Source organism: Rhipicephalus microplus, chromosome 3 (assembly GCF_043290135.1).
Source record: "Rhipicephalus microplus isolate Deutch F79 chromosome 3, USDA_Rmic, whole genome shotgun sequence".
Classification (NCBI taxonomy): domain Eukaryota; kingdom Metazoa; phylum Arthropoda; class Arachnida; order Ixodida; family Ixodidae; genus Rhipicephalus; species Rhipicephalus microplus.
Genome location: NC_134702.1, coordinates 231527438 through 231671616, shown reverse-complemented (window position 1 = coordinate 231671616; position 144179 = coordinate 231527438). Strand labels below are relative to the sequence as shown.

The 144179-nt window shown below is 45.6% G+C and overlaps 1 protein-coding gene across 1 annotated transcript; it reads right to left on the bottom strand.

Moving 5' to 3' along the window:
- Positions 1-64217: 64217 nt before the first annotated feature.
- LOC119167559 (3-oxoacyl-[acyl-carrier-protein] reductase FabG) lies at positions 64218-142747 on the bottom strand. Its single transcript, XM_037419064.2, has 9 exons — positions 142594-142747; positions 118459-118598; positions 111920-112012; positions 94477-94615; positions 92539-92579; positions 89899-89968; positions 86791-86827; positions 82914-82977; positions 64218-64498 (listed from the first exon to the last, which is right to left on the bottom strand). The coding sequence occupies exons 1-9, from the start codon at positions 142628-142630 to the stop codon at positions 64301-64303; spliced, it is 819 nt and encodes a 272-aa protein (XP_037274961.2). The 5' UTR covers positions 142631-142747; the 3' UTR covers positions 64218-64300.
- Between the last annotated feature and the right edge of the window lie 1432 nt (positions 142748-144179).

Here is a 144179-nt window from a genome sequence, read left to right as displayed (position 1 = left end):
ACGAGCGCAAAGGAGACTGATGTTTTAAACGACGCAACCGCTGCTACAGACGAGAGTGAAACATCTACTCAAACTGTCCAGGAACCTGCCGAGGGTGGTGCCATGGAGTGGCACGACGCCGAGGAACCAGGTACGGGAGGGAAACGACCACGAGACACAACCTCAACAGAATCAAGTGACATGAGCAATCAAGAACCGCCACCGAAAGCAGCTCTCCTTCGGAGGCAACGACTGGCGGTCAAACATAATATAACAGAAGGGGAAAAGAGGACGGGAAAACCGGCCTCTTGACAACACATTATGTGTCGCCTTCTACCAAGAAGGTGCACCGGACGACTAAATAGGCGGAGTTCGGCTAAGACGGTATGGTGAGCAGCTACTTGTTTAAAAAAAAATGAGTCTGAAGCTTAAAAGAGCAATGCGTTTTGCCAGCTTAAATGTACGCGGATTATCTTCAAGAAGGCGGCAGTACCAGTTGAGTAGGCTGTTTTCGGAGCATGACTTGGATGTGATTGCTGTGCAGGAAACTAAGATAGCGGCAGAGAAAGATACCAATCATATGACGTTGCCTTTTCGCTCAATGTATAACATCTGTGTATCCCATGCTGATGGCTTATCAGGAGGGTGTGCGCTCTTCATACGACGATCGATAGGCGTTGTGGAAAGGAGTGTAGCAAGCAGCGATAAAGAACGCTTTGTAGTGTGTGATTTTTCTTTCTTGAATTTCGAATGGCGTGTCATATGCGTTTATGCTCCGAACCGAGACAGTGAAAGGAAAGTTTTCTTTGAAGAAATAAGTAACTTACTGGAATGTGACGAATATGTAGTCCTTTTTGGTGATTTTAACTGTGTTTGTAGAAAGGAGGACCGTGCCAAGCCGGCCCAGTCATTTCATAAAAGCGCAGTGTTCTTAAATGAGATGATTGCAGAAAATGGCCTGGAAGATGTTGGTTTATGTATGTCTAATTGCAGTGTTCAGTTTACGCACTTTCAGGGTCTAAGCCACGCACGTTTAGACAGAGCGTACATATCACTGGACCTTATTATGTGCTGTGATGAATATGTTGTTACATCAGTGTCTTTCAGCGACCACTGTATGATTAGTTTCACACTTGGCGCTAAAGACAGGACTCCTAAATTTAACTGGCACTTGTGGAAACTAAACAGCCAAATCTTGAAAGATGAATCTTATGGTAAAGATATAACCGAAGCACTCACGAAACTCTACGGTAATCAAAAAGATGACTGGGAAACAAAGTGGGAATTTTTCAAACAAGAGGTTAAAATGAATGCAATATAACGATCTACAAAAAATAAATTCGAGAAGAAACAGGCGGAAAGGAACCTGCGAAGGCAATTACAAGTGCTCTTGCAGGAAGAAACTGTGAAACCCGGCTCCTTTACCAATGAAATAACAGATACAAAAAACAAACTGGAGATTTTAGATAAAGAGAAGTATAAAGGCGCTATAATAAGAGCTAGAAGTGAAAAACTTTGGATAGGTGAGACACCCACAAAACGAGCTTTGGGTGATGAAAAAAAAATACGCACAAAGAAATTAAATCAGAGAAACAGTACGCAATGACATACTGACGAATGAAAAAGATCAGATAATGGAGGTGTTTGTGGACCATTATCGCAATCTGCTCGGAAAACGAGTACCGATGGCCACGGGTTTTTGTGATGTCTTTCTTGATACGATGCCCAAGCTTGACGACGATACACGAGAAACATTAGGGGCTCCTATCAGCGTACGGGAAATAAAAAAAGCTATTGACGACCTAAGTACAGCCAAGACGCCCGGCCCTGATGGAATCGGGGCGGAGTTTTATAAAGTTTATAAAGAAGACGTGGCAGTTGCGCTATACGAAGTTATCGTAGAAGCATACAAAAAGAAAAAACTGCCACGCTTTTACACGCAGGCGCATACTGCCTTGATTCCGAAGACAGATGATAGCAGCAAACTTCAATCTGTAACATCATATCGACCTATCAGTCTTTTGAACACTGATTATAAAATATTCATGAAGGTTTTAGCCAGGAGAATTCAGAACATCATTGAAAAGATTGTAGGGACACACCAGACATGCGGCATAAAAGGTCGCAGCATCACCACGAACATACATATAGTAAGAAGTGTACTAGAGATTTGTGACGCCTTTGAAGAACGAATAGCAATCATGCAGATAGATCTACAGAAAGCTTTTGACCGTGTCTCCCATGAAGTATTGTTCAGTGTGTTGAAGCATGTGGGAGTTGGTGACGTAATTTTTGATGGTTTGAAGATGGCATATTCACAGTGTGTAACGCAGTTGATAGTCAATAAGCAGCTCAGTGAAGAAATTGAAATACTAAGTTCTATCAGACAGGGATGCCCGGCCTCAGCATTGTTATTCGCCATCTACCTAGAACCCTTTTGCTTATCAATCATTCAAAACTCAAGTGTGCAAGGCTTTCGGTTACAGAACACGGAGATAAAATTACTCGCATATGCTGACGATGAGGCAGTACTCTGCCAAGATATACAAAGTATATGTGAAGTCGTTTACATGGCAAATAAATTTCGTGACATGACGGGCAGTGTAATTAACTGGAATAAAACAACTGCCTTTTGGTACGGCAATTGGGATGTGAGGCCTGAGGTATACCTTAACGTAAAATGGGAAAGCAAACCCCTAAAATACCTCGGTGTGCCCTTGGACAGCTATCGCGACTACGCGGATTACTGGAAAGGTGAAGCAGAAACCCTCAGGCAAAAAACAAATGCCTGGGGTGGTCGGGATCTGTCTATATTCGCGCGTGCAACTGTGTGCAACATGTTTTTGATATCAAAAATCTGGTATGTCATGCAAGTTATCTGTATGTCACGCGTCAATGTACAGAAGTTTCACAGGATTTTTGCTGTGTTTGTGTGGAAATCACCGTGGGAACGTACAAGCCGGTCTAATTTATTCCAGTCCATTAGTAATGGCGGATTCGGTTTATGTCATTTATTTATTAGACAAGTTGTCTCTCGTTTTATTTTCCTTCGCGATCATAGAAACAAATTTCTTCAAACAGTGATAAAAGTAAGGCTGTCATCACGCATCCCAGATTTTGTTGTGTCTACAAACAGTGATATGTGCCGATATGTGTCTGGTTTTTTGAGAGAAGTTATACAGTCTTTTGAGTTTTTGAAAGTGCGCTTTTCGCTGGAATATCTTACCACTGTTAAGCGAAAAAATGTGTACAGGGATCTCCGTGATGTCTTGTTCCCAACACCTTTGTACAGATCTATGTTCAATGGAGGACCCGGACAGGATGTTTTGAAAAGGGTCAAAAAGATGAAAGTAAAAGCAGGGGCAAAAACTTTCTTTTTTAAATTGCATTCCGGGACTCTCCCCGTAAAGCAGTGGCTAGCGGACAAGGGAATCAATGTACCATGGACAACCAATTGTTTACTTTGTAAAACACTTGAGACAATAGACCATGTGTTTATTCATTGCTGGGACGCTGTCTTTCATTGGGACATCCTTCAAAGAACATTGAAAAAAGATCTCCCCATTACAAGCCATGGCATTCGTTTTCTCTGTGTGGATGAGGACGACGGCATACCATACGACATGGTTATGTTAATTAGCCTTCACAGCATCTGGCAGACCACTATGGCTTACAGACATCTTGACCAGAACATACGTCCTGTCCGGGAGAACTTCATTGCAAATATGCGGTATATCACTGAGGTGTATAAACAAGAAGAAGAACCTCCCAGCTGGCTAACAATGTTAGAGGAATTGTGCAACCTGAAAAAATTTTAATGTGAGCACTTCGGATCAAATATTGGTCCAAGTGTATTTTATCATTCATGTTTCTGTGTGAACACCTGTAAAGAAAAACAGGTAATAAAGAAAAAAAATTGGTGTGGCGCAGTGGTTAGCGTCTTCAAATGGGAGTCCGCAGGTTGCACGTTCGATCCTCCGTGGTGCCTTGTTTTTTTTTTTACGAAACGGGTGTTTTTTATATCGTTTTTATAGAAGTCTTTTTTTATTTTTTGTGGCAGCTCGTCACGGTGATTCTGACGTCATTTCGCGCTCAAGCGTTGCCGGCACTGCAGCACCCACCATACCCACCATGCGCCATGGTGGGCGTTTCCCACCATTCACCCACTACATTAATCCACTATAATGGTGGGTGGTGGGTTACACCATGCCCACCATTCGTTTTTTTCTGATAGGGCTTCGGCGACGTTTAGCATATCTATCTATCTATCTATCTATCTATCTATCTATCTATCTATCTATCTATCTATCTATCTATCTATCCGCTTAGGTTTGGGTACTCTCGTGGTGAACCCCTTAACTTGGCGTGCACCAAATTTAGCATGGGAGGGTAAGATGGTTTGACGATTATGATTTGCTGGTCAAAACATGAATAATGCCACAATCCAGTCGCGTACGTCGTCAAACGATTCCCGCCAGACTGTGACACATGCCCACGGGCGGGTATGTGCCGCTGGTATGCGGGTATGTGCCACAGGTGATTGACACTTAGAATTTACCTAGGAACGACGAAAACACATATGGCGATTTTAACGCGCGAGCGTTAAGAAATACTCAACATAGGTAGCGTCAACCCAACGAATGCAAAGAATAAATGTCAGGGTCCCAGCTGGAACGAAACCCAAGCATTCTTCAAGGCAATGAAGCACTCTGCCGCTGGGCTACGCCAGGTCTCAGAACTCTTTTCAAATAGACACTGATCTTCGAGAAACGTCAGTATTAATTGCAGTGCTGCCTACTCAATTTTGTAAACATTACGTATGTACTTTTTGATACAGCCATCACATCGCGTTAACCTCAATTGTGGTTAGTTGCCATGCGCTAAACTTGATTTATGTAGCAGTGTCTAGGGCCAGCATCTTTGCGAGCATCAGCGCTTCATATCAGCATCTGGTGTTGCTAATACGCGTGTTTCAGTTGGCATCGTCGCGCAAGTTCAAACAACTGGTTATACATATATCTATAACTCTTCAACATATTGCCACCTAGATTTGTGAGCTGGCAAGCCCTAGCGAGCCGAAAAGGGCAAAAAGAACGAAGAACAAGTGTGTGTTAGCGCTTCGTTTAAAGATACACGCTCGTGTCTTTCTGCCCCACTGTTCATGTCCTGTCTTTACGGCTTTTGGTGCGTGACTAACTGGAGGTGAAAGTGCTGGGTATTGTATGCACCATACCCCTCCACACAGCAAGAACTCAAGCGTCGTACCGGTGGTCACTTCTGTGCACAACGTCAGCAGAAAAATCCGAGGGCAGTCCCCTGAGTTTGGACTGCTCGCAAACATGGCAGGTCCGACCAGACCAACCGACACCAACCCGAACGGTACGAACGGCACAACGCCGCTTAATTGCACCTTACTCACACCGCGAACGCCAAATCCCTTTCATGGCACTGCACTCGAGGATGTCGAAGATTGGCTTGTTCATTACGAGTTCATTGCCGTGCACAACCAGTGTGACGACGCAGACAAACTGCGGCACATCTATTTCAGTCTTTTGGAGGGCGCACGTGTATGGTATGAGAACCGCACAGGTATTCTGACATCATGGGAAGACTTCTAATGCCGACTTCTTGGGACATATGCCAGCCCTGACCGTCGGGAGAGATCTGGGCGCGAATTGCAGTCCCGCATACATTTGCCGAACGAAGGGGTTGCGATGTATGTCGAGGACATCACGCGTCTTTTCCACTGAGCTGACCCCGACATGCCAGAAGAAAAGAAGGTACGGTACCTCATGCGCGGGGTGAACGAGCAGCTTTTCGGTGGGCTTGTGCGCAGTCCACCCAAGACTGTGTCATAATGTCTCACAGAAACTGTCACCATCGAAAGCACTCTTAGGCATCGGGCCCCGTCATACGAATGGCACGTCAACGCTTCAACTACGGACTACTTGGGAGCTTTCGGTGGCCAAATGGATTTCTTCCGAGAGCTCATACGCTCAGTCATCCACGTCATACGCTCAGTCATCCACGAAGAACTCTAGAAGCTGTCAGTGCCCTCGCAGCCCACTATCTCCTAGTTGTCCAGCGTTGTCCGAGATAATGCCTTAAGAGAACCGCCTTTCATGCAGGATTATCAACCACCCAGTGACTTTCCCCGCATGTCATATGCTCAAGCTTTGCGGCAACCTGTTACACCTGCGATTCCGCATCCCACTGTGGCCCCATCCATGCTGCAAACGGTCCAAGCTGCGTCATATTACAGCGCACTTCGCCTGATCTCACGGAAATCAGACGTCTGGCGTGCGCCAGATCGACGTCCTCTTTGCTTCCACTGTGGCAAAGCTAGGCATATGTACCGACACTGTTCTCACCGACAACTTGGACTACGCGAATTTTCTACGAATTCAACGGCACCCAGGCTCGGTCAGCGGCCCCCGGAAATTGAAGAGTATGTGGCTCAGCAGCACGGAAATTTGTCATCCTTGCACCAGTCACGCTCCCCATCACCGCGACGATTTTATCCTGATCGCCGTATCTGTTCGAGCGTGGCGCAGGGTCGGTCACCCAGTCCACGCCGGAAAAACTTACCCCAGCGACCTTCGGGGGCAAGGCCGCTCATACTGGACAAGCTCAAGGCTTCCTACAACCCATCGACACACCGCGTACGCCATTTGATCAAGTTGGGATGGACCTCCTTGGACCGTTTCTTTTATCTCACTCTTCAAACAAGTGGATCATCGTCGCAACTGATTACTTGACGCGTTACGCTGAAACGAAGCCACTGCGACGCGGTACATCATTTGCAATCGTCCAGTTTTTCATGCACTACATAGTGTTTCCTCACGGCGCCCCGTCATTCATCATCAGTGACCGAAGGACAGCGTTTACGGCAAAACTGTTGGACAACATCTCCAAGCTCAGTTACACGAACCACCGTAAGAAAACCGCATAACACCCCCAGAGTAGCGGCTTGACAGAAAGGCTAAACAAAACATGGACATGATTTCTAAGAACGCGGATGTGCAGCATAAACCGTGGGACGAGATGTTGCCGTACGTAACCTTTGCGTACAACACCGCAACCCAGGAAACGACAACGTTCGCACCCTTCCGCCTCGTTTACGGTCGAGACGTGCAAAGCATGCTAGACGCCATGATTCCTTGTTACATCGACCAGCACGAGCTGCTAACTCCTGATGCCCAGGATTACATTCAGCGTGCAGAGGAAGCACGCCAACTAGCTCGCGTGCTCATAAGACCACAGCAATGTGAAGACTCCTGAAGGGACAATATCCACCACCGACCAGTCACCTATCAACCTGGCGACCAAGTGTGGGTTCGGACTCCTGTTAGATGACGAGGTCTCAGCGAGAAACTCCAGAGCAAGTACTTCGGACCCTACAAAGTATTATGGTGGTTGAACGAGGTCAACTATGAAGTTATTCCATACGGAGGTTCGTCAACGACCCCACGCCACTCACCACGAACACAGATTGTGCATGTCGTCCACCTGAAACCTCATTTTACGTGGTAATACTCGCCTTGTTGTGCCCGGGCAGCAAACATTCTTTTACGTTGTCCGTGGGATCTCGAACGAACTTTGAACTGTGTTAATGTTTTTTTTTCTTATTACCAACCACAGACATTTTTTTTGCACCTGCATATGTCCTGTGCACTATAAGTGTCGTTTCTCCCTTTCTTTTTATTCCCTTATTGGCCCTGTTCCCCTTGTGTATGAGCATCGAGACGATGCTCTAATGGGAGGGGGAATATTGCCACTTAGATTTGTGAGCCGGCAAGCCCTAGCGAGCCGAAAAGGGCAAAGAGAACGAAAGATAAGTGTGTGTTAGCGCTTCGTTTAAAGATACACGTTCATGTCTTTCTGCCCCGCCGTTCCTGTCCTGTCTTTACGGCTCTTGGTGCGTGACAATATGTCGGTGCGTGGAACATTTGTACATATATTTAGCGTCATTTCATGACGTGTCGCTCAATAGAAATGTAAGATGGTCACCTTCCCTCCGCATGATTCGCATAACGTCAATTGCCAGGTACGTTGGATCTGCGGAATTTTTTTTATTCGCTGCTTCTAGCTGTTTTCCAAGCTCTCTCACTTCAACAGCCAACTCCCTCACCGTGCTGTTGTGTTTTCTCTTCGTTTTCGTGTCTTCTCTGGGGCCCCCGTCTAGCCACCTGGCGTCTCTCTGCTCCAGTTGATTTTTGGCCCCGGACAACGACCGATGGACGAGCTCGCTTGATGCTGCCACCTTGATTGGGTTGGTTGTTCCGCACCACATCCCGATAGCACATGCTCAGCATGCTGAGTGGGGTCACTGTGTCCTCTGGTCAAGATTGCTCTTGCCTGTCATTGATGCCTTAGAGTATTGACGACATGCTGTTAGTTGCAATGGTGCTCCTTTTTTGAGGAACCCGCGAGTAGTACTTATGATTGCAGTTCCTCTTTGCAAAGAGGTGTTCCCCTTCGGGGTATTCCCCTTTGCAGACAATGCATCGGGCTCTGCAGGATGACTTGGTGCCCCTTTCTGGCATCTCATGCGTGTCTTCATCACAAAGCTTGCATCTCTTTTTCCTTTCTTGAAGATGAACGTTCACCCGATGTCCAGTGCGTCGGCAGTTCAAACATACCTCTATACGTTCTTTGAAGGGGTGCTTTATGATTTGTTTTTTGAAGAGGATAGTTAAAAACGATAGTCTTTCTTGGGGACCTTCGACGCAAAAACTTTGGTCTGTCTATCTGTACATTAGTCTGGTTGTCCGCCGTTACCGCAAACCGCTTACTCTAGACAGCACCAACCGATACCCCGAACGGCCGACCCCATCCGCAGCGCCCACCAATGTTGCTCAAGGATCAGCGTTGTTACGTGTGCGATTGCCAGTTAAAAAGCAATCATTGCACATATCTGAGGTACCATAACAACACGTCGATGTTCTGTATGTGTGCCATTACACTAGAAAACGCACACACAAGTAATTCTAAGGACTGTAGCGTTAAACACGCTGCGCTGACAGTGCGACGCGGGGCTCAAAAATGCAAGTTTTACGAACGCTTTGCTAAATTGATACGGTGGTGGCACCTGCCTGTCGCTTTGCGTTCTACACCTAATCGCCTCCGAGAATGCACGCATCTTTCTCCGCAGGCACGCAGGCCTTCCTTTGTTTTCGGAGATGACTGCTAGATGACGCTCGTGGCTAACGTGCCTCGATGTGCTCGTTCGCCTCCGCTACACGCTCGAGGCACCCTAACGCAGCACCTCCAGAATACCATTCACCGATTTTCTTGCGCAGAACATCAAATAAATGTTTTGTTTCCTCTCTCCACACACAAGACTATCGTCTTTCGACGACATTTGCAAATTACATGCAGATACGGGGCCAATTTTTTTCCCCAGTTTTCTGGTGGTGACATGTTTTATGCTTCGATTTGTTGCCTGCAGATCCTTGACGATAGCCTCGCCGGTTTCGTTGGAGCATGCATAAAAACTTACTCCTTTCGTTGAATTTTCTAGCGATGCAGTGCGCTACCACTTGAATGTCTTCCTGTCCAATTTATAGAATCTTGTTGGTATTGTAACCTTCAGCTCTATACTGAGGTGGGATGCTGATGAGCGCCGTGTTAGTATTGGTGTGGACGGAGACTTCATCTTCAGAGGTAGCGTCTTCTATTGTTCTATTGGCACTTGAGTGGCAGCGCAGACAGCCTCGAGTAGCTTTGCTGCACGGTAGACGACCAGTTTCGCTGCTGTTTATGGCCTCAGAATCAATTTATAGTCCTTCGGCGGGAGTTTCGGCAAAGGCTCACGTTCGGGTAGGGATGGCGGGCGGGTTCGCCTTTCGGGCGCCTTTTTTTCCATCGTCTTATGTTGTGTTGGTCTTGCCAGTTTCGGTATTCTTCGCAGCAGTGGCGGCGGGGCGCAACGTGCGTCGTTCCGCCTCCAATGTGGTCAATCTCCAGTCGTTGTATTGTTCTTTTGATATTTCGTCTCTTTCAACAACCACCTCCATTTTGGGAGGCTGCGCGGCTCTCAGGCAGTGCGAGATGTGCGGAGCAATGGGGCATATCAGACCATGCCGGCGCTGTAAGGGCAAAGCGCGGTGGATCAGCGTTGCCCGGTGTTCGTGGCTCGATAAGTAGGAACAGGCGTTGGTATGCCCTTATTTATAACGACAAAAGATGCAGGGCCGGCTTCCGTAGCGCTCGGTAAACTTTCGCGTCTTGATTTTGTGATTCTGAGGTAGAATAACTATTGCTTGACAGAGTGTGCCGAGCGCGTCCCCATCCTTCGACAGCCGCCAAGTTTTTAACGCGATAACAATAGAGAAGTCGTGTCGCAGAAATTCCGTGGTCAGCGTCGGCGCCCTTGTTTGTGAGCTAAAAATTGTCCGTGAGCGAAAAATCGAGAAAGAAGCAAATAAAGTGAAGAATAAGGCATTCAGGCCCACTGAGGAACGAACCCGGGCCGTTCGCGTGTCAAGCAAGTGTCTTACCACAAAGCTACGATGTTACTTGCGGTCGCTTCGGGAAAAAAAAAAACACTACATAAGTGCCATGTAGTGGAAGGAGTCTCCTTAACGCATTCTGTTCGACAGGCGTCACGACGAAAACGAGTCCATTCGGTGATTTGTAGGCACCATTGGGAGGCCATCAAACTACGTTGAAAAAGACTGGGATTATAGTGCCTCCATCGCCGCTAAAAACACCCAGGAACTTTCAAACAGCTGTAAAAATGGACAGCTATGTCTATCTAGCGGAAAACATATCATGCCTTTCCAAGGGCGTTGATCAAGCAAACAGCCAACGACAGAAATTGTGCTGCCATCTGTCAGGCATTGTGAGACTCCTCATGCCCTCCTAGATGGCAAGCACGTGGCGTAGATCTTAGAGGCTATGTATGCCACTCCTGCTTTAGATAAAAAAAATCCTGTATGTACCATTCGCGAGTGCGCACTGGTAAAATATATATATTGTGTGTGTGTGTGTGTGTGTGTGTGTGTCTGTGTGTGTGTGTGTGTGTGTGTGTGTGTGTGTGTGTGTGTGTGTGTGTGTGTGTGTGTGTGTGTGTGTGTGACAAAACGTATAAATAAGCATGCACTTAGCGGCTGAAGGGCGCACTAGGAGCCAGATCTCGCTATCGCGTTCAATTCTTAAAGGCGTAGCTTAAGGGTCGCGCAATTTTTTGATCAGTGGGGCTGGAGCAATTCTCTTATTCACTATCATTCTGGTGTCGCCATCTTGCGGCACTACGCGATGTTGTGCGCGCGAAACCCGAACACTCATTCGCAGTGGCCAAATCGTCGAAGTTTACCACGCGGAAAAAACCAGTCCAGCAGTGATTCAGACAAAAGGCCGCGGATTTTCCGCTTTTGCAGATCGTTTACTGCAGCACGCTACAAATAAATAATTACAGGTCTTCATTATCGATAAGTTTCCGTTTCGGGTTAAGAGAGCTCCAGAAACAAGAAGCCACCGGGAGCAACTATCGCCTCCTAGCGTGTACAGCTCTCGACCACATCGGCACACAGAACTGTGACACACTCCCGCACAGCCAGCATGTAGAACTACTTTCCAATAGGAAATGGGGCTCCGGTGAAAACAAACACAAAACTTTCAAGGCGTACGCCACGGCCATGCACTCGCGACCACCTGCTGAGAAGTATATGCTGCGGGAACAAACGCAGCCAAAGAAATGGCGGATATGACGTCATAATAACTTGTTTTATTGACTACAGCGTGGTGACGCGAGAGAAGTAGGGGGTCCTCAAAGGGTCTTCTTTGAGGGTGTCAAGAGCACGGTGGAATCGAGCGCTCCCGCAAACATCAAAATGATTCAAATACGTTTCAAGCTATATTCGCTGGTGATATTTTACAGATGATACAGGAATGTTCACGAAAACTGACCCCGTAGGTTATATTGGTCATGAAATTTTTGTCTGTACCCTTTTTAACCACTGCGTCCACGTAGCGTCGATGTTTCTTCGTCACATTCTCAACCTTCATGAGGTACTTCGGGACAATAACCGCCAGTTCATGTTGAATACAATGCAAGAGGAAAAAGGCGAAAATTATGGTTAACCATTCGCATGCAGCGAAAAACGCCGCGTCAGCGTATTGCGTCACAAAGGCCTCCACCCACCACACGCACCTGGAACTTCGAGAAGCAGCCAGCTCATATTGAAGAATAATAATGCTACTAACACACGGAGGACACAAGTCAACAAAAAAGACGGGCACTTTCCATTCACGCAGCCCATGAATGTAAAGATTACCGAGTTGTTTGTATAGTAACAAACTTCTGAAAGGCGGAATGGTGCAGCACTACGTAATTTATTCTGATTAGCATTCTGTACCCTTCCTGCGGAGAAACTGTTACATGCTTTAAGTTTTATTACGTAGTTCACTGAAATTTTGTTGTCAATTTATTTCGCTACTTATAACGGTCACTCTCACCTATGTGGATATGTAAAGTTTCACACTGCCTAGAAACTCTGCAGATATGGTTGATCTGTTGCTGCAGCCCATCTAAATTGCGATTCATTTGACATTTTAATATAATTAGTACATTTATCTCATCATTTTTGATCGCCTGTACAACGTGCGCTTCTTTAAAAACAAAGGTCCATAAAATACGCGTAAGAGCCATTCGCGCGTACCAAATGTAGGACCGTCACAGTTATGCTGTTTATACCTATTACAGGCAACATCGTCAATGTTTCAAGCGTTGCCTCTACGGTTGTGGTCACTACGTTCGATAAAACGGCAACCTTTCGCAACTGTCACGCTCATTCTTCCTCTTAGTTTTCGTTCTCAAACATTGCAGCGACCACTTGCACTAGTAGCGTTGTGTTGATGATGCCATTTCTGTGGCTTAAGACTCGCGGACAATAGCACCTAACATTTTTTGTTTAAATCCCGAAATGAGTTGATCTCGGCGATCCGCTGTGCTTTCTACCCATATATAGTTATAGATTGGCGACATCTATGTTTAGGAGCGAAGATAAAACATAAAGATCGAGGTAAACCGTTCTGTGTCCGCACAACACTTTAGCCGCCGTTGCTCATCAGCCGCGCCCACTGACGGAGACAGCTAGCCCAGGCAGGCGCCGCACGCAGGCGCCGCGCGAGCCCGGTACGAACGACGAATAGTCCGCGCTTCTAGCAAGGTTGCCCCAGCGAGCTTTGCACAACATTTCTGGTGATGAAGTTTGGACTGCCTCGCATGGTCTGTGACCGCATTTGTGATCGACTCATGTTTGTCTACGCCAAAGAAAGACCTTGTATTAGCCTAGGACGCCTCGTAAAGGTTCCTAAGATCAGCCACTCGAGTTGTTTTTGTTTTTAATATTTATGCAGCCAGTGTGAACTTCCGAATTTTACAGCGAAAGCTTTTTATAAGATAACAACCTGGGTAGCGTGCACCGTAGTTTTCCGTCACCGCCGCTGGTGTTGGTAACCGCTATAGCTCGAAATAATACAACATACTAAGCAAATAAGAACAGCAAGGACAAATTGACATTCGAACTCTGGTACCCTGTGTGCCAGCCCAGTATTCCACCACAGATCCACGCCGTTACTTGGAAATCAGTTGGAAACTATTCTTCGTCAGGCTTGATGTAGGAAAAAAAAATCACGTTAATATGCGTAATTGAAGCGTTTTAGAACAACAAAGCAACAACTTGGCGGCACACAATGGGTATTGCGTAACGAGTGGGTTGTCGAATGCTAGAATCTCCAATACAAAGGCTTCAGGCATAATTCTCTATTGTCGACAGCCCAAGCATAAAAAAAGTTGCTCAAAATTTCTTGCGAATGTGTAGCGGTTACCGCGATTCTTCGAAAATGACCAATGATAGCATAGTGAATGTTGGCCTACTTCACCAAAGCTCTGATTCTTTATGGCGCAGTAGGTACCCAGCAATTGTGCTTGTATCAGTTACCCAAAGAGTGTTCATTATAAAAAAAGCGCTGAAAGACCACTCTCTCAGCTTTCACTGTGACTGTGCTGCGCGTTCCGTGCAGGCCTGGTATTCTTTTTTTTCCTTCGGAACAGTCAATAATATGGCTCATTTAGAGTTGCCTCACTGCTGTAGATGACACGTTAGCGAAACAGCGTTGAAAATTGGCAAGGAATATCGCAAAATTATACCTCTAGTGTTTTTCTTAGTGGTGTCAAACAACACAACCACTTATTGTTTGCAAGTTGTGGACTAGTGTTAAAACAATGAAATTTCTGGCGCATCTCAGTCACAATGAAGGAAGCTCAGGATGCATTTTGGGGCCATCTGGATTATGTTTTGAAAATGAAATATATAGTATTCTTATTCCTTTATAAATACCTGCAAGGTTGACCTATAGGTTTTCAATTCACATATATGGCGGCTGTAGCTATAGTATACTTACGTGAAGGCAGCGGAGGGAGTCATAGCTTGCGAAATTTTGACCACACCTGCGCACCCTTGTTGTAGGCCCAGCTCACACAGACGGCACAAGCAGATGAACTGGTGTATAGACCCTCAATTCCAAAAAACAGCCGCTCAGTGCATTTAGCATCTGCGTTGGCTTCAGGGGGTTCTTGTTTTCATTCACCACACCTGTTCTCCTCAATGAGACACGAATAATTCGGTACGATAAAGCACGAACCAAAACGGGACAAACTACTGCGTCTGTGTGTCTAATATCACTCGGCTTTTGTTTTCTGAACAAACCACGCCCCAGTGATGAGCTACCCACCTGGCAGTTTTGAAGTGCAGGCTTAAAGCAATAATTTTTACTGCCTCTTTTTGCAGGTAAGAGGTTCAACACCATATCCAAGGCAGCACTGGACCACCTCACACGATGTGCGGTATTTGGTAAGTATAGGTACGGCTGCATTATTGGTACTTGCTGCCCATCTACTGAGCTTACTGTCATGTTCATAGAAACAGAGTGGGGAGGCAGGCCTGCGCAATTAACCACTTTGAAAGAAAAAGTATATGGACAACAAACAATTTACCAAACTTCAACGCTGTATTTTCCGTGGTGGCGTAGTGGTTGTAGCGTTCGGCTGCTGACCAAAAGAACGCTGTTTCGATTCCGGTCGCGGCACTCGAGTTTCGGTCGAGGCGATACACAACAGTCCCGTGTACTGTCTGGTATCAGTGCACGTCAAACAACGCCAAATGGTGGAAATTTCTGGAACCCTTCACTATGACGTACCTCAAAAGCAAATCGTCAATTGGTGACGTTAAGCTACAGATAATGTTGTTATTTGGAAGTTAAGTAATTATAACCGCGAAGCTATATGATGGCGTGAACTCACGCTGCTCATCGCGTTTGTTGTAAATATCTCACCGAAAACGCCACTTCACTTACTTGGTAACCATCGGTCCCTACTGCACAACGCGTGGCACGTGCGCTGGTATTATTCAGAGTGTTAACGTCTTCGTTTTCCATTTTACTGATGACAGAAGGCCCCGCCGCGGTGCTCTAGTGGCTAAGGTACTCGGTTGCTGACCCGCAGGTCGCGGGCTCGAATCCCAGTGGCCTTGGCTGCATTTCCGATGGAGGCGGAAACGTTGTAGGCCCGTGTGCTCAGATTTGGTTGCACGGTAAAGAACCCTAGGTGGTCGAAATTTCCGGAGCCCTCCACTACGGCGTCTCTCATATTCATACGGTGGTTTTGGGACGTTAAACCCCACATATCAATCAAGTCAACCGACGACAGAAGGTAACAATCGTGATGTCTGATTTCCTTGTCTGCCTTTCTGCTATCTATCTTAAGTTTACGATACCAAAAGTTCTGCATGTACTTCGAAAAAGCCAAAGATAACAGATATCGTCCTCTCCCGCGCTGAAATTCACGAAAACGCATCTGCAGGTTCTTTAGAACAGTTTATTAATTTTCTGAGAGACGGTGTCTGGCAGAGCCGTACAAGGCTGTTTTCGTACAAATTAATGATCTTACCTCAGATAACGTTTTCGTTGCAATATTTAAACGAACTCATATCTTTATCATTCCAAGGAATCAAAAGAAAATCGTGGATACAAATCAAATTCATAGTCGTCCGGGCTATCCTTGTTGTTTTCATGAACTGATTAGGAGTTGCTCCAATGGGTCATAACGAGCAACTTTTATTCATGCTATAATGTAGATGTACAAAGCGCAGCAAGTAATTAAATTATTCGTTTTGTTCTCAAATAATTGACTTGCTGATTTTTATACAATAATTTCTTTAAAGTATAAGATGCATGCATTGCTCTTGAGCGTAAAATTATTATAGAGAAAACTTGCCAGGACAAATAATTCGCAAGTGCAGTGGCGTCGAAGGAGCCAATAAACAAAAAAAAAACAAATTTTGGCACATTACTCCGGCAGTGGTAGAATGGACATCGTTTTGCTTGAGGCTCTGTACCCTTGAGGTACAAGACTAAATGACTACAAGTTTGCGAAGCGACTGAACCATGCGTCCCAACTATATCGACGTAAAGCAGTGTGCTGCGCAGCGGCAGCTCGCGTAGCCCATGTGCACGATTCAAAATGTGCGGCCCCTCCGCGCTGCTTGGGGAGAGGAGACGCTGAAACACACGTTGGCTGAGCTGCTGTCACAGCTCGGCCTCCCTGTCCCGTGTCTCTTAGGACCGTACCCAGGAATTGTTTTCGGGGATGTTTATTCGTGCAACGGCTTACTTTGGCAGCGGGTGCTTGAAATGAAGGCGTCGAATTCGCTTCAGTATCACCCGGACAGTTAAAGCATGAAAACAATTTCGGTGGTTGTCAGAACCCACTCAACCCCCCCCCCCCCCCCCCTAAACGACCCGGCTTGGCTGTACTTATGTGCCTCAGTGTAAAATAAACTGCTGTTCTTTTTTGGTGAGATCTGAATTCATCGTCGACATTGCTTTGATTACTGAAGGGTCACAGTAAATCCAATAACCACAGTACACCAACGTTGAGCAACCGGTGTGCTCATTTTTGTCGTCCACCTCTTAATAAGCTCACCGGTTTCAATATGTCACTGTACCAACTACCTCGGCCGCAGCGTTTACTTATGTATCTCAATCTGCTTGGGCAATTTTATGACACAATGGCAGTGTGGTGCAAACTGTCAACCGAGCCAGACACTGATGAGAACAGCAAGCTTAGTGGTATAAGCCATCACCCGACTATCTGTTCCGACCCCACTGTCGCGGAAGCTAATTTTTCCTATAGTTAGTGATTGGCGCACATGCATGAGACATCTCAGTGTTTCATCGGAAAAGTAAGCAAGTGATTACGTAAAGTGTTGTGAAAGGCCTAAAGAAATCTCAAAGGTTGCAGAAAAAGTTGAGCTAAAAAAGCTAGCGGTAGCTACACCCCTTCCTATGTCCTGCCCTATACTTGGATAGTCCGCCTCGGTGGAGCAGTGGCTGCGTTGTTCAGCTGCTGATCCAAAGGTAGTGGGTTTCATCCTGGCTGCGGCAATCCCATTTCGACGGAGGCGAAATGGTAGAAGCCCATGTACTGTGCGATGTCAGTGCACGTTAGGAAACACAACATGGTCAAGATTTCCGGAGCCCTCCACAATGGCGTCTCTCGTAATGATTAGATGGTTCCGGAACGTAAAACCCCAAATATTGCTGATAACATTATGCTCGTATACATTTTTATATTGACAGTCGACGCCCTGACGTACGTAAATAGTTTTTCTGTTTCATCCAATTATTTACGTATTTGTATACGCTTGGTGCCGAGTGTCTTAATGTATGACTATAACGGCTGTTTTGCCTGTGTTGCCAGCGCATGTTCTTTTTTTCGAATTTTCATCGCGGAAATTCTACTTTTTTTCTATGTCATGTGCCCAAGAATTGTTGGCATCCTTACTAGCAGGCAGTCTATTCACTTGCCAAATTGGTGCTTCTTTTATATACCTGGTGTCAGCACTCAAAGCTTATCTCGGCATTTTTGTTCAATGTGCGATAGTCATCGATTCAGGACCCATATACTATTCCACGTCTCACCGACGAAATTTTATGCCACGTACCACAAACACAATCGCAGAGAGATCGATCTTATGCCTCTACGCAGCCAGCATTGAAATTCGGTGAACACCGATAATAGAAAACGCATAGTCGTGGTACTAGTTGGCAAGACTCGCCACTCTCGCTAATCAACAGAAATACCTCATCGTCGTTGTCATCCCTTGAATTTTTACCCTCGTAATATCTATCTATCTATTTATCTATCTATCTATCTATCTATCTATCTATCTATCTATCTATCTATCTATCTATCTATCTATCTATATTTTGGTGCTCTCGTGGTAGCTTGGTGAAGTAATGTGGCATATTTATGGTTGGATATTCGACTCTAGCGACCAACAAAACTCTTTTGAATAGGTGCGAGCCATGGAACAAAACTTGTGGTTTCGTCACACTTCATTACAGACAGATCACGTCATGATAAATGCTTGCTTCTTTCTTTTCAGAGAATGCACCATTTGGCGTTCGTGTCAACTCAGTCAAGTAAGGAGAGTTTATTTTATGACATTCATTACTTGCGCAGTAGTACGACCGTAATAGAGTTGGTTGGGGCCTTGAACTCGAATTTGTGCAGTATCGTTGCCATTTCCTTAACTGGTAATGCATGACGAGCACTTCAAGAATGAACCCCAATAACACTGAATACAAATGTCTCTGAATAAGGTCCGGGAATTAAGCGGGCTTGATTCGTCGTTTCGTACCGTCCTATTAAAATTGAGCATATAATCAAGTGAAGCGAGTAAAAGTATGCGGGACGTTAATTGTTCTGTTTTAAGTGTATTTTAATTATTGTGATGTAACAAGACCGCACATGATGAGCAACACACAAAACTCTCGAGGTAACTCTTTATGGCTTCTTAATTCTCTTCTCTTCCCCCTCCTAGTATTGTTACGGATTGTTTCATCACATTAAACTCCTGAAGCTTGCTTCACTCCCCCTCGTCCTGGTATGATATTTGCAAACGTTGCCTATAGACACTGACACAATGATACCATTGGGCATGTTGGCTTGCTCTGCCTCTTGGCTTGCTGTGCCTGTCGGGTTCCTGTCTTGGGAACAGAGAATGACCCGGGGTACTTCGCGCCCAAGCTTGGCGATCCCTTTCTAACCAGCATGAAATCTCCAACCTCTATTCTTAGATCGGGAGTATTCTGTTTTTTTTTATTGAAGCTCCTTTTCCGCCGCTCACTATATTTTACTTCACTTTTTTTCAGTTTTATTTCTTGTCAGGAGGACCATCGCCCTAACTCCTACGGTCTTTTCAACTGGCAAATATACTGGTTTTGCCGTAGCAGCGAACAGTGGAGCGCTTTTTAGAGCGGTTGTGTAGGACCAGTTAAAGGGTCCCTCAACCGGCCTGAACGGGTGATTATTTCTGGTGGTAAAAAATAAAGAGCATGGATTATGGTGACAGGGGACGGCATACTTTTTTTTACGATGCGAGTGGAGTTTATATTTTTAAATCGTGTTCAAATGTACCCGAAACCGGCATGTCTCACCACTAGCTTCAGAGCCATGCAACACAATATAAAGTCCCAAGAACTTTGCTGAGATTCTTCATAGCGCACAAAAATAAAAGGTCACATTTCGAATATGTATGTTATTGCTCATTTTCGTGTGTTTATATGTGGATTGCAAGATAAATAAGTACAGTATGGTATGTGCGATTTAGCGTCCCAAAACCGCCATTTCATTATGAGAGACGCCGTAGAGGAGGGCTCTGGAACTTTCGACCACCTGGGGTTCTTTAACGTGCAGCCAAATCTGAGCACACGGGCCTACAGCATTTTCGCCTCCATCGAAAATGCAGCCGCTGCCGCTGGGATTCGATCGCACGACCTGCGGGTCAGCAGCCGAGTACCTTAGCCACTAGACAACCGCGGCGGGGCTAAGTACGGTATGAAAAGTGACGCTGCTTTCGTGGCCGCTGCAGATAAGCGGGTGCAGTTGCGCATGCGCGCGGCCATGCGGCGTTTCCAGAAAAGCTTGATACCTGTCGTGTATGGGTGAGTTCAAGAAGCACGCGATCATTTGAGTGCAATTGCTGTGGCGCTCGAAATGCCGTTGACCTACTGCTCTGTGGAGAATTGCTTCATGCATGCTGCTGGTTGGGGCGATGGTGGCGGTCCGTCAGATTCATAGCTACCGCTGTCGTCTGTTGAAACGTGTCACTCGGTTGCTACTTCATAGTGGCCTAAATTTTACGATCACATACGAGCCATGATTCGTTCCTCTAAATCACTCAAGTTGTCCGGCGATGGCATATCGGAGCCGCCCAACTACGGCCGCACGTAAAATAATATGTGTGAATTGTCGATCACTTGTAAAGGCGTGCGTTTCGTTTTCGAAGACTTGGCTTAGCTCGACTTGGATAAAGTCAAAAGAACGACCTGTTCATGACCGAAAGTACGTGCTAAAAATTCCCAAGCATTTCCCCGAGGGTGAACATGGTTAAGTGCGAATGCACGGGGTGATGCTATGAGGGGTATTTATTAATTCGCACTATTATAATTATTAATCACACTATGGTGCCTTTATGGTGTAATGGTTCCTGGGAATCGCAATTTGATCACACGGGGGAGTTTACGTTAACTCACTGGCGAATGCCAACGGATTTTAACTTTACTCCCCCTCATAGCATCACCCCGTGCATTCGCACTTAACCACGTTCACCCTCGGGGAAATACTTGGGAGTTTTATTACTGATGATGACGATTAAAGTGTAATTAATGAATTTAAGTGTTGTTTGTCATGAAGCATTTGTACACAGATACATTATATACGAAGTATTATTTATTTACAGTTCACGACGCGTCCGGACGAGCAAAGTCCAGGGCTCGCACCCTTTCCCGCGCGGCACGTTCACTGGCTGGAACGGCTTCGGGAACATCCACTCGCCGTTAACGATTGCGAGTGGCGTTTCGACGCCGGCCTTCATCGCCCTTCTCTGCCTGACGCCTGCGTTGTCGTTCTGCTTCTTGGGCCGCGTTCGCGGCTCGATGCTGACGCCTCATCTCGGCCTCGCGAGCGCGCAGTTCACCATCCGCTGCACGCTTCGCCCGCTTGTCCTCGGCCTCACGAGCGCGAAGTTCGGCATCCTCTGCACGCTTCGCCCGCTTGTCCTCGGCCTCGCGAGCGCGCAGTTCGGCATCCGCTGCACACTTCGCCCGCTTACGTTCGGTCTCACGAGCCCTTCGCAGCGCCGCCTTGTCTTCCAACGTCGGCGAAACCACCGCGGTACCGTCACCTCCAACGACGGGTGCAGTGCTGGCATTCGGTTGTACTGCATTCGTTGTTGATGGTAGCGTTGCCTCCGGGACATCCATCGCACGACCCGCTCTTGATGGGAGACTGAGAGAGAAGGCGGGCGCGCGAGAGAGAGGGGTGCGCGCGCCGCTGCAGCGAGCGAGGAGAGCGGACGAGCGAGCGAAGAGGAGGGGGTATAAGGCGCGTTACTGACACCGATATCAGCGTCGCGTCCGTGGCTTATTCGGTAGAGCGTCACGCTGCGGCCCGCCAAGTCCTCTTTTTTTTAAAGATAGAGAGAAGACTGCGGACGCCGCCGATGGCGGTGGATGGTTTGGGGTCGCTTATAAAGTGTATTCACACTTAAAAAGCCCCTGAAAAACGCTGTAGCTCTTGTAAAATAATTTAGCACGCTAGAAAGCAGTGGTGGCGAGACAGCAGGCTTGACAAACACAACATTACGTGTTTGCACTTAGGTATTGACTTTTCATCACTTTCGGCGTTACACTGGCGTACAATCGCGATCGCGATCACATCCAGTGCTTGTAGCATGTCTCCTTAAGAATGCACAATCACTGTAAATCGATAAATTGTGAGTATAAATATTCTACGGTGTTTTCCACGTTACCATTATGTGATTACAAGGTCTGACCGGTAAGCTTTCAGTTGCACTCAAGAAAACGGTTACCATGAATATCGGTTGTGGGTCCCTTTCAGGTGTGGTACTGCAGCTTCAAGACAGCACATCCATTCATCTGAGAATTCAGGATACATACTTAGATACTGCTTGATGTCACGAATAGCTCAATGCGCTTTCCTGTCATCTGATGGAGGTTGCTGCTAAAAGCCTGAGCGTGACTCCCCACGGCTTTGCCCACTCATTGAGTTAATGACTCCGTAAGCTTGGTTCATTGTCTGTAACAACACACTCACATTGGTGGTTTAGAAAAATATCACAATGTTGGCGTCATTCCTTCCAGCTTTTGCTGCCACAGCCTTTGTGCACTCATGGCCGCACAACAGGAAGGCTCGAGTTTTTGTCACACTCCTAATTTTTTTGTGAGGTGCAGCGCAGTTCTTGTGAATCACCTGAAACAATGTGATAGTACTATCTGTTGAATCGGCTGTCTAACCTACTTCTAGTTGATCTGCAATTCATGACAAAATTACACACACCTTTTTGTGTCTTCTTTCATGCTGGGCCATGTGAACCGTTTAGCAAGCTCTTTGTACGTCCACCAGAAAGCATCATGACGCTCGAATGGCAACTTGCGGGATAATGATCGAGACTTTTCGAAATTATCGTACAAGGCACTACTATTCTTCTCATTTGAGCGAGATCTAAAGCTTCACTCTGCCTTTTACAAATTTGGCTGAGTTTATGTTCACTGTTTTTCAACAAGTAGGAGGCCCGATCTGGACACTGCATTGGCGTCTTTCATTAGAGGTCCTGATTCACGGTTTACTTCAATGTCGAGATGTTGTAGCCCGCTTACCCGCCGTGTGACTTCTAACCATGGCTCTGCCATGTTTGATAGCCGGGTCTTTCAGAAGGCCTCGTGGCCAGTATATAACCCTACTTCCAAGTACCGGCGGAATTATGGAACAGTATATATAATGGCCAGTAATTCTTCCTTTGTGGTACAGTTCACTTTCGTTGGGTAGAGGTGTACCTGTGGTAACCAATTACGGGGAGCTGGCAAGTACTTGGCTGGCTTTGATCTCGCTGGTAAAGTAATGCTTCTCTTTCGTCATATGATGCAACCGTGTCCACCTCTAGTGGTAGATAAAAGTCTGGCAGTTTAACGACTAGATCGGAAGATGTAACTTGTGCGAGCTTTTTGTAGGTGGTTTCATAGTGATCTCTCCAAGAGAATAGTACATCTTTTTCAAACATCAGTCTTGTTAAGCATCCTGTCTTAAGCGCATAATTCTGGAGAAATGCCCTAAATTGACCGGTAAGCTTCTAAAAAGCACGAAATGAATAGATATCGAAGAGCTTCGCGAGTTTTGCGATGCGTGCCACCGATGCCTCCGTGAATTTTTCGTAGTGCCACCTGGGACTTTGCCCAAGAAAGTCACCTAGCTCTTCAAAAACTTGCTGTTCTTAAAGTTGACCATGTGGTCCATTTCTGTCAAAGCTGTCAGGACCTTTGCTAGACGTTGTTGATTGGAGGCTGCGCATTTAGAATAAACAATATTATGCTGCTCGTAGACATTGCAAAAGGTCTCAATGACACAGGTCACAACCGTATACATCATTTTCTGGGGCAAATTAGGAGAGTTACTTCATTTGAAAGAAAACCTGAGATGGTATTTTGGTTTATCGCGTGGCCCCCTTAAACTCACCAGCACTGCAGTAATGTTCGCGTATCCAACTTATATGCATCACCTAGATGACCGTGTAAATTGCGTTCGAAATATTGCCACAGAGATTACTCCTACTAATTATTTTACGAAGAGGACCAATGGGACGCTATGTAGGCGTCTACAGTGCCCCGCAACCAACGAGACGCTATGTGGTCGTCGGCAGTGCCTCGCAACCAACGAGACACTGTGTGGGCGTATACTGTGCCTCGTGCGTGCTCACGCATCTTGGCGCAGAGCAGCGAATGCCTCTGGTGTACGAGCACGAGCCGGGAAGACGGACGGAGTAGTTGTTGAGAACGGGACACGTAGGCGGAACGCTTTTATCAGACTCTTCTTTGTGACATAGCTACTTTTCTGGGCACAAGTTCGCCCTCGATAGATCATTGTATGCGTTTCCCCTCTTGTATTACGTGGCATTTTGGTGGAGGTGCGGGGCATGATTGGAAGACCCCTTGGCGCAAGAGAAAGAAGCCCTGACCCCGAGCGATTGGAGCCTGGCGAACTTACTCCTGTACACCAGCGTTCAAGTCGCCGCCTCCGAGGTGAGTCACCTCAATTCAGACCACTCCTCACTACCCCAGCAACATGGGCAGCGGCAACCGCCAATCTCAGAGAAATGGCCAATACAGCTTCAACATCTGAACTCATCGTGTCTTCCCCGTGCTTGCCTGAATCCTTCCACGGTGACGCGCACGAAGATGTGGAAGACTGGCTGGAGCATTCAGAGTGGGTCGCAAGGACCAATTTATGGGATGAGGCGAGGAAATAGGGCCGCGTGTACTTTGCTTTGGAGGAAGGAGCGAGAATATGGCTTGAGAACCACGAAGGGGCAATAGCGACGTGGGAAGACTTTCGGCAGCAGTGGTTTGCTGCGTATGCCAGCACGGGTCGCCGGGAAAGGGCAGAAAATGCCCTTCAATCAAGAAACCAACGCACGAACGAGAGTGTCGGCATGCATATTGAGAACATGTCCCGCCTCTTCAAACGACGATAGTTATAGCGCGAGAACAAAACGACGACACAGAGACAAGAAGGACACGAAAGACACTCTCTGTGTCGTCGTTTTGTTCTCGCGCTATAACTATCGTCATGCCATCCTTGAAACTCTTACTCTACAAAGTATTGGTACGTAGCAGATTAGAATATGCAGCATCTGTTTGGGACCCTGGTCATGACTCGCTTATCTATGAATTAGAACGAGTGCAGAATTGGCAGCGCGCTTCATCCTTTCAAATTACCATCGCACCTCGAGCGTCACATCAATGAAAACTACACTAGCATTACCCCTACTGTCTCTTCGCAGGAAAGTGTCTCGGCTGTGTATATTCCATAAAATTTACTTCACCAATCCGTTACTCAGAAGCAGATTATTGGCCCAACCAACTTACGTTTCCACTCGCATTGATCATCGCCATAAAGTAGGACTTCCTTTAGCGCACACCAAGTGTTTTCATAATTCATTTGTGCCAAAAACATCTGTATGCTGGAATCATCTTCCTTGTGATATTGTTGGTATAAAAGATGCTGCTTTATTTAAAATTGCCGTCACTAATTTTATTTGTATGTAGCCTCAGTTCAACCCTGTAGCAAGCGACGATTGCAATTTTTCTGTTGTTGTATTTTGCTTTGTATGCTGTACATGTATGTATGTACCCACTCCCCTCTGTAATGCCCTCGGGCCTTGAGGGTAACTGAATAAATAAATGAATAAATAAATAAATAAATGAATAAATACCAACTAGCCCAAGCTGCCACTCTTCAAACGAGTCGATCCGAACATGACCGAAGAAAAGAAAGTGCGCCATTTGATGCGTGGAGTCCAACAGGACTTATTTTCAGGCCTGGTTCGCAATCCTCCACGTACCGTTGCGGAATTCCGCACAGAAGCCGTGACCATGGAAAAAAAATGGCAGCATATCCACGTAGTGAATGATGGAGAGTGGGGCGAAGCATTCGTCCGTCCATGCGTCCGTCTGTGTGACCGTCCATGCGTCTGTTCGTGCGCCCGTCCCTGCTTTTGTTCATGCATCCGCCCCTGCGTCCGTTTATGTGTCCATCCATGCATCTGTCTGTGTGTCCGTTCGTCCATCTATTCAACACTCCAAGTCCCACCATCTCGCCTTTTTTATCATATATTCCCCATATAGAAGCACCGCCATTCAGTGGACATTCCAAGGACTAAACGAGAGGTGGCACACGCACACTTTCCTACGGCTTGCGCTTCGGGTCTACTTCCCACCTTCAACCACCTTGCGTTCATGGTATATACTAGTTCACGGTATTCATGGCACTGCGGTCCAATGCTAGCTAAACCTTTCTAAAACCAAGGAGGTTACGCCCAGCGAGTATAACGTAGCAACCTTTTCCTGTAAGATAGTGCTCAATGTACATGTCAGTGGCTGCTAATGTGAATTGAGAGACAGGAGGATTCAGCTTTTAATTTCTTACAGCTTGCGCTTCGTATCTGCTTCCCCCCTTTAACCACCTCGAATTCATTCATGGTATATACTAGTTCATTGTATTCATGGGCCTGCGGCTCAACGCTCTCTAAACCTTTCTAAAACCAAGAAGGTTACACCCAGCGAGTATAATGTAGCACCCCTTTCTTGTCCGATAGTGCTCAATGTACATGCCAATGGCTGCTAATGGGGATCGCAGCGTGCGCGTTGACTAAAAGCCGAATGCTCCTGTCTCTCATTCCCCATTAGCAGCCATTGGCATGTACATTGAGCACTATTTTTTATTGTTAAACAACGCACACAAGAAATCTCTCACCGGCACCACCTTGGAGGTGAAATGTTACACCTATTTCGGGTATGTGCCACGGGTGGTTACCTACTACGAGAGATGCCCAAGCCACGCCATAAGGAGCTTCGCCCCTAAAACACTGCAGCAGCGTGCCCGTCACTACAATCGGGATGCTGGTAGTGAGCCCGCGGGCGTCCTTTTGGCAAAGCGAGACAGCAGCAACGAGACGCTGAGGGAGCTGGTGCGTTCCATCGTCACAGAGGAGCTTCGTAACATTCTCCAACCGCAAGTCAAGCGACAGTTTCATCCCTCACATCCGTCATCCATGATGAAGTTCGGCACGCCATTCTTCAGCCGGAACCAGAAGTGCAACCTCTTCGACTTCTACAACCCCTGCAGGAACGCCATGTATCAACGTACACAGACGCTTTACGCCAACCAGCCGTCCACAATGCCTCGTTCGCGACTGCCGGTGCCCGCCAGTCACCTTCGACCAGCTCACCTTTTCTTGGAGAGAGCGATGTGTGGCGCACGCCTGACAGGACACCGCTCTATTTTCACTGCGGAGAAGCTGGACATCTTTACCGACACTGTCCATACAGAAGGGTCGGTCTGCATGGGTTTTCTGTGTATGCTTCATGTCCGCGTAATGGTGAAAGGCCTATTGAAATAGAGGAGTACCTTTCAAGGCACGGATCTCCAGCCGCTAGCTTCCAGCACCAGCCAAGGTCACCAGCACCAAATCGTTATCGATCGCCAAGTCCGCGACGTTCAAGTTCACCATTCGCGAAACCATCGGTCAACGAGGCCACGCCAGGAAAACTGAAGCCAGCGACCTGGGCAGGCAAGGCCGCTGATGTCCAACAGAGCAAAGATCTTCCGGTAAGGCCCCAGCGAAGCAGCGACGAGCAGAAAATGACGACGAATATAAGTAAAAAAAATTTCTTCATACTTGCGTGTTACTATGGACGGGCGGTAATTTAACGTATTGGTTGATACTGGTGCCGATTATTCAGTCGTAAGCTATGCAATCGCAAAACATTTGAAGAAAGTTTTGATGTCTTGGAGTGGACCAAAAATACGCACGGCTGGGGGCCATCTGATAACTCCTCTGGGAAGATGCAACGTCAGGATCGGGATTCAGGGTGCCACTTATGTCGCTGATTTCCTAGTTCTGCCAGAATGCTCGAGAGGCGTAATAATCGGAATAGATTGCCTGCTAGATAACGGCGCCATAATAAACCTGCAGAATTCTTGTATTTCTTTTTCGACAAAGCTGGCCATAGACGAAGAGACGGGAAGTTCTGCGTTGCGTGTTATCGACGGCGACGTAACCGTGCCACCGCGATGCAGCGTCCTGGTTGGCGTAAGGAATGACGTATTCGTCGACTCTGAAGGAATAGCGGATAACAATGTCGAGCTACTGCTAAGGAAAGCTATTTGCATAGCTCGAGGCATTATTCGCTTACGTGGTGGGCTTGCCAACGTACTGCTCTCCAATTTCGGAAATGAAATTCAGCATGTCGCAAAAGACACAGCCATTGCTTTTCTACACAGCTTTACTGAAGTTGCCGACTTATGTGCCGTTGCGTCAGAGCCGCCTACTTCGGAAACTACGCATGACCTTGGAACATCAGTTTCAATCAACCGAAGTCTATCGCCAGCCGAGAGGAAAATCCTAGAAGACCTGATAGATGAATTCGCAGAATGTTTTTCCACCTCATCAAAAGTACGTCGCACGTAGATCGTGAAGCACAGGATTATAACAGAGGAAACAACCAGGCCAGCGTATCAACACGCTTACAGAGTTTCGCCGAAAGAACGAGAGGTTAAAAGAGCCAGGTGCAGGAGAGACTGCAGGATGATGTCATTCAGCCATCTAGCAGCCCGTGGGTATCGCCAGTAGTTCTCGTGAGAAAAAAAATGGCAGCATATCCACGGAGTGAATGATGGGGAGTGGGGCGAAGCATTCGTCCGTCCATTCGTTCTTGCTTCCGTCCGTTCCTGCGTACGTCTGTCTAACCGTCCATGCGTCCATCCACCCGTTCATGGGTGCGTCTGTTTGCGCGTCCGTCCCTGCGTTCGTCCATGCATCCGCGCCTGCGTCCGTTCATGCGTCCATCCATGTATGTGTCTGTGTGTCCGTTCGTCCATCTATTCAGCACTCCAAGTACCACCATCTCGCATCTTTTCATCATATATTCTCCATATAGAAGCACCGCCATCCAGCGGACATTTCAAGGACTAAACGGGAGGTGGCACATGCACACTTTCTTACGGCTTGCGCTTCGAGTTTACTTCCCACTTTTAACCACCTCGAGTTCATGGTGTATACTAGTTCACTGTATTCATGGCTATGCGGCCCAACGCTCGCTAAACCTTTCTAAAACCAAGGAGGTTACACCCAGCGAGTATTAACTAGCAACCCTTTATTGTCAGATCGTGTTCAATGTACATGCCAATAGCTGCTAATGGGGACAGCAACGTGCGCGTTACCTAAAGGCCGAATGCTCCTGTCTTTCATTCCCCCTTAGCAGCCATTAACATGTGCATTGAGCACTATCTTGTATTGTTCAACAACGCACAGAAGAAATCTCTCACCGGAACCACCTTGGAGGTCAAAATTGTAAGGACCGCTATTTCGGGTATGTGCCACTGGTGGTTACGTACTACGAGGGACGCACAAGCCACGTTATAAGGAGCTTCGCCCCTAAAAAAGACAACACGTTGAGCGTTTGTGTAGACTACCGGAAACTAAACAGCGTAACCAAGCGGGATGTATACCCCTTACCACGTATTGATTACACTTTGGATCGGCTACGGCACGCCAGACATTTCTCTTCACTCGACTTCAAAAGCGGATATTGGCAAATCGAAGTGGATGAAAGAGACCGTGAAAAGACCACTTTCGTAAAACCGGATGGCTTGTACGAGTTTAAAGCGCTACCTTTCGGCCTCCTTTGTGCGCCATTGACATTCCAGCGCTTGATGGACAGTGTCCTCACGGGGCTGAAGTGCCAGTCATACCTAGTCTACTTAGACGACGTTGTGGTATTTTCTGCGACGTTTGAATAACACGTAGAGAGACTGCGGTCAATGCTTCAGGCTATCCAGTCGACCGGCTTGACAATCAAACCAGAAAAGTGCCAGTTCGGCTCCGACAAGCTTCGTTTTCTGGGACACGTAATCAACGCGGAAGGTGTTGGCCCTGATTCTCACAAGACTGCGGCAGTCGCAGGATTCCGAAAGGCCAGAGACAAGAAAGAGGTGCGTCGATTTTTGGGCTTATGCGCTTACCACAGATGCTTTGTAGAAAATATCACGAAAATCGCCGAACCTCTAAACAAACTCACAAAAGACGAAGTATCATTCGCTTGGGGTGAAGAAGAAAAACAGCTTTCAAAGGTTCAGGTTGCTTCACTCGATCCTGTTCTGCGCTGCTGCTCACGGGTTGGAACGGCTTGAACGACGGGCGGCGGGATTGCACTTGAGTTTAACGTTTGCTTATTTGTGGTTTGAGTGCTTTTTTGGCAGTTGTTTGTGGCTTGTGCCATATGATTTTCTGAGTTCAATCGACTCAGGCTATTTAGATGTCGGTTTCTTCGCCTGGCCAAGGGCCTTCTCCTTGGCTAGCATCTATACCGGCGAAGGATTGGCCGATTGATTCTTTTCTTTGCAGTGGGGTTATCAACGTCCCCGTGGCTCTGGTACCGACCAATGGAGGTACGATACCTATGAAGAACCCGAAGATGATTCAAATGGAGCTTCGGAAAGCCACAACCCACTTTCAAAAGATCACTGAGGTCACTGAGGTCCGGCATTTCGGTCGTGGTGGTATTTTGTGCTGCTCTGCCGATCAGGAGTGCGTCCGAGAGCTTCTCAATTGTTACGAATTTGCAACGCAGCCGGTGAGCCCGTTTATTCCAGCGCATCTTGCATGTTCGAAAGGCATAGTCCGCGGTGTAAATACGAGCCTGACCCCTGCAGAAATTCTCGAGTTATTTTTGGTAGCAGGCGCAGTGTCAGTATACAGGTGCACGCGTCTGGTTGACAATAAAAAGTGACCTACCGAATCGTTGATAGTAACCTTTGCGGGAACGATAAGACCATCTGAAATTAAAGCTTGGCCTCTTATCTATAAGGTAGAGCCTTTATCCCCTAAGCCACTGCAGCGCTTGAATTGTTGGAGATATGGCCACAGCGTGAAAGCGTGCAGATCAACTGCCAGATGTCGACTATGCGGAGAAAATCACGACAGCCGTAAGTGCAACTCGACGGAAGAGAAGTGCTGTTTATGTCATGAAGCGCATCCTGCAGACTCTTTAGATTGTGAGGCGAAAGAACGAGAAGCTAAGCTGCTGGAAATTGTGGAACGCAGGCGCTGCTCCCGGAGGGAAGCTGTGACTGAATTACAAGAACGCTCGAAAGGTTACGCAAGCGTAACAGCACGACATGCCACTGCTACGGATGCATCGTTAGCAAAATATATAGCAGAGGCTATAGAGAAGGCAACGGAAAAGACGATGAAGCGTCTTGCCAGCAGTATTATCGGAGTCGTGGCTGAATTCTTAACATCTCAGTTGACCCAAATCATTGCTTCAGTGTCTATGAAAAATCAGACTTCACAGTATTTGGAGGTTTCAAAGTGTGCCGGGACAGAAAGTCCGATAGCTCCTACACGATGCGCATCTCCCAAAGCAGGACCCTCCAATAAGACACTGCGGTCAGATCCAGAACCCGTATCAGATGACACTGATGAATTCACAGATATAAATGCGGAATCTCATAATTTCTTGAAACGTGCCAGATCTCCCCTATCGAAAACGTCTTCACAGAAATCAAAATCTAAAAAGTTCCTGTCAAAGAAAGACTTTTTGGAGAACCTCTCCAAACAAGACTTTTTAAAGAAAGATCTTTTGGATCAAGCAGTCTCTGTGGTGGGTTTATAGAGTCAAAATAGGCTCCCTAAAAGTATTACAGTGGAATTGTCGATCAATAGTGTCAGCTACCACAGATTTATCGTGTATTTCTTCGCAAATTTCCCCAGATATTATTACTTTACAAGAAACTTGGCTTACAAATGGACAAAACTTTTACCTAAAATTATCGCTTATTTCGTTTAGACAGACCTAGCAGAGGTGGTGGACTTGCCATTTTTATATCAACTAAATTCAGTCATAGAGCGAAGATTAACTACCTGTGCATGGATTCTAACTATGAAATTATGGTATTAGACATCACTGTGCCAGGCTGTTCCCCTTTTTCTTTTGTTAACGCATACTTTCCGGTAGGAGTACAGGACACAAGATGCTTAGATGCAATGTTAGCTTCCTGCAGGAAGGATGTAATAACAACTGGTGACTTTAATTCACACCACGTGTCTTGGAGTTTCAAGACTAATGTAAATGGAAGGCGCTTGTGGGAATGGACTGTTGATAACAACTTATCTTGTGTAAATTTCCCCACTGTTACGTTTATTAGGAGACAATCAAAGTCGGCGATAGATCTGACCTTTTCGAGCTCCTGACTAAACGTTTCGTCGTGGAAAACATTAGATTGTGCAACAAACAGTGACCACCTTCCTATTAGTTTCGATATTAACTTTCCCGGGATATTTTTAACTGGTAAAATTGGCTCGTTTGTAAATTATGAGCGTTTACAAAAAGACTTAAAGTTTACTTTGATTCTTCGCAAGGACATGCAGGAAGACATTCGGGCCATGAGTCTGTGTGCGGTATTGAGAAGGGCAATAAAAAAGTCAACTTTTTCAGTAACTTCAGGCACAGGCGGGTCGTTTAGCCCATGGTGGAACGCTGAATGTATGAGGGGGTATAGAAAACGAAAAGCGGCGTGGAAGCAACTTATCCACAACCAATGCCCAAAAAACTGGTGTGACTATAAATACGTGGCAGCAGATTTTAAACGTACAGTACGAAAAGCAAAAGATAACTATGACACTAACAAATTTAGCTATCTTTCAAAACCATACAACAGAGAAGCGCTTTTTAGATTTTTGCGTTCCAGAAAAATGATACCACCATCAGACAATATTGCTTCTTCAATTCTATTGCCTAGCGAACTCACTGAAATATTAGAAAATGTTGCTAAAGAATTAGAAGAAAGATTCAGATCAACAATGCCAAGACACATAGTAAAGCCAATTGCAGGGGAGGAGTTCAATGAGGTGACATTAGCGGAACTAGCGGGTGTAGTGAGGCACTTACCTCCTACAGCAGCTGGGCCAGATGGAGTAACCTCAGCGATGATAAAAGTACTATATGACATTCCCCCACATGAACTCTGTAATATGGTTAATTACTCTTTGAAAAATTCTTGGATACCGGCGGATTGGAAACTTTCCAAAATAATTCCGATACTTAAAAAACAGGGACTTGGGTATACACTTGACAATGTGAGGCCAATTTCTCTTACATATAATTTGGTTAAACTGACTGAAAGAGTTTTGAATGCACGTGTAATAAAATACATTGAGGAGAAATCAATACTGAACCCCAGTCAAATTGGCTTTAAATCGGGATGCTCCATATGGTGTGCGCACGCGGATTTGGAGAGTCGTATACAGTTGGCTAGGCGTAGAAGACAGTATTGTGCATTAGTTACTCTGGATTTGGCCAATGCGTATGACAAAGTAAAGCATAAAATACTAATAGAGCAGATGGAAATGTCACACTTACCAAACTACATGACAGCATGGGTAGCAGAGTTTTTAAGGGAGAGAGAGTTTTATTGCTTTCAAGGGGGTTGTTTTCTAACAGATATCGACAATACCGCGGCGTACCACAGGGGGCAGTGCTCTCACCGGTGTTGTTTAACATCTTCCTCAGTTCGATTCCAACACATAGCGATATTCATTTATATGTGTATGCAGATGACATTGCTTTCTTTGCGACAAACAGTGATCTGCAATTACTTTATCAGACATTACAGAATTACCTAAACATGATAGAGGAATGGCTTGAAAAATTGGAATGTCTCTAAACGTAAACATAAGCGCGCTTCTAGCGTTCTCGTTCAGAAATCCTGTCAACATCTCCTTGATGTATGGCACAGAGCAGATTCCCTAGGTGGATTCACTCAAATACTTAGGCATCATATAAACAGCTCGTTAAATTGGAAAAGCCACATCGATCACATTGCGTCCAAAGCAACACGAGCCATGGGGTGGTTACGCAAGCTCAGCAACATAAAAAGGTAGTTGCGAAGAAATACATTGGTAATGGTCTATCAAATGTACATTCTTCTTATCATGGAATTCGGCTTTGTCTTATTTTCGGGCAGTGCGACATATAAGATGAGACCGCTAATACTATTAGAAAGGGAGGCTTTACGACTGTGCCTTGGACTGCTCAAGTTTGTTGCTAACAATGTGCTATTCATGGAAGCGCATATACCGTCATTATTGAATAGATTCAAAATGCTTACTATCCAAACATTTTTAAAAATATACACTGTGCCTCAGAGAGCACCGTTTTATGCTTTTATTAAAGAACCAAGCTTATTTTTTGAAACTTGGTGGTCACGATTCCACTGCCCACAGATCTTGTTCGTTCAAGCGCTGCTAGAACCACTGAACGTCAAAATCAAACATATTTTCTCAACAAGAAACGTTAATTTAGATCTCAAGATAGAATTTGAGAATATTTATTCCTCTAACACAAAGCTAATGCCATTTCAATGTTTAAATGATCGGCTGCAGGATTACTTGGCACATGTGAACATGAACAACATAATTGCGACCGATGCATCCGTATCAAATGAAAAGGCTGGGGCAGGTATCTTCTCACGTTCCCTTGACTGGTCCTTTTCGATTAGACTCCCAGATTACACACCAATATTCATAGCAGAATTATTTGCTATTGTACTGGCACTACGGAAATTTCCTTTGGGCGAATCGGAAGCAGTCGTAATTACAGATTTTTTTTTCAGTATGTGCTGCTCTGTCTTCAGGAGCCAACTTAACACTTATGCACATGTTTCGACAACTCGTACCGACAAACTTGAAAAAACTGCAGCTCTTATGGGTACCAGGCCATCGTGGCATATATCTCAGTGAGATGGCGGATGCACTAGCCACAGTATCGCTTAGCGGTCCCCTTATCCCGATTTTGCCTGATACGGCTTACGCGACAGCAATAAGGTTTAGAAACCTCTGTTTGCATGAATACGACTGCTACTCATTGGATAAATATCGAGATTTCGCACATCTAAGATGCCGCTGGAATAGACAGTGGTGTGCAACACGGCACTTGGAAGTTACTTTTACAGGATTGCGTTGCAGAATTCCGCAACTGAATTATTATTTGCATAAAGTTGGTCTAAAGGCGTCACCTTTATGTCATACTTGCGAAGAAATGGAAATGATAGATCACTTCTTTTTGTTCTGTTGCCGATATTCTCATCAGCGGAAAAGATACTTGGTAGCTCCACTTGAAAAATTGGGATTAGAATTAAATGTGGCAGTAATTTTGTCGTTTGGTAGCATTAAATTCGGTTATAGCCACAGGGACGTCTGCTCTGTGGTATTTGAATACATAATTGAAAGAAAGCGATTGCCACGTTAATCTGCCTATATATATATATATATATATATAAATATATATATATATATATATATATATATATATATATATATATATATATCATTTTAGACCCACCATTACCTCTGTCTCAAATCGCATCTGATAGCCTGCATCGCTCCCTGCTCAGATATACTCTTTTTTTTATTTTTGGCTTTTCTTTCTATATTTTTTAAGCCCAAAATTACGTTTTGTTGGAAAAAGCATTAGCCTTTTAGTCAAGATCCTGCCACCCGGTTCTTGGCCGATCCCCCTTTGTGGGTGTGCGCCAGAGTATCAAGGATAATCATCATCATCATCATCATCATCATCATCAATTAAAGCAACGTTTGCAAAGCCCGCGAATCCTTGCCAACTTCGACGAGACCGCTGACACGGAACTCCGTACAGACGCAAGCAATATTGGTCTCAGCGCAGTACGCGTACAATGGTGAATTGGAGAAGAAAATGTGATAGCTTACGCCTGCCGCACCCTCTCAAAATCCAAAAAAAAAACTATTCCGCCACAGAAAAAGAGAGTTTGGCAGTGGTATGGGCTATCAGCAAATTTAGACCATACCTCTACGGCAGGCCGTTTCGTGCCGTCAGCGCCCACCACTCACTTTGCTGGCTGGCGAACTTAAAAGACCCGTAGGGACGTCTTGCCAGATGGAGCCTCCGACTGCAAGAATACGACATTACTGTTGTATACTGGTCTGGGCGAAAACACAATGATGCCGATTCCTTATCACGCTTGCCACTTGACTCTACTCCTTCAGAAGACGACGACTCGACACTTCTCTGTGTGATGGAAGCCTCAGATATCGCGGAGCATCAAGGAGCTGACGCAGAACTGCTCCCATTGATCGAACACCTCGAAGAGCGTGGCGGCCAGGTCCCGCGTGTATTTAAGAGAACATTATCTTCATTATGTCTCTGTGAAAATGTGCTATACAAAAAGAACTTCGGACATAGCAAAGAGAAGTTCTTACTCGTCGTTACGTTAGCAATGAGATCCGAAATCCTAGAAGCTTGTCATAATGAACCATCGTCTGGTCACTTGGGCGTCAGCCGGACATTTGCCAGAATTCATCAGAAGTATTACTGGCCCAAGCTACTCGCATCCGTGCAGCAATTTGTGAAGACATGTCGCGAATGTCAAAAGCGAAAAAGTTCGCCACTGAAGACGGCCGGCCTGCTCCAGCCCATAGAATCACCTGCTACACCATTTGAACAAGTTGGAATGGATCTTCTTGGACCCTTCTCAATGCCATCATCGGGCAAGAGTTGGATCGTAGTCGCCACCGACTACTGAAACCGGCTGCCTTGAGCGAGGAATGGCAGCTGAAGTAGCCAATTTTCGTGCACAGCATAGTTCTTCGACATGGCGCCCCAAAGCTAGTAATCACTGACCAAGGAGCAACGTCAGAGTTGATGCAATGTTTGATGATAATGAAGAACACCAGTCATAGGAAAAGCACTGCGTACCATCCCCAAACGAATGGTTTAACGGAACGCCTAAATCGCACAATCGCTGACATGCTGTTGATATACGTGGACTTGGAGCATAAAACGTCGGATGAAATCCTGCCTTACGCAACGTTCACCTATAATACGGCCCTCCAAGAGACCACCCAGGTCACCCCATCTCAGCTTGTCTATGGTCGCATAGTCAATTCAACTCTCGAAGTCATGCTCCCAGTCGACAATAACCACTACGAGCCATCTGAAATTCATGAATTTCTGCAGAAAGCTGAAGAATCAAGCCAGTTGGCAAGGCACCGAATACGTCAACAACAGTTCAAGGATGCGGACTACTACAACTTGTGCCGCAGGGGAGTCGAGTACCAGCCAGGTGATCAAGTATGGATCTGGACACCACTACGAAGCCGCGGCCTGTCAGAAAAGCTCCTTCGATGGTACTTTGGTCTATAATACAAGGTCCTTCGCCGGCTAAGTGACCTAACTTATGAAGTAATCCCTGACGGACAAGAGCGCTCGAAACGGCAAAAGCATGTGAAGGTCGTCCACGTTGTCCGCATGAAGCCATACCACGAAAGAGAATGAAACATCTACCTCCTCGACTATTAACCTTCCGAATTCACGCATCGGGACGATGCGCATTTCGGAGGCGGAGTAGTGCCGCAGAGATTGCTCCTACTAATTATTTTACGAAGAGGACCAACGGGACGCTATGCAGGCGTCTACAGTGGCTCGCAACCAACGAGACGCTATGTGAGCGTCTACATTGCCTCGCAACCAACGAGACGCTATGTGGGCGTCCGCAGTGCCTCGCAACCAACAAGACGCTATGTGGGCGTCTACTGTGCCTCGCGCGTGCTCACGCATCTTGGCACAGAGCAGCGCATGCCTCTGGTGTACGAGCACGAGCCTGGAAGACTGACGGAGTAGTTGTTGAGAACGGGACACGTAGGCAGAATGCTTTTAGCAGACTCTTCTTTGTGACATAGCTACTTTTCTGGGCACAAGTTCACCCTCAATAAATAATTGTGTGTGTTCCCCCTCTTGTATTACGTGACAATATATCCAGAAGTGCGCGGAAGCAGAGCTGCGTTATTACCTACGTGTGTAAGCACTGGCTGCACCGTGTCACTAGGAATGTCCGTCAACACCATGTCTAAAATGCTGACGTTATTCTTATGTTTTATTTAAAGTGTTGAGAATGGTGGTTACTGTGTAGACGAACAGTATTTGGTTCTGCAAGAACGCTACTTTATTAAATTAGCCAGAGTTGTGTTTTTGGCTGCATTTAGGGCAGCAGAGCAAGGTTATAAATTGTGAATAATTTTACACACCTGTAGGACAATCCTTTACGCGCAAATAAAGCAAATGAAGTATAGTACAAGTAATGCATAAATCTCGTATGAGTGTCTTCATTTTGATTGCACGTTGTTCATTGTGCTGCCTGGACATCATTATTATACAATAGAGCACATGACAGCACTAGTAACTTAGCTGTTGGGGCAGAGTTCTTAAGAATGGATACTGCTGTGCTGCTGCAGGCGATGGCGGCATTACTGGATGGCGGTGAGAATAATATGTAGCTGTATGTTTGCGTAGACTACGTAGTGGTGCTTTTTTGATGTGAGAACACGGCACATGTTCGTTTTCTTGTACGTAGTTCGGCAAAATAAACTGAATTACACTCGCCGACCACGTCTGTTTGAGCAAAGAGCTCACTCGACTACATATTTATTATAATTTACATTACTATAGCTCACTTTGTCCGCGCTCACCGAAAGTATCCCAATCTCTGTTCTGTGTGATTTGTGTTCAATCTGTACCGATATTCAGTCCACACTCCGACTCGAACTGACACGAATTGCACTCTGTACGGCGCAATCAGCCCCGTGTTACCGGAATTCTACAGACACTGCTTCACTCATGCCGACTCACGAGTGGCGACTCGTTAGCTGGATAACCGGCCTCTCCTGAAAAGTGCACAAGAGAACGGTATTTTTGTTTTGCCATCGGTGCAGTGCAATATTACTTTCTTTTTCATTTCAATGAATCTATCCCGTGATAGCAGATGAGACGAAACGTGGCGTGGTGGAAGAGATAACTGAGAATACGTGTCAATATCTCAGTTTTGCTTGTTTTTATTTGTTTACAGCCCTGGATTCATCGAGACCTCTTTGGCGGCTCAGCCAGGAGTCAATAAAGATCAATATGAGAAGGTATGTCTTAGACACCTGCGGCTGCTGCTATGCAGAAAAAAAACTGCGAAGACGTTGCTAAGTACCACCGAGTCGATGGCGACTCCTGGTGACATTGTGCGTCCGCGAGTGCAACCTATTTGAACGGAAACTTACAGCACTCTTTTGAGCAAGCATCTAGTGACTTTAGTTGAAAAGTTTATGCCCTGACTATTTAACCACCTAAATTTCTTTTAAATTCTGTGAAATAAGAGCGGACATCCACAAGTTTTATGACGCTCCAAGCACTTTTTCACTCCTTTCGCACCAGGGAGTCAGATAAAGGTTACTGAACAGAGTTTGTTCCCGTTTGAACGCACAATCAGCGTCATTGCGAAGGGGACTACTGGAATTTTGTACTGTGTAATTTAACACTTTAGAGCACAGCATGAGTGCCGCACAGTATCTCGTGGTGGACGCTATAACTATGCAGCTCACGATGTTCCAGTAAAGCAATGGCCATGAACTTTATGGTTATGACACGGCTCTCCTGACTTACGTTATCTTTTTTCAAGACAGAAGCGCGAGATTTTGTTGATTTGCATAATATTTCTAAATTCCAGTCCTAGGGTAGCAATACGTTATTTGGCTCACATGTCAGGAGAACCTATTCGTAGCATTTTCTGGCCAACCTCAAAATGGTTGCGGGGTCCCTTTAACTCTTTGTCTGTCTGTCTGTCTGTCTGTCTGTCTGTCTGTCTGTCTGTCTATCTATCTATCTATCTATCTATCTATCTATCTATCTATCTATCTATCTATCTATCTATCTATCTATCTATCTATCTATCTATCTATCTATCTATCTATATATCTATCTATCTATCTATCTATTTATCTATCTGTCTATCTATCTATCTATCTATCTATCTATCTATCTATCTATTTATCTACCTATCTATCTATCTTTTGGTGCTTTCGTGATCGTTTAGGTATGTAAAGTGACGTATTCATCGTCGGGTAGGGTACAAATTGACAAAACATAGAAAAATTGAGCTGCACACCTTTTGTGTTTTATCAATTTGTTCGATCCCGAACGTTGAGTAAGTTCCAACTCAAAAGATTGCGTTGCTGGGCCAGTTAGTTCATAATCCTAAAGTCTGGTAGCACAAAATTGATGAGGACAGGCAGGAACACACAAATACAGGACAGGACAGGAGAACACAGATACAGGGCAGAAGTTCCAACTTGTCCGCTCTTCGGTCTTACTAAAGGTACACATGCCACATAGGGTTTACAAGACATGAAATGAGTTCATGACGAACGAGAGCGACTGGTCGTGTTATTGCCGACAAGGTTCTATCGGCATGTTATTGTGGTCGTTTAGGTGGCTGAGTACTGATAGGCAATGCGCTTTTTACACTGCTCAAGCTAGCTCAATTTCATTTAAAATATTACCGGACTCTTCTCGTGTAATCAGCCCTTGACCCGTTGACGTTCACTTTCTCGTGAAATGATATACATCAAAATGTGTGTCGCGTGATTTAGCAAAAATGTGACGTAGCCCACGTTTTCTTATTGTCTATAGAACGCCTTGTGGGCTTCTCATTTGCCTTATTCTCATTCTTCATTGGTTTGTTTCATGATTATCTGGGCACCTTTGAGAGTGCTTCGCTCATGGCGCTTGAGCTCGTTCCTATAGAAGCCTATATTTTATGCTATATATATATATATATATATATATATATATATATATATATATATATATATATATATATATATATATATATACTTTTTTTCTTTTTGACTTGATTAGTCTGATGTATGTAGCATTGTATTGCCAATGCTATGCAGGATCTGGAGAGAATGACCGCTGCCGCTCACGCACTGGGAAGAATCGGTACCGCGGACGAGGTTGCCCGCTGTATCGCTTTTCTGGCCTCGGGCGACGCCTCGTTCGTCACTGGAATTAAAATGCCAGTCGACGGGGGCTTGCTGCTCATGTCCTCTTTGTCTCAAGAACTATAGCGCTTGAGAAGTAAGCTGGTGTGATCGGTACTCGGAGCTGTGACCAAGCTCACAGACCGCACTACTGCTCTCATCGTAATCATTCTAGGGCACAATGTGTGGAATAAAGGCACTGTCAAGCACAAACACTTTAAAGCTATTTGCTGCTTTCTGCTTGATCAGGAACCTAATGCACGTCGTCAATATTGTCCTGACAGCTGCAAGAAAAAAAAGCTTCCTCTCTCTGTTTACTGATTCCACACCATTTACAATGTACAATAACAAAAACCACCACCAGCAAGTCTGCATTGAAAAAGAGCTCATTTCGTTGTTCGGTGCGATTGATATGATACAAGCGCAGTAGAAGACGTCGTATAAATAATAATAAACTACTAAAGTAACTGAAGTTACATTTTTAAACTTTCGGTGTGGTAAAACTGCGAAAGTAATTCGGAAGTCATCCCACTCGCTGAAGCTGGACTATAAGCAAAAGCACTTCAGCATATGACACATTGAATTCGAATGGAATTGTATTGGACAGACGGACATAATAGAGTTATTTTGAGCTATGGTCGAGCAGAGAGACACCAATGAGCTGCATAAAAAATCTCTGTGTATAAATTCCTGTATTATTTCTGGAAATGAATCCAAAATCTCAGACAAGACTTCTTTTTGAATTCCAGAGCCCATCTGAAGTTTTTTTCAAGCGAAATCCTTAGATGCCTCGCAAGGCACAAAACCTGACTATCGGCAATCCGCACAGTTCCATGTCGATGGCCTCTTATACTCAATACGTTGGGGCGCGGCCTCCGAGAATGCACGCCGGCGAGTTTCTCTATGGCCGTGTCAATCACACGGAGACCGAAATTTCATGGGTGGCCAGGGCGTGGCCAGCTCCTACTCCGCACCACGGCGCTCGCTGGTGAGGCTCCGAAAGGCTGCTGCACTGTTGGCGCGGCTTGTATGAGGCGAGGCAGAAATGGTTTCGCGGTTTTATATTACCTCCCTCTGATTTGTAATTATCAGTTCAACGAGTTCGAGAGGCCAAGTGCATGCGGAGGACTGTTATATTCAAGTGTGCCTTTTTTTCTGCTGTAGATATGACTTAGAAGTGCGATGTCTATAGAGGTCCACATGCACTATAGCTCTATGTTCCGGGCTGCACAGTATTGGGGCACTGCGAAGAAGACTGAAAAAATAAATATTATTGGGCTGGGAGTGATGACACTCGGGGCTCGGCTACAGAAGAGGAGTCAGTCGTAGCGAAGTCTAAGCAAAGTGAAGGTGTTTTTATAATTACCTCCGTACCTCTGTGGAAACGTGGCTTAATAAGTGAGCTCAATAAAACAACAAATCGCTATATCGGAAAAGACTGATCACAGATGATCCACCGATTGGAAGGACACCAGTTACTGGAAAGCAATGCATACAAATACGAATGTGATTGGAGCACCTTCAAACGCTACACTTCCCGACCACTCGGCAGTGCCGGCACCGAGTAAGTTTAATACTTTTCCCGTGTTCTAGAGCGTGAGAACGTAAAGGAACTGAACGCTGTGAGACTAGCTTGTCATGATTGCTTCACACGCGCCATGAATAGATACAATTATCGTGGTCACGCAGCTTCACAGAAACTTCAACTAAATTGTGCATAACGTATTCGAAATTCAAAACATTATGGAAGTCATGGTGACATTATTGCTCAGGAAGACCACCACTATGGGGACTCAACTTTTCTAACTTCCGCGGTGTTTTTAATTACAGATGCCACACCATGCAGTTATAATGGTAATACAAACATCAAAAAAGGGCCCCAACCTCTCCAGAGGTAATTGCGAGGAAATGCGAATGCATTACTTGCGTTGAGAGTAAATGACGTAGTAATTTCGTGGCGTAAATTAGTCGCGACACGAGGATTTGTACCGTAACAATTTATTTAGACGTTCTACACATTCATGAGCACCTGTTTGTGTTATTATTATACCTGATGGTCAACATCTTAGCCTTGTGGTGGCTAAAGTGTACAATTAAAGGGCCTTTGAGAAGAGTTCACACGTCCAAGTTTTTGGTAAAAGCGAGAACAATGCAACTTTCGTGAATGGTAGTAGGGAACTTGTCGGACTCGGTGGAGGCCGTTCGAGAGTGAGGTGCGGGCTTCAGATCGTTAGACGGCACAGTGGGGCACAGGGAGGAGAGAAAGCGAACGGCGAGAGGAGCGGAAAATCACTGCACCTGTCATTGTACCGGACGGTCACAGTGTCAGCATTTTATCAACACAAGCGCTACACAAACGCCACAAGCGCGTTTCAAACGCGTTGCATTGAGGCCGTGTTACGTCGCGTTGAAGTCGAAGAGGTTGGGGCTCCGGTTGCTAGGGGCGAGAATAAGCGCGCACCCGCAATTGTTGCTGACAGCTGCCGATGCCGAAGCGTGACATGGTGGGGACTCCGATTGCTAGGGAGATCCGTCCACCACCATCTCCCACGCTATTGCAGAGGGCTGTGGACGGATCCCGACGTACGCCTTAAATAACCCAACTAAGAAATCTATTCGTAATAAAAAAGTTGAAGGTAGCATAGTGTGCAGATAGGCGACGCCATAATATCGGTTCCGTTTTGCAGAGCTCCAGCGATGCGTCCACGTCAGCCAATAACGCAAACGCCGCAGGATCAGCGCGTTCGTAAAAATAAAGCCAAGCGGAAGTAGAAGAGAGACGCTTACTGAGTCGACCAAGCTCAAGATAGAGATCAACAGAGGACCTGATGTCTTCTCGCGATGTCGCCGTCGCCGCCGGCCCGGTCTGGTGCGACAGCTGCGCTCACAGCGCACAATATTTCCCACTTACCCGGAAGGCTTCCCCGGTTTTCCTTTACAACCACGTCCTTTTTCAGCGCACAAGAAAGACAGGGAGCAGAATGGAGGCGGTAGCCGGAAGTCTAGACCATCGTGGTCTGTTCTGTCATTCCAGCCACGCAGGCGGCGCATGTAACCGTGCTCCGAAGCTCTCACCCTGTGATAAAACTGCGAAGCAGTTCGGTCTCTCAGTAGTCATGAACCAATGAACGCGTCTTCACGCTCTGCAACGCTTACGTGAACGCTCGCGACACCACCGTCTCGTCCGCCATTTGTACCTTCTGCGGCGCCACCTATAGTCCCTGGAATGATCGAATACGGAACGTCGCAGGTGCTGCAAAAACTGGGGAGACGTTACAGCAGCGTTATATTAATTTATGTTGACTCATTTGGGTTCTCTGTTTTCAGATGTTTGGTAGATACATTGAGCGTTGTAAAAACGAAGATTGAATGAACGAACTCAAAGAGCAATAATCGAACGAACCAATCTGCACGCCGATATGCTATGCACTCAAATTTCTGCTGCAGTTTCTGCTGCAACCGGTATCCTCTTGAGCGCACACTCTCGAGGCAGCCGGGTGCGAGATTTTCTTCAATGGGTGTTGCGGCTCGCACCGCCACTGATAATGTTGCGTAGTGCGCCGAGGTCATGGGCCGCCAAGGTTGTTCCGTAGCGCATTTCTCAGCTCGCAGCTGCTTCTGCGCAGAGCTGATAGATGAGCCAACTAGACGACGGCGAGTTAAGGCAGTGTTTATGTGCAGTATAGTTAGGTTTCACATATTCAGCGCTGGGAACGACAGCTTCGGGACTCGAAAAGCAGAAATGTCTTCGGACGCTCTAACGCTGTCTTCTTCTCTCTGACGCATAAGTCGGCTGCTCGGCATCGTGCCGTTTGCTTCTTTATATGCCCTGGTTGATCCCTTACGTTAGCATTGTTCAATCAGAACTCCCGCTTGTGGCGTCAGCTTTCTCAAATCGGGACCCGCCACTGGGTGGCGTCATGATCCTCTAATCCGGAGCCGCTGCGCTGGGTTGCACCCATGGGCTAGTGATGTTGCCATGCATTGCCTAAGACTCGCCAGACAGGATAGCGCCGATTGAATCATCGGGCTGCTATCGGGCCCGTGAGTTGAGGGAGCTCGCCATGCGTTGCATAAGACACACCTGCGCCGCCGGGTTAGATGACGTCGTTGAGATGGTGGCTTAAGGTGGGCTAGCTCGGCGCCCTCGACAATGATCGCCTTTCCAGAGGCAATTACGTTCAGTCTGGACTCTAAGACATAACATGGGGCAATCGAAGTGCTTCGCAGAGATGGCCGGAGAAAAACCTGACGGCGCGCAACATCAGAAACCATGGTTTGGTACGACAGATACAAAGAATCATCACGGGATATCATCACCATATGGTGCCATCATGACATCACAGATCGCCAAAGTCTGAGACCTCATCATGATGCAATATAAATGATGACGTCATCATCAAGCATCATAGCCTGGCTAAGTGTGCTCGGATCACGGAGACAATTCAAAGTAGCTGGTGAGGCGCCTCCGATCTCGGAGAAAGAGCAGAACCAAGTGCCATGCAGAAATCTTTGGAAAGACGGTGGTGCACAACCAGCACATCGGATGTGACAAAATAGAGGATGAAAGTCTTTTTTTCTCGCCTCAATTAGTGTGCTGGTGCTTTTTTTATTGAAATAGAAAATAAACGAAGGAGTTTTTGTCACCGTTACTTGGCGACGGCTGCCCCTTTCCACTTAACTGGTACAAATAAAAGTATGAAAAAAAACAATAGCATATATACGTATATACAGTCCTACATGGGTGAGAGCAAAACTTCTCCTATAAGGGCAGAACAAACACGTAGACGACATGCTCACTTTTAACTTTTGTTCGCTCAGTACTTGTCACAAGTCTTCGTTTCCTCGAAGAGCTGTTGCCGCACCTTCAATGCTTTGCCGTTTGTTTCGGATGGCCATGGACCTAGTATTTTATTCAACCCGAATGGTCGCTCAGGATCTAACCTATGCAGTTCTTGTTCTAGTCGCCTTCGGTGTGTGTCATGTTTCTGACAGTCGAGCAAGAGGTGACAGATATCCTCGTCATCATGGCCGCATGAATGCATGCTGACGATGTTGCATGATGAATACGAAGTAGGAAGTGCTTTGTGTAAGCAGTTCCGAGTCCTAGGTGATGAATGAGTGTGTTGATACGTCTTGGGAGGTCACGGTCTAATTGGTATTCAAGATTAGGATTAACAGAATATAGGATAAATTCCTTTGTTTTGTCTGTGAACCAAATAGACAAGCATAATTCACGTTTTGTTATTCTTAAAATTCTATTTACATCATATTGAGATACCGGAATGAGGCACGTTTGCGTAGAATTATGAGCGGTTTTCGCCAACTCATCCGCCATTTCATTTCCCCTAATTCCGCAGTGACTGGGGACCCACTGAAATGCCACTTGATGATTCGACTTCGTAGCTTCTGAGAGCTCTTTTAGTATAGCGCATACTATACGCACGTCAATGTGTCTTGAAGTGGCACTTTCCACACATGCCAGGGCTGCCAGAGAGTGTATAATTACCACCCATTTTATTCGTGTCGTTCACAGTTTAATAAAGCTTATGGTTAGCAAAACTGCTACCATCTCCGACGTTGTTGACGAAGAGAGGCGGCCCAACTGACATGCATATTCTTCGTACAATTCTGGAATTATGAATGCTGATATCGCTGTCTCTTTGGTGACGGAGCCGTCAGTGTACACACGTGAGTGTATCCTTGGTACCTGTCTAACAGATAATGTGATGCCAACTGCTGAGCGGCAACGATTGGCACTTCATGTTTGCGGCGAAGTCCTTCTATGGACGTCTCTATAGTTGATAGCTCAAGCAGCCATGGTGGGTTGTTTTGATCCAGTGGCCAATCTGTCGACACAGGAAGCCGGGAAATGTAGTGTTGGTACACATGCTGTATTTGCGCTCCAGCAAGGTTCACGATGTTGGATATGAGCGGGTGGGAAGGGTGTTGTGTGAATAGACGAAAGAGGTGCTGACATGTCTGGACATTTCTAATTACTATAAATTTGGGTTCTCTTGCCTCTGCCAGTGTCAAAGAACTTCATGTTGTCTGTAGAATCCCCAGACATATGCGTAAGGTTCGTGCTTGTAACTTCTGAAGTCGGTGTAGTGACGTCTCAGAGATGTTGTGGAGAACTGGCGCAGAGTAGGCAATTTTCTGTCGGATTAGTGCACAATGGAGGTGGAGGAGAGACGCTTATGTACCGCCTTATTTTGTTCCCGCGATGCGACGTATAACATTTATGGAGCTGTTCACTTAATTTTCTAGATCAGCAATATGCTGACTACATCTGAGTTGGCTATCTAAGGTAACGCCAAGAAAGCGATGCTTTCGTGCGATTTCGCTTTTCTGGCCATCCACAAAAAGCTTCAAGTTTTTCACTCTTTTTCTCGTGAATGGCAGAACTACATTTTTGGCGTAAGAAATCTTCATGCCTCGCTCTTTGAGGTAATCACTTATTGCGTCTAGTCCTTGTTGAAGCCGATGTTCGATCACTTCCAGTGATTTGTGAGACGTCCATATACTTATGTCGTCTGCATACAAGGATATGCTCAAGGCTTCGGGTGTACTGCTGGAAGACCTGCCATTGCAGCATTGAAAAGAAGCGGACTTAGAACGGTTCCTTGGGGTACACATCTGCTCATGTTGAAGCGATTGCTGTCTCCGTTATTGGTTGAAATATATATTTATCTGTTACATAGGAAGTTGGCGATCCATTGAAGTATACGACCGTGAACCCCTAGTGAGCTAAGCCCGTGTAGCACAGAAAGGTGGCTCACAGAGTCTAACGCCTTCTTAATATCTATGAACGCCGCAACAGCCATGTTTCCAAAGCTCATCTCATGTTCTACAAATGTAACGAGATTGAAGACGAAGTCCATGGTGCATCGCCGTCGTCTGAAGCCAACCATCTGTTCTGGAAGTGAGTTGTTAGCTTCAATCCACCACTGTAATCTTCTGTCAACCATTTGTTCCAATACTTTAGGTAAACAGCTATTGAGGCTGACTGGTCGAAATGAGTCAAGCGAAAGCAGTGATTTGCCGGGCTTCAGTAGTGGGACGATTCTCGAGACCTTCCAACACATTGGAACGTACGCCTTCGTCCACATGTCGTTATATATCCGTAGAAGAACTGGCATGCCGTTGGGACCTAGATTTTTCATAACACTGTACGATACGTTGTCGGGACCGGTTGCCGTTTTAACGCGGGTTAATGATATAGCAGTACGCAACTCTAATAGAGAATACGCGTTATCTAGTTGAGCATGTGATAAAGCGTATGCATCTTTGATTGGCTGCTCTACAGAACTAGGCAGTGAAGTAGTGTTTTGAACTGTGTGCGCAATGTGCTGCCCTACTGCAGGTCATTCGGGTCGTTCTCAAGGGACATTGAAAGTGAAAGTAGAATTTCACATTCCCAAAACACCAGTTTTACCGACGCTTGAGAAACGAGGAAACGCGGATGAAGACGCATGCACCTTTAGATACCCGCACCAAACACTTTGACGTCATAGATTTCAAGGCATGAATTGCTCTTACGTAGCTTCCAATCGACAAAAAATCTTAATAACAGACGCCAGACTCAAACGTTCTTGATTCGGCAATGCAGGTTTATGTTCATCTTCTTGTAGTTTTTGGGTACCATAGACATAGCATATGAAGTTCAAAAAACTTTATTGAGCCAATGCTGCATTATTACGAAAAAGGCATTTCAAAAATTTTTCACGTCACAGGTAAATATTTCGGTGAAATATTTACGCGTGAATTAAAAATTACGGAATTTAAAATTGAGCTTCAACATTGATTTTTCCCACTAATAATGAACCTGTAATAGTGAAACCTATTAAATTGGTGTTACCAGTGCGCTGTTTCTCAATCTAAATAAGAATATCATTTCTCTTTTGTGTCCCTTTAAATGGATGCATTAGAGAACCCGTCTGTATTAAGTGCGAAACATTTCTTTGCGTTCTATATGCAGTTTGAGCGTCTATCTATCTATCTATCTATCTATCTATCTATCTATCTATCTATCTATCTATCTATCTATCTATCTATCTATCTATCTATCTATCTATCTATCTATCTATCTATCTGTCTGTCTGTCTGTCTGTCTATCTATCTATCTATCTATCTATCTATCTATCTATCTATCTATCTATCTATCTATCTGTCTATCTATCTATAGCATGACCTACTGTACTACTGACCTGCCCACTGATCGAAGTGCCAGCATGTCCTTTCTAGTACAGGCGCCTGCCGCTATGCGCATTGTGGCGCTGCAACTTACCCCATCCGCACTGGCTGGTGAAGGCCACAACATGCCCCGCCACGCTTTCTTTTTTGTTGTCTGCTCGAGTTGTCCACCAAAGAAACCTGTTTCCAAGCAGGTGCGCGCACTGGTTAAGATCATTGTTAGGGTGATATGTCCTTTGATTTATATGTGATGTTTAACGTTCCACAAAGTGCTGCTGAGGTTTAGATTACAAAACGGTGACATGAACGTGGCACTTCAGGGTTTGGTGAGACAAAGAGTCATTGCAGACGATGGGTGCCGTGTACGCTTTCTTTCCTGCACTGGTGTTGCTCAGCATCATTGCATCAACCTCACAAGCTGAGCCGAGCCGCACTAAGTGACATAGTTTAGAATGCTCATCACTCTGCATTTTGCATTAATAGCTTGATCAATATTTGACCACTCGCCCCGCCGCTGTGGTCTAGAGGCTTAGGTACTCGGCTGCTGACCCGCTGGTCGTGCGATAAAATACCGGCTACGGTGGCTGCATTTCCGATGAAGCCGGAAAAGTAGGCCCGTGTGCTCTAATTTGGGTGCACGTTAAAAAATCCCAGGTGGTCGAAATTTCCGCAGTCCTCCAGTACGGCGTCTTCCATAATCATATGGTGGTTTTAGAACGCTAAATCCCACATATCAATCAATTATATTTGACATCTCGTGTAATAATCAACAAACTTTAAGGGTCATTCAATCGTTGTGTCATAGTCGAAGGTCAATGTGATGAATCATTAAGACAATGATTTCAATACAAAGCAATGAATGGTATAGGACTTTTAAAGAAAGAGTCAATGGCTATTTATTTTTAAGGCGGCAATTCATTTCTATTTAGGAAAGGTGAAGAGCGTTACGGTTCACAAGTTATTTCTACCATAACCTCACGCAGTAATTATATTGATTCGGGACTTCCTGAAAACTTCGCGAAATTATGATACAATGCCGCTTTTCATCATCTGTTGCCGCGACAAACTCGATGCATTTTAATTGGCAGCACGTGCTACAACCACAAGCCCCGAAAATGAGCATCGGAACGCGTCTCTGATTATCAGCCTCGCAACTCTGCTACGATCTTTACAAGCCAAACTGGGACCCTTGATGCATTTTGCAGTTTACACAATGGACGAATTGTGGTGCAACAGCAAGTCACGCGCTGAGCCGAACGACGAGATCGCTGCCAGTCGGTAACTCGTGCGCGATTCGCAGCTGGGCACCGGTAGTTTGCGAAACAACTGGCGGGCAATCGTTCCAGCTTCCACGTGGTAGAAAGGATTTGCGCTTCGGTCTAATTTATGGCATCGCTTTTTAGTTGTCCTACAAAGGTATACTTTATATGACTTTCTGTCAATAATTCTGATATCCATAAGAGTTAGTGTGTCTGAAACAGGAATAAACCAGTAGTAGAGAAGTGAGTTGGATATAGTTGGCAAGCATCAGTCGTAAAAATAATTAGTGCAAAAAACACCGGACAGGGTGAAAACTACAGAGAAGACGGATAGCATATAGCTTCAACTAAGCATTTATTCGCAGACAAATGGTTCCTTACTTCGAAGAAATGCTCAGTTTTGATTGTGTGTGTGTGTGTGTGTGTGTGTGTGTGTGTGTGTGTGTGTGTGTGTGTGTGTGTGTGTGTGTGTGTGTGTGTGTGTGTGTGTGTGTGTGTGTGTGTGTGTGTGTGTGTGTGTGTGTGTGTGTGTGTGTGTGTGTGTGTGTGTGTGTGTGTGTGTGTGTGTGTGTGTGTGTGTGTGTGTGTGTGTGTGTGTGTGTGTGTGTGTGTGTGTGTGCGCGCGAATAACTGTCCAATTCATGCGCTCCACCCTGTCTGCTGTGCTTACATTTTCCGTGGTTTTCTGCATTAATTATTTATGTCTGCAGATAAACCAGTACTAAATTTACTTATCTGTATTTTTGTCTCTTAGCTGATTGATTGATTGATTGATACGTGGGGTTCAAAACACCAAAACCACCATATGATTACTAGAGACGCCGTAGTGGAGGGCTCCGAAACTATCGACCACCTGGGGTTCTTTAAGGTGCACCGAAATCTGAGCCCATGGGCCTACAACATTTCCGCCTCCATCACAAATGCAGCTGCCGCAGTCGGGATCCCATCCCGCGACCTGCGGGTCAGCAGCCGAGTACCTTAGTTACTAGACCACCGCGGCGGGACAGGGTGATATGTCCTCAAACTACGACCTCATTACAAGGGACGTCATAGGGTTCTGGAAATTTTCACAATGTGGTGTTGGCCTAAATCAGAGAGGTAAGCGCACTCGCCACTCTCGCTCCTCGTACGGGGAGGAGGCGCAGTCAGCCAGGAATTGAAACGAGGCTATGAGCGGAGTATGACGAACTAATTGAAGACCTAAACGAGTGATAATCTATCAATAAATGCCAAAACGAGGAATAACCTCTCTTGTATCATTAAACACGTGTCAATCCACGCTTAAGTCACCTTTTCTAAACTTTTCCACGGTGGTGAGGTCATTCGTAAATCTCGACCTCTGGCTACAGTTTAGGGGCTCTTAGGAAGCAGTTTGGAAACTGTTGACCGCTCAGGAATGCGATCAGTTGTCAAAGAATTTTAATACATGTAATTTCTGTTTGTGACACGCCATACAGTTTAGTGCTTTCTTTTGGCCACTCTTCCAGAGGAAGGTACCTGGCAATATATCTCAGTGCCGGTTCTGCAAAATAAGCTAGTTGTCGTTAAAAATGAAGACCCAATTCTTGCTAAAAAATGGCTGCGCCTGGTGAGTATCCAGCAGCATAAAATGCAAATGAGTCGGCCTTTGTAACAGACATGTATAACCTCTTTTTACTCAATTACACCACAGGGTGTGCTACTAATCAAAGTTGAATAAGTGATTGTAGATGCTGTTTTGTTTCAAAACAGTTGCAGAGTGTATTGATTTTTCGTGTACCTGTGATGTACATTTGCCATTAGGAACGAAGGTAATAATTTGCGAGATACTCTCTGTATTGGCTTGTTTTCAATGCGCGCTAGATGCCGCGGCCACTGTCAAAAGTGACAGTCCTTGCCCTTTCTTGCGCAGACAGTATCTGCAAGCCAACTCAGTGTACGCCAACAGCAACAAGCCTACCGTATACAACAAGTATACGCAACCTGGTATCAAACTTGAATAAACATTTGGTGGTGAGCACTTTTTAGATCCTGCCTCTATCAACGTCCTTTCTAGTTTTGCAAGCTGATGTGTTCGTATCTGACTTGCGGTTCTATTCGAAAACAAATGCACTGAAATGTCCATTAAAGACCAAAAGAAGATTCTCAATGTAACAATAAATAAAATGATTCAAGATACGTGCCACGTTTCAACACAATGCGCGACGAAACTCTTCTCGAACCGGCGTCAACTCATGCATTGCCATGCATCCACCGGCCCTCAGCTGGGGTAACTCGAGTGCCGCCTCAGCGGTGAAGTTCAGAACCAGAGCCGGCGCAGCCAGCTGCGTAGACAGCTGCCAGCTGGGCATGTGAAGACTATACAGTAGGTCGTGATCACGATGTAAGAATATACAGGTGCTGACACTCTCCCCGCAACGCGTTGAAAAGCGCAATCCCAGCGCAACCAGATAATGTTCGGGCTGTTGTCAGTTATCTAGCAGCTTCATTAGTGCCTTCTTAGATGGCGCTGTACGCGATCAGCCCTTGTTGGTTCGGGCTGTCACGGTGGATGGACGTGTTTTTTGAGCGCTCCGGATCGACTGCACAAATAAGTGTTTTTGCATGTTTTGAGCTTGTCTGTATAATTATAAGGCAGTGGTTAAAATCTTCGTAGCACTTATTTTATGGTACGGCTTTTTCGGGGGCCAGTCACCAGGCATTTATTAGTTAGTGCGGGTGTGTGTGTGTTTGAATTTTTTGTTTTTTTTTTCTTTTTTTGCCATCCCGTGGGCGAGGTGCGCGTACATTGAACATGCAAATTTTTGTAGTAGAGCTTAGACTTTCTTTTTTTCGTAGTGCAGGGCTCGAGTTTAGTAATTATCGAGTATAGGGACAATTGGTGTCAGAAAGACATGGTTGAAAAGACTGTAAAGTGTTCAGGATGTGTAGTGGGTTTAAAAGTGGACCCAAGCGTAGAAGCGGATGGAGAAGAGGCTGACGCGAAGTGTAGGCAATGTGAGGTCGAGGAAAAAATGGAGAAAACGATGGTTGCCTAGAGTGAAATGCTGATGAGAATCGCCGAGCTCGAGACTGCGTTGGCGACAGAGCAAGAGAAATTGAGGGCAATGAGAGAAAGACTGAATTCCGCCGAGGATGCACTAGCGAAGCTGAACGAAGAAGCGGCCTACGGAGAGAACAGTAGAGATCCGGCAACCAGAACGGTGGAGAAGGAAGAGCAAGCAAGTTTGGAAAAAAACAGGTTTAGCCTGTTCAATTGTCGCAAGGCCCAGCTTCAGCGAGATAGTGGTGGGGCTGTAGGAGACAAAGCAGCCCGCGTCACAGGTGCAAGTAGCCCCCAGGAGCAGGACGCTCCAGCTGAAAAGTCACAGCATGTGATAATCACCGGGGACTCGAATTTAAATCGATGCACAGAAGCCATCAAAGAGAGGGTAAGAGGTGACAAGAGGGTTGCAGTAGGGGCGTTCTCAGGACGCAAGCTTGGAGCAGTCACGAGGCTAGTGGGAGCAAAACTCACAACTACAGCTGATAGACGAAACCTCATGATAATTTCAGGCGGTTTAAACGTTGTCTTAAATGAAGATACAGTAGGACTAGCAACCACACTGGCGAAAGACATCGATCACATGCTCGCCACTTCTCCTAAAGTACAGGTAGTGATATACACGATACCGGAGAGCAACCTGCAAAGAGCGGTTGTGAACGCAAACCAAGAGATATGGCGGATGAGTCGAGAGAAAGGCTTTGAGGTGGTGGAAATAAACAGAGAGGTGCATAGGTGGGGTGGTTTTCAACCAGACAGAAATCATTTTGATGGGTGGCTAGCTCATGAGGTGGGTTGGCGACTTGCAGGACGCGCAGTAGCTTTTTGGGGGGCAAGCGAGCCCATCGAGGTGCAGGATAGCTAGTAACGATTAAAGCAACCAGGGAGACTCTTGGACAGGTGGTATGGGCAGATACGATTCCAAAGTGGCACCAATATCTAAGATAGGTGGAGTCCGGGGCATAAATAGATGTAGCCACGAGCGCCAAGCCAATTCTGACCTAGGGTATATAACATGCAGGGTGGTAGGAACAGGCTGAAGTGGGAAGAGATAGAAGAACAGCTAAGGGAAGAGAGGCTGTTGGTATACGGTTTTGTAGAAACACATCTCAGGGACATGAAACAGCCTTCAAACAATCCGGACTACGCGTGGGAATATTGTAATAGAACAGAGGGCAGCAGAAAGGGGGGTTTTGGGGCATTCATTCATAAAAATACAGACTGGTAAAGGGTCAAGCAGGAGTGCAGGGAACATTTATGGCTAAAAGGGAAAGTGGCCGGTCAAATGACACTCACTGGTTTCGTGTACCTGTGGACGGGAGCAAAGGCCAGAGAGGAAAACCAGGCAATGGTAGAGTGTATATCAAAGGACATTCAGGAGTTAGGAAGAGAGTGCAAAATAATTATACTAATGAATGATTTGTGGGGTTTAACGTCCCAAAACCACGATATTATTATGAGAGACGCCGTAGTGGAGGGCTCCGGAAATTTTGACCACCTGAAGTTCTTTAACGTGCACCTGAATCTGAGCACATGGGCCTACAACATTTCCGCCTCCATCGGAAATGCAGCCGCCGCAGCCTGGATTTGAACCCGCGCCCTGCGGGTCAGCAGCCGAGTACCTTAGCCACTAGACCACCACGCCGGGGCGAAATATTTATACTAGGAGACATGAATGCGCACATAGAAGATATAGATGGGTATACCGAACCCACAGGCAAAATGATCATGGATATGTGTGAAAGGCTTGATTTGATCATTTGCAACAGTACCGAGAACACTGAAGGGCAAATTACATGGGAAGTAGGAAGACTGCAGTCGACGATAGATTATGCACTGATGCCCCATAGGGTGTATGATAAGCTCAGGGGAATGCACATAGATGAAGGTGGCTCCAGAAGTCTGGGTAGTGATTACAAACGTATCAAGCTAAGTTTGGGAAGAGCAGTGAAAGTGGAAAGGAGACAAGATAAGCAACTACAGGAACATTTTTATCTCGAAAGGCAAATTGAAATAGCCACTAAACAAATTGAGAAAGTAATCACGGAGTATAATTAGACAGTGTGGACATACACGAATATAAATAGACTCTTTGAGCTAGAGCTTGCTAAGACGCGCGACAAGTCACCCCGGAAAAGAAGACACAGACCCAAAAGTTGGTGGGATGAGGAAGTTAAGAGAGCCATAGGAAAACGTCAGGAAGCCTCTAGGGAACACAGGCATGCTAATCAGTGGGGTGAACCGACAGATGATGATGAAAGAAAATGGGAAACCTTTCTAAGCTGTAGAAGGGATGCATCTCTTCTGATCAATGAAAAGATTAGAAGAAAGGGAGCTCAGTGGCTCGAAGTACATAAAAAAGATACAAAGGCAGCTGCGAAATTTTGGAACCATCTTAACTCCCTAAGAAATGAGACGAGCCTAGAGCAGAGTTTTATAACTAAAGCCCAAGGTGCCAGGCTTGAAGGGGACGAAGCTATCGAATATATAAGAACAAGGGTGACAGAAAAAATTCAACAAAGAAGTACTTTATGCACTACAATAGACAAGGATGAATCAAGTGTTGCAATGGCTCCATTTTCACAACGAGAGTGGGAAAGGGCTGAGAAAAGGGTTCCTAGTAGTACATCAACAGGCCCAGATGGCATTCCAATTAGGCTGATAAAGACATTAGGTCCGAAGTCTAAGCAGGCCTTCAGAGAGGCAGTGAGCAAAATAATAATCGATGGTGAAGTTCCCGTTGGATGGAAACTTAGCAGGATGAGCGTGATCTATGAAGGAAAGGGGGACAAAGCTGACATAAACAACTACCGTCCTATAACAGTGACATCAGTGGTCTACAGGCTGGCGATGCAGATTATAAAGGAAAGACTGCAGGCATGGATAGAAGATGAGGGGGTGCTGGGGGAACTGCAGAATGGGTTTCGGAAACACAGGAGGTTGGAAGACAATCTGTTCTCACTGACGCAGTGATTCGAATTAGCAGAAAAGGAACAGAGGCCCCTGTGGTTAGCATTCTAGGATATCAAGGGAGCGTACGATAGCGTGGTTCAAGAGGAATAGTGGGGAATACTGGACACACTAGGCGTTGAACATGTAGTTACTAATCTTTTAAAGGGTATCTATAAAGGTAACAAGGTAGTTATAAAGTGGGAAAAACAGGTATCTAAGCCTAAAGAGGTAAAACGGGGGCTTAGGCAGGGGTGCCCTTTTTTCACCCTTATTATTCATGATGTACCTACAAGGATTAGAGCCCAAATTAGAGGGAAGTGGACTGGGCTTCAACATCTCTTTAGTCAAACAAGGAAAACTTATTGATCAGGCACTACCAGCATTATTGTACGCAGATGATATAGTGCTAATTGCCAGCAACAAGGAAAATTTGCAGAGATCGATGGACATCTGCGGTAGTGAGGGAGATAGGTTAGATTTTAGATTCAGTAAGAAAAAATCAGCCGTCATGATTTTAAATGACAACGAAGGTAGTGAGCTTAGAATACAGGAGGTCACGCTAGAGATAACAGATAAATACAAATATCTGGGCGTATGGATAAGCAATGGGACTGAGTACCTGAGGGAACACGAAATATACGTGACGACTAAAAGTAACAGGAATGCAGCAGTGATGAAAAATAGGGCACTGTGGAATTACAATAGGTATGATGTCGTGAGAGGAATATGGAAAGGGGTCATGGTTCCTGGGCTGACGTTCGGCAATGCGGTCTTGTGCATGAGATCAGAAGTTCAAGCAAGATTAGAATATAAGCAACGCGGAATAGGTAGGCTTGCTTTAGGAGCACACGGGAATACACAAAATCAGGGAGTACAAGGTGATATGGGATGGACATCATTTGAGGGCATGGAAGCTACCAGCAAGATAAAATTTCAGAAGCAATTGAGAGAAATGGAGGAGGAGCTTTGGGCTAGGAAGGTTTTCAGCTACTTGTACATGAAGAGTGTCGATACAAAATGGAGGAAGCGAACCAGGAAGTTGACCGGTAAATACTTAAAAAACAGCAGGTGGCCAAGCCAAAAAGAACTATCGGTTAAGAAAAAAGTGAAGGAAACGGAGACTGACATGTGGAGAATGGGCATGATTAAGAAGTCCGCACTTGAGATCTATCGAACTTTTAAGCAGGAAATTGCCGAGGAAAGGATCTATGATAATACTCGGGGTAGTTCTTTACTGTTTGAGGTCAGGACGGGAGTACTGCGAACCAAGACATATCGGGCCAAATACGAAGGAGTAGACACAGTATGCAGTGCGTGTGGAGAGGAAGAAGAAACTTCCGAACACTTGATAATGTTCTGTAAAGGGCTTCACCCTATAGTTCAGGATGATGGCGAAGAGTTTTTCAAAGCACTGGGGTTTAGGAACCGGGAGGGCAAAATAGACTTTAAGTGGGTAGACTCAACTAGAAGGAGGTTAACTGATGGGCGGCTAAAGTCAAGGCACGAGTGAAAATTAAACTCTTCACTGCAAAGTACCAATCCTCAAACTCACTTGTTAAGAAAAAAAATAAATCTAATTTTTGGTTCATTAAGTATTACGGCTTGGTGGCGCTAGCCACCGCCCGATCTAAAGGGTACAGCCATATCCATCCATCCATCCATCCATCTCGGCATCGCGCTCGGCAGAAACGCGCATGCTGCCGATTTTTTTGTTGCATGTGTGACGCTGTTTCGAGGTTAGGTTTCTTTTTTTCTTCGCGTGTTTTATTGCTATTCTATCAATAGAGGTCACATCAAATTGTTGAGAGGTTCCCGGAAAGAGTATAACATGTTTTCTATTGACCTGGCGTTGTGGCGCCTCTCTTCAAAGTGCCGTCTGAAAGTTATCGTTGGCTATGTGAATTCTCATGGTAGCATCTAGCCATGAACAACCGCGTTGCTTTATTGTGTTGTTATGAAATACTTGCGTGATTAAAATATTTTTTACATTTCACAGCCCACCTCCATTCGTCTTATGTGCTTCATATGGAAAGATTGCGAGTTTCAAATATTTATTATTAACGGGTTCACATAGAAAAAGCACAACTAAGGTTCAGAAGTGTTCTGTGTAAATGAAAGCAGTTATATGCACCAAACACGTTTATGGTGCAGTGACCATCCTCTTTTGATAGAAGGTAATAATTAGTATTGGCGGTTTGCGTGTCAAAATGACGATTTGACTACGAGGAACGCCGCTATCGAGAGCTCCCTACTTATGTTGATCATCCAGGGCTGCTTAACATGCACCTGCACCTAACAACGTGGGAGTTACTTGCATTTTTCGCCACGGCAAAATAATTTGGTGGAGGAACAGCACGCATGCTAACCTTGTTTTTTTTTCCCTTGTATCGAGCAATGCTGTGAACAGAAAAAAATACAAGTGCAGGCGAGCCGAACTTAGCTATGAGTACTCCTCAATAGATCCGTGTTGACGACGTTCACAGCCTGCACAAGGCATTTTCGTGTTTATGAATCCTTAAACCTGGTGGAGCTCTTTCTTTTAATCTGAAATGAAAAATTTTCTTTGCGCTTCAAGTGTTTTACGCCACTAGGAACGGTAAAGTTGGACAGGCAGAGGAATTTCTATGCGCCAGAACCACTTCGTTGATGGATGGATGGATGGATGGATGGATGGATGGATGGATGGATGGATGGATGGATGGATGGATGGATGGATGGATGGATGGATGGATGGATGGATGGATGGATGGATGGATGGATGGATGGATGGATGGATGGATGGATGGATGGATGGACGGACGGACGGACGGACGGATCCGGCTGAGCCCTTTAGATCAGGTAGTGGCTTACGCCACCTATCCATAAAGATAAGTACCATCACTGTGTGTTTCTGTGTGCTTAAGGATTGAATTTCACTCGCGCCTCGATTGTAGCCACCAATGAGTTAGCCTCCTCCTTATTATTTCTACCCGTTTAAAGACAATTTTGCCTTCACTGTCCCTAAACCCCAATGCTTTGAAAAATTCGGCGCCATTAACGTCGACTATAGAGCGGGGCCCTTTCTAGAACATTATGAAATGTTCAGGAGTTTCCTCCTCCTCTCCACTTTCACTACATAGCTTGTCTATGCCTTCGTACTTTTCTCGGTACGTTTTGGTCCACAATACTCCCATTCTAGCCTCGAAGAGAAGAGAACTACCCCGAAAATTACCGTAGATCTTTTCCCTTGCCATTTCCTGCTTAAAAGTTTGGTAGGTTTCCAGTGATGATTGTGTGTGTATTCCCATCTTCCACATGTCCTACTCTGTTTTCTTCTCTTTCTTCTTAACCAATGTTTCCTTTTGGCTTGGTATTCTGCTGTTGTCTAAATACTTCCTTGACACTTCTCGAGTTTGCTTTTTCTATTTAGTATCAACATTCTTCGTGCAAAAGTGGCTGAAAGCTGTCCCAGCCCAACGCTCCTCTCCCATTTTTCACATTCACTCTTCAAATTCTATCTTGCTGCTACCTTCCCTGCACTCAAACGATGTCCATCACATGACAACATGTACCCCCTGATTTAGGGTATTCCCGTGTGCTTACAAAGCAAGTCTACCTAAGTCACGTTGTTTGATTTTCAATCTTGATCGAACATCTCATTTCATGCACAAGACCGCATTGCCGAACGTCCAACCCGGAACTATGACACATTTCCGAATCAATCTCACAACGCCATACCTAGTGTAGTTCTACAGTGCCATATTTGTCATTACAGCTGCATTCCTGGTGCCCTTAAACATTACTTATCTTTCGTGTTCCCTTAGATACACAGCCCCGTTATTTATCCATACGCCGAGATATTTGTATACATCCACTATTTCTAGCGTGACTTCCTTGATGTCGGCTATTAATACTGTATCATCTGATACATCAATGCTGGTAGTGACTGTTGAATGTTTTTTTTGCTTGAAAAAAGAGAGGCTGAAGCCGATTAGACTCGCTTCTAATTTGGCTTGTAGTCTCTGGTGATACAGCATTAGTAACAATGGTGACAAGGGACATCCCTCTCGAAGCCCACGTTGTATTTCTATAGGTTCAGATACCTGTTCTTCCCATTTGATAACTACCTTCTTACTTTTATAGATATTCTTTAGAAGATTAGTTATTTCATATTCCACATCTAGTGTGCCCAACATTCCCCACAAGTCTTCTTGAAACACAAATCGTGAGCTTCCTTGATATCTAGAAATGCCAGCCACAAGAGCCTGTGTTCTTTTTGCGCTATTTTAATACACTACATAAATGAAAACTCATTCTCCTCTGCATGCCTTCGTTTACGGAACCTATTTTCTAGTTCTCCCAGCACTAAATCATTCCCCATTCATGTCTGTAGTCTTTCCTTTACTATCTGCATCACCAGCCTAAAAAGAACTGATGCCACTTTCATAGGACGGTAGTTGTTAATATCGGCTTTATCCCCCTTTCCTTTATAGATCAAGCTCATCCTGCTTAATTTCCACCCATTGGTAGCTTCGCCATCCATTAATTGCTTTGCTTGCTGCTCTCTCTTATTCTTTGCTCAGAGTTTGTTCCTAGTTTCTTTATTACCATGGTTGTAATGCCGTCAGGACCTGTATGTGCTATTAGAAACCCTTTACTCTGCCCTTTCCCACTCTCGTTGTCCTAGTGTAGCCACTGAGCTTATTGGTCCATCCTCATCTGGTAAGGTGCATGCAATGTTTTCTTGGTGTTTAAATTTTCAGTCATCATTGCTTTTATATATTCCATTGCATCATCCCCTTGTAGTCTGACCAATTGAACTGTAGTTATAAACCTCTGTTTCACGCTTGTCGTATTACTCAGAGAAGCGAGATGGTACCAAAACTTCGCAGCTGCTTTTCTATACTTTTTGTTTACTTCCGCCATTCATTGGGCCCCCTTTCTTGTAATCTTGTCACTGATCAAACCGGACACTTCCCTTCGGCAGCTCAAAAGTTATCCCATTTTTTTTAGCATCAACTTCCGGTTCACACTTCTCTTTAACAGACCTCTGTTCCCCGAAGGCTTCCTGGCGTCTTACTATGGCTCTCTTAACTTCTTCATCTCACCAGCTCTTCAGTTTGTGTCTACTTTTGCCGGTTGGTTTGACTCGTACCTTAGCAAGCTCTAACTCAAACAATCGAGTTAGATGTGTGCACGTCCACTCTGTTTTAGTATCCTCGGTGATTATTTTCTCAATCTCTTTTGTTGCTAATTCTATTCGCCTTTGTGAATAAATATTACCGTGTGGTTGCTCGTCAAGTCACTTTTTTAATTTTATTTCTGTTCCAAAACTTTGCTTGATTCATTTGTGATTACTACCTAAGCTTCTGGACCTATATTCATTTATATTCATCACCCTTAGCCAAGCATACATCCTACGTGACATTTTTGCGTAATCTACTGTCGACTGCAGCCTTCAAACCTCCCATGTTATCTGCCTTTCGTATTTTCAGGTGCTGTTGAAAATGATTGAATCACTCCTTTCACACATATCCTTTAGCCTTCTGCCTGTTGGGTCAGTATATCAATCCATATTTTCTAAGTGCGCATTCATATCTTCTAATATAATTACCTCGCAATCTTCTCCTAGTTCGTCAATGTCATTTTCTATGCACTGCACCATTTGTTGGTTTTCCTCTGGCTTTTGCGCCTGTCCGCAAGTAGAGAAAACCCAGGAACGTCAGTTGCCCTGCCACATTCCATATTACCTATAAATGCTCCTTGCACTCCTGCTTGACCATTTGCCACTCTATACTTCTATGAATGAATGCCCCAATACCACACCCGTTTTTTCTGCCTTCTGTTCTATTACAGTATTCCCACGCGTAGTCCGGATTGTTAGGAGGTTGTTCCATGCCCCTGAGATGTGTTTCTACAAAACCGAATACGATAGGCATCTCCTCCCTTAGCTTTTTTTCTATCTCTTCCCACTTCACCCTATTCCTGCCAGTTCTGCCACCCTGCGTGTTAATATACCCTACGTCTGAAATAGCTTGCCCTCGTGGCTACGTCGATTACTGCCCCGGACTCTACGTGCCTTAGATATTGGTGCCACTTTAGATTGTACATTTCTATACTTCCTGTCAAAGAGTCCTCCTGGTTGTTTTCCTCGTTACTAGCTATCCTGTGCCCCCGAAGGGCCCGCGTGCCCCTCAAAAAGCTACTGCGCGTTCTGCAAGTCACCAACCCAGCTGATGACCTAGCTTCCCATCGAAGTGAATTTTGTCTCGTTGAAAACCACCCCACCTATGCACCTCTATATTTATTTCTACCACCTCAAAGCCTTTCTCTCGACTCATCCACCATATCTCTTTGTTTGCGTTGGTAATCCCTCTTTGCACGTTGCTGTCACGCACCAGTACCTCCGGTATCGTTGATATCACTACCTGTACCTGAAGAGAAATGGCACGCATGTCATTGACCTCTTTCGCCAGCGTGGTCACTAGTCCCGCCGTGTCTTCATTTAGGCATTGTTTAAACCACCTGAAGTTATCATGATATTTTGTCCATCAGCTGTATCTAAGTTTTGCGCTCCCTTGCATCATAACTGCTTCCAGCTTGCCTTCTGAGAACGTCCCTACTGCAACTCTCTTGTCACTTTTTACTATCTCTTTGATTGCGTCTGCAGATCGATTTAAATTAGAGGCCCCGGCAATTATCATGTGCTGTGACTTTTCAGCTGGAGCGTCCTCCACCTGGGGGTGACTTGCACCTGTGACGCCGGCTGCCCTCCCAACCCCACCACTACTTCGCTAAAGCTGGGTCTTGGGACCATTGAACCTGCTGAACCTGTTTTTTCCGAACTTGATCCGAGCTTCTTCTCCGCCGTTATGGTTCCCGGTGCTCTACCGTTCTCTCCGTCGGCCACTTCTTTGCTCACCTTCACTAGTGCCTCCTCGGCGGACCTCAGCCTTTTTCTTATAGGCCCCGTTTTTTCTTGCTCCGTCGCCAACACAGTGTCCAGCTCAGTGATTATCATTAGCAGTTCACTCTGGAAAACCATCATTTTCTCCCATTTTTCCTCGACCTCATATTGTCTACACTTGGCGTCAGCCTCCTCTTCATCTGCATCGGCACTTGCGTTCATTTTCAAACTTACCCTGCATCCTAAACATTTATAGCATTTTCAAGCATGTTTTTTTCACGATTTTTCTTATGAATTGTCCCACTCGACAATTAGAAAACACGGCGTACGACGACTTCTGCCTACGAAAAAAAGGAAAGTCTAAGGTATACTACACAAATTTGCGTGTTCGGTGTACGTCCACCTCCCCCACAGGGTGGCTAGAGAAAAACACAAAAAACAAAGAATACACATAAACAAGTAAACACCTGGTGACTGAGCCACGAAAAAGCCGTACAATGTAAGTATTGCTACAAAGGTTTAAACTGCTGCCTTAATAACTATAAAAGCAAGCTCAAAACATGCAAAGTCGCTTATCTGCGCAGTCAATCGGGAGTGCCAGTCTGAACTCAACTCCGAACTGGGTACGTTGGTGGCGGTGCCATCTGACGACTAACAGCGGATTGCGCCCACGAGACCAGAGATTATCTGGCTGCTCAGGCACGCTCAGGGTCAACACCTAATAATTCTTACACCATGGTCATGATCAATCAATCAGTAGATAGATAGATAGATAGATAGATAGATAGATAGATAGATAGATAGATAGATAGATAGATAGATATATAGATAGATAGATAGATAGATAGATAGATAGATAGATAGATAGATAGATAGATAGATAGATAGATAGATAGATAGATAGATAGATAGATAGATAGATAGATAGATAGATAGATAGATAGATAGATAGATAGATAGATAGATAGATAGATAGATGTTTAGGCACAGATGACAGACACACAAATATAGACAGATATGGAGGAAGTTCAGTACTTAACTGCCGGAGCAAAAGATCCTTGAGACCCGAAATTATAGTTTTGTGTCGGTGGCTGATGCTAAGGCGTGGAAGCATAATGCCATTGTCACAACCTGTACCTAATGCAAGGGTCAGCTGTGCCTGGTTACACCTCGCCCACGGTTACAAAAACGGGCGGGTCGTTGCGTCAGCGGACAGTAAATGCAGCATACGCAGCAGTGTGTTTAACACCGCAGAAGTCATGAGAGGCGTCGCACAACAAAGCCTAATAAAAGGCACCTCTGTAGCTAGTGCATACTTATTAGTGCATACGAATGTATATTCTTAGTCTCTTCAAACAGTGCCGACGAATGTGCCTGCATAACCAATGCAAATTCAACTTTATTGTATTTTTCACCGTAGCTCAAGCTCCTGCTTTCTCCCTGCATGTATTGGGATTAGCTGTCAAGCAGACTTCTGGGTCAATACTGAAACACTTCCGCAGTTGAGAGATGACAATAGCATCAGTCCTCCGTCAACTGGCATCGTGATGCCCGTGACAAAGGAGGCGTCATCCGAGGCCAGGAAGGCGATGCAGCGGGCTACTTCGTCCGGGGTACCCGGTCTCCCCAAGGCGTGATCGACGCCGGTTAGCTCCAGCTTCTGCATAGATGCGAGCGACACAGCTTTACGCATGTAGTTTGTCAGGAAGTACCGAAATACTCAAGTCAAACGGGCTATGCCAGCGTCCGGTTCTGAGCTTCATTGAATATATATAGGTGCAAATTGTAGGTATCTTGAAAACACTCAAAATAATCACACAAATCCTTACAGATCGCCTGTTACCGTGAATTATTGCGAATTACGTGCACGCCCAAAAAAGCAATGTATCTTTAATAAGGGAAAGTACTTTGTGTTGTATCCAGGCACAACTGCAGTCATAAAAGAAAAGTTGTTCTAATGTTCAATGGCCTCCTCACTCAGCGAAATGGTAAAAAAATTCTCATTGAAAAAAGTAAGTGATTGCGATACTTCATGTGCATGACGGTGTTCTTAAGGCCATGCAAAAATGTCTCGAGGAGCTTAGGGGCACCTAAACTACTGTAAGTTTAAAGGCGCCACAGTGATTTCTTGTTACCCTCACTACCTCTCTTAGAGGTCCAGTGCTCCAACTTTTTTATACCCCCCAAACAAGCTCGCGCATCGGTCGTATGCCTGACCGCCCTCCTTTCACACGCAGTGACGTCAACTCGGCGATCAGTGACGTTGACTTCATTACTGTTTGTTAAAACATGGTTTAGACCAATCAACATGCTGCATGCTGCGTCACATTGCCGATCACCGATTTGCCGTCATTGAGCGTGCAAGGAGGTTGGTCACGCGCAGAAAAAATGCGTGAGCTTTTTTTGCTCATTTCGGAGCCTGTTGACTGGCCCATTAAAGGCGCTATCTCATCCACGCCACATATATTTTCGGGAAACACGTGGACAATGTCAGCACTACTAGCGTTGCGGCTATCTGAATATTCGCATTTTTGGCTGCACGCTGTTTTCTTTTTCTCCGCAGTTCAAAGCGAAAAAGTAATGAATCTGAAATCAATTGATTCTGCACAATAGGCACGGGGTACATGGCACAATGGGCTTGCAACTCGATAGATACGCAGTTTGGGAGACAATCCACCATTGACATTTCTCGTATATGGATCAATCGAGAGAAAATATAGTAATGACGTCTTATAAAAAGTCTTGGCGTAACGAATTACGCCGAAAAACGCTAAACGCAAGAGATAATAACACGTCCGTTCTTTGAGTTTTCAGAGTTGGTTTAGGGGCAGTTTAAGAACTCGTGAATAGTGTTTACAATATTTACTTGGACATAAATAAACTTGTGTTGTCACCAGCTATCCAAAACCATCTAATGGCATGGTTTGGTTTGGTTTGCTTTTATTCAAGACAAAATTGAACAAGATTGCCTTGGGGGACACGACTAAAGGCTAAGTAAAAGCCTGACTAGGTCGTGCCACCCTGGCAGCAAAGCAGAAACACACCGCACACACAGCAGTCAGAAAATTATAACATCACGTGTTATCTTACACGGGCACCATAATCAAACAGCAACCGCCAGAAGTGTGAACAAAAGAACAGAAATACAAACAGTCCTCATTTGAGTGGTGGCAAACACAAACAAATGCATGCCCTCTATCAAATAAATTAACAAGAAACATCTTGACTAGGAAATCGAGTTGCTCTACAAGACAAATTAGAGTATAATAAACAACAGGCAAGGAACAATAATGAACAAGGTGCAACGAAGACAAAACATTATTAACTACAAATTTCAACAATCAAGAAAAGCATCGCTTTCATCCACTAGGAACTCTTTCGTTATTTTTTTAAATGATGTAGCTGAAATTCCGTCTTCCAGTAAATGTAATATAGTTGGGTGTTTGTTTAAAATGTTTGGAATTTGTGACACTAATCGTTGGTCACCGTAGTTTGTGCGTGATCTATATTTGTATATTAGGCTCTTTCTCAGCTCGTATGGTGTTTGTTTCACATAATATGTGTCCAAGAATAGTGATGTGTTTATTTTATACTGGTGTAATATCTCTAGACATAGCTTATGTCTGTATAACAGTTTTATAGGTAATACTTTGTACATTTTAAAATATGGTCGAGCACTTTCGTAAAGGGGAGTGTTAGATATAGCATGTATAGCACGCTTTTGTAATATTAACAGAGAATTAATGTTTGTAGTGGTCGTTGTTAGCCACACCAAGGAGCAATATGCTAGTTGTGAATGTACTAATGCGTAGTAAATTTGCAGCTTGACATTTGATGGGACGTAGTATCTCAGTCTATTTAAAATGCCGATTCTCCTGGAAAGATCTTTTTTTATCGCGTCAATGTGAGGAGACCAAGAAAGTTGTTCTTGGAATAGAACTCCTAGAATTTTTATTGTTGTTGTGCGCTGAATCTCGGTGCTCTGGAAGTAAATTGGAGTTCATGGTATGTGAGCAACTCCTTTAGGCTTGAAAATATGTACTTTGTTTTAGCAATATTCAATTGAAGTTTATTTGCATTTAACCATGAATTTAGTTTCTCCATCCAAACGTTAGCTTCTTTATATAGTTCACATACGTTTGAACCTGCGAAAAAAACGTTTGTGTTATCAGCATACAATATTATTTTCTTGTGTCCATCGATATTTACGATATCATTAATGAACAGCAGGAATAGGATTGGTCCAAGAATCGATCCTTGGGGGACACCATACTTAATGTGTTCAACTTGAGAGTGTGTATTATTTACAACGGTATATTGTTTTCTAGACGAGAGATAACTTTGTATTATATGGGCTGTGGTACCCCGAATGCCATAATACGGTAGCTTTCGTAAAAGTAGATCGTGTTGTATACTGTCGAATGACTTTCTAAAATCCAGAAATATTCCTAGTGTAAAGATTTTGTTTTAAATGTTGTCTAGAATGTATTCTTTGATGCTGAGTAGAGCCGACTCAGCAGACTTGTTTTTGCAAAATCCATTCTGGTCTTTTGCTATTATATTATTTGCGTTTACATAGCCCGTAATCCTCTTATATATAACTCGTTCAGCTATTTTCGCGAACACAGAGAGTACAGATATAGGTCTGTAATTGTTAAGCTCATCAAATGACCCACCTTTATGGATGGCAGTTACTTTCGCTAGTTTCATTTGATCGGGAAAAACACCTGAAGATGACATCAAGTTATAAATGTGCGTTAGTGGTGTAGCGATAATGTGACTTATAGCCTTTAAAGGCTTCGGCTTAATGTCATCTGGGCCGCAAGCACAGTTATCCTTTAGTGACGTGATTAGCTTTACCACTTCTTGTTGATCAGTAGGAAACAGGAATACACTAGACGGGTAATTTGATGCTATATAGTTCTCGCAACACGTTTACGGGCTGTGTCTGGTAGACTCACCAACTCTTAAAAAGTATTTGTTAAAGGTGTCAGCGATTTCTAATATACTCATGCCCAGTTTTTCAAATTTTATTCGTCTGGATATCTCCTTTTTGTTAATGAGCTGGTTTACTGTGTCCCAAAGCAGGCGTGCGTCTCCTAAATGAGTGGTAAATTTACTAATGTAGTGTTCCGTCTTTGCTTTCTTCAAATCTTTGTTCAGTGTATTACGAAATTTTTTTGAAATTACGTAAATTGTTTTCGTTTCTGAAAAATAGAAAAACTTGAAAAAGGTTGTTTTTGTTGTATAGTTCCACTGTCACCCATAGTTTTCTGCATTTTCTGTGTTTTTTGTAGGGCTTAAGAGGGAAGCACGCGTCATATAAAGATGTCAAGTGTTTTAAAAATATGTTGTATGATTTATTAGGACCTCTTTCTTCTGTAACCATGCTCCAGTCAATTCCAGAGATAAGGTTCTCAAAAAGTTTAATATTGCGGCTAGAATAACTCCTAAAGAGCATTTCATCCTTACTTTTGAATACACGATTGCCTGGTAGGAAGCAGTATGTTGAAAAATGGTCGCTAATGTCGGTAGTGATTGCGCCTGCTTTGACATCAGTAGTGTCGAAACTTGTAATACATAGGTCTAACGTTGTTAATTTTTGAAATATGCGGAGAACGGCGACATACTCATGAAAACTCAGGCGTCGTAACTCATTATACATACAGCATAAAATCACACGTATCTCCCCTTAAAAGGCACCCTGAGGAGCACGCGAGGATGCCTGGGGTCTAGCTAACGTTGTGTCAACTGGTGCTCTTTTTAGGTCATCGCAGAAGTTCATAGTTGCGTACACAGCTGTTTTACGAGCCCTTGTCTCCACCGCACGCATGCTCGTTTCCATTCATGCTACTACGTTATGTGTGTGAGAGAGCGAGGACTAAGCGTTTGTACTATATAGAGCAGTGAACTGCCACGAGTGGTCTCCACACTTCCAGTGCACACGCCAAGGAAGAGCGAGTGCTCTACCACACAGCACCGTAGGAGGTGTAACCGTTTCATTTTGCACAGCAGCAGAGTGCCACTCGTGGTCTCCACTCATACCAGAGCACGTCCGTTTTGCAGTGGAGCCAGTGCTCTAGCACAGGACGGCGCCATCAGGGAGCCACACTGAACGAACACGAGTATTTTTTTTCTCCAATAGTCACTGCCTTCCTCGTTTGACTCTCGGCCTTCGGGCACTCAAAATGGTTCCATCCAGTGTTCCATTGCTCAAAGAAATGCACCTACAAGATTCTGGGGATCTCGGGACATCACGAGATGCATTAACCCTAACGACAACTGCAGTCGATGCCACGGCGGCTAGTGTCACCCTGAAGACAGCACCACTGCGTCCCGAAGTGAATTTATTCGACGTCTTGGCGGATCTTTAGACGCCGAACGATGGGAAAGGCAAGTGGAGTGATTTAACTGTTTCTCACGTACACAATTTGCCAAGTCCAAGCGTTGACAGAAACGTGCTTTGGGATCGTGGTCCGCGTCGGCTGCAACGGCAGCAGCTAAAACCAAGCCCGCGTTCCGCCATAACGTCCCGCGTTGTGGTGAAAACGACAAAGCAGATTTCAACAAGCATGACTCCGACTCGCATGCTGCTCACGATGATGACAGCGATTGAGGAAGCTGGCAGAAAGTTTCTTATGAACGCCGCGGATTGAAGGAGAAAAAGACGAACCCGCGTGAGCGACGCCGCCATTAGTACGCGCACACCGTGATACTAAAGCCTCAAAGGCCATGCAGAATCAGCATTAAAACTTCATTGTGCTGATTTAGCATACCTATAATCACAATATCACCTTTCCTTCAACCCACAGAAGGGAAGAAAATCTGAATATTGTGATCCGATACATGGAGAAGAGCAATCAAATCGTAGTTGACACCGATCATCATGAAACACGGGATGCTCCCCTCACTTTGATGCAGCTCCCAATAAATAGCGATTCAACGCAATCTAAAGCGTATGAGGTATTACAAAGGGATCCAATCTGTGGTGTGATACAAAATGCAGGCGGAATGACTTCGGAACATCTCGTAATGAACCAGCACTGCCCAGCGTGCGAAGTGATCAGTGGCTGCCCAATTGGTGCGAGAAGCTCTGCTGTAGTCGCCTTTCAAGGGACAAGAGTTTCGTACAAAATGGGACTTTAGTCTTTTTCTCTAACAGTGTACCCTTTCAAGTCACAGGTGTATGCTTTTGAGACGTGCCACAAATTTGCGCACAGGAAACAGCAATATCCCAACTTCAAGAATCCATGCTGTATCGCGTGTGGTAGAAAACAACATGACAACAAGGAAGCTTGTTCAAACAAGGTACTGAAATGTTGAAACTGCTGCGGTCAGCACCTGGCAAAAATGCGAGACTGCTCAGAACGTATAAAAATCAACCAACATCTTCGCACAAAGCTTACGAGCCGTCAAAAACGCAGCCAGCCGTCTTTAAAATGAAAGCTGCATGTTAAGGAGCGCCCTCAAAAAGCAGATACCCTAAGGCACAGTTTTTACACAAGATCCCGCAGTGCCCCGTCAGCCTAACATGCACCTAGAAATGTTGACCACGATAAACAAACATTTGCTAATGTCATCAAGACTGCTAACAGTCACGTCGCGCTTGACGCGAAAGCGAGCTATGCCGAAATTGCAGAGCAGACTGCACCAGCCACACCCTTACCAAACAAGGGCATGCGTGTTCAAGTTCTAGCTGCCGCAGTCGCCAACTTCCACTCTAAATGTTGGTGGTACCAAAAAATGCGCAACAACCAGCAGGCACCTCCATCGACGCTTGAGCCACCATCCGATTACGAAGTGCTCTTTTCTACTCGTCTCATGCAATTGGAGCACAGCATCATGGCGAAAGTGGAAACTATGATTGAGAGGCTATTGAGACATGCATTCGCACAGTCGTGGAGAGGTTCACACTCAATGGAGCGCCGTCTTCTTGTAGTGTCACGACTATCTCGCCAGTAAACACACCCACTTTACTGTCCACTGTCTGCGGTCGTTAGCTCCTTAATTGCGCTAACGACCGAAGTCGCGGTCGGGATGACGGGTGACGGGGGAGACATCCCGACCGTCATTCAGTGAAACAGTCGCTCGACCAAAAAGAAAAAAAAGCAAGAAGAATGTTACGATTGGGGCTGTCGCATAACATTCAAAAACGTGCCGCTCTCGCTTTGCAAGAGGTGAACTGTCCCAGTACGCGCTTGCCAGGTTACGACGACTATAGCTTCTCCGAAGACACTGACACATCTGCATGTCCAGTGGTGTACGTGGGTGTAAAACTCCACCACCCACAGCTTGACACTGAGCCTTGGTGTTCAGGAAATGTGAGCGTCACAGGATGTCGAATTCAGCACACTCCCGGAAGAATGATCCTTGTGTTTTCGGTGTATATGAATCCAGAAAGCGCAATGAAGCATGCCAAACGCAGCGTGGCACATTTCAGCTGCATTCATAATTTCCAAAGGATCTCCCCAAAGGAAACAATTGTAGTCTGTGGAGTTTTTACGGCTCGATGTGTGACGTGAAACTATAATAAGTGCAGCCGACGTGGTCGTCGTGTAATGGCAGATTTTGATCGTTACGGACTAATCCTCCTGAATCTACCGGAGGCCCATCTTGCCTTCCGTCCTGTCTGCCTCCATCTACCGAAGGCAGACAGGACGCAAAGCAAGCAAGCACAACGGCCGACTTGACGTGGTCCTCGAAATCCACAACACGCCACTGGAAGCTTTTTCAGGCTCCTCTTGGCAGTGACCATCTTCCATTTGCATTCACAGTGAAGAACAATGAGGTGTCGGGCAGCAACTGATTTCACCAGTGAGAGTGCCTCATTAGCACTAAGATGAGTATCGCACGCAATACAAAAACTGCTTCCATTACCTACCTTGACTCTCTAACGAAGGGTATGAGGCATGCTAAGCACTTTGCAACGAGACGCTGCGGGTAACTGAACTTTACCCACACCCCAGCAGGCTCACCTGCATTCATGGAACCGCAGACTTTGTCTCTTGTCAAAATATCGCGCGCAAGGACGTCCCCAAACTCTACGAAGCCAATTTCTGTCAGTAGAAAACATTACAGCATATCTACGGGGTGAATAATAGAGGGTGAGGCGAATTTGAGTCCGCACGCCGCTGCCGCGCCGTTTCGGCCTCCCGTTGTCGTGTGCAGGGTCCTCGTAGCGCCGCCTCGCAGTTCCGCGGCGCGCTTCTGTCTCGCGCGCCCGCACGTCAGGGTCCCTTGTTTGAGCGCGAGATGCCACTGCCCCGCGCGCACGCCCCTCAGCAGCCTTGTTCATTATTCGTCGCCGAGCCTCTGAATACGCGCGTGCCAAAATGATGCCTTTAGTGTACTATAGAGCACTCTCTGGCATACGGCGCCGCCGAAGAACACGCGATCGTCGTCACGCGATCGTCGTCACGCGGTCGTCACGCGATCGTACGTGTGACGTCAATCCTTATTTTCTACAAGCAACGCCCTCTGGTATCGTATCATTAGCATATTTTAACGCAGTACAAGTACCGCCCTCTCATAATTCTTTTCATCATGTATTCGTCATACACAAGTAGCACCATCCCGCGGACATTTTAAGAACCGCTGTTTCGGGAATGTGCCACCGGTGGTTACAAGCGATAACTGGAGACGAACGGGTGACGCCATGAGAAGCTTGGCCCCCAAAAGAAATTGAAAAGTATACTAGCCAGCTGCCTATGAGAAGTGGATGGAAATGTGCGAGCAAATCAATGAGTCAACAAATTCAAGCTAAACGTGGGCGATTTTAAGGTTCCTTCTTTGTCGGCGCAAGGCACCCTACGGCTCCCCTCGTGTTGCGCTAAAAAGAAGGCATCACGAATCATTTGCTGAGCACGCAGAAAAAGCAGCAGTCGTCTTTTTCCCACACACGAATTGTGCCACAGACAAAAACTATGCGATGAATGACGCTTCAAGAGAAGACTGCGATTTAACCCAACCTTTCACGGTTACTGAATTCGAATACGTTTTAAGCAGAGGGAGCACATGCGCCAGGAGCTGATGGAATTACGGTAGCACACACGAAAAACCTCACAACAAGACGTAAATTCGCACTTCTAGAAGAGATTAACCATATGCATGCGAAGATTAGAATCTTCGACCGGATTGGTGCCATTCCATTGTGAAGCGTGTTCCGAAACCGAACAAGCCGCTGAACTGCCTCAATACCTTGAGACCGCTTTCTCTCACGTCATCTTTGTGCAAGTTTATGGAAAGCATAGTCAATGCAAGATTAATATGGTGGTTAGAAAAAATAGCTTTCTGTCGCACACACAATATGGATTCAGACTTGGTCTTTCCACTCAAGATATTATTCTTCCACTAAAAAAGAACGTCCTAGACATGTTGTATTCATGCCTTCACATCGTCGTTGAGGTAGACGTCCGATAGGCGTTCGACAGCATTGTCCAATCTTCAATCATGCAAGTTGCACGCGAAATTGGCATCAGGGGTCTCATGTACAACTTTATTGCCGCTTTCATCGAAGAAAGAACATTTCATGTTCAAGTTAGCAACGAGCGCAGCTCTTATCGTCACAACTGGGTTGGTGTTCGGCAGGGAGCCGCAATCTCCCCCACAATATTCAATCTAGTTCTAGTTGTTCTTCCTTCAAGGCTGGAGAAAATTGAGGGTATTGAGCACGCTGTTTATGCCGACGATGTGACGCTTTGGACTACAAAGGGCTCCCTCATGCAGGAAGTTGGGGCGCTGCAAAAGGCGCTTAATACCGTCGATAACTTCACCAGAGGGATTGACGTCACGCTAGCCCCCGCAAGAACCGAGAATGTAGTCATCCATGGAGGCAGAAGGTCAAAAGCGAAAGGCGACGAAAAGGCCAGCATCCATCTCTCATCAGTCGGGCACCAGTCCTCTGGAAGCGTGTCATCCGCCTGCTTGGAATGTTCTTGGACGAGCAATGCATATCCACAGCATAATTCTAATAAGCTAGAAAGAGTCCAAAACAAAGCCGTAAGATTTATTTTCAATCGCTACGATAGGGTCTCGGTCTCAGGCTTAGTAGCTAAGGCTAATCTGAAGCACACTTCGGCGAGGAATAAAATCGCACGATTACGTTTTATGTTTAAAATAGTTAAAGGTCATCTCAACGGCAGTATATCCAATTATGTGCATTTTTCAACAGGTTATGATACCAGAATGCGACATTGTTTTTCAATCACTCCATATCAAACGGCTAATAATGTTTTTAAGTATTCTTTTTTTCCGCGAACGATCGATGAGTGGAACGCCCTGGATGCACCCACCGTTGAGGCCAACAGTGTGGAATTGTTCGATTCATTGCTTGCCGGTTGATTGTGTGGAGTTCCTTTCTTATGCATTGCTTGCCTTTCGCCTTATATTTCGGCCTGAATGGGTGTCCGTTTTTGTTTCTGGTTTTTTCTTTATACATTGTGCGCCTGTTTACATTGTGCGCCTGCACATTACACATTGTGCGCCTGTTTTGTTTAACTAATTGTGTTGGTTCTTTGCTATGTATTGTCTTCATTTTTTATTGTAACCCCACTCTGCGGCGACTCCACCAGGAGTTAGCAGTATTGTCAAATAAAATAAATAAATAATTCAATCAAATTATAAAAGCTACAACAGGTCACTCAACTGCTCCGAAGGATCGCCAAAAGAATGAGGGGCGTGAGATAGAAAGGAATGGGGCACTTCGTGCAGGCATTCATACATTCTCGTATTATGTATGGCACCTTCTATCACCCCATCCCCCGCGCACAGCTGCAGTTCTTTGAGCACCTCAATAACGAGGCCAGGAGAGTCATCACAGGGTTACCAAAGTACACGCCCCTCCTTGCATTAAAAAGCTGCTCTGCTTTGGGAAACATCGCTGACCTTATGTCTACGCACGAGGTGACGCAGGTCACAAGACTTCTGTCTACGCATTCAAAGAGCGCGACCTCGTCTGAACTCGGGCATGACGTATCTCATCTTCCTGTGCTACCGCACTTTTATTCCCCTCGGGAGCAAATAGAAATCGCACACGTTAAACCTCTGTGAAGAACGTGGGAAACGAACATTCAGCGAGGAGGCAGGTCCACGCCCGAAGCCACGAGAAATACAGGCAGGAGGTACATAGTGTAAACAACCCCCATAGCTGCTGTGAAATAGTGTACGTGGATCCATCCATCGTTCAACAAGAACACCCATTGATGTTCGCTACGGCATGGACCAACCTAAAGGCCACCGAAATGGGGACCAAACTGCATATAGCGTTTAACGTTGTTCATACATCTACAGCGGAACTATATTCCATTTTGAATTTTCCCAAGTATACTGAGTCCACCATTCAGGCCTTACCAAGTGACAAGAAAATTCACTCCAAATAATTTACCGACTGCCAAGAGGCATTTCGAGCTTGTAAGCACACTTGCACTACCACTCCTGTTATACAACTACGCTTTTACGTGCGTCGTCTGCGGGAACAAGGGCACGATTTGCATCTGCATAGGATTCCCAGCCACACGGGTATACCAGCAAATGAACGGGCACCTCGACTGGGGCCCGCTATGCTACTGTCCGCGCAATCAAGACCACCCGAACACATATAGCGCAGCTCACCAGAACAAATTAAAAAGCACAGCGGTTGGTAAGATCCCATGGAAGCATTCCATCGGGCCCAAGCAAAGCGCTACCGGCGAAGCTAGCTTCTCGATGTATCTAACCCATTGGACATACCTCCATTTTCTTCAAGCGCTGATACCCACCGGCAACAGGTACTGTTGTGGCAGGTACAGATGGGAACTCTACTTACTCCCTTCTTCGTGCAGCGTTTTTGCAGAAATCAAGGCATGGGCACCACGAAGATTGGCATCTGCGGCCACTGAAACCCCAAGCGGACCTGGCACACCTTATTTGGGACTGCTCGCTGTATACCGGAACTAGAAAACGGTTCATTTCTGCAATCCCACCGGAATGGAGCCCGACTTCAACCAAGGCCTAGGCACAACCCGGGCGCTTCGCCTTCGCCGCCACCAACAATCTATGGCGGTCGCTGCTCGAGTACGAGGACGATTCCATGCCTCCAGTCGTTGCCACCAGGCTCCGTCTTGGGCGTGACAGCCAGAACGTCAACTCGCAAGTCGCCTAATAAAACCGCAATTTAGTGCCCCATTTTTATGTTCTCATTTTTTACTTTTTTTATTTGTTCCCGTCTATCGCCCTACTTTGACTGCAGCCCTCAAAGACAATAAAGTGTGAACAAAGACGTGTCAACAATAATACCTCTACTACAAAGCCATCTACGAGGAGTAAGCGTTTTTTAAGAGCAGTGCATCGCGATTAGTGGTATATCCACTCATGTCAGAAACGCGCCAAAGATAAAAAATGCTCTACCACAGAGCCAGCTACGAAGAGTAAGCGCTTTTATTATACAGAGCCGTGGAGTGCAACTAGCGGTCTTCACTAGTAAGAGAGCACGTGCCGGATTGAAGTGAGTGCTCTATCACAGAGCCATGTAGGAGCAGTTCACTGCCACGCGTATGTGCAAGCGGCATTGACAAAGCAGCTGCGCGGGTGTTCCAAGCAGACACGAACAAAACGTTCCAATCTCTTCTGTGATCAATAAAGCGCATTTGTTTGTGGTTAATCGTGTGCTCGTCAATCCGGCGTCGTCACACTAGTGGAGAAGCCAGGATAGTCTTCGTGCTCGGCACCCCTTTAGGGAGCCGACTATCAAGCTCTGAATTGCAACACTGCGTTGACACAGTGGTCCACCGTTTCAGTCACCACCTAATAGGCCGTTCACCCGAGCTCAATCACCTGCGAGAAAGTGCCAGCCATTGCTTGCCTCCTTCAGCTACCAAGGTCCCTGCAGCTCTATCACAATTGACACTTCAGAATCCAATGATTTCTGATTAGTTTTCATGGTGACGCCCATAAAGATGCCCAAGACTGGCTGGACCAGTTTGAATGCTGTGCGAAAGGCAACCAAAAGGTCACCCCAGAGGACGAGCTGACCAATCAGTACAATAGCTGAAAGACAACGCCCAGACCTGGTACATCAGCCGGGAAAGAAGCTTGGTTACGTGGGACGACTTTCACAACCAGATGCTTGACACCCTTACTACTCTGGACAGAAAAGAAAATGCCCAACGTCTTTTGGAAGCTTGAACCCGAAACCAAATTAGGGCGTTGCTATGTTCGCCGAGGACATGACCCGTCTTCTCAGAAGGGCAGACTCCGAGATGCCGGAAGAAAAGAAGTTGCAGCCTCCAATGCGAGGCGGGAAGGAGCAATTGTTTGCTGGTCTTGTGAGAAATCTACCAACCCCCGTGTCTGAGTTTACCAAAGAAGCCACAGTGATCGAACGGGTCACAGATGATGAATAGACAGGAGCGGAAACTTGGCTCCTTCCTGCGCCGTGACTGTGTCACCCCAGAGCGGGCATTGTGGCGCTGTACGGCGAAAGTCGCGACAGTGCCACCTACGCAACTGCGGCAGAACTGCAGTGCGGGAGCAGCATACGCGAGAAGCATGCAGCCCACTCTTGTCGTCTGCATGCACACTTGTGCTCGCCGCTCTGTGTACATAGTTCAGATGCACTCGCTAAACTGGACATCAAATCGTTACGACGAGCTTTCGCTAAGCTGGCCAGAGGTCTTCGGGAAAGAGACCATACCGCGATAGTTTCAAGAAATTGTCCACAATCTCAAAACAGGTTAGCCTTCACTCTTTTACCTTCGCATGCGAGGGTAGAAATCCTCTTTGTGGGAACATGTCATGAAATACACGCTAAATAAAAACATACCGAAAGAGCTTTTCGAATTAAAGAAAACAAAAAATATACACGAGAAAACTAAACAAAGTTTCTCTCGTGTTTCTGCCGTCTTTCGAAGCTTGTTTTATGTTGTAACCTTCTCAGAATGAATCATTCATGCTGAGCTACAACGACCAAACACATAAAAGGAGAACCCCGTTTCTTTAGCGATGTAGCTTTTCTGGAAGTGTGGAGGTTGGTAAAATGTTAATGTATAGGACGGCAGTTGTTGATATCGGCTTTGTCCTCCTTTCTTTTATAGATCGTGCTCATCTTGCTTAGTTTATACCCATTGGGAGCTTAGCCATCAATTATTGCTATGCTCGCTGCATCTCCTAATGTTTTCTCAGAGTTTGGTCTTAGTTTCTTTATTAGCATGATTGGGATGCCACGAGGGCCTGTTGATGTACTATTAGGAACTCTTTTCTCAGCCCTTTCACAGTCGCTTTGTCCGAGTGGAGCCACTAAGCTAAATAGTCCATCCTCATCTGGTATGGTGCATGCAGCGCTTTTTCGTGTTTAATTTTTTCTGTCATCATTGTTTTTAAATATTCCACTGCCTCATCGCCTTCTCGTCTGACCTCTTGAACTGTAGTTATAAAGCTCTTTTTCATGCTTACCTTATTATTCAGCGGGGTGATATGGTTCAAAAACTTTGCAGCTGCCTTTCTATCTTTTTTGTTTACTTCCGCCATCCATTGGGCCCCCTTTCTTCTAATCTTTTCACTGATCAAATCGGACGCTTCCCTCCTGTAGCTCAAAAAGTTATCCCACTTTTTTTTTACATCATCTTCCGGTTTATCCCTCCGTTTAGCACACCTGTGTCCCCTGGTGACTTCCTGTCATCTTACTATGGCTCTCTTAACATTCTCATCCCACCAGCTGTTGGGTTTATGTCTGCTTTTCCCGGTTGATTTCACTCGTACCTTATCAAGCTGTAACTCGAACAGCCGAGTTAGATTTGTGTACGTCCACTCTGTTTTAGTATCCTCGGTGACTATTTTTTCAATCTCTTAGCTGCTATTTCCAATTGCCTTTCTGAATAAAGGTTACCACGTGGTTGCTCATAAAGCTGCTTTTTCAGTTTCATTTCTCTTCCAATACTCAGCTTGATAGGTTTGTGATCACTACCTAAGCTTCTGGACCCATATTCATCTATGTTCATCAGCATTCGCAGATCATACCTTCTATGCGACATTATTATGTAATCTATCGTCGACTGCAGCCTTCCCACCTCCCATGTTATCTGTCCTTCGCAATGTTAGGTGCTGTTGCAAATGATTGAATTTTGCCTTTCACACATATCCATCAGAATTCTGTCTGTTGGGTCAGTATATCTTTTCATATCTTCTGTGAGCGCATTCATATTTTCTAAAATAATTATCTCGCACTCTTCTCCCAATTCCTTAATGTTTTTTTGAAATAAACTCCACCATTGCCTGGTTATCCTCTGTCTTTCGTCCCTGTCCACAAGTATAGAAAACCCAGGAGCGTCATTTGCTCTGATACATTCCATTTTAGCCATAAATGTTCCTTGCACTCCTGCTTGACCCTTTGCTAGTCTGTACTTCTATGAATGAATACCCCAATACCACCTTCTTTCTGCTGCCTTCTGCACTACTAGAATATTCCCATGCGTATTCCGGATTGATAGGTGGTTGTTCCATGTCCCTAAAATGTGTTTCTACAAACCCAAATACCATCGGCCTCTCCTCGCTTAGCTGTTCTTCTATCTCTTCCCCCTTCAGCCTATTCCTGCCACCCTGCATGTTAATGTACCCTACGTCTGAATTACCTTGGCCCTCGTGGCAACGTCGATTTCTGCCCCGGACTCTACGTATCTTAGATATTGGTGCCACTTTGGAATCGTACCTTTCTATACTATCTGTCAAAGATGTCTGGTTGTTTTCGTCATTACTAGCTATCCTGGGCCCCGAAAATCCCGCGTGCCCCTCAAAAAAGCTACTGCGCGTTCTGCAAGTCGCCAACCCACCTCATGCCCTAGCCTCTCATCGAAGTGAATTCTGTCTCGTTGAAACGCACCCCACCTATCCACCTCTCTGTTTATTTCCACCACCTCAAAGCCTTTCTCTCGAATCATCCGCCATATCTCTTGGTTTGCGTTGATAACCGTTCTTTTTGCAGGTTGCCATCACGCACTGGTACCTCTGATATCGTGCATATCACTACCTGTACCTGAGGAGAAATGGCGCACATGTCATCGACCCCTTCGCCACTGTGTTCGCTAGTCCTGCTCTATATTCATTTAAGACATCATTTAAACCACCTGCAAATATCTAGAGGTTTCATCTATCAGCTGCAATTTTGAGTTTTGCGCTTGCTTGCCGCATTTCTGCTTCCAGCTTGCGTCCTGGGAACGTCCCTACTGCAACCCTCTTGTCACCTCGTACCCTCTCTTTGATTGCTTCTGTGCATCAATTTAAATTCGTGCCCCGGTGATTATCACGTGCTGTGACCTTTCAGCTGGAGCGTCCTGCACTTGGGGGTAACTTGTACAAGTGACACCGGCTGCTTTGTCTCCTCCCAGCCCCACCACTACTTAGCTGAAGCTGGACATTGCGACCATTGAACCTGCTGAACCTGTTTTTCTGAACATGCTTGCTCTTTCTTCTCCACCGTTTTGTTCTCAGTGACCTACCATTCTCTCTGCCAGCCACTCCTTTGTTCCCCTTCTCTAGTGCCTCCTCGGCGGACTTGAGCCTTTTTCCCATAGCCCTCGTTTTCTCTTGCACTATCGCCAACGCAGTCTCTAGCTCGGTGATTCTCATCAGGAGTTCAGTTTGTGCAACCATCATTTTCTTCATTTTTCCTCAACCTAGCATTGTCTACACTTGGCGTCAGGCTCCTCTCCATTCGCGTCTGTACTGGGGTCTATTTTCAAACCCACCACGCATCTTCAACATTTTACACCTTTTTAACTGTGTCTTTCAGACACCAACTGTCCTTATGAATTGTCCCACTCGATGATTACAAAACATGGCGTACGACGAACCCTGCCCTACGAAAAAAAGTCAAAGCTGTACTGCAAAAATTTGCGTGTTCGGTGTACGTGCACCCCCCATGGGATGGAAAGAAAAAACACAAATAAACAGACACACACACACTTGTAAGTACCTGGTGACTGACCACCAAAAGTCTGTACAATGTAATAAGTGATACAAAGGTGTTAACTGCTCCCTTATCATAGAGCAAGCTCGAAACATGCAAAACCACGTATCTGCGCGGTAGATTGGGAGCGCTCAAAAAACACGTCCATCCACCGTGCCAGTCCAAACTTAACCTGCTGGCACTGCTAGATGGCTCTGCTGTAGAGCGAGTGCTCTACAGCAGAGCCATTGACGAGGAATAAGTGACCTTATTATACAGAGCAGTGCATTGCTACTAGTGGTCTTTACACCTACCAGGGCATGCGCCTAAGAGGAGCGAGCTCTTTACCACAGGGTCATGCAGGAGCACTAAGCGTTTTTACTATACAGAGCAGCGCGACGCCCCCAACGCTCTCCACACTTACGAGAGCACGCGCCGGGTTGAAGCCAGTGCTCTACCAGACAGCCATGTAGGAGCAGTATACGTTCGCATTATTCAGAGCAGCGAAGCGCCACTACCCGTCTCCCCACATACCAGAGCACGCACCAGAGTGGAGCGATTGCTCTACCACAGACTCATGTCGAAGGGGTAACCGCTCTTATTATGCAGAGCACCATACCGCTACTAGCGGTCTCCCCTTATACCAGATACGCGCTGGAGTGAAGTGACGGCTTTATTACAAAGTCAAATAAGAGAAGTAAGCGCTCCTATTATGAACCCTTTTTACGGAGAGTGTTTCCTTCTTTTTAGGCTGTTACAAGAGATATGTAAGCTGACGTCACAGCCTCGGCAGTGCATTTTTGAGGAGTCATATGCAATAATAGCAGCACTAAGAGTACTATGGCGATGCCCAGGGAGCCTTGAGTGAAAATGTGCATACAGAGCCACGGAGCGCCACTAATAGTCTCCACTCATACCGGAGCACGCGGACGAGTGCAGCTACTACTCTACCACGGAGCCATTTAAAAGGATTAGCGGTGCTCATTATGCGGAGCAGCGGAGCGCCTATAGCGGTCTCCACTCCGACCAGAGCACTCGCCGCATTTAAGCGAGTGCTCGACCGCAGAGCCATGTAGGAGCAGTAGACGTTTTTTTTTTTTAATATACAGAGCAACGAAGCACCGCTACCGGTCTCCACTCATACCAGAGCACGCACCGTAGTGGGGTGAGTGGTCTACCACAGAGTCATGTAGTAGGAATAAGCGCTACTATTGTACTGAGCAGTGGAACGCCTCTACGGGTCTCCACTCATACCAGTGCACGCACCAGAGTGGAGTGAGTGCTGTACAGAAAAGCCATCTACGAGGAATAAATGGCTTTATTATACAGAGCAGCGCATGGCCAGTAGAGCTCTCCACTCCTACCAGGGCACGGACCTACGAGCAATGAGCGCTTTTTCACAGTTTCATGTAGGAGGACTAAGCGCTTTTATTATACAGAGCAGCTGAGCGCCACCAGCGCTCTCCACACTTACGAGAGCGCGCGCCGGAGTGGAGTGAGTGCTGTACCGCAGAGTCATCTAGTCCGCACTCCGAGAACTAGCATGGCTATGACGACGGACATGAGAAACGCCCCGACCACAAGCGGCTTCGCATGTAAACCTGAGGCGAATTGCGGAGCAGTTACTACAGAAGAGAACGGCGACCGAGGCGCACATGCGACGCAGGCGTTTTCTTCTCTGGTCCCTGTTGATCACTGCGCCACAGCTTTTGCATATATACTGAATCGTTACCAGCTAGCCCGAATGGCTGTTTTTTCTGCGTCGTAGTTGACCGGCGCACCAGTTTGGAAACCCAGTATTGCTTCTGTGAAAGCAAACACCTTGTGAAAACGTTCGTGCCTAGATACTTGGCTGTGGCGCCCTATGTCCTGTGATTTCGAACAACATACCTACCTTCTTTTAAAAAAATTGAACAGTACTATACTTTGAGTTACCGTTTATTTCTTTCCTATATTTATGCGCGATTCGCTGTGGCGTAATCAAGAAACAATATAAGCTGGTCAAGCGTATGTATTACTCGCAGAACGGAGGCAGCGTTGCCATTAGTAAGTCACAAAGAATGCAGCAGTAGTTCATTGTATCTCGTCCTGCCAATGCTTGTTCAACTCTGAGGACAAGTGCACGAGCCTTGCCAATTTAAACAAGCGGAATAATACTCACGCGCATGTGGTCCTCCAAGGAGACACCAGGCTGTTTTCCTATGGGTGTTTTGATGACCGCTGGACTGGATAGGGTAAAACCAAATGGCATGAACCCTCAATTTCAGCAATTTTGAAGCGGAAGAACAGACACCGGCTATCACACGGTTATGCATGCAGTGAACCACGGAAATATTTGAGCTGGGCTACCAAAACTAAGCTCGCGATAAAACGCATGCCTTAGGAAGGACTCTACTGTCTAGAAAAAAAATTTGACATGCTTAATTAAATGTCGATAAACATGCATGTCAGTGAGGGCTGTCTTGTCACAAGTGCATATCTGGCTGGACGCTAGGTCATATTTAAAATATTTTGAAAATTCCAACATATTGATACATCCCGATGCTGGAACTTTATGCTGACAGAAGTCCTAAAGTCGCTTGGTGGTTTTTTGAGGGTTGTGTGAATAAACATAACCAACAATGTTAAGTACCGTCTTTGCGCTTCTTTATTCAAATAAAAAAATAACGAGGTTCAATAATTTTACCTCTTGATACCCTTTCCACTTGATTGTTAGGACAATTTGCATGCAGGCTTAATCACTGCAAGAACAGAGGGTAGATCTCAATCCTAATTGTGAAACGCATATGAATGCGCGCAGAGCAACATCTGGAAATAGTTGAGTGTATGTAGTGTCTACAAGATTTCAGAACGTGAACGCTAATTCAGACTCAGTGAAAATAATGGAGCATGCAAACTGCGGCACATCTTACATTCTATTGTCAAAAAGGGTACGTGACAAGCCCGTTTACACGAAACTGAGATCATTACCATATCCAGACTGAATATTGAAGCGATTATATATATTCTTCGTGTTTTACTCAAAGTAGACATATACTGTTTGTTTCATTACTTATTTACGAGCTATATTTATGGCTTGTCTTTTACTTTGTAACGGCTCCTCTCAAGTATGCTATATGGCTCTACGAGTGAATAAAGTGCATCGAAAGTCAAAGTACATGACACTTGTAAGCATGGGGCTTCCTGAGCTACCTACTCCACCTGGGCCCACCATTCGGACCAATCAACGGACGTAGCGATCGACCGACTGGATATCTGAGACAGGATGGTGTCAACTGTACACAACCGCACGTACGCACGTGAACACAAAACTGTACACAAGTGACGTCGGCCCTGCACATTGGCACACCAAACCAAAAGAAATAACAATGCTCAGAGAGAGAGAAAAGAACTCTTTTTCGCTGCTCCGCGTAAGAAAAGGGAGGGGGTAGAAAAAGACAGGAGGAAAGGTGCGCGATAAAATAAAGTGAAAAAAATTGTTAATGTATCAAAAAATCAACATCGGACGCAGAGTTTTCCGGCGTGTTGACGGGGGCGTGTGCAGTATGTTCGGAAGTCGCTGCTTCACCATCGAGTTTTCAGTGCAGAACCCCCACACTCTAACACCCAAATGATCGGTGCATAACACCTCAGGGAGAACGTAGCTACTTTTTAAGGATGTTTTGAAATCTCTAATCATGTTTAAAAACCACGCGGATTGCTTCCTTACGAATTCGTGTGAGCAGCGAAGCGTGTTGAGAAGCATGCGCCATTTCAGAAGGACGACGGAGTGTCGTCCAAGTGCCCTTGAATAAAACGCGAGTGCGCCCCATAAGTGACTCTGCTATGCATAACGACTATGAAAATCATTAAGAAATCATTCTTGAAATATTCTTCCCAAAAGCCTACTAGTTGAAAGACAGCAGTACGGGTGCGCGGAGAAATACCCACAAAGTTCAACCACTGTGACGCACGATTGTAACGGTTATTTTATTATTATTATTATTTATTACGTTAAGTTCTCCTGTTCTCTGGTGTTTTCTTCGATTGTTCATTGCTTATTTCTTCTTGCTCTCAATTTGTATTTCTTTTTTTTTTTGTTTAAAACTGGTTTTCATCATTGATATACAAACAAACCACTCCTGCTTGGGCCACCCTTGGCCTGCAGTATTGTATAAATAAATAAATAAAAAATAAGTTTTATTGGCGCAAGGGCATCTAAGGTCAAAGAGCGCCAGTAACGGTTATTTTAAAATTACGCTCGACAGTGACACTGGGTTATGTGACTTTGAATTCACTCCCATGTCACAGTTCTTTTTTGTTGTTGTTGTTTCTGGACCTGCTTGCAGGGCGATATCAAATAAATGTATATCAACCAGGTTAAGAAACTATACAGGCGTATAACTTAGTACAGGCTACTCGTAAGGTAAGCCTACAAATATGTACTAATTTTTGTCGAGGTAAAACATTTATGGAGCTCGGAATGATTTTCTACCGGTCACTGAACTTTGAACTGTCAAGTTCATAGCTAATTTAGTCGCACGGCTTCATAGATAAGGGATAACGTACCGAGTCACCTCCAGCGATTGTTTAGAGCCGTGAGCGCATATTTACTCATTCATTTATATCGGCTGTTGCCCAGTCCTCTTCCTTCGGAAGAATGGTAAACGACACTGGGGTAAATGCCCAGAGTGAGGTCAATGAAAGTTATCAGTCTGATTATGCAGACTGCGCCTTCATAAATAGTTCTTTTTTCTCACTCATATGAGCCAATCCTTCGGCTCCTTCGAGTCGGTCATGAACAGGCTTCTTATAAAGGGCAGAAAAATAAAAACATATATAGCTATGTGTATATGCTGAATCAAGGACATGCTTACTACATGTGTTTTAGTTTTGCTTGCAGGTGCACTTCAAGCGAAGAGTGGCCTTTAGCGCACACCGAATAAACTGTACACGGCCGCTCTCGCATTCCAGTACACAATTGCCATCCAGTCGCCGCGACAGCTATTTGGAGATATTGTTTCGGCGACATTACCCTCAATGTTGCTAAATTGCAATAGAGTCGATATAGAGATTGTAATAATTCAAACAAAATACCACTTGACGCCCCGAGGATGAAAACAACTCATGAAGAACTTCAGCGCTATAGTTATCCGCATGTTTAAACTTTGTTGAATGTTAACTCGTCTCCCTACCTTTTATCCGTTTGCTTGCTTTAGAAACAGAAGCGCCGAACTACTAAATATCTGTCAGCCTCGTATCTTCGTGCAACGTGTCACTTGAGAATGATATGAATAAAACCTTGAGTGAGGCGCTTAGGCGTCCCAAATTGTTTGTACGGTTTATATTTATTACGATTGTTTTTTTAGACACACCACGGCGTAAATCTTGCAAGTAGTGAAATACTAAAAGAAATAGGTCTACGCGTAATCGATAAAGTCATAAGAAAATTACTGTTTGTAATCGAACATGAAGATGATTCCTACGCTTTGATGGTCTTTCAGTTAAAGGTCACAGTGCCAAATACTTTAGGCGTATCCGGCCTTTAAAAATTTATACATAAAGCAGCAAAAATTACTTGTAAATTGATGCTACCGCACTAGTTTCTGGCTAAACATGTCCTACGCTTCTGAAACATAGTGTCTTTAGTTAATTCTGCCTCATCTAGTTTGTTCAAGTTTCCTGCAGGCACGTACTTTTGACCAATGAATAATTTTGACGACTTGTAACGTTTACTTAACTTTCATCTAGCACGTACGGGTGTTTTATTTTTTTTTTTCAATGAAATCATTATTGAAATTAGGCAGCCGACATCTGGTCTACATAATCAACCTTTGGCAGCACGTCGCCATACACACTCTACTGCTACGAAAGCGGCGTAGATCGTCACAGACCTTAACGTACGTCAGAAATGCGGTGCGCAGATAAGCAGTGAGGCGATAAGGAGAAGGCGATGAATATTAATTGAGATCTTGTCCGCCGAAATACATGTGTAGTCCGTAAAAAATATACATCTTTGTGTTAAGGAGATATAAATGTGCAAAGTATATTCAACTTACGTCACAGTGTTTACACGCACCCCGAACCGAGCATTCTCTGAAAAAAAAGAACAACAAGCGAATAAATTGCAAAATAGACACTTGAAATAGAACCACTCAAAATATTGTACGAGTACCCTGCGCGTAGGCCTCATGCTATTGACCTAGAGGACATATCGTGGCGCCACCTACGTGATGACGTCAATCATAGGATTCTGGGTTGTGTTGTCTGCTAAAACACCACACTTCCTGCGCTTTTGCTGTGGACACCGCCCGTGATTCCCTTTGTTTTCAAGATCAGTGATTCAAGATGCGGTAAGACATGATACCACGCGCAAGCAAACTACGAATCGGTGCGCCCGGTGGCACTCTCGTGTGTAATTTGCATCGTAAAATCGCGACTAAAAACCGGTGCAGCCATGGGGGACGACGCAAGTGGTGTCGCGAAAGCAAAGCTGCCGTATTCCACAACTGCTATCCTATCTGTGACGTTAAAACGATCGCAGCGCTGGCCTCTCTAGAGGAGGCCCTCGCGGCGAATACCCACAAACGCGGGAGTGATTGAGAGCTGCATAGAAAACATTCTTTAGAAGCGAGATCCTCGGATCAGTTGATGATGACACATTTTGAGATGCGGAATTCGATGGCTCGATTAAACATGACCCATATTTTTCGAGATGAGCGCACTGTTTCAAAGAGCCGCAACACTGACCTCGACGTATCTCAGATTTGAAGGCATCCGCATTTGTATGAATAAGTGCACCGTAGTGCCTGTTACCAGCAATCTCGTGGCATTGTGCCCTCTATGTATTGAAGAAAAAAGGAGGATTTCACAGGATTCGTGAGTGTTATCAGCGAAGAACTTCGTCAAGCACCCACATCTCAAACTTAAAGGGCAGGCTCAGCTCTTTGACACGCATACAGAAGCTTCGTCGCAGGGAAAAATTCACGTCATTGTTCGCTGAAATGTAGGAAGCAATCAACGGGTATCTACATTATGGTGCATCTTCCAACGTTAGGAAAAACCAATATTTATGCACATAATTCCAGGCCAGCTCCTTTCTATTTTTGTGGGTCTACCACGCTGTGTTTCCACGCAAGCAGCAATACTCATATCCAACTATCACCCCCTCATCCTTACATGTTTATCCCCGTGCACAAAGCTCACATTCACCGCATGTGCAGCTCCTCCCCCCCCCCCTTTCAATCTCACCAGCTACTCAGAAAAAACAGTGAGGGCACACTACTCCGAATCTTATTTATTTGCTTATTTATTTATTGTTTATTTATTTATGTACAACACTGCAAGCTCTCGTGAATTGTTATAGGAGTGGGAATGCCCGATATACAATATTGAAATAAAGCACTATGTACAGATCAGCTACAAAGGACACTGGAAAATTTGAGCTGACTCACAATACCGAATACACTGGCATCAAGCTTGTTCCAATGAATAATCGCACGAGGCAGAAAGAAAAAAAAACACACATCGATTCTCGTTGCACAAAGATAAATCAACATCCTAATGGTTAATACGCGGTGATACTCGGGCTGTCCGATTTCGCGCCTGGACAGCTTTTCGTCTCTTCGACACAGTTGTCTCGCAACAAGAACACTATCTCAACTGTGGCTCTACAAAAGCCTTCCTGCGCACTTCAAAGCATCAGAAATTTCTGAAAAGGCTCGAATATTCTCGGTGGGTCTCGGGCACGTTGCACTGTACTTTTTTAGGTACATTGTACGATAATCAAATCTGTGCTTGCATGGACGTTTCTCTCACTGAAAGTTCAGCGTCTGTCCTTTTGATGGCATTCCCATTGATCGGCGTCCAGTTGAGAACATTCCATGTCGTCTACAACTACGTTGCAAAATGTACCAGCTTCTAACTTGTCTCTGTTGGAGGATCAGTTGACCTTCCTTAATTATAATCACCAGGTAATCCGGCAACGTTCTGAGATATCTAGATAGCGTAGAAATGCCGCCAACGTTACGACGTGGATATTACAATCACCTAATGTTTTATACCAATTAAACAATTTATGGCATTTGCATGGACCATTCAAAGACATTGTTACAGCTTTACAGTAACAGCTTGGACATTGTGGTATGCATCATCATCACCACCACGCCGATCATGCTGTCCGATCTACTCTTGGTCAAGCCCGATCATGTGCCGAAACTTCTCAACATTTATAAAAAAAGACTCTCTACGGGAACTTCGTCACAGCACGCATGATGCCCCGCTAGCTCAACGCTAAATTAAAGTGCTACTGTACTACAGCAGTAGCTTATACTACCTCTATGCATAATGAAATAGGCAGCGTCCAATAACATTTTTAGGGCGAAGCTAAGATGCTACGCTGGCACTGCGTCGTCTTAGCGTTAACCGACTCAAAAATGGCCGATGCATTCACGTGCGCAAACCTAACATAATACAGTCACCCGCCACCTGAACCACGATTCACTATTTGATAATAAACGGGCATTGAGAAACACTGATGAACGGCAATTTGCATCTTGGGAGATGGGGCTCACAGCTCCTCAGCCCAGGTGCACTCATCAGTCCAGCTTATCAGTCCAGGTCAAGGTATCATTCGTACATTCACTTCAGTTTAGCCACAAGCACACGACATGCAAGATCACCAACTAACCCAGATGCAAACCGTTCTTATGAGCATGTGCATTGTGAGTTTTGTGGCCCTCTATGCTTTTAGCGCCTCATATAACTTCGCACGTGTACGATAACAAACCGCAGAAATATTGATGACATTTTCCGCCTTTTCTTCTTGTTCGCGCTCCCACACGAATCATGCGATGCTCATTTCCTCAAATAAATTAACTGATCTGGTCAGATATTGTCACAACTTTTATGAAGCTTACGCTTACTAAACGTGACTATAAGGCCAGTGTGATTACTTATAGTTTGTGTGCTTTATGTGCTTATTTAGAGTTTATTTAGAGTTCATGGGCTATAGTTTTTGAGTTGTTCCTTTAACTGCACAACAGCGCTTGCACTTTGTCTGTACAGAGCGTTTCAAGCCTGAGTATCAGCTTACTGAGCACATCGAGCTAACCAAACGTGCTCCATTCACAGTGCATTCCTGCATGTAGAACATTTAGTTCACTCACCCAGTGCCGCGCATCGCGATAGGTGATCCAGTGCTGCTTTTGCCACGCAGTAAGGAGTTGCACTATTCGCCTGCGTAGTGAGGAGGTGGAAACTTAGGTTGGTGAAAAAGTCGTTCTTGAAAAAAAAAACACTTCTAAAATACCCGTTCCAAGAAAAGGAGGGCATATTTTAAGTCAGTTTAAGTTAACGTAACACCAAATCCCTGCTTCAACACAATGCTAAGCGTACAAAAAAGCAACAGTGCTTCAATCGAAAAATTCGGGAGATCACGCGTACCTTGGGAATTGATGCTATGCGAACCATGCGGATGTAACGTGTCTGTGTTGTATTTTTTACTGTGTGAAACGTTACGAAGCGGCTGTAAAGATGTGTATATTACACACATAGACACACGTTGACCCCGTCGCGCGTGTTTTGTATAACCAGTTGTTTACAGTTACGTAACGATGTCAAAAGCCACATGCATGTTAGCAATAATACCAGAAGCGGTATGATATGCAGCGCTGGTGCACGTGAGTATGCTAGGCCTGGCCACTGCTACACCATTATACTTCAGCGCATGGTGCTTAACTACAATTTACGTTATACCGACGTGAAGGCAGTGTCATAGGAGCACTATTGGCGTCAAATGAAACCCGAGCAGCGGCAAGCCTTCCTGATGCTATAGTGCGTGCCCTCCACTTATCACCGTGAACAGGCACACATTTATGCGCAGAGATGTCGAGCAGGATACGCGCGCCTGTCAATGGTGATAACTGGACGGCACGCACTATACTTTCGCGAAGGCGTGCCACTGTTCGGGTTTCATTTGACGCAAATAGTAATATGTGATGTTTATAAAATTGGATGGCCCGCACTGAATCCACATTTGATGTTTTACAAACATTAGGGCCTCTTTGAAAAGTAGCTTTGAGAACTGGCATGGCTCTGTGGTTTCACTTGATTTTCACCAGAAACAGTGGGGTTCGCTTTGTGCTGGGACCATGACATTTAACGTTTGCATTGTTTGAGGCAACGTTGCCTATGTGAGCTTTTTTTTTCAAACGCTCTCGAGTAAAAATTCCACATGTCTGTTCTCTCCGTTCCTTCATACATATAAACTGTTCATCACCTGTGGCACATACCCGCATACCTGTGGCACATACCTGCCCACGGGTATGTGCCGCACGTCTGGCGGAAAGCGTTTGATGACGCACGCGACGGGATTGTAACATTGTTCATGTCATGGCCAGTGAGTCATAATAACGAAGCCATCTTACTCTCTATAACTAATTTCAGTTTACCCCATGTTGAAGGGGTGATAATGAGAGCACCCAGACGTCAACGGCTAGATAGATAGATAGATAGATAGATAGATAGATAGATAGATAGATAGATAGATAGATAGATAGATAGATAGATAGATAGATAGATAGATAGATAGATAGATAGATAGATAGATAGATAGATAGATAGATAGATAGATAGATAGATAGATAGATAGATAGATAGATAGATAGATAGATAGATAGATAGATAGATAGATAGATAGATAGATAGATGTTACTCAATGTGCCTGCAGTACGCAAAGAAAGGCTTCTCATGTAAAAACTGGTGCGAACTAGCCGGAGTGAACATTTAATATTAACTTCATGAGCCTCTTTTATTAGCATTGAACTCTCCACGTTCTCTCTGTGTTGACTGCTGTAATTCCAGGTATTACAAGTGGTTCACTAAGTACAAGTTTAATTAGAGATGTAGGGGGCTGCATTAAATCTATTGTTATATGTCCTTCACGAAAGCTATTGCTTCAATGTAAGGCAGTTGCAGTTGACTCTCTTCCACGTAAGGCTAAAAGGAGAAATTATTGCTTTCGTAACTTTGAGTGAACTTTACACAGTCCTCAAGACGGCACACTTATCACAACACTCTCGGTAAGTCACAATGGGCGATAAATACAGGCACCGAGGATGCTGCCTTAATGTTCTCACAGCAGCTTGCCGAAACTTCACAAACGTCACGGCCTATATATATGTTGTGTGAAAACGCCCAATGCAGTGATAAAGATCCTAACATTCATACCTTGGTAAGATCCGGAAACATTTACTTATTCAATGTGGCTATCATCAGCAAGGAATAATCTGACGTTCGTGGGTTTACACTGACTCACGAACGAATGGGTTTCAGTCTGACATACTAAAAATAATATTTTATTGTTCATTCATTATTTATTAACACTTCACTTCTCGGAGAGCAATGGACTACACAAAAATCAGTGCTCGTCCCGAAGCTGCTGCAAAGAGGCCTTGTGGTGGTGGTAACAACTTGGTTACGAACGGCGGCTATTCGTGGCCTAAGCCTAGGCGGCTCCCGAGAAGGAGAGAGTCTGTCTCTGGAGTTTTGATATCCGTGTCGTATATGTGACTGTCTGCGGTTTAACTCAAACCTTTCGCGTTGTTGATCAACGTAGAAACAACCTAAAAAACAACAAAGCTGAAGCCTAGCAACGGCCTAAAAACAACCTGGAAACAACCTGCATCACCCTAGCTACGTCCTAGAAGAAATCTAGAAGCTACCCAATTGATGTTCAGAATTTTATAGTATCGTTTCAAGCCTTTCGCGTCTCAATGCAAGCATCGTGACTTATCACTCGTACTTACCGCTATTGTCGACGCCACGCTTGACACATTCACAACGTTGCCTGCAAAACATGGGTTTTCAGGAAAACCAGCACGCTCATACGCCCCGATCGATAGCTGGAATAGATCTTTGTCAGCTAATGCAATGTGGGGCTCTTGGTATTGTTGTTTCTGCCTACTTCACGTATACATCATCGTGCTATTAAGGCACACTGATCAAAATGCCGCCTGCACCTTCCCATGGGGGAACTCGAGTAAATGCGTTGCAGAGTGGGTAGGAGGGGGGAATGATCGCGGGAATGTTGTGGAATTCAGTATGGTTTAGGAATGTACAATTGTTATTTTGCATGTAATATTTTTATTTACTGAAGGAAGTAGAAGCGTTGCCTTCGACTTCAAGCTATAACAAAGTAAAGACACTCTTGACTGAATTCCGAACACGCGATTTAGTGCCTACATTTGCCAGGTGGCCAGTGATCGGTTGTGCAGCGTGAGCAGTGGTTCTGTTATAAGCATAAGCGGCCTGCGTGGCCTGCGTCGGCCCTGCGAGGCGAAAGAGGGAGAGGGGAGCAACAGTTTTGTGGAAGTCTTCCTGGGACGGCACGAGACGCGAGCATGGGCAATGTGGACGGCGCCACCACTGACGCTAAAGCACAACATGATGCGACCAAAAATTTTCCGCTTTTAATATCGTTCTTACAAGCAAGATTTATTCGCAGTGGGTCTTGCTAATGTCGTACAGAGCGCACAGTCATACAGGCCAACGGCCGGGGAAGCTCGAGAGTCCAACCCACAACAAGCACGTTGTCGTCTTTCTCTTTTTGGGTGTCATTTCGGTTTTGCCGGAGCGACAATTCACTAAACGTATCAATAATAATATTATCTTAAGTTTACGTCTCAAAACCACTACATAGAGTGCCTTGATGCCCCACTATATGATTTTTAGGGACACCTAGTGAACAGCTCCGCAAATGTTGATATTTTGGTATTTTTTTTACGAGCACTGACATCGCAAAGTACACGGGTCTCTACCATTTCGGGCTTCCAAAGTGCGACTGCCACGTCTTGGATCGAACCCGCGACCTTCGAGTCAACAGCCGAGGATCCTAGCCACTGATCCCCCGTGGCTGACTTAGGCACATTGAGGTTCCGCAGTGTGTGTGAGCGTGTGGTCAGGTACATGCTGCACACAAATTATAATAACTGTGTAGACCAATGAGAAAAAATGAAATCTCGCTACGATAAACAATTCTTAGGACAGGAACGCGGACATAACTGCCCCTAAAGAAAATAAAAGGCACTATAAGTTGAATACCAGCCCTTTACTCTCGTTGTTGAGGAGCTTCGCCTGAAGATCAAGTATCCTTATTATTATTCCCGTATTGACTTCTTTATAGCCAGTTATCTCAGTCGATCAATTCTAAATTGAGTGTGCATGACTTCTACCATGCAGTTTTCTTCAATATTTACTAAACGGACCCTGGCACTGTGACAGTCCAGCCACCATGGTAATGATGGGCAAAAAGCAGATTTTCTTAGTAACCTTCGTGCTTGTGGCTTCGAGCGAACTTGTGGCTTTGTTTATTGTTGTGCTTCGATATTTGTTATGGATAAAGGAATAGATCATTGTGAACTTCGCGAGCAGCTTCAAATTATTGAGTCGAAAAAGGTGAAACTTGCAAAGTGTAACTGCTCAAGATTCGCGTAACTCCGTCTCGCGACAAAGCAGATTCAGGCCACATGGAGACAAATGAAACCGAAATAGTGAAGTTTAGAATTTGTGCACTAGCCATCATTCCCACAGTAGTTGAAGCGCCATGCGTTTAAACTCTCGTAGGAACTAGCGCCAGAGTTCCCTCTAGTGTGTTTATATTAAACTCTATGATTCCGACCAGCCTGACGCCGAGCGTAACTCATGTTGCTAAAATACTCGGAAGCGTGTGTGTTTTGAAACCGTACCTTTGGTTCGACGCAAATGTGGCATCGCGTATTTTATCATCAAGAGTGGACCACGAAAATTTGTTTGCCAGGCGAGGTTGTAGTCATCCAGTGTAGAAGTTTCGAGGGTCCTTGGCATGGGTATCCCTGCGTTGTTCACCTACAATAAACGAGACAAACACAAAGCATTCAATTCAAGCTCGGAAGTTTATTTCCTTCTCGCATTGGCTAAAATATATTTTCAGAAAGGGAAGATACGGTAATTTTTGTGTGATTAACAGCTCCAACAAAGATAAACGCAAAAAAACAAGCACACAGACGCCATAGTCATCAAACAGCCGAGTGAATTCAGCCCATTAAGGCGTAAATATATAAAGACGGTCAATGTAACTCCCGTTGACATTTATGTGCGTACGCATACCCTTAAAATATAAGTGACACCTGTTACTTGTCACCGCCGTGTTTAAATTGTTTGCCTGCATCCTACTGTTTAGACTTGAGTTCATCGCTGGAGTACTGAAGTATTCGATAAATTGTGACTATGGCAGCAATATACAAACAAGAACTACGTCCTGTCACTACACATTCTCTCTGGGGATTTACCACCCCCAATAAAACAGCGGAAGCAATTATCTAGCACTAACAAGTATTAGTGTCTTAGCAAAAGCATATGTAATTGTGCCTTATCTGGCTGTACATGAGAGTAACGATCTTAATGGCCTTGCAAATATATTCCGACCAATTCTATCTTCGATGACACGCAGCAGTTGTGATCTAAGCCTCGTGATTCGTTTATTATTATAGCGCGCACACGGAACTTTAACTATGCATTTATATTCTGCATTATATACGAAAAACGTCATTTGTTATTCATGTTCATTTATAGCATTTTCAAGCGATTATTGCTGGCAAAAAAAACGGCTGCTGACATCTGCAGGTTATAGAGGGAATGTTACTAACAATTTTTAATATGTGAAATGAATAAGTATATATTTTCAATGGCTCTCCTATCTAATTATAAATTTCAGATGCATCCATTCACGGTGCTTTGCGCTAGATACTTTAAATACTGAAGCCACAGGAGGCAGCTGACTGGGCTCAAGAACCTAAAGTAACTGAGTGAGCAGGCCTGGAGATGTATCAATTTAATAGAGATTTATGCTGTTAATCTCATAAGTAAACCTGCACTAATATGTTCAGCAGGTTCTCTGAAGGTAAAACAAATCCACAACATAACCACGGCATGAATGATTTTGAGTGGGGCAAAGCGTCTGTCTGTCTGTCTGTCTGTCTGTCTGTCTGTCTGTCTGTCTGTCTGTCTGTCTGTCTGTCTGTCTGTCTGTCTGTCTGTCTGTCTGTCTGTCTGTCTGTCTGGCTGGCTGGCTGGCTGGCTGGCTGTCTGTCTGGCTGGCTGGCTGGCTGTCTGTGTGTCTGTCTGTCCGTCCGTCCGTCTATTATATGAAGTCATCAACTATACGCTACCACTAATGCCATCAAGCTAAATCATTTCTAAGAACATATACTCACAACGCCGTCAAGTGAGTAAATCTTAAAACAAACTACAAGTGGCTACTACTGCAGCATACTACTACGAGGGACACGATACACACCACAAGAAGCTTCGCCCCTAAAATTGAGTGTACTAAACGTCACTGCACCACGCACACTATGCCTGTCTCCAGAGAGAAACAGCATTTGTTGCGAATCTGGATGCATAATCACATTTCTATTAGCTTTAGAGCAAGCGTGGCTGTGACGATCAATATGGTATTGTAATCGGCAGACATGAGGGTAGTTTCTTTTCTTTTTTCACTTGCAAAGAGATCAAAACAGTGCATCACTTCTGCAGTAGTTCGGAATGCAATCTCTAGATCATTGCTGAAGTTTACCTGATAAAACCATTGCATGGTAAGCTCAGTAAATAGGCGCTTTCTAACAAAATACGCAAAAGGGGCATGCCTCTTATGCAGGCTGCATTTTCAGTAGGAATGATCGTGCATCATATACTCTGTACGAGTGCGTATGAACTTCTCTTTCACTGTGTATGGCCTGAGGCGCATACGTATTTTAAGCATTTCTAAGCGGATTTGGCAACTTTCAGCGTGTCTATCTACCTAGCAGTCTACGATTTTGTGCTCTCCGGACGGTACTGGTTACGAGATTTACACCAAAATTGATATGACTTTACATGACTGCATGATGAACATAAACGACTGGTCACATTATAAAAATCATGACTTACGAGTCAAAAAGAGTCATGGCCATGCCACTCCAGCAGCCGTTTTGCTAACATGTTATATATTAAGATTGACATGACGAGACGTTTCAGAATTACTTATATAAATAAACAGGTTATTATATGAAAACCATGACGTGCATGTTATATGCAACCTGACACATATGTCATGCTAATTATGTGTTTGTGGCTGTTTCACTAGCTTGATATGTACCAAATTTCGTATTGAGTGATGTGACTGTATTCTCGATGCCAACTTAGCGCTCGCCATCTAACGGTCACGCCTAAAAACGGCGCTAACAGGGCCAACTTCGAGAAGATATATGTTACCACGTAGCGCGCGTTGAGAAGCGGTCGCATAAACCATGTATTTATACCATGCTACACGCGCGAAACCCAAAAACAACAATGTGCGAAAATTTGTAGCATACCGCAGTGTCTGGCAGCGCCATGGAAAGACGAATAATAACGTATTGTTCCATTACTCCGCGAATGATGCAGATGACGCACGACGAAGAACGGTGCAAATCAGACTTTTGAATTGGAAAAAAGGTGACGGACACTACGGTAGTTTGCTCCAATCATTTCACTGACAATGACTGAATTCTCCTTGGTGAGTGCACCATTACATAGAGTGTGTGCATTCTTATCAATATCGGGGCATCTCTAACCCCAGAGTATACTTTCGTCTATATAAGCAAGTGCTTTAGGAAATCAGATGCGTTACGTGTGTGATTATTTATTCGAATATGCTTGTTGTCTGAGCAAGTCTTAGTGATACCCACTCTCAAATTGACCTGCTGTAATCCTGCCTCTCGAACATTTGTTGTTTCACATGTGCGTATATATACGCACACACATTCGCGCCCTGGCGTCGCGCGTGCGTGTATGCTTGTTCATATATATATATATATATATATATATATATATATATATATATATATATATATTATACCTTAAATGCTCCAGTACGACGTGTTACATGTGGGGTGGGCTGCGGTACCAAATTCTTTCGATGTGGGTTTTGATCAGAACTTGGCATGTGTGGTGCACAACGTCGAGTGGAAGATCATTCCAATCCTTTGCTGTTTGAACAAAGACTGAGCGAAGGTGGGCAGTTGTGTGGGTATGCGCAGGATAAACAGTGTTGCGGTGGGTAGTACGAGAAGAGATTCGATGTGCGGGCAAGATACTGGATGCGTCAGACAATGAATGAAAGAATTTGTGAAAAAAGGTCAGTCTAGCGGCGTTGCGTCGCACTTCTCGATTCTGAAGTTGGTCTTGGTCTTTCAGATTAGTGACACGTGAGTGATATGATTATTCAGAGTAAATGAACCTTGGTGCCCTATTCTGAATAGATTCTAACATTTTAGATAGATTAGATTGGTGCGGGTCTCACACGGCGCAAGCGTATTCGAGCGTACTATTGCTATAGGTAGGCCAAACGTTTCACGGGAGGAGGGACAAGGTGTAAGTTTCGTCTGAGGTAGCCAAGAACTTTATTTGCTTCGTTACAGATGTTTATTATGTGGGGTGTCTATTGAGATCGGGAGTTATATTTATGCATAAATACCTACAGGAGTTCACGGGGGACAACTTAGAGCCGAAAATAAAGTATGTTGGAGCCATTTAATGTTTCCTACGCTGAAAGGTAATGTTTCCTACGGTGATATATTGTCACGGGGTCGTGTCGTCGACGAAGGGAGCAGACTCGATGCTAAGATGCGACTGTTTCTTCAGCCGAAATGGAGGCAACGAAACTGAAGTTCGGATTAAGGCACTACACGGGCTCTGATAGTGGCAAACAGAGCGTCGGTCGCCGATCTACTGACCAGCGGTCAAGCGCGACGGCATTTATACCTGTGTCCTCGAATGTTCGAGCCATATGAATGATGTTCGCGCAAGATCTCGATTAATCTCGAGTGTTCGCGCCTTGCGGATAATTTTAGTGAAACTATTCAAAATGACAGCGAACTTTCTCGAACAATGAGCAGCGATTTGCGCTGTTTTCTCGGAACGTAGCGCTGCCAGCGGGTGAACGGTATGGCGTCGGTGGTGGTGGCACTAGTGTCTGGCGACGAAAATACGGTGGCGCAGCCTGTTAACGTGCACATGGCGGGAAAATGTTGAGTCAGGCTAGAGCAGCATATCTCATGGCTTGTGGCTCAGACTGTGCTGGTTCGGGTGTGCGTAAATATTGCTGGACTTCTGGCGTGCGACATCGGTGATCCGACCCACTGTATGATGCCAGCAATGTGCTATGCTCTTCCCGTAATATGGATTAGATGGTCTTGCTCAGGTAGTTGGTGCTGAGAGATTGAACTTCGGCGTATTCTGCCATCTCGAAGCTGTGATTGTACTGCTTCGTCCTGATCTCAAGTGCCTTTTCTATTTTTGCGGCCTCCGTCAAGAATTCGTCGACGCTCTTGGGTGGGGTGCGAACAAGTCCCGCAAACAGCTCCTGTTGACACGTTGGATGAAGAACCGGGGCTTCTTGTCCTCAGCCATGGCGGGTTCAGCGTGACGAAACAGGCGGCTCATTTAATTCATGAAATGGAGGAAATGAACCGCCTGTTTCCAGACCCAGGTCTCCAGAAATTCAGCGGCCTTTTGTACCGTTAGCTACACTGGCCTCGCTGAGCCAATTTCGCGCGGCACTGGTCTGCGCATGCGCAATGATACTCCGCCGCCGCCGCGCATGGCTCGCCGCCGGTGTGCGCGCAATTCGATGCGCTGTGCAGACGATCAGTGGTGTCACGCACCGGAGCCGGCACCTCCCTCGCACTCGACCGCGGCCGCGAGCGACTCGCCACCGCCGGTGTAGGCTTTCCATAGGAGTGCAGTCATAGCCTTGGTAGACATATGGACGCCGACGCGTGCACTTTCCCTGTGCAGTCGCCATCTGACACTGCGCTAGAGCCGCTTGATAGCGCCTCTGACTGGCGTTTGCCACTGTGGTATAGCCATGGAGAAGGAGAGTGCAAATGCTGCTCAACGGTGCAGTAGAGCGGAGAAGCTTAACTGATCTGATCCCGCAGTAGTTGCCCCGAAAAATAAATATACATGTGCCACATAACACGTATACCGTGTGTGTGTCATTGGAACAGCTGTAAGCATGATGATCAAGCTAATTCTAGACAATCAGGAAAGCTTTCCAGAGGAGTGACGCCATGACCTTGACAGACATATTGGCGCCAGCGCGAGCGCTGCTAAGCTATCACAGAAAGACAGACAATTCCAAATACCGTGTTGGGGCCATAGAGACGGCAGCGTGTTACTTCACTGACCACCGAGTCGTCTTTGTGGCAGTAGAGAAGCTACCTGGACGTTAAGAAGAAAATATACATGTGCCTCATAATACGTATGCCGTGTGTGCGTCATTGCAGCAGCAGTAAGCGTGATAATCAAGCTGATCCTAGACACTCTGGAAAGCTAAGAATAGTCAGCTGAATCTTTGCTAACGATACGTATATCCTGGCATAGCTGAGCTAAGCCACTGCCACTTTTATTTTCGGGTGACGCTCGTGAAAGTCTCCAGGATCGCGCCATGGAAGAGATGCCAATATTGAATTGCCGACTTCCTATTCTCCAACTAGGTCTTTGTCGCGTCTCCCAAGCAGAAGTAGACACGACAGAGCTTTTCTGAGTACCACTGGCTCAAGGCGGCCACTCAGTCGTACGTCTCGAACCAGGTCTCCAGTTCTTCAAACTATGATCCGCGGAAGATCAGTGGCTCCCTTGGCTACTGCACTATAACCATGCGGGCGTTGCCACAGGAGCTGTCATTGTCACAGTAGTGGTGGTGGCCGTGGGCTAGCTAGTGTTATTGCGTAAAGCCCCGTACTCTGGAGATAGCCTTTATCGCCGGCGGCTTGCTCGCGAGTAGACCTTGGCGGGGATGCTTGCTTAACAGTTGGGCTTTGGCTTTCGAATGGAAGGGAGTGTTCGGTACATGTGGACGGAAAGCACCTCCACCAGATGTGTCGGGGTCATGACGTGGACAAATGGAGCAGGCTTGATTCAAAGATGAGAGTGTTTATTCGGCCAAACTGGACGCCAAGAAACTGAAGGTCAGGTTACAGCAATACACGGGCACTGATAGCGGCGAACAAAGCGTCGGCTGTCGATCAACTGACAAGTGGCGAAGCGCGGCGGCATTCATACATGTCTCGTCACTGGTTCCAGCCTTATCACTGGTCTTCGAGCAAGATGTGGAATAATCTCCAGTGTTCGCGCCTTGCAGACAACTTTAACAGAACGGCCTACAATGATCGCGAACGTTTTCGAACATTGAGGAGCATTTTGCGCTGAGCATTCCTGACTCAGGCTTTGTGGGCGGAAACCAAATCAAACAAAAGTGAAAATCAGATACGCCCGTGGTAATACGCCCGCGAATTCGTAGCACGCGTAGTGTGTGGGCATATATCTGCTTTGAATATCAACTACTACCAACATGAACAAGCAAGTGTTCGTAAGCACATGACCTTATTTATTAGTAGCATAACAACATGTATCGGCAAATGAAAAGAAAGAAGCACTCCTATTACATCTGAATCTACAATTTCAGTTATCTGAAGAGACAGTGGTCCAGGCATAGCTCCGCTCTATATTCCAGTAAACGGCATGCGTATTCAACTTTTTACGTTCAACGGAAGTCAACGAGATACGTGAAATCGGCAGGATGAGTCGCAGCCTAGTTATTTGAAAAACTGCCTGCAGCAGTTCATGGCAACGCGAGGCAAAGCGTCTTTCGGCGAGGCCCTCTACAGACGAGGTTTGAGCGGAACAACTTAAAGTAAATGTGATTCGGCCCGATGTCTGCGCGCGCAGTGCAACTATTTACGCTGTTTTGGTAACGAAATATCTTATGGCGATGAGGCGGTACGCTGCGAGCACTCTTTCACCTGGGACGAAACAACGCAGTCCGGCGCCACAATCAAGAAACTTCCGCACAGCGCCAAGCGAAAGTGCCGCGTTAGGCGCAGCCATCTTTTTTTTTACCAGTGCTACCAGCATACGCAGCGTATTCTGGAGTTCCGAAATAAGAAAATAATTACAAGTGCTGACATAACAATCTTGACTTGATCTTAATATACACCATGATTTAAGTTGTACGCTCAAATCTGGTTTAGTTAATCAATATACAACACAACTGCTATGACGTGGCTTGACTGTATGGTGGAGATAAATGACAAATGGTAAAACGAAAACCATGACTTCCAAGTGATATACATGATCTACATGCCACGCTTAAGCTGCGCTCATGGTTCCTCCACTTCCTTGATATACGCCTAATTTGATATTGCGCGACGCGACTATATCGCGACCACAAATGACAAATAATGGCATATCATGCACAGCATGACTTGCGAGCCACGTTTATAGTGCGCCTACCGCTAGTTCACTTATTTGATATACACCAAATGCGGTATTGTGAGACCTGGCTGTACAAAAAACATGGGGAAGTCGTAAATTGAAAGACTTGCCATGCATGTAAGGTACAACATCATTTACACGCCACGCTCAAGGTGCACTCTTGACAATTCAGGTAGCTTGATTTGTATCAAAAGTAGTCTTACACAATGTTATTGTACGACAAATAAACATGCATTACGTGTCCTACAAAGTACATAATATCACGCGCTAAGAGCTCGAACGAACGTATGAAGGGACGCGACTGTGAAAAATTTCAGAGACAAAGAAGGACGTCTCCGCTGGCACGGGTTGCTCGTCTTCGTCTTCCTCGTTCACCGGCACAGAACTGACCCGCTGTTCACTGGCACAGAACACCAGGTGGCATTACTCCTCCTCCCAAGAGAGCATCGACCCGATGCTCAAACAAATGTGTGCACAGCAGTGGGTCGAAGTAGGTAACATAAAAAACATTATACAAATTAGTGCACGAGAGAAAATGCGTCCTGGGCCCGGCAATCGGAAATAAACGGCATTCACTGTTCACATGAAGAGTTCACTGGCACAACGAAAAAATTCGCATCACCGCGTAAAGTATGGTTTTAGGCGGACTACGTGTACAGTCTCTGGGCGTGGTAACCTGCGCTGGTGAGCCTCCGGTGATGGTGAGCCTCCGTCTGGAACCACTTCGTAGTTCACGTCGCTCACACCTCCGAGTACTTTGTAAGGTCCAAAGTACTTCCTCAAGAGTTTCTCACTGAGACCTCGCCGCCTAATGGGTTTCCAAACCCAAACTTGGTCACCAGGTTCATAATTAACTTCTCGATGGTGGATGTTGTACCGCTGTGCATCTGCGCACTGTTGAGTTCGGATTGCACACGGACCAGTTGACGTGCTTCCTCAGCGCGCTGAATGTACTCATTGATGTCGGGGGCTAATTAGTCGAGCTTGTCGATGTCCTCATATGGAATCATGGCGTCCAGCATAGTTCTAACATCTCGACCATAAACGAGTCGGAATGGCGTGAAGCGTGTAGTTTCCTGCGTTGCAGTGTTATAAGCAAATGTTACGTACGGCAGGATGTCGTCCCACGTTTTGTGCTGCGCATCTATGTACATAGAGATCATGTCGGCTAGCGTTTTGTTTAGCCTTTCTGTTATTTATTTATTTTATTTACAATACTGCTGACCCCAGTTAAGGAGTCGTAGCAGGGTGGAAAGAAACGTGTTCTACATTTCACAATAAAACAGACAAAACGAACGCATACCATACATAAAAAAACCAAATTGAACTGATTGCCGATTCACAGTGGCGCATGAATAAGATCTTGCGAAGGGCACAAAAAAGAAAAGAAGAAACCGATACACGCATTGCAACAACACACACTGCAAAAAGAAGAGTACACATTATTGTCCGGCGAGTACAATATACACCGAGAACCAGAACACGTATCAAGTGATCAACAAGACAGAAAAGTTTAAAACTCAAGTAGGCTTTCAAATTTGTTAATATCAGTTTGCTCTACAACATGACTTTTAAGGCTATTCCATTCATTCACTGTTCTTGGAAAAAAAGAATACTTAAAGACATTGATTCTCGGCTGGAAGGGGGTTAAGTTCAGCGAGTGATGGTGGCGGGATGAATGACCTGAAGAAAAATACGTTAAGTATTGATTAGTATCGCTTTTGAGAAGGTTCTTCACAATTTTAAAAAGAAAGCGTAAGCGGCACAATTTATTTCTGTCTGCAATGTTCAATAAACCAGCCTTGACTGTCAGTTCCGAAACTGATGCGCGGCCATAGCAATTAAAGATAAAACGGACTGCTTTATTTTGTACACGATTTAATTTAGATAAGTTAGCCGCCGTGAAAGGGTCCCAAAATACATTTCCATAATCGAGAATTGGTAACACGATGCTTTTATAGGCTAGTAATTTTACGCTTGTTGGAGCACTTCTGAGAGACCTTTTCAAGTAGTGAAGTTTTTACATTGATTGATTTGCAACGTTAGTAATGTGTTTATCCCAATGCAAGTTGTTACATATATGTAAACCAAGGTATTTATACTCAGTTACTCGCGTTAGAACGTTATTCTCGACTGTGTAATTGAAAATAAGGGGTTGCTTCTTGTTTGTGATTGACATAAGAGCACTTTTTTTATAATTAACAGACATCTGCCATGTGTTGCACCACTGAATAACATCGTTCAGCTTCAAATTAAGGTTAATCTGGTCATCCAAAGAGTCTACAGCAGAATAAATCAGACAATCATCAGCGTACAACCTAATTTTCATGTCATGCTCGCCAACAATGTCGTTAACATAAAGAAGAAATAACAACGGACCCAGAACCGAACCCTGGGGTACACCCGAAGTGACAGGTACTGTTTTAGAAGGAGTGTCGCTGAAGATGACATATTGGTAACGAGAAGTAAAGTATGATTTAATCCAACCGCAAAGTTCATCATTTTTAAGAATGGCACGTAGTTTGATTATTAGTTTTACATGAGATATCTTGTCGAACGCTTTCGCAAAATCTATAAATATCACATCTGTTTGCTTACGGTTATTGATAGTCACGGCGAAGTCATGTACGGTTTCGACAAGTTGGGTCACAGGGGAAAAGCCGCGCCTAAAACCATGTTGCGCTGAAGAGAAAATCGAATGCGTTGTTAAAAAAGTAGATATGTGCTTATGATTGATATGCTCTAATAATTTACAACAAGTGCTGGTTAAAGCTATAGGACGGTAATTCGTAACTGACTGTTTATCCCCTTGTTTAAATAGGGGTTTAATTTTGGACACTTTCTAATCTTCCGGCAGGACGCCAGTTGAAAGAGACAAAGTAAAAATAATAACAAGGAATTTGGCGCACCACTCCGCGTATCTTTTCAGAAATGCATTGGGTGTATCATCAGGTCCTGGAGATTTTTTTTCATCTTAGTTGAGGAGCAGATTAAGTACACCGGGTTCGGTAATTATAACATTTTCAACAGATGGCAGCATTCTATATTTATCGAAAGGCGGGATAGTTCCGTCGTCAACTGTAAATACGGACTTGAAGTTTTCGGTAAATTAATTCGAGATTTCTGTAGAATCTGAGGTACAGATGCTATCTATTACGAAAGTGCTAGTTTCCGAGTGCTTAGGGGTTATACTTCGCCAAAATTTGGAGGGCGATTCTTTAATCATGCTGCTCAAGCGCACAGTGTAATATGTACGCCGCTCTGTTTGCAGTAGGTCTTTTGGTTTACGAGAGAGTTGGGAAATTTCTTCCTTTAGCTTCGTATTACGATTTCTTTTGAACCATTTGTTCAAGCGATTCATTTTTCTTTTTAAATGAATGATGTCACGGGTGATCCATGGATTCGAGGGATTTGCTGGTCGATAGCGGAAGAGAACGCAGAGGTCAATGCATGCGTGTACTGTGTTCTTAAATTTCACCCAGAGAGAGTTAGCGTCGCACATAGTGTCCATAGAAGTACTCAAAAAGTGATCATACACAGACTCCAATCTGTCTAGTATACAAACATCGTTAGCAGCAGAGAAAATTGGAACACGAGTCATTTTCAACCTTGTCTTTGGAAGAGAGAAACGAAATTGAGTTAAGACACACTTATGATCTGAGAGACCATCCAGTACCTCACACTCATATTGACCGTCAATATTTGACCGAACAAAAACAAGGTCCAGTATTGATTTGCTTTCTCCGTGAATACGTGTATACTCATGAACTAGTTGAACCAAATCAAATCGAAATGCAATATCAATCAACTCCTCGTTGTTGAAAGTATCATTAGTACCAGAAGAGAAGGTGAGCCATTCAATACCAGGTAGGTTGAAGTCACCACAGAGTACAAGTTTCGTGTCTTTCGTTATCTGGAGACCAATGTATTTGTTAAAATTCTGCAAAGCTTTAATTCTGGTACCAGGGGGTCTGTAAACAACACCAATGACCTTGCACTGTTTGTTGCGACACATCTTACAAAATAAGGCCTCAACGCCAATGGGGTTTGCCATTCTAGCAATTTGTATGTTATTTTTAAAGAGCAACGCCACACCGCCTCCCCTGGAATCACGATCTTTGCGATAAACACGATAAACACAATCTTTGCGTTAAAACATTACTCTGAGGGTGGTACGCAGTGGTCTTTCGATGGGTTGTGTAACTCAACCTGAAGATATCATCCAAGAGTTTCGCTGTGAATGATGTCCCTCGATCAGTGATGAGATATGACGGGGTGCCATGCCGTAGCACAATTGGATGCATAAAAAAACTGGCAACTTCAGATGCGGTTCCTCGTGGCAACGCCTTCGTCTCAGCGTAACGCGTGAAAAAATCGGTTGCGACAATAATCCATTTGTTGCCAGAAGAAGACAAAGAAAACGGGCCCAGGAGGTCCATTGCCACTTGTTCAAACGGTGTACGTGGTGGATCGATCGGTTGTAGATGACCTGCAGGCTTTAAATGTGGTGTCTGACAACGCTGGCATTCACGGCATCCCTTCACGTAGCGTTTGACACAGGCAGACATTTTAGGCCAGTAGTAGAGTTGTCGCACCCGATCCATAGTTCTCGAGTAGCCCAGATTGCCAGATGTGGGCTCGTCGTGGCAAGCTAATAAGACGTCATCGCGGAGGGCTTTAGGAATGACGAGAAGATGAGATCTGTCACCAGCACCGGCGTTCCTTTTGTATAAGACGCCATTTTGTAGGCAAAATGATGGCAAATTTCGCGACATTGGACGAGGAATGGGCGCAGTGCCACCTTCTAAATGATCTATAATCAGTCTTAGATCGGCGTCATTTCGTTGATGAGACATCAGATCCGGTCCGCTGACAGTTGCCACGAAGGCGCCGTCCTCTTCTGCGCTAGTACTGGCGGATTGAAGAGGTGCTCGTGATAGCGTGTCGGCGTCTTCGTGCTTTTTGCCTGACTTGTACACGATGGTGACATCAAATTCCTCTAGGCGCAAACTCCATCGTGCTAATCGTCCTGAAAGGTCTCGTAGATTGGTCAACCCGCCCAAAGCATGATGGTCAGTCACCACTTTAAATGGTCTTTCATAGAGATATGGCCTAAACTTTGTAATTGCCCAAATGACCGCGAGACATTCTTTTTCTGATGTGGAATAGTTAAATTCTGCGCGAGACAGTGTGCGACTTGCGTAGGCTATTACCCGTTCAATGCCATCTTGTCTTTGTACCGAAATAGCTCCAAGACCAATATTGCTGGCATCAGTGCGTACTTCAGTGTCAGCCTCTTCATCGAAGTGGCCGAGCACGGGAGGGGAAGAGAGCCGGTGCTGTAGTTGCGCAAAGGCAGTCTTCTGGTAGTCAGCCCAGACAAATGGTGTGTCATGACGCGTGAGACGTAATAGTGGCTCCGCAATGTTATAGAAATTTTCAATAAAGCACCGGTAATACGTGCACAGACCCAGAAAGCGTCGAAGACTTTTCTTGTCAGTTAAAGGTGAAAAAGTGGTGACGGCCGCAGTTTTGTCAGGATCAGGCCGAACACCAATGGCGCTCACGACGTCACCAAGAAAATTTGATTCTTCGTGGCCGAAATGACATTTCTCAGACTTGAGTGTGAGATCGGCCGATCTAATGGCTTCGAGCACATTCTGAAGGCGACGAAGATGCTCGTCAAACGTTTCTTAAAACACAACGACATCATCGAGCTAGACGAGACAGCTTTTCCGCTTGAGGTCTGCCAGGACGGTGTCCATCATTCGCTGGAATGTGGCTGGAGCGGAGCAGAGGCCGAAAGGTAGCACTTTGAATTCATAAAGGCCATCCGGCGTTACAAAAGCGGTCTTTTCCCGGTCACGTTCATCGACCTCTATTTGCCAATAACCGCTCTTCAAGTCGACGGACGAAAAATACTTCGCGCGTCGCAGCTTGTCCAGAGAATCATCTACTCTGGGCAACGGGTACACGTCTTTCTTTGTGACATTGTTCAACTTTCTGTAGTCGACACAAAAGCGAAGCGTGCCATCTTTCTTTTTCACAAGAACGACTGTGATGACCAAGGGCTGCTTGAAGGCTGTATCACGCCATCCTGAAGCATTTCCTTAACCTGCGTTAGAATCGCGTGCCGTTTGGTTGGCGAAACACGATAAGGCTGCTGCCGTATGGGATGCGCGTCGTCGTAGGTGATAATACGGTGTTTCGTTATCGGTGTTTGACGTATCTTCGAAGAACGTGCAAAGCATGTGTGGAACTCCAGCAACAGCTCGCTCAAACACTGCTTGTTCGCTTCAGAAAGCGTTGGACTGATGTCGACGCTGCGGAAAGGCGTTTGAGCAGTTCCGATGGCCTCAGAAGCAAAACACTCGGTGACATTGGCGACTGGGTCGGCGTAGGCGATGACAGTTCCAGAAAAAAGGTGCCGGTGCTCGTAGCTGAAGTTTGTGACAAAAACGTTGCAGTGATCATCACGAAGGTCAACAAGGCCTCTCGCTGTGCAGACACCCTGAGACAGCAAAAGCAAGTGATTGCTTTCTACGACTGCTTCACCGTACATCACTCCATCCCACGCCACCTGAATCACAACAGTCGCACGGGGTGGTAACGTGGCAGCGTCGTCGACGACGCGAAGAGACACTCGGGAGTGGCTGGGGTCGGCGTAAGCTGTTGTGGCGTTTGTGGTCGTGAAAGTGACTAGACGTCGTCGAATGTCAGTTATAGCACCATGCTCCCTGAGAAAATCCATGCCAATAATCAGGTCTCAAGAACACTGCCGGAGAACGCTCAAACTAGCAACAAATGTACAACCGCGGACTTGCAGTCTTGCCGTGCACATACCGAGTGGCGGGACGATATGCCCGCCAGCTGTACGAATTGGCGTTTGGTTCCAAGGCGTCGTTACTTTCTTGAGAAGGGCGGCCAGATTTTCGCTAATTATGGAATAGTCCGCACCAGTGTCCACTAAAGCGCTGACTTCGCGACCATCTAGCAGAACAGGAATATCTAAGAAAACTCTTTCGTAATCAGCCGGTGGTGTCGTTGTCGATGTATCGTCGGTATCTTCAAACCGCGTCGATAGGGGGACTTGAGCATGACCAGTCTGAGCGGCCTTGCCCCTGAAGGTCGCTGAGCCTAGTTTTCCCGACGCGGGCTAGGTGACCGGCCCTGCGCCACGCCCGCATTGGTGCGATAATTCGGCGAGAACCGCCGCGGTGATGGAGAGCGTGAGTGGTGCCAAGATGTCGATCCGCGCTCCTGAGCAACGTAGTCAGCGATTTCCGGAGGCCGCTGGCCGAACCTAGGAGGTGGGGAGTTGGCCAAAAAACCACGAAGTCACAGCTGTCGATAAGGGCACTGTCGGTAGATGTGCCCAGGTTCACCACGGTGATAGCAAAGGGGACGTCGATCGGGGGCGCGCCACACGTCTGATTTTCGCGGAATTGGTCGGCGGTCACTGAGGTACGAGTCCGCTTGGACTGCCCGAAGCATGGCTGGGGCTGTGGTATAAAGCGGAGTGAAATGTGGTGCATGTTGGGGCAGAGTTTGGTCTGCCGGAAGCATGGCAGGGGCCGCGGTGGGAAGCGGAGCCAAAGGTGGTGCTGGCTGGAGCAGAGTTTGCGCATATGACATGCGAGGGAAGTCATTTAGGGGCCGCGGCTCTGCCTGACAGGACGGTTCTCGTAGTGCCTGCTGAACTTCATCTCGGACGATGCCGGACAAAGAACTGACAGTGGGCGCTGAGGGTACAGATAACTTCTGTAGTTCTTTGCGAATTACAGAGCGTATGAGCTCTCGGAAGAAGTTGACGTGGGCCCCCAGACCACCCATGTAGTCCGTAGCAGAAGCAACGTTCACTTGTCGCTCGTACGTCTGGGTCCGTTGCCGAAGCGTGCTTTCAATCAGGACGGCTTCAGCAAGGAACTCTGACGTAGTCTTGGGGGGGGGGGGGGGCTGCGTACAAAACCACCGAACAACTGCTCCTTCACTCCACGCATCAGGTATCGCACCTTCTTCTCTTCCGGCATGTGAGGGTCAGCTCGTCGAAAAAGACGTGTCATGTCCTCAACATACATTGCTACGCCTTCCTTTGGCATTTGCATACGGCACTGGAGTTCACGTTCCGCTCGCTCTCGGGGATCGGGACTTGCATACGTTTCAAGAAGCCGGCGTTTGAAGTCCACCGATGATGTGAACACACCTGCCCGGTTTTCGTACCAAACACGTGCCCCGTCATTCAAACTGAAGTAGGCATGCCGGAGCTTGTCTGTGTCATCCCACATGTTATGAGCGGCAACGAAGTCATAGTGGACTAGCCAATCTTCAACATCCTCATGGACAGCACCATGAAAGGGATTCGGCGTTTTTGGTTTGAACAATGTATATTGCAATGGCGTTGCGCCTTCCATACCGGCTGGGTTGGAGCCGCTTGGGACGGCGCTGCCTGGAATAGTTGGGGCCGTCATCTCCTCTGAGAGAAGTCCGAACTCAGGGTCCAGTCCACGGATCCTGCGGCTAGCACGGTGAACAGGCGTAACCACCGGTATAGGGCTGGAGCTTCTTGTACTAGGAGGGGTTCGGTGCATAGGGTACCAAGCACCTCCACCAGTTGTCACGCGCTAAGAGCTCGAACGAACGTATAAAGGGACGCGACTGTCAAAAATCTCAGAGACAAAGAAGGACGTCTCCGCTTGCACGGGTTGCTCGTCTTCGTCTTCCTCGTTCTCCGGCACAGAACTGACCCACTGTTCACTGGCACAGAATACCAGGTGGCAATAATCACAAACGTATTATGTACCTTGTTACGTATTATGTACCCTGATTTGCAACCTGCCGGCTGCTTCGCATTGCATCGACTCCTACAATGCGTGAAATCTGCTGGTTATTCGCAAGTATAGAGATTTTACCGCAAAGTTCTCAGGGTTGTTTAATGTCGTGCAATTTTCTCGCACTAGCAAGCAGTGACATCACCTATAAACCAAATTGGTCATCGTACGTCTTGCTTTTGCTTTGTATTAGCGAATCAATTGATGTATACAACTGAGAAGAAAAATATGTCTTTCGCATTCGACTTGTTTTAGGCAAATGCACTAGGAACATGAGACTTTACTACAGTGACTTTATTAGTACATTACGTAGCTAATGGTCTTATTACTGAGAATTAGTCTAAAATCCTACGCATTCATTGTGCCTGATGCAAGCATTTAGGCTTCAAGAAAGCGATAACGAAGAAGAATGTAGACTTCCTCTATCGTTTTTTTTGTAATATTCACGCCGAGATGTTAGCATGTGTATGACGAAACAGCTCAAATCGAAGCTTTGCCTTCTAACTCCGTTATCGGCTGCAAGTGATTTCACACGGTAACGCATGCGAGCCTTCCGTTCTAGCTCTTGGTCTAAGCGCGCCGCCAGCGATTCTGTGATTTCCATGTAAAAGTTGTTTTTGTACAAATTATTAGCCACGTTGGGCTTCACCAGCTCATTATTCTCTAGCGAGCAGCAAGTCAACAAATATGAAATGGATAACCTTCCCGCTATTTGACAATGACCTCCCTCTCCCATTAGAACATGATGGTATTCCACTACATCTAACCAGTGGTAGCAAGTTTTCGTTTCCCTGACACTCCTGATCAAGCATAAAGCTATCTTTCAGCATTAATCTAGTACCTGCGTTTTGTGGCATCTCGGACATAAATTTGTTTGCTCGCTGCAACGTATAATACGCCATTCTAGCATTTTGGACTTTATAAACTACATGACACCGACAGTGACGGTGAAAAACCGTCTAGACTTCTTATACAATTACTATCACAATAAAAAAAGACGAAGCAGCATAGACTACGTACTTACCAGTATGTCGATTTGCCCAAAGTGCTTTGCGGTCTTCTCGACTACAGCACGAATGTCGTCCTCGATCGTTATATCTCCGGGTGCCACAATAACCTACAAAAATAATACCAGAACAGTCGTATGTAGAATAAAAAAACATAACTACGTTATTAAGTCACGCGTGTAAATCATTCTACACCGGCAGGCCTGCGCAAAACGCGCAGCACTGTCACCCTGAAAACAGGAAAAGTGGTCTTTCGGAGCCTCTCTTAACATTCTTTGGTAGCTGCTGCAAGCACACTTGCAGGGTACCCATTGAGATATTCATCACTGTGTAGTAGACAGGCATGATGATGATAATAATGACGCCTTAAACATGGCTCCAACTCACTCAGGGGGATTCACAATGGCATTCGTCATTATTTTAGAAACGTGGTACCCGCTGCACACTTGCTACGAACATTGTGCGTTTTCATTTGCTGTTGTTGTTCTGACTGATGACGGCAGAGAATTATGCCAGAAGCTTTTCTAATCCCCACAATAGGTATGCGCCATAGTTAATAGGTGAACACGATGAAGCTTTTGGAATATTTTGGAGCATTTGCCGACCCAATCGTCCCGCAATTCGCATTGCGTAACACCTGGTTTTTTTCCTGGCTGTTCTAAAACGCTTTTTACGCATATTAACGAGATTACTTTGTCGACCCCAAGCATTCCTAAAGCCGATTTGCATAGGCTTTAGGCAGGAATAACTCGGTGCTGGAATACTGGGCTGGCACGCAGGGGAGCCGGGATTGAATGACATTGTGTTTTTGGTACTTTTTATTTGCTTCCGTTTTAACTTCTTTTGTGCGATAGTGGTTGCGGACACCGGCGGCAGCGGACAACTACAGCGTTGCAAACGAACCATGTTGTGATCTTATAACAGCTTTCGCTATAATAGAGTTCGAATTGATAAGATATCACAGGGGTCTAAACACGCGCTCTCAGGGTCATTCGCTTGCGACCTATGGCTACACAGAGGGTAATGTTTTATGACCTTGCTATATATTATGCACTTTACATTTTCAACTATTTCATTTTATAATGTTTTGTCAGGTTAGGCTGCAGAAACAGGATGGGCCTTAATGCACTTCATTTCGTAGAAAAACTATTCATTTCGGAATTGTATTCACTCTAGAGATAGGCATTCATATCTATCTCCGAACCTGACGTCGAATCTTCATAGATTGGGAAACATATTTTATTTTCAATAACCACAATGGGTTACATTGGTTGTCTACCCCCTCCCTCATTCCCTATATTTACCCTTCTTCACTGTTCTGACTTTAGTTGGACCATGTTTTGTGACGGCGCTTCGCTAGCTACGATAAGCTTGAAACCCCTAAACTATTGGATCCGAGATAAACAAAGAGAAAGCCGATACACCATAAATATAAATATTTGAGACCATATAGCGATTAAACACGTCAAGTAGCACTGTACATTCCGCATGCAGGGCATTCGAAAGTGCTCTAGAGACAAAAAGATACGCGTGTTGCCAGGCTTCGCTGAAGGCACGAGCGTCCTGAGAATCGGCCCCCGTAGTGTGATGACGGGATGCGATTTTGGCAAGGTAAATAAGCAAAGGTAGGACTACCGTGCAGTAAAACAAGCTAAACTTCCTTAGCAAAGTAATATAAAAAATCGTGCTTCTCCCATACATTATGGCAACCAGCTATGTGCGAATCAGCAATTGTTTTTTTTTTCGGTTTGAGCCATGCGTTATCAGGTGAACCGTCGTCTTCGAGTGAACGTAACAGGAATGGGCAAAGATGAATGGAGAACGAGAGCAAGAGAGGAAAAATGGAGGTTGGTGAAAAAAAAACAGCAATCCAGTGCGGAACCCGCCACACATCTAATCACAGCAAAAGCTGGAGAAGTGGACTTTCTAGAGGCTTTTTAAAGACTCTTGGGGCAACTACTACAAACGCGCGTGCGTGGTACCCATTTCGCCATAAATCGTAAGTTCTGTGCAGTGGGGGAGCGCTCACAAGCCATTGTTTGTCATTGTTCAGAACAGCGTTGTGCCCGCTACAAACTTCCAAGAAACTTGGTGCACTTTGTTGATGCTGCGGCTGTCCACAACGAAGAATTATGCGTGAGGCTCTTGTAAGGGCCTGGAACATTCAATGGTCTCATCTCTACACAGTTCGCATTTTGTTACGCCTGGTTGTTACTTTGCTGTTCTAAGATGCTTTATTACACACGATAGCGTGAATCCTTACGCGAGGTGAAGCTTGCATAGGGTCAGTTTTCAACAAAGTATCAAACAACGACAAATGGCTCGGTGGTAGCACACTCTGGTTGTCAGCCAGATGGCCGGAGATTTCGCACGATAATTGTTAGGGATACGATAATGGTTCGCTCACCACCGTCGTTCCTTTGTGATTTTTCGTGCCGTATCAGTGAAGTTTCATGAAAGCTAACTTTTCAAAATAAGAACGTAGTGATTGTAGGTAATGTGAATATTAACTTGCTTGCCACGGACAGTACTTCTTATGCAAATTACACGGATTGTTTCACTGGATTTTGCTTTGAATCACTTGTTGAGTGTCCAACTAGAGTAGCATCTCCAGGTACCGGTACACTCATTGATCACGTGTTATCCAACTTGGCGTCACCACCCTGCGTGGGGGTTGTTGACACTAATATCACCGATCATTTTCCTATCTTCCTCACATTCGAAAACATAACCCGCACACGCAATATTAGCTATTCTACATCTGTATTTAGTTTCGATTTCTTTATTGTGGCTATCAGTACAACTGACTGGGTGCCTGTTATGTCTATGTCAGACCCAGATACAGCCTTGCGAGCGTTTTGCTCGTCATTTTCACTCGCCGTTTCGACCAACACGCGTAGTGTCCAATGTAAAAAAAAAAAATACAAGTATCCACACAAACCACGGATGACCAATGGTCTTCTAAAAAGTTTAATGAAGACCGAAAACATGTATAAAAAAAGAAGCGTCAGCCCTTTATTTTGGGTCTTGCTAAGCGATACAAGTCATCTTGCAGTCTATTAAATACCTTGCTCAAGCAAGCGAAAAAAGGGTACTACGAAAATGAATTCGACAAGTATAAAAGGCAGTGGCAGCTGCTCAACTCCTTCCTTAACAAGTCATCTGCTATTGTCCCTCCAACCAAAATCGACTACAATGGATCCACCTTCTCTGAGCCCAAAGAACTTGCCAATGCTTTCTCGGAATACTTTTCTTCCGTCTATACTAAGCACCACCCCCATGCTCAGTCGTATACTTCTCGGGGACGTACCACGCAGTCATTCTTTTTTTCCCAACAACACCACGAGAAGTCTTTCCCACTATTGCTAATCTAAAAAATACAAGGCCTGGGTTAGATGACATTTGTGTAAGGCATTCAAACCTGGTTGCACATTTATTTTCCGATAAGCCGTGTCATATTATCAACCTTATGTTTCAATAGGGTTTATTTCCTTCATTCTTAAAAAAAGCTAAAGTAATTCCAGTTTTTGAAAAAGGTGAATAACAAACAGTTTCTAACTACCGTCTGATTTCGATTCTTTCCTGCCTCAGCAAACTAGTCGAAAAATTGTTTGTTGAAGGTCTGAATGAATATTAAGTTAAATTTAAGTTGCTTAAAGACAGCCAATTTGGTTTCCGTTCAGGTAGGTCAACAAATCTAGCTGTGCTGTCGCTAACTGATTACGCAAAGAAAAGTATCGGTTCGGGAAATTTAGTGCGTTCGATTTTTTCAGATCTTACTAGAGCCTTTGACACTGTAAATCATCAAGTCTTATTGCATAAACTTCAGTCCTGTGGTATAACTGGCCCTGCACTTACATTCTTAACAAATTACCTACTTGACCGAGAGTACACAGTACACACTGCAAATACCTTCTCTACAATAAAATATGTTAACCAGAGAGTACCGCAGGGCTCAGTATTTGGTCCTTTCCTATTTATTTTATTATATGAATGATCTTCCTGATGTTTTTAGCTCTTTTGACTGTAGTCACTGTGTTCTGTACGCTGACGACACAACAATATCTTCATCTGATAAAAACATTTATGCTCTTGTTTCAAAGTTAAATCTTGCATTAAGTGCCCTCATGAATTGGTGCACCAGTAATCACTTGTTATCAACCCGACAAAAACTAAATTTACGATGTTTAAAAGTGCTCAGAGGTCATTATCTACTATTCCCTTCATACAACTTGGTATTCATTCCATTTCTGCTTGTTCTGATATATTCTTTCTTGGCATACATCTTGGCCCATGCCTTACCTTTTGCAGTCACTTTAATCATCTTAAGCAGAAGACGGCGTTTGGTATCCATGAATTAATCAAAGCTCGCCCTTTCTTTTCCCGTGAAGCTCTACTGGCGCTGTATTTTGCGTCCATTCATAGTCATATTACTTACGGTGTAGTCTCATGGGGCAACACTTATGCTTGTCATTTATCATGAATACAGCACATTCGAAATCAGTCAATACGCATTGTCACTTCTAGTTCTTCGCAATCGAACGCCTACACATTACTACGCTTTTACAATATCTTGCCAGTAAATCTTTTGTTCCGGTTGAATCTTTTGACCTTATTCCACAAATCGCTGTATAATTAACTGGCATTCCCATTTATTGCATCTGATATTTTGCAGGATAATAATGTTACCAGGCTTGCAGCTAATAAAAATTTCCCATTAGCTCTCGCTCACACTAATTATGAGCAAAACACTTCCGCTTTCAGTGTGATATCCTTTTAAAATGCATTACCTCCTAGCATTAAGCATTGTACTTCATTTTATTTGTTCAAAAAGTCCGTCAAAATCGTTTTCTCGAATAACCATACTTGTGATCATTTACCAGTTTGACTTGTTTGTTCTTCCGTTCTTGTTATACCATCGGGAATAAATCCCGGCTGCGGCGGCTGCATTTCCGATAGAGGCGGAAATGTTGTAGGCCCGTGTGCTCAGATTTGGGTGCACGTTGAAGAACCCCAGGTGGGCGAAATTTCCGGAGCCCTTCACTACGGCGTCTCTCATAATCATATCGTGGTTTTGGGACGTTAAACTACAAATATCCATTCATCTTTTTATACCATGCTGCGTGTTTTGGTTTGATTTGTTATGTAAAAGTGTATATCGATGTCCGTATATTGTAAGAATTTTCTGTTGCTCTGTATAAACTTTACCATCATTTTGTATCGACAAACCGAGGGCCCCACTAAAGTGTCTGGCTCTAGGACCCTCGTCTGCGTATCCTAGATTTTGTAACTTATTTTTGGAAAATAATAATCTTGAAACTTAAGCTTGAAACTTGACACCAGCGACGGCAGCGGACAACTACGGTGCCTAAATAGACCCTTGTTTTGATCTCCCAACAGCTTTTGCTGGAAAAAATAAATAAACGGTTCGTTATCAAAGTAAGCTATAATAAATACAAAGAAACAATAGGCTGTGTCCACTCGATCTTCGTTTGATTGAGTACCATTTCATACAAAAACACTACGTCAAGGACAGAAACGTAGCCAGACTTTTTTTTTCCGGAAGAGGGGAGGCACCACCTTGATTTCGGGAGGGGCACCCCTTTTAACTGGCCTTTTTTGTGTTTACGCCATGGCGAAAAAAGTTTCCGTTGGGAAAAGGCACATCCCGCTGTGCCACCCCCTGGCTACGCCTCATGGTCAAGGAGGACTACCCTTTCGGACAGTGTAGATTTCTCTATTTCTCCTGTAAAGCAGTTACATCAGATGAGGACTGGGTGAGAGCATCTACCGTTGAAGTAATAATAGGAGCGCCAAGTAAATAGTATTTGGCACCACAGCCACAATGTTAACGGATGTGATCCTCATTTATCTATGAATTATTCTCTGTAACTGCACGGCACTTCTGGATAGATAAGAAGTTCTAAAAGCTGGAACATAAATTTGTGGTTATGTTATCGGACTAAGTGGTGAAATGGCTCACTCGGAAACTTAGACCTTAAGCGAACTGTTCATGGGTGGTACACGTACTACGATGCAGCCAAGGAACGTCTCAGGTGGATGGGTGAAATCTGACGGTGCTTGGTGTGTCTGCGTGGTCTATTAAGGACGCCATTCTGCCCGAGACGTACAATCGTTATTTTTGTAATGTATGTATGGAGGAGTTGCAGACACCTGCGACTCCTCTTGCACAGCAGTTTGTTATCACAAAGTATAAAACAAACACAAGGCTATGCAAAGGCAATGAGTACAATACTCACGCGCTTAGTCCATGCTGTGTGACACAAAAGCATGTGCACGCAGCAGTACATTTGACAAATCATGAGTATTCCCTCTATTGAAACGTGCCCGAAAAACCATCAAAGTTCGTTGAGAAGTTGTCATAGCCGACCACATCACTATAGTTCTCCTATACCGTACAATCTTCTGTTTCGTCGTGTTTCCGCGCTATTAAGGCAAAGATGGGGCTGTAACAACCAGTTCGAACCATGTCCTTACTGCTTTGGAGATATTTTTTCTTTACTCATGGGAACTTACGCTGAGCTAAACAGCTCACCTTGTCATGGGGAATCCCCTTTGCACGGCACGCCTCCGCCACACTCTCCAAGGCCTGTATGTTCCGTGCTGTCAGCGTAAGCCAGCAGCCATGGGAGGCAAAACACAAGGCCGTGGCTTCTCCAATACCCGAAGAAGCACCTGCGTAAGCAAATAAACATGAAAAAATAAACGGTGCTGTTTCTGTTTACGAAGTGAAACGTATCTTCACGGTACTGCTTGATTGTTGATTGTGCACGGTTTCTCCTCAAGGTCGAAGCAATAAACGCTACATCAGCGAATTGTGATATCGCGCGAAGAACGGCAAGCAACTCAAAACTTGCCTCGCGCAGCTCAAGCAGAAAGCACGCACGCAACGGGCATATCCACAGGACGAGCGTGTACAAACTGTCACAGCTCGACACTGAAAGGCCAACTCCGGCGATTCTTTTAATTGTTACAGTAATGATGTTTAATGTTCCTGAGACACTCTTGTCACGCACCCGATAGCTGAAATGCTCAACAAATTTGAAAATAATTTTCAATTAGCAAAATACCTCAATGCCAAAACCACAACCTAACCGAGAACGCTTCTGCGTATGACGTAATGCTTTGCCAAAACCTGCCTGAGGGTCCATAACGCCGCCAGATGGCACTACTTGTCCAGGCTGTCCAAGTTTGTTCCTGCGGCGGTAGGGAAAAACGCTTACGCTGTTATGGTGAATCGTGTGCGGCCCACAACGCAACAACACTTGCCCTCCATCGCATGCCAACCAACAAGAGAAAGGAAGTCGCACGCTCAACATAGAAAGCGACGGCCAATCCCGCATAATCCATAGCAGACAAGCAGACGCTGCAGTGGCATATCAGTTCCGCCACTTCCGCTTTGCAAAAATCAATGTCACACACACATTGTTGCTAATAATTCTGGCAAGCGAGGGGATCGAGCGTTTGGAGGCAAGCTATCAAATTCATTTGAAAGGAATGTGCGAAACTTACAAGCCTGCAATTGGTCATGAATGGCGCAAACGTGTCAATGAACTTACCCAGTAAATTTCATCGAGATATATAACCTCGAAAAATCCCCCGGAGTGTGCCTTTCAAGGGCGCTGCTGCAATAGTAGTAACACACACGAAACAAACACACCGGTACACGCAGGACGAGTTCGAACTCTCGCAATTCTTACTACGTGTGGGAGCAGAGCGCTCCTTTCGTGAACGCGGCTGCGGCAACTAGCGTAGTGCTTTTCGTCCTTGCTTTAACCACTGTAACTTCAAAGCGAACTTGCGGTGGAAGCACAAGAGCTGCAGAACACCGAACTACGACATAAGCACGTGCGCATGAGCAGCGCCTTGTGCAGGCGCGCGAGCGTCACGACGCGTGGGGCGATGACCTTCAGAACGCGCCCAACGAGCACCCTTCGCGCTGTTTCACTACTGATCATGAAAACGCACTGAAGTTGCTGATCTCTGAGGACCGGCAATGGTGTATAGTGTATATAAATGGACCGCCTTCAGCATACCAGACAACGTACGCTTCGTAGCCTGGTGGTTTTGCGGTGCGCGCTGCGGAACGAGTGGTCGTAGCCTTGACGCCCGGTTATGAAACTTCTTCTTCTAGTGTTTTGCAAAGTTGTTAGTATATATTTTACGATGTCACATCCGTGCCGGGAATGTGTCGGCGGAACCGTAGTGAACCTTAACATAAAACACTCTCGTAGTAAAACAACAAAACATAGCTGTTTTTAGAAAGGGAAACGTGTCTTGAAAGAGGTAGTTGAGCGTTCTTTGTGCACTGCTTCGCCCCAAGGGGGAAAGAATGAATGGTACAGAAACAAATTTAGAATTCACGCGCATAGAAGGAAGCAGCTCGAAACTTGCAGCGCGCTCCTCAAGTACAAAGCACGCACGAAATGAGCATACACAGGACGAGTGCGGAGAAACACCTGTCCCAGCTCGACACTGGAAGCAGGCTTATCTATCACAAGAAGCACGCACACAATCAACGCACAGCCATACACAGGACGAATGCGAACTGCGCATTTGCTACTTCTTTTTGTGTTAGCCGCACGCTTCCATCGCAAACTCGACAATTGTATCGAGCGAAGTGACCCTCGTGCGCTTTTGACGCTGCCTTGAAGAAGAACACACCCTCCCGCGCTCGCCTCACAAGAGAAGAATTTCATACGGGGAGCGTTCGTTCAGGCTTATTTTTTTTCGCTATTGTAGTAGCGCGTTTTGAGTTCATCCGCAAGCATGCTCTAGAATGTTCATGAGTTCCCCCCCTAGTCTCAACTTCAATTAGGTGTATTCCGCAAGCGAACCCTGACCCACTCATCGTCTGCAGTTTCCAAGGTTTCCACGTCTGACTCACGTTTGAATCTAAATAACCAGAAATTGATAGCACAGCAGCAATGATACTCTGGACCCATGTTCAATACAATCAGATTCCTGGTGTTTCATAGTTCGGCGTAGCTGGTTTCGAAAAGCTGCAAACTCGTCGCGCGGATGATAGGCACAGATTGTTGTGCTTAAGCTAACAAGTAAAACATCTTCAAAATGAGGTTCCACCTGTTTTTGCGGAAGAGTGTCCTGTAGGGCCAGTTGGTATAGAGATGGAATCACACTTGTCTTGGACGCTGGAGTACGTGAATATAGACCCTGTTGTTGTCCACCGCTGCTACCTACCTTTAGCCACAAGCTTCTCTTCATGCTTAATTTTTGCACAAGAACTCAGCATGCGCTATCACATTGTTAGGTATCATTGCGGCGTCAATCGGGGCGTCTTTCTTCACGAAACGGCAGCTGGAGGGGCCGGCTGGGGGCTCTAAACAAGTGCGGTCCCGCCTGTAGGTGTTACCGAAGTTAAAGAATCGCGAAAACGCACCGGAGGTCAAAAATTAGGCAACACAGGCGCTGACGAACGACAACTTGGATGTTTGTTTAATGCAACGAAACAGGTACTCAAAAATTAAGCACAAGAAAAAAACGCGACTATTAAACGATCATTTGGGGAATAATAATTGTCCGCCACTTGCTTGATAACACCATTATGCCGACTATTAAAAAGCCTGATTGACGGGTCGATAAGGCACGTGTTATCTTTAAATTTGAAGACCTTGTAGATTTCAACTTTCTAGTGTTATGACATTTATCTTTCCCTTTTTCTGCGTTCAGAGAAAGACAATGACGAAAAGAGTTGTGTCTACTGTGGCTCTGGCGGAGTTACAGATAATGTCTGAAATTCCTTATTTTTTTGTCTTCCTTAATTGCCGAGGTCTATATTTACAGTCAATTTACAGTCAATTAGTGCCTTTTTATTAGGTCATCACGGTTGCTGGGTTATTGACATTTGCTCGAACGTTGATTAAGGGCCATTCATATTTGACCTCGAAGAGGGTGAAAGCGGAAAAAATCACCGTAAGTTCGCTCACTTAGACATCCACGCGACCGGTAAATTACGCACACAGCCCAACGTCGAAAAAAGAAGTTGAACGCCTGTTCATTTCAGGCGAAAACGGCATAATACAAGAGGCTCGTGTAGTGTGCTATGTCCTCCTCATCATCATCATCATCAGCCTGACTACGTCCACTGCAGGACAAAGGCCTCTCCCATGTTCCGCCAGTTAACCCGGTCCTGTGCTTGCTGCTGCTAATTTATACCCGCAAACTTCTTAATCTCATCTGCCCACCTAACCTTCTGTCTCCCCCTAACCCGCTTCCTTTCTCTGAGAATCCAGTTAGTTACTCTTAATGACCAGCGGTTATCCTGTCTACGCGCTACATGCCCGGCCCATGTCCATTTCCTCTTCTTTATTTCAACTATGATATCCTTAACCCCCGTTTGTCCCCTAATCCACTCTGCTGTCTTCTTGTCTCTTAAGGTTACACCTACCGTTTTTCTTTCCATGTCGGTGCAGGATAAAGAACCCCAGGTGGTCGATATTACCGAAGCCCTCCATCAGAGCGTCCCTCGCAATCTCATCAAGATGTTGATACGTGAAACTCTTGATGTTATTATTATTATTATTATTATTATTATTATTATTATTATTATTATTATTATTATTATTATTATTATTATTATTATTATTATTATTATTATTATTATTATTATTATTATAGTCTATAGACGACGTGATGTAAGCAACCGACCGCTATTTAGAGATGGTGAGCAATTAGTCAGTGGTGGTTCGTGTATCAGCTCAATCACGAACTACCCGTGCTACGCGGCAAAACTCACTGCTTTTACAAGCTTACTCTTTTACAGCATTTACGCGTTCTTCAAAAGCCTGACTTCGATTAAGATCGCCGAGGAGACCGGATTTCTTAAAAGGTGCAACAGCAGCGAGCCCTATTCGTACCCCGCTTTTGCAACAGCCGCACGAATCCGCCGCTGCCATTGCGCGCGTGTCCGCTTTCGTACTTTTCGCTGGTGCATCTCCCAGTGTATTTCTCGCAGCAATGTTTTGGAGAGATTAGAACTACTTCTTTCCAGTAGACAACTGCACAACATACACAACTAGAATTCGCTACAAACTTGCATGTTCAGAAAACGGGCCAATTGATTGAATACTCGAAATAGCGAAGGCGGAAGCAACGACGGCATGCGAGAAACATAACTGGCGTGAACGTTTCCTCCACGCGCGCGAACGTGGTTTTGCGGCCACTGGCGTATTCGCTTGCTCTTCGCTTCTCAAGTGCGAGTGCGCTATTAGAAGTGCTGTTGGTTTCAGTACACAATGAAAGTGTAAAGTTCACATGACAACCTGCATTTTAAAACGAGTATCAAATGTGTTTCCTGAGAAAGGTCTCGTTTTGAAATGCTGGCACCTGTACAAAGAATGGCAACAAAACAAAAGCAAAAACTAACAAACCAAAAAAGCATGAAGTCACGTGCATCGTAATTTCCTGCGCCATCTTTGCTTAAAGGTATGACATTCGCGTGACTCGGCTCAAAGTCAATGACCGCACCTGTGTCTCATCGATCAATGTCCGCAGCCTGCGCGTCTAATTCCTGTATGCGGAATTCGCGTGAGAGTGAAAGTTTAAGCATGAACTGACTTTTTTTATTCAGCGGTCGTAGTTTAACAGTAGGGCACTTTGAAAGTGCAGCAAGCGCATCGGAAATCGCATATCACTCTAAAAAAAAAGGGGGGGGGGGGGGGAGCGAGAATGGAGAAACGGGCTCCCCGTTCCTCCTTCGGCACAGTGACTTCCTCCCTTTCGGGCGCTTTACCCGTCGCGCCCTCTCGCGGCAAGGACCAAAGGAGCAACGTTCCTCCTTCAGCGTTCAAGTTTCTCCTCAATCACGGGAGTCTTGCTCGCGCGCACGCGCACGCCAAGCCTATAGCCGGCCGCGGCCAGTCGCGAGCGATTGCTTTTACCTAAGATTGTTGTAAGGAATGCAGGAGTGACGTTTTCTTTTGTTTTATTAGTGTAGAGTGAAAGCCTCTCTTTTTTATCGTCAGGCACACGCACGATGCTCCGCACTTTTCCATGTGTGTCTCGTGTTGTTTCATACTACCAATTTGTCACGAATACAAGGAGCTCTGGTTCCCAAGCAGTCTTGCTTTATTGATTACCTTCGAGTGTAAAAAAAAAATAATGAATTTTTTCGGTGTCGACATACTTGGTAAGCCCACGCATCTTTAGTTTCGCACGGCACCAACAGCACCCATGAATTCAACGAGGCGCGTAAAAAAGCATCACACTTAATTTTTCTACATTCTAGGAAACCCGATACCAAACTACAGTCCATGCGTGAAAGTACGTTCATATACAATTGATAGAGTTATACGTGCCACTACCGCCATATGGATGTTCTTTGCAGTTTACCCCATTCGAATACGGCCGCTGCGGCCGGAAGTCGAACCTGCGTCCTCCACCATAGTCACACGACACCCAAGAAGGCTATGCTACCACGGCAGGTGAAAGCACAAAGGGAAACAGGCTGCGAAGTTTCACCGAGCGTTTATTCGCCAGAATAGATTACAACCACCAGAAACTTTTTCAACATCATAATACCTAAACTTTGGTGAAAAGTGAACCAATGACTTCTGTAGGTTAAACCAAATTCTCTATCGCATTCGTTTTGAATTGCCCATGAAAGCACTGAGAAGTAGGAAGGAATTATGCACGCAAGCAGTATGCCTTTCTAGTCCATGATTCTCCTTTGTCGTGAGAAACTCAACACAAAATGCACTTCTAGTAACAGCTGTGTACAGCAAGTAAGTACTAACGCTCACTCACCTTTGTGAAAAAAGTATACCGAATCCAGAGTAATAACCACCACAGCCACAGCGCTAACAACAAAATTGTGGCACGCACTATGATTGCAAGTTGACACGCGAGGCGAATCGCGAGAGGCATCTGAAGCAGAAAAGTATGCAGAGACAACATCTTATAAAGTTATAGTAAACTTGCGCACTGCAGCGATAGTTCCTCCACTCAAGTATTAGAGCTGCCGCGATGCCAACATCCACTGCCATAGCTCACGAAAAAATACCGCTGGATTCGAGGTCATCGCTTATTTCTCTCGCAAGACCCGCGTTGTAACGTACGTATACACTGCTAGGACGGTCGTTACTGCATCAAAAACATTGTCGTTGAAGGGCTAGTGGTGTACTGAATCCATGGCTAACGGTCACACTTACGGTATGCACGTAAAAAGAATATAAGCAAACGTGAGGACGAAACAACTAAACGAGGTCGACGTGACCACAGAACACCTACCACGACGGAGACAAAGTTTGGTCTGCATGCTGCGCCCTCTCTAAGTAACAAGAAGAAAAAAAACGTGACCTCTGAAAGGGCTAACGCGCGGCAAGTGTTTGCACTCTCGGAGGCTTCAAGAAAAAAAGTAACTGTGGCAGTGGTCGACAGAAGGCGCAGCGCTCGGAATGCCGTGGGCATTCTATGCATGGCTTGGGGGTATCCGCCTACGTGAAAACCTGATAAGCTCTAGTAATTATTCCGTTCATTGTTGTGCAACCATTGATAAACTTACGTTTGTCTAAGCATCAGATACAATATATTTATGTGTGCCCATGTTGTGGTATTGATACAAAACGTAAAAAAAGTGTAAGAAATCCTACATGTACCTGTGCCACTATGGTCAGTTGAAATTCATCGCTATATAAGCTGGTGCGCTTTCATAGTAGGGTGTGAGTCAACACGTCGAACATTCTGCTTCTAGTCACCGACGCGTGCGGACGCAGGATGGCAGGCTCGTCAAGAGCTGTTACAGCGGCCGACGCTGGCCGTGGTTTCGCGTGCACATCACTTCCCAAGGACTACCGTTTAATTCTGCCAGCACTGCCCACAGGAGAAGGACTCAGACGCGCGTTGGTTCTGCACTGCGACATCGCAGCGCGTTCGTACGGGATTAATGACTTCCGAAAGCCGCTCAAGGAACTAGGCTTCATTCAAAAGGTGAGCGGCATAGGCGCGTATCAGTTGTCGCACGTCTGGCTTCTTAACATGAAGACAGATGAGGCCAAGAAGACACTTCTGAACGCTAGCCTACTTACTCTCCGTGAAAGACCGCCTCGCGTCGTCGTCGACCCAGAGAGGCAAGAGGTGCGTCTCAAGTTGCATTGGGTAGCCTTTGATGTCAACGCAGAGACTGTACGGCGTGCTTTCCGGGAGTACGGTGAAGTGAAAGAAGTTATCAGTGACAAGTGGAGAGACGAAGACTTCGAAGGAGTTGAGTCAACCACAATATTCGTTCGGCTATTACTTAAACAAGGCGTTACTATGGATTGCATAACCCACCAGATGCTTCTGGGGAGCGGCACGGCACTGGTGGTCGTGCTAGGAAGAGCGCCGCTGCGCCTACATTGCAGGAACACTGGACACATTCGTCGCGACTGCAGGGTGCCCAGGTGTTCTGGTTGTCGCGCTTTTGGGCATGAGCAGGCGGACTGTACTCGTTCCTACGTCAATGCAGCAAGTCAAGCAGCAAATGCCGCCCACACTGAATTGCTGATGAATGAAGAGGAAGCAGAGAGGGCCGCGACGTCGAAGGCAGGAGTGGAGGCGTCCCATGCAGTGGCGACCAGCGAGAGAGAGATGGGGACACCTAAACAAGACACAGATGAAAATATGGTTATGGGCACTCCAACGCAACGGCGTTCGACTCGGATGGAAACCCAACACAAGGTTGAACCAGTCATCGGGTCCGACGCTACTTCGGACATGGATATAGTCGAAACTACGCCAGTAAAGCGACGCCTGAATGAGGGAGACGCGGCGTCCCAGCAGCGTCTGACGCAGGAAGATCAAGGGCAGTGGCGAGTGGCTGGCTCCAAAAAGTCTCGGGGTGCTGGCCGCCTGCGTTCGTCATCGCTTTCACGCGGCGGCGACGGGATGACGCCTTGAGCGTCGGCCGGACAGTGGTTTAAGTGTTTGTAAGGGTGAGCGTCGCTCGCTCGGCTTTTTCTCATCACGATGGCGACGATTAGATTGGCGACGCTAAATGTACGTGGTCTTTCTCCTAAACGGCGGCAAAACCAGCTTTACCGCCTGATTATAGAACAAGATATAAACATCGTCGCTGTACAGGAAACTAAAGTAGAGAGTGAAGAGCACGCTGAGCGAATGGTGCAGCCTTTCATGAGACTGTTTGATGTGTGCGTTTGTCACGCGGTGGGCACATCTGCAGGTTGCCTCGTGTTAAATCGGCAAAGCCTCAATGCGAAAGTGGAGTCTGTAACTACCTGCGAGGCGGGTCGTTTTATTATATGTGATTTATCCTTACCAAGAGAAAAATGGAGAGTAATCTGTGTGTACGCACCCAGTGTGATTCAAGATCGAAAGGAGTTTTTTGAAAAATTTGAAGTGTATTTGAAATGTGAACGTAAACTAATTTTGGCCGGGGATTTCAACTGCGTTTGTTCGAGTATAGATAAATCAAGTTTCAGGCCATACAGAGATTCAAGCACTTCCATTTTACTCGATATGGTGGCCAAAGCTACGCTAGAGGACGTGGGTGAATGTCTTTGCAGCGGAAAAGGGGTTACGTTTACCCACTTTCAGCGTTCAAGCCATGCTAGACTTGACAGAGTATACGTGTCTTCCGAAATCATTCCTTCGTGCCATGATTACAGAGTTACACCTGTTACGTTTAGTGATCATTGTTTGGTTTCATTCTCAGTGGGTAAACATAAAAGGAATAACAAACATTTCTCTTGGGACCTCTGGAAATTTTATGTAAAACTATTAAACGATGAAGAGTTTAATCGGATTTTTCTAGAGGGCATAGAAGACTTAGCAAATAGAACATTTGAATCCTGGGAACATAAGTGGGAAATATTTAAACAGACCGTTAAACTGAAAGCACTTGAGAGAGCCAGTATCCTGAGACATGCTGAAAAAAAACTTGAAGTGCGCTTGCATGAAAACTTACAACAGTTAGTAGCGGATGAATGTACTCAGGCCGCAACATTTTCAGAGGAGATAAACATAACTAAAGAGAAGCTAGAGTTGATAGACCAAGAACGTTATCGTGGATCACTGATTCGAGCTCGAGCAAAAAACTTGGTAGCGGGAGAAATGCCAACAAAACGAGCTCTTGGAGCTGAGAAGAGACAACATGCCTGTAAAAATGAAATAAGAGAAATAGAATATAAAGGAACAAAGTGCCATACGAAAGAAGCAATATCTGGTGCGTTTTTCGAATATTACAAAGAGTTATTCACACCAACCAGTGTACACGCAGAACGTTTTAATAGCAATTTCATTTTATTAATGCCAAGACTTGATGATGAAAGAAAGGAAATTTTAGAATTGCCTATAACAGAGCGAGAAGCTGAAAAAGCAATTGATGAGTTAAACAATGGTAAGTCTCCAGGACCAGATGGCCTGAGTGCTGCAGTGTACAAGGAATTCAAACACGTAGTTTCACCTATTTTAAGAGAATTATTTAACGAGGCTTTTAACTGCAAACAACTTCCACCATCGTTTTTTGTCAGCCCACACAGTCTTTATACCTAAAACAGAAGATCCTGCGAAGTTAAGAAGTGTTACTGCATATAGACCAATTAGCCTAACTAATGTTGACGATAAAATATTGATGAAAATATTGGCCAGAAGACTCCAGACAGTTATGACAAAACTGATTGGGTCCCACCAAACTTGTGGCATAAAGGGAAGAAAAATAATGACCAACATAAACATTGCACGATCAATCCTAGAATGTTGTGACGCTATGCATCTCAATGTTGCCATGCTTCAAATCGACCTCAAAAAGGCATTTGATCGCGTGCCGCACGACTTGCTCCTTTCATTACTTGAGCACATTAACGTAGGGAGTTTGATTAGCGATGGAGTGCGCATGGCTTACACTGGATGCATGATGAGATTGGTAATAAATAAAACTTCGGGTGAGCGTATACCGGTGCTGCGGTCAGTGAGAATGGGGTGTCCACTATCGCCCCTGCTTTTTGCTATTTTTATCGAACCTTTCTGTTTAAGTGTAATTAATAACACTGCAATAAGCGGCTTTGAATTGCATGAAACTGAGGTTAGCCTCCTTGCATACGCAGACGACAATGCAGTTTTCTGTACAAATTATTGGAGTATAATGCATGCTGTAAATGCCGTGAAAACTTTCTGCCAGGCGAGTGGTAGTGCCGTGAACTGGGATAAGTGCCTTGGCTTCTGGCATGGGGAATGGGATGTCACGCCAAGAGTATTTCTAAACATTAAATGGCAGGAAACACCAGTGAAGTACTTAGGAGTGCCGCTGGAGTTCTATCATGACAGTGAACCGTATTGGAAAAAAGAAACACAGGCATTGCGCAATGATGTAGAAAAAATGGAAAGGTTGGGGTATTTCGATAGTCGCACGGGCCACAACGTGCAACTTGTTTCTGGTGAGCAAGCTGTGGTACGTAATGCAGGTTTTGCACTGCAGTAGATTAAAAGTACAGAAAATGCACCGAGCAATTGCAATACACCGAGCATTTGCAATTTTTATATGGAGCTCTGTATGGGAAAGATCGAGCCGCACAAACCTGTTTAGAAAAGTTAGAGATGGCGGGCTCGGATTAGTTCATTTGTACGTAAGACAACTTGTCAATCGTTTCTTTTTTCTGCGTGATGTAGATGACCCCTTTTTGAGAACCGTTATACCATTATGGTTATCTAAAGTGCTGCCGGGATTTCTCGTATCATCATCAAATATTCAAGGACCAATACAAGGGTATTTAAAGGAAGTTGTTTCGTCTTTCCACTTTTTGTCAGTGCGATTTTCATTAGGGTGTCTGGCTGAAGTACCACGTAAAAATTGTATAAAGACCTTGTCGATGTTTTACTGCTTGTACCATTATACCGTAAGCTATATTGTGCAGGCCCAGGACAGGATGTTCTGAAACGTGTTAAAAGAATGCTTGTAGCGCCAGGGGTCAAAGCTTTTTTCTTCAATTCACATACTGGTACCTTAGCAGTTAAAACGTGGTTGCAGGGCAAGGGAATATTCGTGCCATGGAGCCCGAATTGCCACTTCTGTAATAAACCGGAAGTAATCCAACACGTGTTTATAGATTGCTGGAGCGGGGTCTTTTTCTGGGACATACTGCAAAGAACCTTGAAAGAAGAATTACCGTCAAGTCCACACGGCATTCATTTTTTGTCGGTTAAAAACGAGGTGTGCCTTATGATCTCATCATGCTTCTGGGCCTGCACAGTATATCGAAAACCCGATGTGCCTTTGAAAACGCGGATGTAGAAGCGCTAGCTGTGCGCCAATATTTTTGCAAATCTGTGTGCCATTTTCTTGAAATGCTAAAAAGCCAAGAGGATGTGCCAGACTGGATTGGGTGCATTGAGCGATTGTTACGAATGCCCAAGTATTGATTAATAGTCAGCCAAGAGCTGACGGTACCTCAATGAATTCTGTGGGTGTATTTTGTGACGCACTTGAATTTATACCAATATGTAAATATGTAAAATGTGAACAGTCATAATATGCAAGGCAATAAAGGGAAAAAAAAGTAAACACGTCGAGGTGTGGGCCGCTGCTGTGAATGGTTGATTGTGCTCTTGTTGCGTACTTGTCAGCGTATATGTTAGTGTACTTGTTGCGTACTCTACGTGTACTATGTGACCATGTGTGCATGTGTAGCTATATGGATTGCATCAGCACATATTAGGCTTCCGGTGTCCGTGAGTAATCCTGAATGGGCTGAGGCGTAAACAATCCGCAAGGGAGCCGTGATAGTGGGTATGACAGTGTACATCGCGGCAGGCAGCTTTTTTTAGTTTCGTTTAGTCCCTCTAGATGGCGCCAGCTACCACCTACTTCATTGCTATGACGCTCTCACACCTCCAGCTACTTAAATAACGTTGAACATCTATCTATCAAAGCTGCACTACGGATTCGGAATGGTTTCGCTGCGATCGAGTGTGCGGTTTCGAGGCACAACTCGTGACCTGCGGACCCGTAAACGCATTGATAACGTCGCTGCACTAAGTGAATCTGCGGGAAATAAATACAGCAAGCCTAGCATGCGCTCTTCAGGTGAAGGCTCTGCAGTATCCGTGTCTTTCGGAGTGAACGTGGCTTCGCTGACCGAACGAAACGTACTTGCTCCGTCGTTCTCTTTCGCGATGTGTTCACCGCCACAGATTCGTCTGCTTGTTTTTATAATCATTTCGTTCAATATCAAGCTCAGCGGGACCATTTCTTGTAACTTTCAGTGCGTGTACTCCTTATCAGTCGAGAAGCGTTGCATTTGCTAAGCCTACTCACTTCGCCGGGGGGCAGCCATGTTGATTTTCATAAAGAGGAACGTGTTTCTCCGTGGATGAGGGAGCAACGTTTCTCTATTTAAAGACGAACATTGGGGAATTCGCCCTTCCTCCCTAAATGGAGAGAACGTCACTCCATTTTTTTAAGACTGTAGCAGCGCCGAGCACCTGGAAAGTACAAAAAATTGGCAGATCTCACGTATAGTGGGAATAGCTGATATGCGAAGCACGAATCAGGAAGCTTGATATGTCACTTTAAAATCAGCACAACAATACGAGCCGGAGGTAAATGATGCCGTATGCGACTTTCATATGATGGGTATCACGTTTGGATGTGTCATTTATCTTTGTCATCTATTCACGTCCTCTGATAATGAATTTGGTATATGTGCAGCTAGCGAAACGGCCGCGAGCACGCTATGCGCGTGGCATGTACTAATGTTTTACACGACACGAATATCAAGATTATCATGTTTGGACGTGTCACGTCCCGTAATGTCCCGTAATTCACGTCCCGTAATGCCAAACTTGGTATATGTGAAGCTAGCGAAACGGCGCCGAGAGCACGTAACGTTAACGCGCACCCACGCTTGGTGCAGCGACGCTACGCTAGCAAAACGCGAGCACTCTATTGTCTGACACTTGGCGAGACCACTGTCTGCCGGCAAGGCCCGGCGGCAAGCGGCTCAAAATGTGACATGCTGTACTTTGCGTCAATGACGTTACCTAGACAGCACTGCGTCTCCTTAGCTTCGTGACGGAAGGACGCCGGGTGCGCTCAAACGCGCGCGCGTCAAAGCACCACACCGCGGTGTGCGCCTGCATGTATATGCCAGGCAGATCGACACTTGGCGTGGCATCGCCAGCGTGACGCAACAAAACGAACGCTGGCACGCACGCGCGCTGGGTTACGTCGAAGTGTTTGGCGCCATGAGTGTGGCACGTAGTCATGCTCTTCCATGACACGCATCTCATGATTACCATATTTGCACCAGTCACATGCCTTCAACATACATTCACGTGACGTAATACGAAATTTGGCATATGTGAAGCTAGCGAATCAGCTGCGAGCACATCATGTGTGTGGCAGATAGTTTTGTTGTTACATGACATGCATGTCATGATTATCATGTTAGGATGCGTCATTTACATATTTCTTCCGTTCGCGTCACGTAATACCAAATTCGGTACATGTGAAGCTAGTGAAACAGCCGTGAGCGCATCATGAGTGTGGCATGTAGTCATGTTGTTACATGAGACGCATCTCATGATTATCATGTTTGCACCAGTCACACACCTTCGTCATCCTTTCATGTTCCGTAACACGACATTTGGCATATGTGAGGCTAGCGAAACGACTGCAAGCGTGGCATGATCGTGGTGCGTAGTCATGAATCATGACTTACATGACATGCATGTCGATTTACACATTAGGGTCAGCCACTTGTGTTCGCCATGCAATCATGTCATACCATGCCAATTTTGCAACATGTTATGTGAACTAAAACACCGCAAGAGCAGCAAGACCTTTAAATATAACTAATAATATTCATGACATACAAATCATGATAGTCATGTTATGACTAGTTAGTTATGCTCATCATACAGTCGTGCTATGCCATACCAAATTTAGTATTGATACCGTTAAGGAGACGGCCAGGAGAGCTAAAAGTCGTAGGCGGATAGATAGATAGATAGATAGATAGATAGATAGATAGATAGATAGATAGATAGATAGATAGATAGATAGATAGATAGATAGATAGATAGATAGATAGATAGATAGATTGATAGATTGATAGATAGATAGATAGATAGATAGATAGATAGATAGATAGATAGATAGATAGATAGATAGATAGATAGATAGATAGATAGATAGATAGATAGATAGATAGATAGATAGATAGATAGATAGATAGATACGCTCAAAGTCGGCGAAGCTCGCTAATAAATGCTTCGCATTTAAAAAAACGGCGCTGGAGAGGCGCGTCTTACTGTCATCTTGAGTAACGAAAGCGACAAAAAAAACGCGCCTGATTCTCCAATCGAAAAATCGGTTTCCCACGCAAATGAAACATTTCTTCCCTGATGTTTTTGAGCGTTTAGTGTGCATTGTTTAAGCAACAGCAATGAATTATAAAGTGACGTGAAGAACGGGAAATTGGTCAAAACCTGCAGCGCACACCCTAAAACAAACAACGCACGAAGTTAACACACACAGCAGAAGCGCGGACTAACAACCTTCACAGATGTAAACTGAGAAAGCACGCTGTTCTAACAGAAAGAAAGACGCACGAAACGAAATCTCAAGTATAACCAGGACAAGCGCGATCAACTGTTACAGTTCTTACTTCGTAGGTTGTAAGCAGCATGCTACTTTTGCAAACGCAGTCCCGGCAGCGAGCGAAGTGACCTTCGTCCTTTCCGAATTATGAATCTGATAAGCGCGCGCACAGGAGAGACCACGCTCCATGGAATTTCGGAGTTCTGATGTTCGCCAAGAGAGAGAGAGAAGGAGAGAGAATAAGGATGAAAGAAAGGCAGGGAGGTCAACCATGGCTGAGCCTGGTAGGCAACTTTGCAATGGGGAGAGGGTAAAGGGAATAAAATGTAGAGAGGGATGTTGTTTGGTGTATATGGTCCAGGCTTGGCAAATCGTTGCTTGGCATGGTGCTTAGCGCAGAGCACTGCGAAGTGAGAGAGTGGTGGTTCGACTCCACGCGAAAGAAATCCGATCTTGTGTTTTTTTTTTCTTCACAATCTGTTAGTATACATTTTACAACGTCGTATTCATGACGGAAATACGTCAGTGGAACCGTGGTGGAACCCGGCATGAAACATCTTCGTGTCAAGAAGTAATTATCTGGCCGTGTATATATGAAGAAAAACCGAAAGAAAATTTAATGAGTTCACGAAACGTGAACTCATTAAATTTTCTTTCGGTTTTCTTTCGGTTTTTCGGTTTGCATGAACACGAAACGAGTTCATGCAAAACGTGGCCGCTTCCGTGGTAGTTAGGTTCGCATGGCCAGGAGACCACACTGCTGCTTGCGGCTCAATAAGTACGTCCGCTGAATGAAGCAATGCACGAGCTTCCCCACGCCGACAGGTGGGACCTCCCAGGCGTGCGCATGGTGGTTCTCCTAAGGAGAGAAGGGGGGGGGGGGCAAGCAATGGTTTCATGCAGCGCGCCCTCCATAAGTGAATGCATCGAACAGATGTCGCCCTCCCCTTTTCTTATTAGATAACCAAGTACGGCCCACCCTGTCCTCTCGTGTGAAAACCTATGTTGGCACTTGCACATCCTTAAAAAACGCGAAGCGTGCTCTTGTAAACCTATCTAGCACGCATATCCCATGCGCATTGAAGTAAACATTATCCCATGTATTGTGAGATGAGCTAAATTACGTGCAACTATTGTGCGCAGCATCCAAGGTCCTGATGAGATATATCTGAGTCACGCTAGCAGTGCATGAACGAGTGTAGTACGAAGCAGTGATGACGTCTGTGCGGTGGAGACGGACAAGGGTAGTGGCGACTGCCTGCCTTCGTGGAAGGTCCACATGAGTCCGATGAAAATTGCATTGCACACAAACTGCAACTTTTCCTCCGATACAACATTAGAAGCGAAGAGTGTGCCACGAAACCTGGTAGAGGTGGCAGGCCATTGGATTCCTGAAGAAGCAGATCCTATGCATGCAGCTACCCATATTGAAGATGCTGGCGTGGCTCTCTACTGTAAAATTCAATGTGCTTCAATTGACGCATAAGCAATCACAGGTTCAAATCAGCCATTTTAGCTGAAGTCTGAAGCAGGAATTGTTGCGCAAATGAGCGCAGAAGTTCCTGGGGCGAAAGACGTATCGACACAGCTGCTGAGACAGAACTTGTCTCCGTAGACGCAGGAGTTGACGTCGATGGAAAATTCAGTGTGCACATTCCATCTCTTTCAATTCAAGTTTTTTGCAATTCAAGTTTCTTTGAGACGCCGGATTCCCCTTTTGAAGGTGGCTAGGTGAGAATTCATCCCGGACTCTCTAATATTCGAGGAAAACTGCATGTATTCTATCACTTAGGAAGCATGTCAGAGTTGCGAACTAGGCGACCTAATCCCTGCACTAGTAGTAGTAATAGACTTTTATTCAGCCAAATTTACAGGCCGAGCATTTCGACCGCCTGTGCGATCAGTCGACGCTGTTCTTCTTCCCCTTCGGCGCCGATCCAGTCGAGCCAGGAGGTGATGGAAAGGGATGGGGGAGGGTAATAGCTGGATTGCTGAGCAGTTGGGCAGTAAAACAGTCAGTGTGACAGGTCAGCGTATGGGGAGGGACAATTAGGACAGCAGGGGTTAGACCTATATTTATAAAGGAAAAGGCGAGAGGGGGTTATCAAGCAGTTCATTTGGATGTGCCGTAGAGTGCGAGCCTCGAGCGCCGTGAGTGATGGATGAGGGGGAGGGTAAAGACGCTTGTCGAGCCGGAGCTGGAGATATACCTCCTTGATAGTGTGACGCAAGGAGATCTGCCCATCGTTATTCGCGGAGCTCTCACTGTCTTCCGAAGGTGTGGGCCAGGGAATGAACGGTGCCCGGTGCAATATATCGCGGGCAAGCTGATGAGCTAGCTCATTGCCGTTAATGACCGAATGCCCAGGAACCCAGCGGAGGAATACAGTGGAGGGTTGAAGAGCAGAGGCCGCTCGCTCGACCTCCTGTTGAAGAGCAGGGGGCAACGTGTTGTTCTGTATGTGACGGATGGCGGCGTGAGAGTCACAGTAAATCGTGTACTCGGGGAGAGAAGGGAGGGAGGAAAATGACTGCATGGCGTGGACCATGGAAAGGACCTCGAGCGAAAGTACATTTGGCGGGTGTAAGTATGGCCCGCTGGTGTGCGTGTCAGGTGCCGAAAGGTGTGGATGGTAGATAACGTAGCCACACGAGCCCCGAGGAGCCATGTATGAGGCATCTGTGTAGGCAACTTCCTGTGTAGAGAGAGGAGGAGAATGATGCTGTGCTGCCGCATGACGCCGGCCGGCGTGAAGAACGGGAGACATATTGGATGGGAGGGGAAGGATGCGAAGGTTAAAAGCAGCGGTGCTAGCGGCAGAAGGCAAGGTGGGAACGGAAACGGGAATGTGAGGGATACCAGCTTGGGCTAATAGCCATTGGCCTTGACGAGTGAGAGAAAGACGGGCAATCTGAGAGTCGTGGTGCAGAGAAATAAGAGAACGTAATGGATGGAAGAGGCCTGTGGCAAAGAGCTTAGTGGTAGAGGTAGTGAGAGGGAGGTTTAGAGCTGCCTTGTAGAGGCCTAATAGAGCTCTTTCGAGTGTGTTGAGTTGCGTTTCGGTGAAATGAACGTAGGGTACAAAGTACAAGAACTTGTTAAGGGCAAGCGCATGTGCAACCCGGCACGCATGAGCCTCGTGGAGCCCCGACTGCCGAGTGACAACGCGTCGCAGGAGGTGGGTCACCGAATGGCAAGTCCTCACAGCGTGATGTAGGGCCGGCGCGTTCTTTGTCGCGTGCAAAGGGAAGCCAAGAACTTTGCATTGCTGAACAGTGGGGATGAGAGAGCTAGAGAGATGTAGGGAGATGAGGGTATTGTGGGAGCGCTGGTACGCAGACCGGTTTAGCAAAAGTAGTTCACATTTCTCCGGTGCAGGGGACAGGCCAGCAGTAGCGAGAAAGGAAGCGATAAGGTCCAGGCCACGTTGCAAAGTATCCTGCACGTGGCCGGGACATCCAGACGTACACCAGAGAGTGATGTCGTCTGCATAAAAAATATGGTGGAGGTCAGGTATTTGGGACAGTTGGGAGGCAAGGGGGGCCATAGCCATATTAAATAGAGTAGGAGATAGTACGGCACCTTGAGGAGTGCCGCGGGTGAGGGAGTGTGGGTTAGACAAATGAGTATCGACTCTGAAGCGAGCAACTCGATTGGAAAGAAATGATCGGATGTAAGAATACATGCGGGAGCCACATGACAAGGAGGAGAGCTGAGCGAGTATGTGGTCATGACTCACGCCATCGAATGCCTTCCGTACATCGACGGTAACAAGCGCATGGATCTGACTACGAGAAGGTGAAAGAAAAGTATGCTGAAGAACAAGGAACATGTCCTGCGCACAAACGTGGCGTCTGAAGCCAATAAGAGAAGGAGGGAAAAACTCTTTCGCCTCAATAAAATCAGACAGTCGAGTCAAGGCCATTCTTTCAAGAGTCTTGCCAACGCATGACGTCAAAGAGATAGGGCGAAGGTTAGAGAGAGATGGAGGTTTGCCGGGCTTCGGAATCATGCAAATCAGAGATGATGTCCAAGAGCTTGGAAGACAGCCGCTGTTCCATGCTTCGTTGAATGTGTGTAAGAGAAATTCCTTCGCGTTGTCGGGGAGATTACGTAATGTAGTATATGTTATCTCATCCTCACCGGGTGCCGAGCGGGTAGATTGAGTGGCTAAGGCAGCTTCCAGCTCCCTGAGCGTGAATGGGCGGTCCAGGTCTGGGTTAGCTTCGCCACAGTAATCTGGGTAGGAAGGTGTGAGGGGGGGTGGGAGATACAGAGATTTTAAATTTTCAAACACATCAGATGGAGTCCTTTGAGTGAGAGCTTTAGCTAGGGTGGGAGCAGCGGCAGGCTTGGTACCTAAGAGAGACCTAAACAGAGACCATGTAGAGCGCGAGTGCAGTGCGGAGTCAAGGCCGTCACACAGCGTGTTCCAACGAGAGTGCTCGAGAGAAGTGCCGTAAGCGATAATTTCAGCCCGCAGAGCATCAATTCGGAAGGAAAGTTGGAAGTTGTGTGGCTGCGAGCGGAGAGCGCGTTTCAAACGTTTATGACGTCGCCATAATCGGAGGAAGTGAGGATCAGGGTCAGGAATGGGGAGTTGAAAACGAGCGCGGCGACTACAGGATGTCATTGCTGCGGAGATCCGCGACATCCAGTCGTCGTAAGTTTTAAATGAGTGAGACAAAAGGTTATTACGGAATGCTTCCCAGTCAGTGTGAGCGACTCGTTGTTTCCGCCTATTGTGGGAAAGAGGGGTGGTGATGTGTATGAGAAAGTGATCACTGAAAAAATTTTCAGCAGAGACCTGCCAGTGAAAAGGAAGGGAACTCCGAGAGAACGTGAGATCGGGTGTAGTGGAACGCTGTGAAACAGTGCCCGCTCGAGTAGGGGTGTCAGGAGTATTAAGAAGGGTGAGATGGCGTTCCTGGGCGAGGCAGTGTAGAAGGCGACCTGGTTTGAGTGTTTGGGGGTAACCCCAGAGCCTATGAGGAGCATTAAAGTCACCCCCAAGGAGGATATGGGTGGTCGATGGAAGGGAGTGCAGGAATTTGCCAAGAGCACTAAACAAAGAGGACGTGACAGGGGGGTTATAAAATGACATCAGAGCGAGAGAAATACGGGTAGATGGTTGGTAATAGACCACACCAACTAAATGTTTCAGGAGGGGGGAGGGTACGTCTAGTGGTTCAACGAGAACGTCATTGCGTACATAAATGGACGCAAGTGGCTTTCCCGTCGTAGCGTGATATGCACGGTAGCCCGGGACGGCAAGGGCCGCCCGAGTCTCCTGTATAAGGAGAAAATGGGGTAATGTTTGGCGGGTGAAAAGATATTGGTGGAGAGGGGTCCTATTATGACAAAAGTTGCGGCAGTTCCACTGCAAAATATCGAGGTCCTTTTCACGCGCCATCTAGGTCTTTGGAGTAGAGGAAGCGCCTACGCGTGCGCGTTCCTTCTTTTTTGCCGGGGGAAGTGACTCCTGCAGGGAGTTAAGCATATAGGTGAAAGATTCCAGTTGCTTAGATTGGGTTTCGAGGGTCGTAAGAATCCGGACAATTGAATTTTCTAGCTGGACCAAACGAGTGTGATGTGCAGTGGTGGTGGTTTCGACCATGTCGGCCAATTTGGTTACATAGGAGCTGGAGGTCGGGGCGGTGAGTGTGGTGAGTTGCTTATTTAGCTCCGTGAGTTGAGAGGTAAGAGAGGATGTGGTAGTTGCGAGTGTCTGTGTCAGTGCAAGTATTTTCTGTTGTAGCTCATCTGAGACGCGTTGCTCGCGCTGGTTGCGCTCCAACATAGCCAGTCGCAGATCGAAGGAGCGGCTCTCGTTACTTGAAGATGGTGAAGGTGTGTTTGATAAAGAAGTGCACATGGGAGGTGTTACCTTAACCTTAGCGGTGTATGAGCCCGGGGGGGATGTTGCGGGAGGTGATAAGAGCTCATGCGCTGAAGAGGAAGGCGGCGAAGGCTGAGTGGCTCGGCGCATGGCTGTGCGACGGAGAAAAGCTGCTTTGGCGCAGTCGCGTTGCTTAGCTAGAAGGTAGGGGCAGGTGGAGTCGAGAGATGAGTGGGTGTTGACTTGGCAATGAATGCACCAGGGTTGGGCGCAAACGTGAGCATCGGGATCTGCCGGTAGAGGAGACGCACAGCGGCGGCACTTGGCCGGAACGCTGTGTTGGGGGCATTGATGAGCACGGTGCCCTATAGCAAGGCACCGAGTGCAAGTAGGGGGCTTGGGTTTATGTGGACGGCATCGGAAAGAGACGCGTTTGAAGTACACAAAGCGAGGGATGATGGTTCCAGCAAATGTTATGAGGACGGATTCAGTGGAGCCCATCATACGTGCAGCGAGTATATCTGAAGTAAAGGATTCGAGGTCATGCAAGAGCTGAGATGTTGTGAAGTGACCACCGACGTTGTGTATGACGCCTAGACATGATATTGGAGGACTGAGGGCATAGGGCTTAATGGTGATCGGCTTACCATTAAGTTCCAGACTTGTGAGGGAGAGTAGGAGGTGGGCAGTGAGAGGTGAGTGCGTTTTCAGAAACACAAGGCTCTGAGCAGGTTTGGCTTGAAGGGTGACCTCCGCACTGGTCTTGGGAGAGAGATTTGCGGCGGCTGTGATGGTAGAAAGCAGGTCATAGAGAGGCAGTTTCGGCGTGAGTGTTCCGGGTGGAAGTTGGATTCCGACGGTGATGAGCTCGGAGCGGGGGCGGGCGGTCGAGGCAGGTTTTCGATTGGCACTAACGGTGTTCCAGCTGCCTTCAGGGGATGGCGTATTGTCTTCGTTGACTTGCGATGCCGTGAAGTCCATTTCCGTCGATAAGTCGTCAGCTGAAGTGATGGAAGGCAAAACTTCGGCGATGGAAGGAACGACGTTCGTCGAAACGCGCTTGTCGACAGACTCGGAATTTCCAATGGGTAGGCCAGACGCAGATAAGGTTGGGAGAGCAGCAGGCGTGGTTTATTGCAATGCCAACGCTGCATTACGGCTCTCGGGCTCCGGCGTTTGCGTGGCTATCAAGCTGAGAGTAGCAGAGATGGCACCAGCGTTGCACGTTGCTGGACCGTGGGCGCTGTTGAGGAACGCTGCCTGTTGCTGTATTGTTGTCGGCGCGGGGCTGGTGACATTGCCAGATGGTGACAGCGGAGGCACGGCTGTATCAGGCATACGACGGGAGGAGGCTGGGCTTACCGAAAGGGCGTAAGTTGTCGTTGGTGTCGAGTGCTGGGCGGGACTCTGCATCGTGGAGGTGCAGGCGCGGCGCGTTAGGGTTAGCGCGGCGCCGCGCCGCTTCGTACTTTTGAAGGGGCCTGGGGGGCCAGCCTGGGGTCGGACCGGGGCCCGGATGTTGTCGGCGTGTCCCGGAAATCTTCCAGAAGGAATAGTGAGCTTGTGCAAACACGGGCGGGGCCCGGTAACGGGCCAAGAACACGTGAAAGTGGAGCACTGTATGCGGCCAGCCAAACAAAACGGCGCCACCTGGCGGTTTCCCTGCACTATAAGTAAATGAGGCAGAGCTACGTGTCGTGGTTGCGAGGGCCACATGAGTATCGTAGCCGCTTAGTGGGGCGAAAATTGTAGTGGTTGTGTACGGGGACCTGTTTTACCCATGGGTACTACGTAGTCTCTATGGTTGCCGAGGCTGGCATATTCAAGCTTACTTAGTGACTCTTAGCTTGGTACGACTTAAGGCGGAAGTGATAACACGATCATTTGTTCGGAATAGACCATATTCAAATGGTACTAATGCCTGGCGTTTCATGGTGTCGTTCCAAGAGGGCAAGGTCAGGTTTATATGTCTATTTGTTAAGCAAGGTTTATGTGTCTGTTTGAAGTAGCAGTCGCAGTACACAACAGACGGCTTGTCTGGATGAAGGCAGAGAATGCAAACGTAGTATACAATGCGTTCAGAAAGGAAATGAGCGCCTTAAAAAGTGACAACATATGTGCGACCACTGTTCTTGTAGTGGACAGCACTGACCTTGTGGGGGGAACTTCACAGTTCTTGAAAGCAAGAATGTTTTAGGTTCTTCACTTCAATGACCGCCGCATCCTGGATCCATGCCCGAGGTGAGATGCACTAGCATAGGAAGGACACATTCTTATGTTATTTGTTTTGTTGAGAGAGATATCTGGTTTAATGTACCAAAACCACCATATGATTATGAGAGACGCCGTAGCGGAGGGCTCCGGGAATCTCGACTACCTGGGGTTCTTTAATGTGCACCGAAATCTGAGCACATAGGCCTAAAGCATTTCCGGCTCCATCTGAAATACAACCGCTGCAGCCGGATTCGTTCCCGTGACCGGCGTGCCTGCAGCTGGGTACTTCAGCCACTGGACAACTGAAGCGGCGCTATCTGTTTTGTTGGCGCGTCGTTAAGCATGTCCGTGAGTGCCATAACAGGAACCTATCCTTATACTGTATTGGTATTTTATGTACGAAACCTCAGATCTGGTAGTCTTAAGACGGGTGTCGAGAGCCGCTTGAATGATACTTAAAGTAGAGTTGACAAGTGTGTAGAACGAGTCTTGATGACGACCTTCTGGATGACTTTGAGGTCGGTACAAAGACATTTATCACAGGTAAAGGTTTGGCCTTCATTTAGCGCCCCTGTCTTCGCCATCGTGCAAAACGGACGCCACTGCAGACGATATCGTCCCTGAAAAGCATCTATAGCTGGTACAATTGTTGAGTCTCTTGGCCGAGGGCAGTGACCTGATTGGCGCATGCTTCAATCACCAAGAAAACGTAATCACCAAGAAAACGTGATGTGCGAAATCTGATAACTCGGAACACCTATTTTTCAACTCATTCAGTATCTACTTTAAAATACATCTCTTTTTTTATGTCAAAACGTGAAGTCAAGGAATTTCTTGCCTTTATGGCTTTACGTGAGATATTTCGCAAACGTTTATGCCGGACACCTCTGCAGTTGTGATGCGAACAGAATTCATAAAATATACACTTATATGGCATTTAGGGAAAATTCCTAAATAATAGTTTCGAAAATCTCTCCGAAACATTGCATGACATCACCACAAGCTCTATATGTTGCCCAAGCCACATTGGTCGTCAAGAGAACGCAAACTTTATAAAACTCACCCGTTATGATGGCCACTTTACCCCTTAGGTCGGGCATCGTGAGGGCGAATGTAGAAAGTCTGTTCGAGAGACAAGTGCGTTCACTGAAACAACCTAGCGGCGCGGTGTTGTAGTGTCAACTGATGGCTCCCAGCGTGTTGCCGCGTGAAGGCATGCTGCGCAGCCAGCTGAAGGCTCCGCCTTTCCCTTCTCCTTTCAATAAGGGTCACGCGATAAAGCGAAGCGCGCTCCTTTTGTATTGTGAGCGTGTTGTCGTACGGCATCTCTCGTGGAGGGTGGCCTCTCATCAGGTCTGTGCTGGATGAAAATGTATTTATGTCACCAGTACGCCGGAACTGAGCGCAAACTCGTTTTATGATGCTTAGGTGCCCATAAAAAGAGTACTGACAGAATTTCGATACAACGCAAATTAGACATCTGTTGTTTCCATGAGATGCAGTGCTGACACTTTCAACACAACGGAGTCAGAAAATACGTATGCAATATCGTACTTTGATTTTTGAAGTTTTCCTCACTCAGCATACACTAGCCAGCCCCTCTGTAATAAATGTTTTCCCGATGAGTGAGAACAGTTCATATCAGTGTGCTAAATCTGTGGCCCGCTACTGCTTAAGTCACAGATGACAATACTCATAGCTATTTACGTACATCACGTGCAGATAAGAGATCTGCTGTGGTGTCAGACTGCAATGATATGTCACTGGGAAGCCAATGTCTCCTCGACACTGAAGCCGAAAGCCCCCCCCCCCCTTTATTTAGGGTAGTGGTATTAAAATGTATTTCGTGTATTGCGCAATACCATGATTAGAGTCCCCGATACCAAAGCTCTTTATTTAGAGCAAGAATCCAAACACATTTAAAATTTATGTCAGCACTCGTTTGAAGCGAAGGTCTTCGATGCTTCATCAAACGCGACATGTACGTGAGATATGTAGAATAGACATATGCAGAACAAAGCCCCTTTAAAGCTTGTAATTTTTGTTTGTTTTCTGTGTGCGAAATAAGCATAATCTTAGTGCATTGATCATTTTGAATATGTACATAAGGTAAATATACGACAATGCTCTAGTGGAATGTGTAAATCGTGAGTAAAATATGTCACCGATGTGTGTATATGCCGGTTACTGATGTGTAAATAACTATACTTTTTTACTAGCGCAAGCTGCGTTAGTTATGAGGAGGTCAAGACGTCGCCAGGATTTTAGGCTTTAGTTTTCGCCTTCCGCAAAGAAATTGTGTATCTTTTTTTTTGCAAATAAACAATGTTTGATGTTCCGAAACTGATAGGCTGTGACAAGTTGAGTGATGCCAAAAAGGTTCAGGCGCTGACGTAACTATGTGGCGCAATCATGCCGCCGTATATTGCCAAACTTTTGGAGCCACCACGACGTCTCATATTGAGGCGTTGTTGCACGATGACAACGTCACGTCGCATCGTATTTCGGTCATAGTTGGCCCTGTACTGGAGGATCTGCAAAACGTTTTTAAACGCAGCAAGCTTGCGAAGCTTGTGATCCCGGAGGCAGTGCAGATTCTAGTAAGGTACAAAAAGCTGTCATGATTATTAAATTCCTGCGACTGCGATG

Bases quoted from the DNA above. Each gene is read 5' to 3' on its own strand.
- LOC119167559 (XM_037419064.2), bottom strand. From the start codon at position 142,630: ATGCCCGACCTAAGGGGTAAAGTGGCCATCATAACGG. The intron at 118,599-142,593 runs GTGAGTTTTATA...TTGCTTACGCAG, and splicing joins TAAAGTGGCCATCATAACGG to GTGCTTCTTCGGGTATTGGA. The intron at 64,499-82,913 runs GTGAGTATTATT...GCATCTATGCAG, and splicing joins CCTTGGAGGACCACATGCGC to AAGCTGGAGCTAACCGGCGT.